Source organism: Primulina eburnea, chromosome 8 (genome assembly GCF_022965805.1).
Source record: "Primulina eburnea isolate SZY01 chromosome 8, ASM2296580v1, whole genome shotgun sequence".
Taxonomy (NCBI): Eukaryota; Viridiplantae; Streptophyta; class Magnoliopsida; order Lamiales; family Gesneriaceae; genus Primulina; species Primulina eburnea.
The window spans coordinates 7,957,317-8,101,495 of record NC_133108.1 but is presented as its reverse complement, the minus strand read 5'-3'; the positions used below and the strand labels follow the sequence as shown (position 1 = coordinate 8,101,495).

The following is a 144,179-nucleotide window of genomic DNA, read 5'->3' as shown; positions in this document are numbered from 1 at the left end:
GTACAAGGCATGATATATCTTTTGCCGTAAATCTGTTGGCAAGATTTAGCACATATCCAACAAAGAGACACTGGAACGGAATTAAACATATATTCCGTTATCTACGAGGAACGACAGACTTGGGACTTTTGTATTCAAAAGATGCTAATTCAAGTATGATTGGTTATGCTGATGCTGGATACTTATCTGATCCACACAAGGCACGTTCCCAAATTGGATATGTATTTACTCGTGGAGGCACTGCAATTTCTTGGCGTTCACAGAAACAAACGCTCGTAACTACTTCATCAAATCATGCTGAGATTATTGCACTACATGAAGCAAGTCGTGAATGTGTGTGGTTAAAATCAATGACCCAACATATCCAAATCTCATGCGGATTATCATTCGATGAGAAACCTGTGATACTATATGAAGTTAATGCTGCATGTGTTGCTCAAATGAAAGAAGGATACATAAAAAGCGACAGAACTAAACATATTCCTCCTAAGTTCTTCGCATTCACCAAGGAGCTTGAGAAGAATAAATGTATTGATGTTCGTCACATTCAATCAAGTGAAAACTCATCAGATCTCTTCACAAAGGCACTTCCTACGTCAATATTCAGAAAACACATATATAATATTGGGATGCGCAATCTACGAAATTTGTGAAGAATTGTTCATGTCAACATCAGGGGGAGTTTACGTGACTGCACTCTTTTTCCCTTACTATGGTTTTTATCCCAATGGGTTTTTCCAAGTAAGGTTTTTAACGAGGCAGTACAAAACACGTAATGAAGACATCATCGTATCATGATCATCATCACAAGAGGGAGTGTTGAAATATTATTTAAAATGTGAAAAATATTTGTGTTGAAAATGTGAATATTGAATGTTGAAAAATAGGTGTTGAATATTGAAAATTAGTGTGTGATGATGTAGGTAATGATGTATTTTATTTTTGGATTATGTGTAAAGATTTCCTATAAATAGATCTCTCATTTGTGAAGAAAATCACAATTGAGTAGAGAGAAAAATATTATAAAGTGTGTAGTTTGGTAAATTTTGAGTGTTTGATATATATATATATATATATATATATATATATATATATAGGCTACTGGTTTGATTCAGAGGAGCTGACGCAAAAAGACGATTTGATGAGAGATATTCTCAAGTCTCATGCACTGTTTGGTAAAGAGTGCATCGTCCTGTGGTATATCTTTTCTCAAGTTTTATAATATTTGAAATTGCAAAATAGCTATATTATTTCTATTTTCAATTTAATATTTTTTAAATCATTTCATCAAACAGTTTAGGTTACTTCAAAATTAATTCTAAAGTTGTTAAAATGAAGATACAAACATAAAGTACTCTCTTGTGCATATCTATTCTTAGTTTTAATATGGAAAAATTACATTTCGATCTTTTATATATTTATCTGTTTGCGATTTTGATAATATGTGTTATCAAATTTCAATTTTAATTTATCATATTTGTTTTTTTTAGGTATATGTGATGTTGATATGTTGACGAAATAATAGTCGGCACTCCCTTAAAACCGAAATTTGCAAAATAAGACCCCAAAATAAAAAAAAATATGTAAGATTAAAAATATAGTTTTCCCTTTTTAATATTCAACTTAATTCTCGGTGATGTCTAATTTGAAATTTTGATTTTTGACGGGCATGTCAAATTGATTACAATAAAATATTATCACTAAAATTGTTAAAACAACAATGTTTAACAATATTAAAGATAGAAATATGCATATAAAATATATAATAATGAATTCGACCACACACAAAAAAAAAATGTGAGAAAGAGAAAAAAAAAAACGATCGCACTTGCAAAATATTCATTACAAAGAAAACATATTCAAAACATGTCGAGTATATTGTTTTTGTTTACGGGGTGTCGAAATTTTTTTTCCCCAATAAAAAACGAACATGCATGCAAACTGCGAGGCCAATGAATATTTATATTCTTGGAGAAACAATAAATAATATAAGCAAAATGCATAATAACCGCTATTTTTATTTTTTTTTGTTGAAATAAAAAACTCTTCCGAGTGACAAAAGGAATTACTTCTAACTCCGATCACAAAACGAAACAAAAGATTCATAAATAGTTTGGTTTGACAATACAAAATAACAAGGTTCTTGTTTACTTGATCATCTTTAATATGTAGGCAGAGTCAATACCCGAACCAATTACCCTTGCAAGGCAGTGAAAATCCATCTGCATTCATGTATTGAATCCAAGATAAACACCACAAGGCAAGGATATATGCCAGGTTCGTTCTTGACTTCTTCCCTTGCTTCGCGTCCTTTACGTAAACAAACCTGTTCTTCAACATCCCTACTTCGTCTCGTTCATCACTGCAAGATACAGTCATTAAGCTAAACGTTTGAAAAAAATCCCAAAAAGCTAAGGTTTTAGAAGATGGATTTGAATTATAGTTTTATTATGATTCAATCTTACTTATTCACACATTAGTTATACAAAACAGAATATATTTCAGATGTCTTCGTTATTAGGTTAACTAATATTCATGATAATTAACATGTAAAATGTGCTTTTGAAGTTTATTGTATTGCTTCTCTATAACTACAAATTAATACATTTGAAATTTATAGATTTGAAATCCATCGATCAATTAAAATGCAACCTAAGGGTACTAGTAACTTGTGAACTTTGATCCACTCGTAAACCGATCGAACCACATTCCAGATGATCATCTGCTCTATGTAGTGTTCAAATTTAGATGGTGGATGACACCAGAAACATGTTACAGTAATTTATATGCGCCTATGGAATAGCAATTTACACATCATATGGATACAGTACCAGTAGGATATAAGATGGAAGAGGAAAGTTCCATCCTAAAACTGATATGGTATCATGGCAAACAGAAATAAACTGAAATGGGATCAGGACCAACATTATCAGGAAATCAAGACTGACCAAATTTGTATAACAAGTCATGAGTTTGCAGGCAACAAAGTAGCAAGCTCACAAAAAAGTACCTTGACGATGATGTTTTGGTCATGCACCCTCACCCAGTACTGCACTTTTGATCCTTTCAACAGTGCATTTAATAAGACTATTAACCGTCGCAACCGAGCCCAGAGAGAGTTTAGCTGTTGGAACAGAATCTACAAGTATCTGAAAGGCAACTGTGAGCAAAGATCCACCGGATCCAACCTCAGGAATTTCTCCTGCCTGATTGTTTGGTACATTAGGAAGTATAGCAAAACCAGACGGTAGGAGGGCCACATAATCGGGGTCGCCACCGCTTAAGACCACATTCATCGCAACAATGTCAACTGGCGCGTAAATCACATAGGATCCGGTTGAATCAGTGCAGCTCTCTTGTAGTATCAGCATATTGCTTTGGCTTGAGTTTGAACTCTACATTAAGATTCATCTTGAAGTTAGGACAACCGCTTCTAGTAAATATATAGAATTGATTAACATGACTGATGAGTGGAGTGTGTTATTAATTGTAACTTACATTTACGCGCAGTAAAGAAACTGAGTTTCCTGGATCACGACCATTTGCTATGTGCGCCATTTCTTGAACAAGTCCACCATTTGAAAGAATATCCCACTTTAATGATACAAAAGAGAGAATTTATTAAGATAATGTAGCAATCTAGATAAGCTGGATCTAAAGACAAATATGTTATGCACCCCACTAATTAGTATGCGTATGTTATAGCTAATAGAAATTATCTCACTAGTACCTCGCTTCTCGAATTCTCATCCCGCAGGAAATCAAAAACTCGTTTTGGTGGAACTGGCAGCCAAAACGAAGTTGCAGCACTAAGCACAATCCCAGGAGGTCTACCTGGATCATCGACACTTTTTCTGGTCATGACTCGAACATCGTCAGCACCACTTCCGGACAACGTTGTCCATGTATGTGCCGTAGAAGCACCAACGCCAGTGCAAAAACTCATCACCATTCGTTCTGCTAGCTTCAGCATACTCTTTCTACCTTCTGGGGAGGATATCACTGCACCACAGTATACAATTAGATTAAAATCTCGAAAATATTATTGTAATTAATGATGAAAACTGTCGTGCAACGATCTTTATTACGTACCCCCGGCTTCTCCAGCTGTGATGTTATTAGCCATAACACTTGCTAGTCGTTCACATTGTCGGTCAAGGGTTGCAACCCAGCGTCTTGCCCCGAATGCAAGCCCTGAGTTGACTAGTGTTTTGTATATGCTATGAACCGCTCTGTCATCCACTTCTACATGTTCAACCCATGTAACCTAGCATAAGGTTGTCCCGAATTTGATTAAATAAATTTATTTTTGACATAATTTCTTATTAGAATGTGAATTTGGCCATACTTTGGAGTAGCCGTTAGGCAATTCTTGAATCAAACAACCAGATGGCCTCCTTCTACATCTTGATATAGAAGTAGGTCTTAGGTTGTCCAAAGAGACATCAACTACAGCCCAAACTCCATCAGTGTGGTGTTTGCAATATCGTACGAAATAGTTTTCACGGGTCGGGACCAAAGGAGAGGGGACTTGGAACTCAGCAGTCATCTGGAATCAAATCAAATAGAAAATTAATTAAGAAAAGTTTACAACCTTAGGTATACAGAATATTAGAAAGTTGGCTTCAACTTATCACCACACATACCACTTGTAAAGCTCCATTGTAGTTACCAGCCACACCAGTAGATAAGATTTCCAAAGTCATTGCTCTTGAAACAATACTAGAAAACACACTTGACCATTGATTCTGCAAATCATAAATCAAGAATCAAATGATTTCCAAACCGAACAAAAAAAACCTACAAAATACGATACCAAATTTAATAATGAAACCATACCGCATCCATCAGAATTTCCACCAAGTTAATGTGATTCATAATCACGACGGTCGACTCACGAGAAGCTTCAGATTTCAATCCCAAAGGCTTCGGCCCAATCCCACGAGGGAACGTCCTCATATACTCCTCTTCGTTCAAAGTCTCAGCAGAATTACCAGTGCCAGGAATCCATAAGGGCTCTCCAGTATGAGCCATCCTGAACAACTCCTCCATTGCTGCAACAGCAAGCTCAATAATCATTGGCTTTTCAGAATCACTTGGGCCAGATACCGACCTAAGAAGATCAGCTGCTCCGTATATCTCTCCTGCAGACATGCTTGCATGTGACCCGAAATTTCCCACTGCAAGATCGAGTGAACGAGATGCTCCAGGTGACAGATGAGGATAAGTGAGCATTGGTTTTCCAACATACTTCGCAGCAATTCCTGAAATCCTATCGATCTGGAAATACATCATATTCGTAATATTTGTACAGTTTCATCAATGCCTTCAAACAATCAAATGGTTCGAATTTCCACGTAATTTAATAACAACATACCTCTTCTCTTAAGCGAGCATTTTCAATCCTAAGATGCTGTTCATCAAATGACATTTCACCAATGGCTGCCGGGCCTCCACAGTTTGGACAGGTAGCGTTGCTGAGAGCTTCTTTGTAACGTACGTTCTCCGCACGAAGCTTATCATTGTCGGATCTCAGCTGTGTGTTCTCATGGCGTTCATGTTGTGCCTGCAATCGATCCTCAAACTTTAATGACAATCAAAAACAGCAAAAACTGATATAAATGGCATCGACAACATACCAAAAATGTGAAAGAAAAGGTTCACATCACCTTCATTTGAGTGCGTTTGTTTTGGAACCAAAATTTAATTTGCAATGGTTCCAAAACCAGTCGACGGCCAAGCTCTTTCCTTTGTTTATCATCAGGATGAGGGCATTCCTTAAAAAACCTGTTCAGACAGCACGTTACAAAGCCGAAAAAAAAGGAAAATGAAAGATTAATGTATAAATTAATCAAAGGTTTTAGTTGCAAAAGAAAATGGGAGCATACGATTCCATTTCCTGTATTTGGTGCTGAGTGTGGCGATGATATCTCTTCTTCTTGGGACGTTGATTGGGATCTTGATCGTCACAGGAGGGGGCTTCCATTATATCAGTTCCCGATTTGCTCTCATACTCATCGTCCCGAATAAGGTCCAACTCATTTTCTGGGCTTTTATGCCCCAAGTCTAGCAAGTGATGGTGGCTATCGAACATGTTTGGACTGAAACATTTCTACGTTATAATCCGCTACGCACTGGAGGCTCCCACGAAAGTAGACTCTTTTCTATCTGACAAAAAAAAAATTGACTTGAAATCAGATCTGATAATTATAATTACTCTATATATTGGAGAAATGGAGAAAGGTAACAACAAACAAAAATCTGGCTAAATCTTGGAACCATTAATGATTCTATCAGGGCACCAGATCTGCTTCTTTACTCCACAACGGACAATATATGCACATAAAAATAGCCATTAAAACTTCTTTTCGCTAGTATTCTGAGAAGGATCTAGTGAGGAATTATTAATTAATCTTTAGTCCTATCTCTGTTACTGTAATCCGATCTAGAAATTATTATTTTTTTCCAGAGAAAACAAAAGAGGAAAAGGAAATGATTGACTCTTGACAAGCCACAGTGCGCCATTAAATAGGTTGTCCATTTCGCGTGCTGTTTCCTCAGAATTGAACTTCTTAAAGACGAGGGTGCATGATTAACATGGTAGGCGAACATTAAATTCAATCTAGAACGACTCAAATAGTAGAAAAAAAAAAGTGTACTTTATTATAAAATAAACTCCCTACCTGGCTAATCTATTCAAGAATGGAGATCTTCAGACTTGCTGGAGATGTGATTCCACCATGCCTAAGCATCAGTTGTTGAAGCTGCACATGTTTACCAACAAACCCTAGGGAGTTCTGTACTAAAACTTGTACTTCTTTTCTCTCTATCTGAAATTGGGGATTAGCTAGCTTTTTGGCTTCTAAATGTCAGTGCGTTGAGTTTAAGCAGATTCTCTGGCAGTATCTGAGAAAAAGCAAACGAAATGGTTACATGTAACAACAGACTAACGAAGGACTTTTGTTTTGTTTTTTGTTTTCAAGCTTCCAAACAAGACTTAAATTTTTTTATCCTCTCTCCTAAAGAGCCAAACGGCCAAAATGAGGGGAAAAAAAAGGATATAAGGAAACAAAGAGTCGACACGGTGTGAGCCTTTCACACCAAACAACGTTAATTTTTCGAACTGGGGTTATATAAAACGCTTGCCAGATACACGATGGAGTGATCCAACCCAAATATTCTCTCTTCAAACAAATTTTTTTTAAACCGGAATAACAAAAAGAAAAAAGAAGACAGCTAAATTCGGTAACCCGTCACAGAAAATGGAGCTTAATGTTATTTTAAAAGTGAGCAGAAGCTCGAAATCTGAAAAAAGACGCATGTTGAGTGAACTTACAGTTGCTGGAACTTCAAAGGAAACCCTATCTCAAGAATTAGGGTTGAGCAAAAGAGCGAAGGCTGAGATATAGTTCTGAGGCTTAAAAACCTGTTTCCCGGATGGAAAATGGAAGTTTTATTGCCGACGGTGCTTTTCTTGTGAATAGAATTTAAGAGGAATAGTGGTATATGGGGATTGAAAGGGATATAAATGGATGAGCAAAAAGAGGTGATAAAATCAAAAATAGAGAGACTCTCAGTATTAATTAAAAAAAAAAAAGAATTGCAAGAAGGGTGGGTGATGAAGAAAGGAAAAGGGGAAGATGTGGCAGTGAAGGAGTAATTGCGGAGCGTGTAGAGAGGGTGCGAAAGCATTAATGGCGGGGTGTGAGGAGAGAGCCAAGTCTTTACTGCTCAAGAAAGAGAAGCCTTTGGGGTTGGTATCTCAGTTTTAAATTTCCTCTGTAAATTTCATGCATAGTAAATTCATATATATTCTTCAAATCGAGCTTTTTTTTTTTATAAAATTCATTTTTACAAAATTATATAAACATATATATCGTGGGCTGAGTTTATCCCTTTTCTTTCAGACAGGCATGCATGTGAATACTCATTTTAAATCTTAAAATTACATTTTCCATATAATAGTAATGATCGAACATTTGTCATGTATTTTACAACCATATGGATGTATTGTTTGAATATTTGTAATCTTATTCATAATTGAAATCACTATACAATGACTTACATTGGATTACGCTAATATTATTTAGATTCAATTCTTGTTATATTTACACTCGATTTTATGAATAAAATCATATGATTTTGGTTTTTGTTATTTACACTCAATTTTATGAGGTAAATCATTATGATTTTACACATAAAATGGAGTGTATTAGCTAAGTGTAGGGTAGATAATGTCATTCAATTATTTATTTTTACTAGTGAAAAGATGCATATGCGTAACATGCGTTATTATTTTTGTAGGTTGATCAAATAATAATAAATAATTAACACAAAATTGTTTTCAATTTAAAATAATTTTGTTCGATTTAAAAAAGAAGTTTTGTTTAGAAAGTTATTTTCTATATAAAATGTGGAGTGACTTGAGGAGATTTTTAGTGAGATAATGAGTAAAAAAGGTAATTATGAAATTAAATATTTTTGTGTCCTCCAACATGATTAATATGATGTCTTTATTTTTTATATAATAATATATATGTAAGAGTTAATTTAGTTATTTAAGTTGTTTTATCTGGGTTTTTGTCATGTAATTAGTCAAAGTCGATTCTTGGTACAATAACTTTGTTTTTTTTTTTTAACCCTGGGGGTTTTGAGTCCTAGTTCACCAAATTGCTAACGTGATATTAAATATGTTATCAATATTTGATTTTCGATGTCACTTCAGTGAGTTCCAACATTGTGTAGAATTAGTAAAAAAACAAACTTAATAAATCATGAGAAAACATTAACTACCTAATTAAGAGACCATAAAATGGTCGACTTATAATATTAATTAGAATGTTTTTCCTTATGTGTATATGGTATGATTTGAAGCAGAACATAACAGGTGAGTGTATCATATTAGTTTTTTTTTTTGCAAATGATTTTAATGTATTTAATATCTGGATATTTTAGTTATGAAATTTAGTTCACTATACCATTAATATAAAATTAATTATCTGAGAAAATGAGAAAAAGAACTAATATAATAAATCAATTATTATACAGGCCAATTTTCGAAGTTAATTATTGTACAGAATACTTAAAAAAATAGGCATTTACAAGTTAACAACGGATTTAGGACGAATAGATGACATACTACCGTAGAATACACATTTTTTTAAAAAAAAAAAATCTCGCTCGAAAAAAATAAGTGCTAAAAAATATGCATGTTCGCGTATTACTAAATCATGAAATATATATATATATATATATTTATATTAACATAAGTAAATCCTAATAGTAAGAAAATTGTTGCAGTTAAATTTGACAATTCTTTCATTTTAATCTGTTTTTATATTTCGATTTTATCTACTTCCCATGATAGGACTATTGTTACCATTATTATTACCGTAGTTTGATTTCCCAACATAAATAGGAGCATATATTGAGATAAAACCATTATATATATATATATATATATATATATATATATATATATATATATATATATATATATATAAATTGGAATTATTTTGTGTGTTTTGATATTGAAGTGAAAATAAAAAATTACGATAAATAAGGACGAGGCAAGATTAATTACTCGTCCGAGTATATTCTAGGGGATACAAGAGGCATATATGTTTAACATATATATAATTTATAATTTAAAATCAGAATGTTAAAATTTATTTAAGTGCAACGTCTTAAGAAACTTCCAAGTGGTCACTCATCCTACAATTGTCTCAAGTTAAGTGCACGTGACTTTGGAGTTATTATGTGACGAGCTCCCGAAAACAAGATGCACTTTCTTGATATGAGTAATATCTATCAAATCTTTTAACTACTCCTCGACTGCACATTTTCAACCTTAACAAGTTTTGGAATAACTCTCATTTTGATATGAGATCGGTTTAATATTCATGTTCCCTTCACCTACAAATCTGGTAGAAGTCGCTCATTATCCGTACAAACTCATGAAAACTGATGATCACTCCCCGCTCTCATCGACCCTGGGTGTTACATTAAGTACACTCGGAACCTAAGATTAATTTAACATAAGTAAATCCTAATAGTAAGAAAATTGTTGCAGTTAAATTTGACAATTCTTTCATTTTAATCTGTTTTTATATTTCGATTTTATCTACTTCCCATGATAGGACTATTGTTACCATTATTATTACCGTAGTTTGATTTCCCAACATAAATAGGAGCATATATTGAGATAAAACCATTATATATATATATATATATATATATATATATATATATATATATATATATATATATATATATATATATATATATATATATATATATAAATTGGAATTATTTTGTGTGTTTTGATATTGAAGTGAAAATAAAAAATTACGATAAATAAGGACGAGGCAAGATTAATTACTCGTCCGAGTATATTCTAGGGGATACAAGAGGCATATATCTTTAACATATATATAATTTATAATTTAAAATCAGAATGTTAAAATTTATTTAAGTGCAACGTCTTAAGAAACTTCCAAGTGGTCACTCATCCTACAATTGTCTCAAGTTAAGTGCACGTGACTTTGGAGTTATTATGTGACGAGCTCCCGAAAACAAGATGCACTTTCTTGATATGAGTAATATCTATCAAATCTTTTAACTACTCCTCGACTGCACATTTTCAACCTTAACAAGTTTTGGAATAACTCTCATTTTGATATGAGATCGGTTTAATATTCATGTTCCCTTCACCTACAAATCTGGTAGAAGTCGCTCATTATCCGTACAAACTCATGAAAACTGATGATCACTCCCCGCTCTCATCGACCCTGGGTGTTACATTAAGTACACTCGGAACCTAAGATTAATTTAACATAAGTAAATCCTAATAGTAAGAAAATTGTTGCAGTTAAATTTGACAATTCTTTCATTTTAATCTGTTTTTATATTTCGATTTTATCTACTTCCCATGATAGGACTATTGTTACCATTATTATTACCGTAGTTTGATTTCCCAACATAAATAGGAGCATATATTGAGATAAAACCATTATATATATATATATATATATATATATATATATATATATATATATATATATATATATATATATATATATATATAAATTGGAATTATTTTGTGTGTTTTGATATTGAAGTGAAAATAAAAAATTACGATAAATAAGGACGAGGCAAGATTAATTACTCGTCCGAGTATATTCTAGGGGATACAAGAGGCATATATCTTTAACATATATATAATTTATAATTTAAAATCAGAATGTTAAAATTTATTTAAGTGCAACGTCTTAAGAAACTTCCAAGTGGTCACTCATCCTACAATTGTCTCAAGTTAAGTGCACGTGACTTTGGAGTTATTATGTGACGAGCTCCCGAAAACAAGATGCACTTTCTTGATATGAGTAATATCTATCAAATCTTTTAACTACTCCTCGACTGCACATTTTCAACCTTAACAAGTTTTGGAATAACTCTCATTTTGATATGAGATCGGTTTAATATTCATGTTCCCTTCACCTACAAATCTGGTAGAAGTCGCTCATTATCCGTACAAACTCATGAAAACTGATGATCACTCCCCGCTCTCATCGACCCTGGGTGTTACATTAAGTACACTCGGAACCTAAGATTAATTTACTTTTTTAAATCAATATCAATATCAATAATTCATAGCGAGTTTCACAATATTTTCCACTTAATAAACCCACGTATATATGAATACCTCGTTGGTTTTTTTATTTAATGTGCAAAAAGAATTTTAAATTCACATAGTATATAATTTTAAAAAAGTAGTCACGGGATATGTATTTAATATATCATTTAATTCACGTATGTATAGGAGATGAGTGATTAATGTGTTTAAGGACATCTTATGAGATGGTGACATAAGCCTCATTAATGTGTGGTAGTATATGTCTTTAATATACTAATTAAAACTAAATATATGGTATGGTCCTAGCACACACATTTTGGGTTGAGCCATTTATTGTGGTTGGAATTAAATAAAAATATACAAATCTATCACATTTAATTCCAGTGCCACTCTAATTGCAGCACTCTGTTGTAAATGGCACAACCAGGCGTAGCAAGACAAGTAGGTCAATGCATTTAATCCACTGTTCTAAAAGGTACTGAATGGTCGCTCATCGTTTCGATTTTTAGAAAGACGATGTATGTGGGTGCTGTTAAAAAAATCAACCGCTTGTGCTAACTAGCAGAGCATTGGGACTAACTTAATAGTAGGTCTCTTGTGAGATGGTCTCATGAATCTTTATCTGTGAAACGGGTCAACCCTACCGATATTCATAATAAAAAGTAATACTCTTAGCATAAAAAGTAATATTTTTTCATGGATGACCCAAATCTCACAAAATACGACCCATGAGACCGTCTCACACAAATTTTTGTCGTAATCTTTAATAAATAATTGAAGGACAATGATTTTGTTTCAGCATACATATGAAATGATAATGCGGATTTCAAAAATGAAAATACTTAAAAATCCTCTAATTAAACGATGTAATTAGTAATTTTCAGGTTTATTTTATCATGTTTCCACGTTTATATCTCGTTTATCATTATTATATACGGATATTGATTTATTCGACAACATTATTGGTCCAGGGTCACACAGATGCACCATAATTAGATAGATTATGATTATTTTGTAATTAAGCATGAAATGTGGAATTATATTTATAAATTTTTTTCAAAGTTTCAAATTCCATAATAAATAATTTTACCTAACTCTCCGTCGAAACGATGGTCCCTCTGTGGAACTTTTGGTGTTACCCACTCGTTCATTAGATGCATGGAGCCCTAGCTAGCTAATGGACCAACAAGTTTTGTCTCATCTACGTTTTATTTTGATTTCGATTTCGATTTCAGATTTCTTAATAATGATATAACGAATTCTCAGTCATTTATATGATTTAAACTTTAAAATAACATAACATATGTATTATCAACTTAGGAGGGGAAGTTATTTTTCAGCTTTAAATTTTGTACCAGAGTCTTGTTTATTTTCTCCTCAAGTTTTATTTTACATATTCATTCTACTATTTTAATAATATCCAGACCCGATTTAATATCAGTGTTAAGATTGAAATTCTTAAGTTTTGGTGATAACAAACAACATCGAGTTATTTCAGGTTTCAAATGCATTTTAATGTTTTTACAGGTTTCAAACCGGATGTCATGAACTCAAGAGGAATCGTCTATTTTTCAAGTTTCTAGATGGATCACATATTTTTCTAGCTAGCTATTGTAAAGTCAGGTTGGATGATTTGTATAAACCCAAGCTATATCAAGACTCAAGTTGGACTGTTTAAATGAAGATCAAGTTTCATTTTGATCTCTAGCCGATGGGCTTGTGCATCAAGTAACTCTTTGTGCCTACCAGCCACACAAGTCAGAAAATTATTTGATCAATCAATGAAAAATATTCGGTGCCTCCAGTTGTTCAAGAATGTCTTCGCATACTTCTCTATCATAAATCAATTTTTCAGAAGTCATTATTTGTCATATTTAGATACATGTCAAGGAGCATTAATTGCACCACACCATAAAGGGAAATGGGACAAAATACATATTGCTTTTATGTCATGTTTGAACATTTTATATTCGCAATCTTGATTTTGATATTCACAAAACTTGCTATTTTGTTTCTAATAAATTTTACTTAAGTGCGCAGAAACTGGAACTGATCAGGATTCGAACTGATCAGTTATCGAGCCATAAGTGAAGCTATCGAGATGCAAACTGAAAGCGTCAACTGATTGCTCAAACTGAACCAGTATAAACTGATTAACAAAAGACCAGTTCAACTGATTCTCCAGCTGATAGGCAGTTCAGCAGAAGACCTTCAGAAGTCCGGCCAGCTGATGAAGAGCTCATTTGATGAAGAGTCCAGATGACCAGTTCAACTAAAGCAACGAAATAAGTTCAGCTGACGAGCCAACTGATTTCACCAAACCAGTTCAAGATCAGTTCAACTGACCAGTTCAGAACATCAGTTAGGAATCAATCAGTTTACAGAACACGACAATCTTATTCATGGAATCTGGTTGTGCGCACTGAGGAAAAGCTTTTTTCAGTCAAAGGAATATAATAGACGTTGCTGCAGTGCTTAAAGCCAAAACGTTCCAGAATGACTGTCGGAAAGTACAAGAGGAACGGATTCAAACTGCAACGTTCATATTTGATGAATCTTGGTGTACGGTCTCATTGCCTCTATAAATACCAGACCGAGATCATCAATACATAATCGTGGAAAATACACAAGTGTGTGAAGATAGAAGAAAAAAAAGGGTATGCCAACTGCTTAGTATAGAAGCAAAATTCTCGGTGTGTGAGAACATTTTCGTATTGTATTCATAGTTCAGTTATCAGACACGCACACTCACAATCACTCACATATACAGAGAGTTAATTAAGTGAGTCTTGCACAAAGACGTTAAATTTGTCTATGTATTCTTTGACACATAGACATTAAACAAGTGCTGGCTGGAATGTGTTGACTTCAGTCTAGGCTAGGAGTTCAGTTAGACAGTATGTAAGTCCTAAGCTGAGTGGGTTTGTATATGGCGTTATATAAATCAAAGTCTTCTAGTGAAACCTACCCGAGGTGGTAGAAAGGGTGACGTAGGAGTAGCTGAAGTCTCCGAACATCCATAAACATATTTTGTGTTATTAACTGTTTGACTATTGTTTTAAAACTTATTTAATCAGTTCGAGCCGTTATCAGTTCAGATCTCACCATAACTGAACTGATACATTTAAGAATTGATCCCCCTTATATAAGTTAATAATTTTACACAAGTGAAAAGCTTTAAACTGATTTGATTTCTTAACGAATGATTATTTCAAGTATTTTCTGCTTGGTTTAAAACTAAACTTGATCTAATTCATAGGTTTTTACATTCTTAGAACATGAGCTATTGCAGCTCATTGAAATATTGTGTTTGAAACACCTTCAAAGGTACCTGAACCGATCTATCATGTCAGGTAATAGTACAAGTTGAATATTGAAGTAAAAGTTAAAGTTAGAATAACTCAACTATTTAAAGGCAATATTCAAGACCGAAAACTGAATCACTCACAATCTTCTTTCATCAAGATCCCGAGCACACTTACTCTTTCAATTATCAAACTTCTCAACCTAGCATACACATATTTCAATACTTGATCATCAAGGATCACTCCATGCTATACAACCAACTCAAGTTGTCAAGCTATCTTTTAAAGTATTATGTGACTATCTAAAATCAAGGTCCAATAAACAGCTATTATTTTTATAAGTTGTTGAAATGATACAAGGAGTTTTAGTGTAGGCAGTTGATAAGTCCTAGTCGAAGTAGTTGTTACAGAGAATTGTAAAAACAAAGTCTTCTAACGAATTTTTTCATTGAGTGAAAAAGGGGAGACATAGAAGCATTTTGCTTTCTAACTTTTTTATATCTTGACATGATCGTTTAGGGGGTCATCATTGAGCTACAATAGCTCAGTTTTTGAAATATTGAACACCGATGAATTAAATCGCATTTGATTTTCAAACTAAGCGGAAGACACTAGAAATAATTCTTAGTAGAAATCGATTAAACATTTTGTAAAGCATTTAAAATATATGCAAGTTGAATGAGTAAAAATATTTTGGTTGAAGCATTTTATCAAACACTTGGCATGCAATAATTTTTTATTTGAAAAACACATAAAATGCTTCATTAAAAATAGTGGAAATGAACAGTAATGCAATAAAAAAATAGACACGAATTTGTTTATGGATGTTTGAAGACTTCAAATGCTCCTACGTCACCCCTTCTTCCCTTGGGAAAGATTTACTAGAAGACTTTGATTTATACAACTCTTTGTACAAACCCTCTTCGGAATGGCAACACCAAATTAGAACTCCTAGCACTCAAGATTGTAGGCAGCACCTCAAAATCAGCATATTGTTTAATGTCTCATATGCAAAGACTACAAATACAATGTTTTACGTCTTTGTGTAAAGACTCACCCAACTAATATTTGAATTTCAACTCTCTTGTATATGTATGAGTGATTGTGTGTGAGGAATTTATCATTTACATTGTGCGTCTCAAATGTATCTTCACACAAGGGCTTGTACTCTCAACTAGCTGCCCATACTTTGAATCATCCTCAAAAGCTCTTGTTTGATCTTCTAGATATTGTATTTATAGGCCCCAACAATGATATATACGTTAGATACAAGAATATGACTGTTTGGAAAGTTTCTGTACTCTTTCTGAAATTGCAACGGTCAAATTCGCCTTGCTAGACATTTTCCCGACTGGTCAACGCTGGTCACCTCAATCGGTCGTTCAGTTCAACTCGTCAGCAGCTGGTTCAGTTCAGTTCAGTTGGTCAGCTAGCTGGTTCAGTTCAGTCCAGCTAGTGTGATGAAATCAGCCTAACTGATTTTAGTTTGTACAGAATCAGTAGCTTCATCATCATTTATCAGTATCTTAAACTTCGATTCAGACTTTAACTTCTGAGGATGATTTGTAGATCATCATCTTATCTTTCCAACGCATACTGAATTGCTTTATTCCAATAAACAATCTGAGATATATGACCAAAATACTGCAATTGCTCATATCCAACTGATTGCTGTTTTCGTGTAATCAGTTCGGTAATTCAGCGATCAGTTAGACCTTGTTCACATCCGAATTTTCCCAACTGACGTGAAATACGAATTTGTTCCAAATTGAGTTTTCTGATCAATAAAGTTGTCGGGTTGTCATTTGGATCATCCGGTTAAAATATATCATCAAAATACCGAATCTTGCCAGAAATTCAGTTTGTGCAGAATTCAGTTTCAGCTTGCTTCTTGTTTTAATAACTTCACACTTGAGTAAATATATTAGAAACACAACAAGAAGTTTTGTTAACATCAAAATCAAGATTGCGAACATGAAGTGTTCCAACATATCTTATGTTATTTACTTTAAGCTTTACATTATGTTTGCTTCATTAATCTATATGTTTTACTTATTAAAAGATCATCCAAGTGAATATATATTAGATCACTAGTCCAGCCGCCCCTTTCACACTTTGAAAAGCCATTTTCTTGTGGTCAATAATATCTAGCTGATTGAGAAACAAATATTAACAATTAATTATTGTTAAGGCAAGCTTGAGTTTAGTAGAAAATTTTAAAATAGTTTATTCACTACCTCTAAACTATGTTAGATCGAAAATATCTTAGTTTTGTTGATAACAAACAACATCAAGATGTTTCAGGGTCCAGCTGCTATTTTCATGAATTTATAGATTTCTAGTTGGACACCATGAAGTCAAGTTGGACAGCTTAATCTTCAAGATCTTATGGACTAAATAAATTGGATAGTGTTAGAGTAGGTGCCCGTCGAGCCAAGTGTTGGCCGAGTGTTCACAATGAAACTCTATGTATAAGCAGTCTTTATTTTAATAATATTTGAAATTATTACTTTGGCACATCTTCATCTGTATACCCATGCTAGCTGCATAGATAAAGCCCTTGAATATACAAATAGTAGAAAGAATATGAGATGCTCATATGATGAGTATCATGAAACTCATATTTGTAATACTGTATATTCTAAACGGTTCCTAGTCGATTCAGCCGCCACTAAGAAGGATATAGGCCGCTCGAGTTAGAGACTAGTATCTGCGATGTGAGTACCATGTTTCATTGGTAGGGGACATTGTGATGTCCGAACGTGCAGATAGGTGCTCCTTGTAGAGTGCACTGAACAACCCTCCATAAAAGGACTTTCCAAGTGGTTCTCACTTATCGAGTGGAAAAGTCCTAGTTTATGGTTGTACAGAATTAGTCCTTATGACCCGGGACAACATTGAGACTCTATGTGCTAGAATTACACTTTGACTTGTTTACCGACTCTCATGGGGTCATCAGGTGGCAAGGTTGGGTGTTCTGTCGAAACACATAGGAGTCGATGCATTGTAGTCGGGGATTCACCGCTTACCTTCGGGTATGGATATCCTATGTGTTATCATGTGTATGTAGGTTGAAATCTCTGGCCAGAGTATGGTTGTAATTATGAAAGGTGTTTCATAGATTACACCATCGATGCAACTACGACATGACACATAGTATCGATTCATTGACAACTCTCGATAAACCAATGGTTGTCGAATCGATCGGGATATATGAGTTGAAGGGACCGTACTGTACGCTAACCATAATTGAATGGTTCTTGCAGGCACTATCATGTGATACCTAGGGAATCACGTAAGCGATGCTGCTAGGCGTTTAACGTGATTGGTTGGGTACTATCAGACTTGAGTTCTGACGTTCTTACTATCAAGAAGTTGATAAGTAAGAATGGAGCAATTGGGGTATGCTCGAATAAGGACATGTTTAGTCCGAATCACATGGAGATGTGAACCCACGGCTAGTTGTATCAATGAACCATTGAGGGCCACACAAGTACTAGCTTTGTAAATCCCGATGAGAAGTAAAATAGTTCAATGTGTTGAACGGCTTATAAAGGAGTTTATAAGCGTAAGGAAAATTAGAAGTATGACTTCTATGAGAGAAATGTAAATTTTGATTTATGGAAGTGTTCCTAAATTAAAATTTGGCCAAGAGAATAATGTATTTGAAAATTGTGATTTTCATAAACATTATAATGGACTAAATTAAATTAATTCAAGTGTTGAATTAATTAAACACTAGTGGGCCTTGTAGAGCCCAAATAATTAATTTAGTTCAAGTGTTGGATTAATTAAATAATATTGAGTCTTGTAGAGCTCAATTAAAATAATTATTTAAACTAGTGGGACTTGAGTAAATTCAAGTAATGTTTAAATAGTCTCAAATGTTTTTGAGATATTTAAATTTAGTCCAAAGTTTTTAATTTGATTAAAAACTATATAGTATGCATGCATGGGAGGTGAAGGGTTGGAGATTACTTTTGAATAAAATAATGGCATGGCATGCTACTTTTCACTTTTGCTTTTTGCAACACCAAGGCATGGAATTGAATTCATTCTTCCTTCCCTCCCAAGTGAGCATGGCCGAAAATTGCTCTCTCATTCTCTCCATATTTTCTTCTTCATTTTGTTCTTCAAGTTGTTGAGGAATAAACACACTTCTCTTTGAAAAATCCTCACATTTTTCTAGTGCAAATTGTGAGGGGATTTCCCTAGTTAGTGGTGGGCTTAATTTGAAGGAAAGTTTCAAGGATTTGGAGGAGGAGCTTGTAGATTCATCTTCCATTCAAGAGCTTTGTTGTTTGACAACAAAGTTGGAGCCAAACATCAATCCTTGTGATTGATAGGTAATCTTTCTTACATCCTATGTATGTTAATGTTTTTGTAAATATTGCACAAGTCCTATGGGGTGGCCGAAATTTTTATGTCAAAAATTCGATTTTTGTGCTTCCGTTGCGTTTCCGGCCACCGTAACCGGTCCGCTTTCAAGTGGTATCCGAGCTAAGGTTACGGATTTTGTGTAATATTTACGTAATATTATGTTGAGATCGATTTCTAACCGTTTGAGATTTTTGGTGCAAGAAGATCACAAGGGCCGAATTTTTGGTAGCAAAACAAACAAAAAAAAAAAAAACGTTTTTCCGGGCAGCCGAGGGGCTGCCCGAAAGGGGCTGCCCGAAAATTTCGGGCAGCCGAGGGGCAGCCCAAGGGGCTGCCCGAAATGTGCAGATTTTAAAATAATAAAAAAAAAAAAAAATTTTTTGTGTTGCCGGAATCCGGCGACGGAGCTCCGGCGACGGCGATGACGGCTAGGGTTTCCAAAAGTGTTTTGGACAATCTTAGTGTCATGGGCCTTGAGATGTTGGGCCATTGGATGGACAACATTATTTGTGAAATTTAAATGGGCCTAAGTATTTTTGGTGAAAAATGGTTTTTGGGCCCTTAAGTTTAAATTTACAAGTGTTGCACATATTTTCTCATAAAATAAATAATTGAAGTGGGACTTTAATTATTTATAGTAAATGGTGATTTACAAGAAATTCGATTATAAATAAATTAATTTGAAAGTAGACAAAGGTGTTTGTATACTTTGTTAATTTAATTTATAATTGTGGCGGTTAGTGATTGGATCAAGATATATAATATTGGATCAATTAATTATAGTGATAATTAATTGATGGTGTATGATATGTGATATTATGCATGAAGGATGATCAAAAGCCCAAGCCCAATTTGCTAGGTGTATGCTAGGATATTTGTGTTGTATGATTGTAATAATTATCAATTTAAAGTGGGCTTGGTTTATGGCCCGTTCCCACCCCATGAGATGTATCCCTATGTGCCATGGATATTTATTTGTAAATATTAGAATAGGGGAAGATCAAGATTGGAAGATGGTGGCCTTGGTGATTATGAAGATCGAAGACATGTAATATTGGATGCTAATGTAATAATTTAGTTGCATTGCATCCCGTGCATTTACCCTAGGATTGGACCTAGGCCCGTGTTTGGCTCACACGGGCCATTAGTTTTGGGGCGATTGATCATCCTTGTATTGTTTTCTATTTATGATATATGCATGATATGTTATAAATAATGAGTATGTGCGTTATTATTATTATAATAACAAAGTTGCATGAATCCGGCAAACATACGATCAAACATGGCGAGCTTTTAAAATAAAATTAATGATGAGACCTTTCAAAATTAAAAACCCTCATTTTGAATAAGATTCAAAATTAATATCAAGCCCGAAAAGGGGAATTATAAATTTGTTTATAATTTCCTTGTCTTCCATCGACAATGGGTGCATGATGAACGCTACCCGTACTCGGGGCTCGGCTCATATTATTGGGGGGGCCCTGGGTGCCGGAAAGCTGTGACATCCATTGACATAGTGATGTGAACTACGTGGAACTCCCATGATTTCGGCTCATATTATTGAGGGAACTCATGGCGACCGTCCATTAAGGTTCAACATCGATGGGTAAGGCTTGACACGTAAAGATGAACGACGTCATATTATTGGGTCCTAATCAAACGTGAGACAAAAGTATACGTAGAGGGTTGCATGGCGATGCAATTGGAAACTACCTTTTAGGAGTTGTGATGGCCGATATTATTCGGGATCACAATTCGCTAATTGGACCTTACGTACCTACTGAGGAAAGTGTTTCCCGTTTTCACTAGAGGGTAGTGAAAGATGTCAAAACAGTGGGAGTAAATATTTATAAAGTTAAAGTCCATACTTTATATCTTACCAAATATTTTAAAATAGTCATCAACATTTATCTGTTTTTACTTTTCAGTACAAATCAACAATGTCTTCGATGCGCAATTCGATATCTATAATACTCGACAAACACATATTAACTGGACCTAATTACCTCACTTGGCTAAGAAATTTGAAAATAGTCTTAAATTCGGAAAGGGTAACATATACACTGACTCAGTCGCCCCCTGTTGAGGCTCCGACTGACTGCACTCCTGAGGAATTGCAGGCTTACGAGGAATGGTGTGACCATGACTTGATAGCTAGGTGTTATATGCTGACTTCTATGAACGATGAGCTACAGAGGCGTTTTGAGGGTGCAAAGAATGCTGCTGACATTCATTTGCACCTCAAGGAGCTCTTTGGAGAGCAAACGCGTCCTCTTAGGCATGCAACCGTCAAGGAGCTGATCACTTTGCGCATGCGAGATGGGGCCTCGGTCCATGAGCATGGCCTAAAGGTGATCGGGCTCGTGGACAAGCTCGTTGGCATGGATTTGATCTTGCCTTCGGAGTTGACCACCGACGTGTTGCTGTTATCGCTGCCTAGCTCATTTGATCCTTTTGTGGTGAATTTCAACATGAACAAGATGGAACCGACCCTTGAGGAGTTGGTGAACATGCTTGTTACGTTTGAATCCACCATCAAGAAAGAGAAGTTGGTTCTTTATGTGGGTTCTTCATCTGGTACGAAGATTGATCCACATGGGAAGGGAAAGAAGAGTTCTTTCCAACGTCCCGAGAAGAACGTGCCCCTGTTGAGGCAATCTCCGAACCCTGTTGAGGCAGCCAGACCAGTTAAGGCTGACAAGACTAATGATGTATGTCATCACTGCAAGAAGCCTGGACATTGGAGGCGAAATTGCAAAGAATATCTTGCCCAGAAGTGTTCTGGAAACGGTATGTTCTAGATTTAAGTAAACATTTTAATTAACTCTACTTCTTGGGTATTAGATACCGGTTGTGACTCACATCTCTGTAATGGGTTACAGGTGATGGGAAGAAGTAGGAAGCTTAAGGAAGGTGTGACCTTCTTGAGGATGGGCAATGGAGCAAGAGTTGCTGCCAAGGCTATTAAGGATGTTTACTTATTATTGAACAATGACTTTAAGTTAATTTTAAGAGATGTTTTGTTTGTACCTGTTTGGTGTAAAACATTGTTTCCATTTCTATTGTGATAAAAATGGATATTCTTGTTTATTTAGCAAAGGTGTTTGCAACATTTACAAGAATGAATGTTTAATTGGTACTTGAGAACTTGAAAACGATCTCTATAACTTAAAAGTAAAAGATATTCTACTAAATGTCCATTCAAAGGCAGATACCATATGAGATATGGATGGGTAAGCCTCCCAAATATTCTTATCTTAGAATATGGGGAGCCCTGCTTATGTGAAGCAGGTAAGTGGGAGATAAATTGGATTGTTGATCAATTTTATGTTACTTCGTGGGATATCCAAGGAATTAAGTTGGATATCATTTCTATCATCCCCAAGAAACAAAAGTGTTTGTTTCTAGGAATGCAACCTTTTTGGAAAGGGATTTTCTATTGGATAGAAAAAGGCAGATGATAGAACTCGAAGAGGTTCGAGAGAAACCCACAATTATAGAACCCACACCCGATGAGCCAAGAGAGGAGATACAAGCTCCTAGCATATACGAGAAAGTCTCGAGACCACCTATGAGGTATGGTCTGCTTCTTGAAGAGGGCCATGATGAGCCTAACCATGGATGTGATCCAAGGACCTTCAAGAAAGCGTTATCTGATGCCGATTCATCCAAGTGGCTTGAAGCAATGGAATCTGAGATGAATTCCATGCATTCGAACCAAGTGTAGGATCTTGTGGATCCACCTGTGGGAACTGTTCCCACAGGGACTTGGGGAGGATGGGAAGGTGTTGACCTTCAAGGCGCGATTGGTGGCAAAAGGGTGTACTCAAAGACAAGGAGTTGACTTTGAGGAAACCTTTTCCCAATCGCAATGCTCAAGTCCATAAGGATTTTATTAGCCATAGCTGCATAGTATGACTATGAGATATGGCAGATGGATGTCAAGACAAACTTTCTTAAATGGGGATTTTAAGAAAATTATTTACATGTCTAAACCTGAAGGGTTTACATCTATCGGAAGTGAGCATATGGTATGCAAACTTCAAAGATCTATTTATGATCTAAAGCAGGCATCTAGGAGTTGGAACCTCAGATTCGACAGTACAATCAAATAGTTTGATTTACTAAGAATCATGAGAGACCCTGTGTGTATAAGAAGGTCAGTGGGAGTGTTGTGACATTCCCGGTATTTTATGTTGATGACATTCTACTCATTGGGAATGATGTAGGAATGTTGCAATCAACTAAGATATGATTAGCGAGTGAGTTCTCGATGTAGGACTTGGGTGAAGCATCTTTTGTATTGGGATACAGATCTATTGAGATAGATCGAAAAGATGGCTTGGTCTCACCCAGTTCACATACATGATACCATCGTGAAGCGGTTCTCGATGGATGCGTCCTTGAGAGGACATCTACCAATGTGTCATGGCGTGTCCCTATCCAAGTCTGTCTCCTGAGACTGATGCAGAGATAGTGACGATGACACGCATTCCGTATGCTTCGGAAATTGGTAATATCATGTATGGGATGATATCTACACGTCCTGACGTGGCGTTTGCACTATGTGTAGTGAAAGGATATCAATCGAACCCTGGTCTTCCACACCTGAAAGCTGTGAAAGACATCCTCAAGTTGTTGAGAAGGACCAATAAGTTGTTCTTGGTCTATGGGGGTAGAGAACTGAAATTGGAAGGCTATACCGACACTAGCTTCCAAAGCGATATCGATAACTCGAAGTCAACCTCTAGGTTTGTATTCGTGCCCAATGGTGCTGCTGTCTCTTGGAAGAGTTCCAAGCAAGACAATATTACGGATTCCAGCACAGAGGCCGAATACATTGCTGCATAAGATGCAGCAAGGGAGGCTGTTTGGATAAGGAATTTCGTCTAAGAGTTGGATGTCATTCCTAATGGAGTTGCTCCTGTCCCGGTGTTGTGAGACAACACGGGAGCTTTTGCTCAAGCAAAGGAGCCAAGGTCTCATCAGAAGTCCAAACACGTATTGAGAAAGTACCACATCCTCGGAGAGATTGTGGAAAGAAGAGAAGTGTCTATTGACAAAGTCGGCTCCGCAGATTATGTTGTTGATCCACTAGCTAAGCCTTTACCTAGACCATTATTCGACAAGCATCGCGAATCAATGGGTTTTATGCATATGGGTAGTTGGCTCTAGTGCAAGTGGGAGATTGTTAGAGTAGGTGCCCGTCGAGCCAAGTGTTGGCCGAGTGTTCACAATGAAACTCTATGTATAAGCAGTCTTTATTTTAATAATATTTGAAATTATTACTTTGGCACATCTTTATCTGTATACCCATGCTAGCTGCATAGATAAAGCCCTTGAATATACAAATAGTAGAAAGAATATGAGATGCTCATATGATGAGTATCATGAAACTCATATTTGTAATACTGTATATTCTAAACGGTTCCTAGTCGATTCAGCCGCCACTAAGAAGGATATAGGCCGCTCGAGTTAGAGACTAGTATCTGCGATGTGAGTACCATGTTTCATTGGTAGGGGACATTGTGATGTCCGAACGTGCAGATAGGTGCTCCTTGTAGAGTGCACTGAACAACCCTCCATAAAAGGACTTTCCAAGTGGTTCTCACTTATCGAGTGGAAAAGTCCTAGTTTATGGTTGTACAGAATTAGTCCTTATGACCCGGGACAACATTGAGACTCTATGTGCTAGAATTACACTTTGACTTGTTTACCGACTCTCATGGGGTCATCAGGTGGCAAGGTTGGGTGTTCTGTCGAAACACATAGGAGTCGATGCATTGTAGTCGGGGATTCACCGCTTACCTTCGGGTATGGATATCCTATGTGTTATCATGTGTATGTAGGTTGAAATCTCTGGCCAGAGTATGGTTGTAATTATGAAAGGTGTTTCATAGATTACACCATCGATGCAACTACGACATGACACATAGTATCGATTCATTGACAACTCTCGATAAACCAATGGTTGTCGAATCGATCGGGATATATGAGTTGAAGGGACCGTACTGTACGCTAACCATAATTGAATGGTTCTTGCAGGCACTATCATGTGATACCTAGGGAATCACGTAAGCGATGCTGCTAGGCGTTTAACGTGATTGGTTGGGTACTATCAGACTTGAGTTCTGACGTTCTTACTATCAAGAAGTTGATAAGTAAGAATGGAGCAATTGGGGTATGCTCGAATAAGGACATGTTTAGTCCGAATCACATGGAGATGTGAACCCACGGCTAGTTGTATCAATGAACCATTGAGGGCCACACAAGTACTAGCTTTGTAAATCCCGATGAGAAGTAAAATAGTTCAATGTGTTGAACGGCTTATAAAGGAGTTTATAAGCGTAAGGAAAATTAGAAGTATGACTTCTATGAGAGAAATGTAAATTTTGATTTATGGAAGTGTTCCTAAATTAAAATTTGGCCAAGAGAATAATGTATTTGAAAATTGTGATTTTCATAAACATTATAATGGACTAAATTAAATTAATTCAAGTGTTGAATTAATTAAACACTAGTGGGCCTTGTAGAGCCCAAATAATTAATTTAGTTCAAGTGTTGGATTAATTAAATAATATTGAGTCTTGTAGAGCTCAATTAAAATAATTATTTAAACTAGTGGGACTTGAGTAAATTCAAGTAATGTTTAAATAGTCTCAAATGTGTTTGAGATATTTAAATTTAGTCCAAAGTTTTTAATTTGATTAAAAACTATATAGTATGCATGCATGGGAGGTGAAGGGTTGGAGATTACTTTTGAATAAAATAATGGCATGGCATGCTACTTTTCACTTTTGCTTTTTGCAACACCAAGGCATGGAATTGAATTCATTCTTCCTTCCCTCCCAAGTGAGCATGGCCGAAAATTGCTCTCTCATTCTCTCCATATTTTCTTCTTCATTTTGTTCTTCAAGTTGTTGAGGAATAAACACACTTCTCTTTGAAAAATCCTCACATTTTTCTAGTGCAAATTGTGAGGGGATTTCCCTAGTTAGTGGTGGGCTTAATTTGAAGGAAAGTTTCAAGGATTTGGAGGAGGAGCTTGTAGATTCATCTTCCATTCAAGAGCTTTGTTGTTTGACAACAAAGTTGGAGCCAAACATCAATCCTTGTGATTGATAGGTAATCTTTCTTACATCCTATGTATGTTAATGTTTTTGTAAATATTGCACAAGTCCTATGGGGTGGCCGAAATTTTTATGTCAAAAATTCGATTTTTGTGCTTCCGTTGCGTTTCCGGCCACCGTAACCGGTCCGCTTTCAGATAGTCGTACTGATAATCTAGCTGCATTTCTGTCAACCTGCTTCCAATACTCTAACCGAACTACATTAGAAAGCTCAAGTTGCGGTTTAATCTCTAGCTGGAGTGCAATTTAGTCTATGTTCATACCAGCCTGACATTTGAGAATATCATTTGACCACTCCATGCACATTGTCCGATATCTCTAGCTGTTAATTTCCATATTTGGATGCATGCCAAGGTGAATTGACTGTTGTGTACTATGAAATGAAAGAAGACAGAAAAAAACTTGTCATTGTGTCTGTAATCAGTACAATTATCTTTTTTTGTTGAAGATACGACTGTTGAAGTAGTTTGCACATTTAAAATCATGACTCAAGACTAACACTGACAAAGTTTTTATTACTTGTCTCATCAAATATTTCGAGCACTCTTTACTGATCTATCTTCAAGATGCTCTATAGCATACACATATTGTTCATATCTGATCATTTGGGATCAATTTGTGTTGCTTGATCAACTCTAGTTGTTCAAGCTATCTATTGAAGAGTTATATTTGTATTCATCTAAACTTGAAGTTCATATTTAACAAGATTCTACTGTTTTCAAGATAATATTATGATGATTGAAACATTCGTATTCAGATACATCTGTCTGCCCAAGATGTTGATATGTTGTATGTCATCACTGATGGTCCTATAAAATTCTTGAAAGCCAATACTACTATAATAGTTTATGGGGATTTACCTCAATGATTGAAAAGAACCACTTAGATTGGACCATTGAGGATAAGAAGAAAGTCAACCACGAAAATGTGGTTAATGATTTTATTTATAAAATTTTGATAAGAATGTGTTGAGTAAGATTTAAATGTGTACAACTGATAAAGAGATGTGAAATAAATTAACTCAAATATGTGAAGGAAATTACCAGACTGAGGAGAATAATTTTACCGTTGTAATTCAAAATTTTATAATGCTAAGATGAAACTAGTGAAACATTAAATGAATTTGATGAACATTTCATTAGCATTGTTATTGAACTTGATTTTCTTATCAAATAATATTTTAACCTTGAACTAAGGTTGAAGGTTAAACATATTCATTACCCAGAGAATGAGATGTGAACACAGTGACTATGAGTGAGTCCAAATACCTCAACAAGCTCGGGTTACATGATTTGTTTCAGATCTAAATGCCTATTAGTTTGAGCTTGAGATCCGAACAAAATAAAAACCTTCCACCCCTCAACCAACTAAAGCTCTGGCTGTTATTTCTTACACATTAACTACTGATGAAGAATCATCTTGCAGAAAATATGCTGCACAGATATGCAATGAGGTTATGTCTTTGTTTTTTAAGAAATTTAGAAAATTTATAAGAAAGAATCAACCTAAATTTAATTTTTATTGTAAAAAAATATCAAGCTGATGATAGTCAATCTTGTTTTAACTATGAAAATAATGGTCATTTTATTGCAGAATATAAGAGGCCCAAGAAAGATGAAAAGAAACTCTTTGAGAAGAAAAGGTCAAGAGATGATAAGAGATCGGTTAGGAAGAAAAAAGGATCGGAAGGAATTTGATGCTGATGAAAGAAAAAACAAGTGGGCAGATTTAGACTCGGATCCATACAACTTAGAAACATCATCTAGCGAGAGTGATGAAGAATAAGTCCAATATCTTATGGCTAATTTTGAATTAAGAACCACGGAAGATGAGTTGGATACTGTTGATGACATGGTATTTGACTTTATCTCTAACGAATTCAATCTTATCACTACACTATATTGTGTGATAGATGGGCTAAAAAGACTTTCGCAATCATTTCAGAAAGAAAAGACTAATAAAAATAATTCTAATGACCTTGGTTTCATGCAGCGAAATGAATTTGAAAGTCTGAAGGTAAAACTCAATATACTAGCAACAGAGAATAATGATTTGTGGAGAGTGTTCCAAGTAACTATCAATGAGAATAATTGATTGACACAACTAGTCAATTTTGGGAACAAGTGTTCTATTTCTATTGGAAAAATGCATGAGATGCAGAAACCAGCTATTGAAAAAACTGGCTTAGGGTTTAGCGACAAAAAATACAGTTTCTCTAAAGTCGGTACTCAATCGTGCATTGAAAAATTCAAGTCTAAAATGATACACTTTGTTCGATCCAGCATGATATATGAACATAATCAGCGTGAAGTCCAAAGCATAACAAGGCTAAGCATAGATGACTTGACTTTGTTTAACATGAGAGTTCTAAGTCCATCCGGACATAGTTGAAGTGCAGACAAGGCTCAGCTGATCATGGTTACCACACCAGCTCGAGATAGTCTCACAAGAAGCCTAGTCCAGTCAAACACAATTCTATGAAGGGTAGACATAACTTGTATTTTCTTCTGATGATAGTCAAATACTCGAAAGCCACATTGTAAAAACCAATAAAACCTCATATGATTTAAGTATGCAAAGACACGATTGCGTAATTTTCAACATACAATAGCCAAATCAGATTGTCTGATCGCTTAGATCTTACAATATGATCCACAATTTTTCGGAATAAACTATTGATGAGATATGTGTAGCTTATAAACATATGACAATGAGATTTTCTGGACCTCAATTTTCTGACAATCTGAAATAAATTTGTCATTTTGAAATAAATTGTCAAAATAGTAATTTAATATAAAATATTCTAATAAGAAATAAATTTTAATGTATTTACAAAATAAGTAATTTAATGTATGTACAAAATAAAAAATTCAATATTTACTTTCAAATGCACGAACTCCTGTTTTTCTGTTTGAGTAATTCACTCCTCAGTTACAACTTAATTTCTAAAGAGATGTGAATATTTAATAGGGTGCTGAGCTTTGTTTCATAGAAAATCAAGAGGATGCTTGAAGTCGGGTTGGTCAAAAATCATTCAATTCGCCTATTGAAATAGTATTAGTCATGGTATAAAAAAACCTGGAACCGACACAGACCAGATGTTGTAGGCTTTGAGCATACAAAGCTACAGTGTCCTGCCACGTAAAAGCTACAGCATCTGCTAATTGCAGGGTCTGCCACTGTTTTTGGTGTCATAAGCTAATTTAGTTTTGAATTTTAAAAAATTAATACTAAAAAAACCCTTTGCTACAATGTTGTTGGAATTTATAAGTTTCAAAATTTGACAAACTGATCAATAATCGAATAGAAAAGTTGAACTGAACCAATAACTGAACTGAAACGTAACTGAACTAAATGAGACATATCAAAATTAATGGACCAAGTAGAGGTGAAGTAAACAAATTAAAGTTCACAAAAGAATTAATAAAGTCTCAAAATGATGATTCTTAGATAGACGAACTGACCGATACTAGATCTGAAGAACTGAATGTGTTATTCGCAGGACTGATATAACATAACCGAAAACTGAACTGAAGTGTTCAAACTGAAAGGATATCAGTTAGAACTTATGTAGCCCAGTTGGGCTGATCAGTCGACCAGTTTGACTCCTGATTATTTAGCCACATTATAAGTTTCCATTTGAATATCAGCAGATGAACTGACTGTTTGTACCAAAGCAGAACAGTCTGATACATCATACCTCTGTCAGAAAAGTTCATCTACATGGACTAAAAAACAATTCAACGGATAATAATCATTAAATGCATTCAATGTGACCGTTTGAATCGAAGGCTATATATAGTTGATGAGTTCAGTTGAGAAAAGGTTAACCACCATGAACGATCACGAACAACAATAACAACGAGAACAGTCAGCTAGTTGCGATCCGATTTCGTTTCTATTCAGTTTGCAAATCACATATTATAGCTCATACTTCATGGATGTATTTGTAGCATTCAGGCTACTCTTTCGAACTATTCAGTTATCAACTGATAAATGAAAAGAAAGGCTAAGAGTTTTAGTTTGACATTGTTTAAGTCCAACTGAAGTGGGTTATAACATTCCATTGTAATTAATCAAAGATGTTAGTGAATTCTATTATTTAGATAGAATGGGTGATATGTGAGCATTTGAAATCTCTGAACATCCATAAAAATTTTTGTGTCCATCACTTTATTCATTCAGTTATCACAATACTTTAGCCAAAATATTCAATATATCTTGCAGTTTATTTATACACTATTATTCTTAGTTAACTTATCGATATAGACATACAAAATTTCCAAATCAGTTCTTCACCTTCTAAACACTTCACCCTTATAAACTGATCTAACAAATATACCATATTTTATTTTAACTCAGTATTTTTTTAAAAAATAAATCTGATTAACTAAAACCCAATTCAATTTAGACCCGAACATCCGGTAAAAGTTGAGACTTAAATTAATTATAGGTTTGTTATCTAGGCGAACTCAAATCCACGCCACCTGGTTAATACCACTTGGATCTTCTCCGAGTAGATTTCTCCACTTCTACGATGGTTCCTTTATACAAATTAATTTTGTGAAACGATTCTTCTATCTAATCTTATTTATGAAAAAAATATTATTTTTATGCTAAAATATTATTTTTATTTAGATCTATGATACAATCTTACATAAAACCTAATTTAAATTAAATAGATTAACTTTCAACTCAATAAAAAAAAGTTATTTAAAATTAATTAAGTCATTCACATTGATAAATATCACTATGTTAAGCTTGCTCACATGATACTAATGCTGAAGAAAAAATAATTATATATATGTTATCTTGGGGGGAAGTTATTTAAAAATCCCCAATCATAATATTTCTTTGCATTCACTCCCTACCCACAAAATTGTGGTACTATTTCATACAAAATGTGGTACACTTCATGTGGAAATGTGGTACACTTCATGTGGAAATGTGGTACTAAAAAAGTACCTAGGGACTGAAAACAAAGAAAAAAGGCGGCTGGGGACTGAAGCCAAATTTCCCGTATCTTGGGATCAAGAACTGTCAGAGTTATCTAGGTAATCTGATGAAGGTCGATGTTTAGTACATTATCCTGACCTTAATGATTATATATATATATATATATATATATATATATATATATATATATATATATATATATATATATATATGTGTGTGTGTGTGTATTAGAGTAGATGCCCTGCAAGCCAACGGTTGGCTAGAAAATTTATTGACTCAAGTGAAATAAACAATCTTTATTTTAATATAATTTAATTTTTAATGGTTTCGTTATGCTTTATCTGTATACCCATGCAATCAGCATAGATAAAGTCCTTGATTATTTTTTAATACAAATGAATCGTAATTCGATGTTGAAACTCATTTGTAAACACTGCATATTCTAAATTCGTTCTTAGTCGATTCAGCCGCCTAAAACATGGATAATAGTCGCTTGAGCTCGAGACTAGCATCTGTGATATTGTGTACTGCGTTTCTTGGTAAGGGCATAGAGATGTCCAAACATGCAGATGGGTAGTCATATGATGATTATACCGAACAATCCTCCCTCAGACTTTTCAAGTGGTTATCATTCATCGAGAGGATAAGTCTGTGGTTATGATTGTACACCATTAGTCCTTATGACCCGAGACAACACTGAGGCTCTATATGTTAGGGCTGTGCTTTGACTCGTTTACCGACTTCAGGAGAGTCATTAGGTGGCGAGGTTGGGTACAGTTGCGACACATATAAGAGCCAGTGCATTGTAGTCGGGGATTCACCGCTCACCTACGGGTGTGGATATCCTGTGTGATCTGATGAAATAATAGTGCATGGAATCTCTGGCCAGAGTATGAGATGTACGTTAGAGAAGGAGTTCTCAAATGATGCTACTATTATAGTTATCACATAATTATCGAATTAATATGCAACCCTCGATGAACCAATGGTTGTAGATTCGATCGGGATATATGAGATGAAGGGACCGTACTGTACGTTAATCATAATCAACTGGTTCTTGTAGGCGCTATAAGTGATACCTAGGGGATCATGGGGCGATGCTACTAGACGTTCTTACCATGATCCGATGGGTGCAATCAGAAATGAGTTCTGACATTCTTGATCAAGGTGTTGATGAAAAGAATGAGACTAACTAGGGTAAGCCCGAATAAAGGAATATGTCCCGAATCACAAAGAGTTGTGAACCCACGGCTAGCTGTATCCCTGAACCATAGAGGGTCACACAAGCACTGGATCGTTTGTTCCCGTTGAGAGAATAAATTCAAGGAGTTGAATTTATATTATGATGTAGTAAATTCAAGGAGTTGAATTTATGATAATTAAATTTTGAAAAAATAAATTCAAGGAGTTGAATTTATGAGTTAGTAAATTCAAGGAGTTGAATTTATGAAATTTGGAGAGAATAAATTCAAAGAGTTGAATTTATAAAATTTGATAATTTAATTTATTAAACTCAAATTTTGGGTTTATTGAATATTAAATTTTGGAAGTGATAAATTCAAAGAGTTGAATTTATAATTTAAATATTAAATTCAAATGTTGAATTTATAAGGGATTTAAATTAAATGTAATGGGTGTTATGTATAATGGACTTGTAGTAGTACAAGACCAACATACATATTATTAAGGTTCTTAATTGAACTTTAAAATATTAATTAATTAACTAGTTGGGCTAGAATAATTAATTGATTAAGCTCATTAAGTTTTTAATTTATTAATGTGTCCTAAGCATATATATATATATATATATATATATATATATATATATATATATATATATATATATATATATATATGTGTGTGTGTGTGTGTGTGTGTGTGTGTGTATTAAGCTTAAGGTTAATTATTAGTCATTTACAATTTTTGAAAAACCCTAGCCTCCATCCCCATGGTGATTTTCGAAAATCACTCCCTTCTCTCCCTCAATATTTCGGCCACTTCCTTTTGAAGGAAAACTTTGAGTCGTCTCTCGTTCTCAATCTCCAACGTAAAAACTTCTTCCATATTTTCTAGTGCAAATTGGAAGAGGAGTAGATCATCTAGTCGTGGACCTAATTAGAAGGAAAGAAAGGAGTCTCTTGAAGAAAGTTCGTAGGGATTCATCAAGAGCTAATCCGTTTATACCGGATTAGTTGGAGCCAAGTGATTTAATTCATTAAAGGTATATTACTAAACATCCTATGTATGTTTATTAATTAAAATCATACGAGCGCCCAAAGAAAAACATATTTTGATTGTCAAAATAAATAAAAAATTTAAAACTTCCGCTGCGTTTGGACGTGTAGAAAACCGGGATCCAACAATATATATATATACACAAAATAATAATAATCTCAGGAAATCATAGGATTGCAGTTTGTTTTTATTCTAAAAAATTACCAAAACTGTATATTTATCCTAAATATTATTAAGCTCTAATGTACCCATAAATATCTTAATTTATATGATGTAAACTATTTTATTTATTTTAATAATGTTAAAGCCTATCTTTATTTATTTCTAGTAGAAAAGAAATTTGGCGTATTTAGCGGTATATATAACTATTTGCTTATTAAATTTGGTTGGTGAGATGACTTAAGGGTAAATTAACTTTCAATCCCCAAACCAAACAAGTTTTGCTTTGAACTCTCTGGAGAGAGAAAAGTTTTTCAAAAATGCCAAAATTACCCTTATTCCTCATTTTATTTTAATTGATCCTCGCGCTTTCAAAATGGTATCAGAGCGAAAAGTTGATTTATTTCAAACACAAATTTTATTATTACTAGTAACTAATTGTATGAAAAGGATAATTTCGAAAAAAATTATGAATCCGAACTTAGGTTCGAGAAAAATGATTTACAAAGAATATTCCAATATTTTGGAATATAAACAAGTGCATCTAACTATTGTTAGATATCAGAAACAGAAAGGGAAGCTACTGCACCCTCAGGTAAAATTTCAGGTAAACTTATGATTCAAAATAATAAGTTTCTGGAGATAGTTCCAGATTCATCTAAGCTCTCTTTAGATCTTAGAGAAATTCATAAGACAGTACAAAATTATGTAAATATGGTATATTTTGTACCGCAACGAGTTGAGAAAATCCTTGAAACCTAGGAAGAAATTCTTGGAATGCTAAAGGATATTCAAACAAGAATTCAGAAACTGGAACAACAACCCAGTTCTAGTAGACGTACTTCAGGAGGTTGGTTACCACCATCCTTTGGTACTGAACCTTTGTTACATCAACAAGGGAAGGCCAGAGTGGTGTCAAAACCTTTGACTGAAGAGGAAAAGATGATCAATCTAATCAAGTTTGTCTCAGAAAAAAAAATTGATCTGATGACAACTTTAGAAAGGATTGGTTTAGAGGATCTACAAGAGCTTGCAGAATCTTTCGCAAATCTCAAAATGGTAGATCTAAAGATGAACACAGCAGTAGGTGAAACACCACCTACTATAACCTGGTCATCTTCTCAAGAATCATCAAGGGAAAGTGTAGAATCTCAGAATGTAAACATGAGAGAATCTCAATCTGATTTCCATACTGGTGGAGGATCACACCCAGTGGGGACAAAGGCAAGGAGAAATCAAATTCCTTTGCACCAAACACACTATGGGAAAACTATTTTGGATCCTATACATCCTTACGGGGTTATGCTTAACCTTGATGTATTAGACTTCAAAAACAGAGAAGATCTCATAGATGATTGGACATCTGCTATGAGAATTGCAGCAGGAACACTCGATCTCAACAAAGAAGGATTCATTAAACTTTTGGAAGTGAGTCTTATGGCATCAGTGAAAATTGCTTGGGACATGACTTCATTAGACATGAAGGAGTCAGTCTTAGCTGGTGAATCTCTTAGTGAGATCGCTGGAAAAATAGATACCCTACTTAAAGCACATTTTATAGGGGTAGACTATTTCAACAGTCAAGATACAGAGAAGAAGAAGAAATACACTCAAGCTCTGTATAGTCTTGAATTACATGACATATGTTTAGTAGATGAATACATTATGTTATTCACTAAATATAGATGGAATTCAGGAGTCGAAGAAGATATAGCTATGCAGCTTTTCTTCGCAAAAATGCCGAGTCCCTGGAGAGAAATTCTCATCAGGGAATACGTACCTGGAAATCCAGATACGTTGGCACGAAGAGGCTCTTTCCTTAAAGGAAAGTTGGCGGAATGGTGTCACATGGCAGCATTACAATTACAAACGCTTAAGGGGTATAAACAAAAGAACTCCTTTGTGTTGTAAGGAAAATGATCTTCCAACAATTATTGGAAGTAAACCACAGAAGCATAAGAGGAAAAGTTTTAGGACTCATCCTTATGCACGAAGTGGAAGAATTTCTTGGAAACCAAGAACTGTATGGTCTAGACAGAAAGCGAGATCTTATAAATCTGGACAGAGAAGCGGACCATCGAGGAGTAGGATATCATCCCAAGCATCGAGTACATCTCGAAGCACACGAAGAACACCTACGAAGAAAACTTTCTGAAGAGCTCATACTCGAGCCAATGAAAGTTTCAAGGATTGAAATTGCTGGACATGTGGAGCAAGATGTCATATCTCGACCAACTGTTCAGGAAATGAAAAAAGAGGTATTAAACGCTTTGATCCTACCTCGGATATGGAAGAAGCAGTTTACTACCAAGATCTTATTCAAGTATACCGGTTTGAGGATATTGCCTCAGATGAAAGTATATATGAAGAAGAAGAAGTCTTAAGTCAGGAAGAATCTGATGGAACAGAATCGGAATCTGACTGAAGACGAGGTGTTTCGATACGAAACACGTGATGATCTGTCTGGATTTTTCAGCCAGACTACAATATCTCATAACATAGTTCAAAGAATCATGAGAGAAAATCCGAGTCTACAGAGATATCAAGGTTTCTCTGCAGGATAGGTAGAAAAATTCTTATGAAGTCTTGGCCTAAGAAACAGAAAGCATCATCTAATCTATAAAGTTTCTAGAAGGGAAATGGCAATCCCGATGGAAGTTACAGGAAATAGAATGGAGATGCAGTTAATTCCTTCCGAAGAGATTAAGGAGGAATTACAAAAACTCAAGATAGAAGTAGCAAGGACCATGTCCTGGATTCATATCGGAGCAATCCAGATTATGATAAAGGCTACTTTCAAAGAAGGAATAGATTCACCTATTGATATTGCTATATGCGATAAAAGAATGGGGAATCTACAAGATTCAGTACTGGGAACAATCTCAGAAAACCTCTGTGCAGGAAAGATTGTAGGAGTAATCTATTCAAGGATAGCCTACAACCTGGCAGATCGAGATTTCAGCCGAGCCTTGACATTGCATCAGAACTTCAAGGAAAAAAGGTTGATGAAAGAAGGTAATAGACCATATTCTATTACCTATCAAATTTCATATGCTCTATCTAAACACATCATTCTGAATTGTTTATTAGAAACGAGTTTATTGAAATACCAGAGATATTCGGAAAAGTTGCTCAGACAATTTATCCAGAACGAGTTGAGTTTCCTTTAATACAGGAAACAAATATCCAAATACAAGACAAACCGATTCTACAAAGGAATCAAAGTCTTAGATTGGAATCAAGAAGACTAACTTTTCAAGGAGATAGAATTACGAGTTATAGGTGGGGGAAAACGCCTGTCATAGAAACCCAACAGGAGCCGAAAAGTTTTTCTACAATGGGAAAACTTATATGCCCAGAAGGGTAGAAAGAATTCGAAATAGTATTTGATATTACTAAGCAAAGGAATCAATTTCCTTGTAATTCAATATACTATTTGGAACAACCTATCATAGGAACTTACCAAGGACTGATTAATATCGGAGAATTGGAAGTTCACATTCAAGGAATTCCAGGGAAAGAATCAGATCGAATGATTCAAATACCCCTTGCACAAGTGTTAAGTTGGGGTCACCACCAGATGAGTCGGCTAAAACAAAAATTGAGACTCCTGATCCTTATCTTGAGTCTTCAAGTCAACCCTTCACCTCGGGGATTGAAGAAGGAGAGATCAACCTTAGGCCTCGTATTGACAAAGGCAAATCTAAGGTTGATACTAACGAAGCAAAAATTTCTCCATTTCAAGTTTATCAGCAAAATTGGAGAAATGAAAACAAGAATTGGAATCAACCCAGCTACTAACAGGGTTGATGTTTCAGGAAAATATCTAAGGGTATGGATGAAACCAAATTCATATCCAAAGGAGGTTAAAGCATGGTATGAATTCGGGCTCTTGCCTCAATTTATACTACATCACCCAGCTTTCCGGAAATCTCAGGTCTACCGAAGTGGATCCAAGAAGCTGTTCACGAGAATTGGGTGAATAATGATTATTTGTCCAGAGGAGATGTTTTGGAGCTATACTTATTTAGTGCAGCACCAGAACCAGCAGGAAGAGGCTCCCATGAAGCCTTTCATTTCAATAAGTTAAGGAGGCCAGATACAACTGTTCAAAAATTTATCAAGGACCCTCCGACAGAAGAAACACCCCTGGTTGCTTCAATTTCTGAAGATGATATATCTACACGTAAAGCATGGGGTTTATGGGTCTGTCTCACTGAGATGGACAAAGTTAAGTTCTCATTCAAATTCGATAATCATTCAGTGAACGGATCGTTCCTGTTAAATACCATGATCGGAAAAACCACAAGTTTTGCAGAAGATTTATTCGAGAAAAAAAGAAATATTTTGTGGAACAGCAAGCTGCCGGCTAGTGAAGAGACTCGCTGAAAATTCTGTAACATGGCACATATAGGAAGATGGTCAGAAAACATCTGTCTTGAATGCCAAAACAAGAAGGAACCTGAATTCGGTGAAGGATTCAAACCGAGATCTGATAGGAAACACTTTACCGACACAAGCACAAGTGGGGATGGACCACATTCACGTTTTCCTCGAGGACACCAAAAGCCAAAGATTCCTCGACAAAGTTAAAAGGAACATGTGAGCATCCCAACGAAATACAAAAGAAGGATCACCATGTGAAAAATCATGTTAGTGGAATTCAAGGACCACCAATAATAGGTGGAAAATGACAAAGGACATTAGATCCCTAATCTTTAAAGATAATGGGAATCTAATAAACAGACAAAAAACTGGACCCAAATAAATCTATAAATAAAGATCAAATGGGAACCAGTAACTCACACCAAACTTAAACCAAAAATTGGAAACAAAATGTATTTTTCATACCTCAGAGTTTCCAGGAAAAGGATTAAGTCAACAAGAAAAGAGCAGAAAAATTTCAAAGAATTTCAAAAGAAGCTCGAAGAAACAGGAAAAGAAATACAAGCTGATCTGATCCAGGTGCATATAAACTATTTATGCCGACAGATAAAACTTCAAGAAATGACTGTTTCTAGATTAATGATCTAGAAGAAGACAAATCAAGAAAGATGGAGGGACCATCTTAAGAGGACCACTCAACCACTACATGATCCATATGCAAGCTGTAAAGGCTTATTAAGATTTGGAGTCCGAGTTTCAAATCCGAAGAAGCCTTCTATAAATAAAGAAGTAATCTCTTCATTTTTTTTCAAAACATTTGTAATAATTTTCTTTCAAGTATATGTGTGTAGTGAGTTCAGCTACTATTAGTAGCTAACAAGTTTCTCTTCTTCTACAGGAGGTTACTATGTATTAATAAATGTTTTGTGTTTGAATAAAAGAGATATTTGCTCTTAGCCCCTCTCATGTATTATTTTCAAAATTTTATCTTTTACTGTACACTCTAAGGTAGGAAACGAATTAGAGTTGTGCCAAGTGCTGCTGAAGGAATCTACGTCGGTAACCATCGGTTGCGATCGTGTGGTTGGACTATGAGGAGCAGTTCGTAAAATACGGTGGATATAACCCAGGTGGTACTCCGGTCAAAAAAGTATAAGATTTAATTTATTTTACGGAAGCATGATGAGCATTAATTTAAAAAAATAAAAATCAATTATTTAAAAAAAGATTGAGGGGTATTTTGGGAAAGAAGGAGTGAAAGTAAAGTTGAAAGATTTTAGGGAGTGATTGGTAAGTTGCCCACGACTTAACAAGATTTAACGTTAGTTTTTATTAATTGTCAACTTTTAATTAAATCTAATATGTTTACACACAAATAAAAGGTGAAATGATCTCACGAATCAATTTTATAAGATTTTATTTAGATCGTTCTTAAAAAAACATATTAGTGAGTTCTTCGTGCAAGTTTTGAATACTATGTTTACAGATGTGATAATCCAAACCATGGGTTGAAACGGTCTAAGTGAGAGCGAAAAAAATTTTGATTTACGGACAAGGGACGATTCTCAAACCCAAGGGTATATAATTCTCAAGGGTATTTTATACATAATTTTTTTTTATGAAACTATCTAACGTAGGATATGGATCATTATATCAATCATATATGTACATAAAAAAATATTATTTTTTATACTAAAATATTATTTTTATTTGTAAATATGAATTAGATCAACTTATTTTACAAATATAAATATATGAGGCTGTTTCACATGAAACTTACTCTATTTTATGTATATTAGTACGGACCGACCCAGTTTATACAATTATATTTTTAACAAAATTGTCCTTCAATTAAAAAGGAAAGAAAAGAAATGATGAAATGAAAAAGGGCCAGACAATGCATCCAACCAATTTGGTCATCTACTACGACCTGCCTTACCAGTATTAGTACACTGTCACATGTGTTGCTTGTTTGACAATCCATTTTTCAAAAAAATATTCTTTCAATTAAAATTTCCAATAAGGTAAAATATAGAAATTGAGTTTCAAAAAAAATAAAAAATAAATAAAAAAGAAATGGAAAAAGAGTCATACCAACCGAATGGCGCCCTGGAATTTCCGAGATCGTGAGAGAAGCGCAAAAGCACTGATCTCTGTGCCCTGAAATTTTTTCAGGGATGAGGAGGAGGAGTCTAGAGGTAATGATTAACAAAAAAAAATTTGTGAGTTTTCTTGATGCTCTTAACCGAATGGTATCCTTTAAGGTTTAATTCATCTGATTGTGGGTTGAAGGTACACCCCTTTAATGAACAACATGTCCTTATTGATTGATATCCATAAATATATGATCATAGACAAATAAAAACATTTTGCATCAGATTTTTCTGAATATCATTGCACAATACACTCTATTTTTCTAATCATTGTTATTGAAAGTTATTGTGTTGTATTTGCAAGAGTAGTAGTTGTCGTATTTTGGGGAAAAATCGTCATAAACCGAAGCACATAGGTGGAGCATAATTCTACACGAACCAACTTCTAACCGTCCTAAAATATTTATGTGTGTCAAAGAAAACGGATGAGATGACTCCGCTTGGATATGAAGTCAATTCGATGCTCAAGTGAGTATAATATTTGAGACACGACTGTGAATAGCGTATGAAGAACAAATAAAATACGTATGAAAGATGTATCTTGATAATGGTTACGAGTTCTTTATCTATAGGTGGAGAATCTTGATTAATCAATCTAGAATTTTGTGATATATGATAATTAAATATATGCTTATCTATATTATAGTATATAATATATCTAAACTATAATTAGAGATTTGATAGGTTTTTTATAAATCATCAAAATATATTTTTGTTGCTCACAAATGTCACAGCATTAATTGCTCAAAATTTAGATAAAATATTTAAAAAATAAATATCAAGGCATGGAAATAGAGATGACAGCGTGCCTAACCGTGCTAGCTTCAGGATGTTCTACGACAATTAAATACATGGAACCTGTATGTTTTCAACAACGGCGGCGAATCTCCTTTGTGTTTCGCTTGTCCAGAAGAAACTAAAAGAACCCAATAGCACAGTTTGATTATTTGAGTAGGAGACAAGCACCCATGAGGTGATCACCAAGAGATGGACAAGAACGCATGAGATTTAGATATGTTGGGTCATTGATTTTAGTCACACACATTCACGACTTGCTTCATATAGTGCAATAATATCGGCGTGATTTGATGAAGTTGTTACGAGTGTTTGTTTTTGTGAAGACCAAGAAATTACAGTCCCTAAACGAGTAAATACATATCCGGTTTGGGAACATGTCTTGTATGGATCAGATAAGTACCCAAGATCAGCATAACCAGTTATATTTTATTGGTATATTTTGAATACAAAAGTCGCAAGTCTGTCGTTCCTCATAAATAACGGAATATATGTTTAATTCCGTTCCAGCGTTTCTTTGTTGATATGAGCTAAATCTTGCCAATAAATTTACAGCAAAAGATATATCAGGTCTTGCACAATTTGCAAGATACATAAGTCACCAATAGCACTTAGATATGGTACTTCTGGACCAAGAATAACTCATCATCTTCACATGGACAGAATGAATCTTTTTCTATGTTTAATGATAATGATTTGATTTATCCAATTAATTAAACTGTTAAGGACTTTTTTTGTATAATTTGACAAGTGAACAAATATTCAACATTTTTTTGTTCAATTTACAAACCCAGGCAATACTTTATTTTTCCAATGTCCTTCATTTCAATTCTTCCTTCAAGTACAACACAACTTCTTGAATTTCCTTATTCGTTCCAATGATGTTTAGATCATCAACATATACAACAATAATTACAACAATAATTACGCATCAGCAATAATTACAACATCCATAAGACGCATTTCTAAATTTTCAGATACTGTCAAACAATTAAATACCGAAACATAATAACATCCATAATGAGAGAATACGTTTTTTTCATAATCAATTTTCTGGTCTTTGAAAAAAAACCTTGTGCAACAAGTTGAGTTTTATATCTTACTCTTTCATTTCACTTTCGAATAAAAACCCTTTTGTGCCCAACAGGTTTTACACCTCCAGGTTTAAGGACTATAAGTCCAAAAACGTTACGTTTATTTAGCGAATCCAATTCAACTTGGATGACGTCTTTTCATTTTATCCAGTCATGTCGATTTTTATATTCACCAAAAGATTTTGGTTCATGATCTTTATTGTCATTTATGATGTCAAATGCCACATTGTAAGAAAATATCTCATCATTTTCTTTTATATCTTTTCGGTTTCATATTTTTTCAGTATTAATATAATTGATAGATATTTCACGATTGTCATCAGTTTATGGTTCTAACAGAATATTTTCATCATCATGTATTTTTGCCGGAATATCATTCTCTATTTTGTGATCATCTTGTTTCTCTGTTTTTCTTTTTCGAAGATTTTTATCTTTGGAACTTATTGGCCTTCTATGCTTTAATCGTTTTATGACATCACGAGTGTCTTCAATTTGTTTCTTTAGAATATCAATTTGAGCAAGGGCATTTACATCATGTGCATATTTATTAGTTACCTCTTTTATGTCTGCAAATGCATCTGTTACTTGATTTGTTATTCTTTGCAAGTGCACAGTTTGTTGTACATCTTTTTCACATTGTTTAGTTCTTGGATCCAGATGTAACAATGATGATGTATATCATGTAATTTTCGTTTTGATATGTTTATTTTCACCCCTTAAGATTGGGAAGATTTCCTCATTAAAATGACAATCAGCAAAACGTGCTATAAACATGTCGCATGTCTGAGGCTCAAGATATCGAATGATTAATGGCTATCATAACCACTATAAATTCCGATCTTTCTTTGAGGTTCTATTTTTGTTCGTTTAGGCGATGCAATAGGCACATATACCATATATCCAAAAATTCTCAGATGAAAAATATCGGGTTCTTTACCAAAGGCAATATGCAATGAGGAGTATTTATGATATGCACTTTGTGTGATGCGAATTAATATAACACCATGTAAAATTGCATATCCTCATATAGAAAGAGGGAGTTTTGTTTTCATAATCATTGGTCTAGCAATCAGTTTAGACGTTTAATCAATTATTCAGCTAATCCATTTTTTGTATGTACATGAGCAACATGGTGCTCAACAGTGATTCTCATTGAAATACAATAATCATTTAAAGCCTGAGAAGTAATTCACCAGCATTATCAAGTCCAATTTTCTTGATTGTATGATCGGAAAATTGATTCCACAATTTTATTATTTGAGCAAGTAATCTTGCAAATACCACATTCCAAGTTGATAATAAACATACATCTGACCATTTGCTAGATCCATCGATCAATACAATAAAATATCTAAATGGTCCATATGGTGGATGAATTGGCTCACAAATATCACCCTGAATACGTTCAAGAAACATGGATGATTCAGTTTGGATTTTAGCTAGTAATGGTCTTATAATAAGTTTTCCAAGAGAACATGTTTTGTATTGAAACTTATTATTTTGAAAGATCTTCTAGTCTTTCAGCGGATGACCATGTGTATTTTATATAATTCTTCGCATCATTGTTGAAATAGGATGTCATGATCGATCATGTCAATTGATTAATATTGAATAATTATCAACTAACATATTTGATTCAATTGGACTTATATGTGTATAATGCAATCCAGTAGGGAGCATTGTTAGTTTTTCAACTGCATATTTCTTTCCTCATTTATTTGTAGTAAGACGCATATATTTCTCATTTCCTTAATTTACCGAGTATCATGGAAATATATTTAATTAAAACTCAACAAATTTATGTGCGATTGTGGTGAATAAAAATCATCATTTATCAGAAATTTTGTACTATTAAGTAACAGGAAATGTGATTTACCACAACCTTTCATCAAATCTACAGGACCTGATATTGTATTCATCATTTTTTTTTCTGGTTTTAGTTCCAAGAAATATCTTTTATCTCGGAGAATATTGTGTGTTATACCACTATCAGGTATACAAATTTCCATGGGATTAGTTTCTTGTTTAGCTTTGTTCATATCAATTTTTATTTTGAACTTCAAAAATATATGCAATGAAAAATTACTGACAATACATATGTAATTTATTGAAAAATATAACCTTATCATAATTATACAATAAAACATTAGCATATGAGCACATAAAAATTAAATATTTTACATTTCTATTCCACCAATATATTGATCATTTTCAGAAAAATCATTCAGAAAATCTGCAGCATCAAAATTAGTTGAATCATTCAAACGGTCACTGTGTTCAATAAAGTTGGTCTCTTTTTTTCCCTTTATTGATTCTTTATAAAATTTACAAAGGTGCTCGTGGGCTTGACAAATACGAAAACAATGTCTTAAAGTGCCGCATCTAAAACAAGAACTTTCATATCGTTTTGAGTGATTTTCATTAACTCTCATGTTCACATGATGCCTTTTTAGTGGGTGATTTGTGACGTCCTTTTGAGATGAGTTATTGAAGTAACTATCTCGGTTGTTTTCAAAACCACGGCCGCAACCACGACCACTTCCATTACCACGACCTCGACCAAAACCTTATCTTTAACTTTGATTTTGGTTTCCAGGTTTAAATTCATTTTCACTTACAACATTTACTTCTGGAAATGTTGTTGATCCAGTAGGTCGGGAGTGATGATTTCTTATTAGCAGCTTGTTGTTCTTTCCACCACAAAAATATACGCGATAAGTTCAGAATATCTCGTAAATTCACGCACTCTATATTATTGTTGTAGAGTTATATTTGATGCGTGAAAAGTGGAAAATATTTTTCAAGCATTCCGATTCTGTAACCTTATGTCCACAGAATTTTGATTGTGAGATTATTTGATACATAGCCGAGTTGTAATCATTGACTTTCTTAAAATCTTGGAATCTTAATGTATTTCAATCATCACGGGCGGTCAGAAGTATAACTTCCGTTATATGTTCAAATCTTTCATTTGATCTTTTCCATAAAGTTATTAGATCTTTTTCAATGAAATATTCACATTTTAATCTTTCATCAAGATGTCGACGTAAAAATATCATAGCTTTTGTTTTTTCTTGTGATAATGACATACCATTTTCTTTAATGGTATCATTTAGACCCAATTACTCAAGAAGAATTTCTACATCGAGAGTTCATGACATATAATTTTTTTCCGTAATGTCGAGCGCAACAAATTCGAGATTTGCCAAATCTAACATGATAGTACTATAAAAATAATAATGTATTTTATCAGTTAAGTTCTAAATCTATTAATCTAACTATACAAAGTAACAGATAAATTATAAGTACAATCATTCTTAAAAATAAAGAAAAAAATTATGCGTATATTTTCCGATAAATACAAGACTAGTGAGTATAATAACCAAAATGATTAAACAAAATAACCTTGAAAGAACAATTTATGACATCGTTACAAAATCTTAAAAAAATAAATGCATGTATATGTAAATGTTATGGTAATTATATGATGCATTAATCATATTTAAATAGTTATATATATTGCATCACATTATTATAATGAGGTGTCAGTGACTCATTTTATATAATATTGTGACATTATACATATATATATATATATATATGTATATATTATATAACACAATAAAAATATATAAAAAGTGAAATAATCAAATCACGTTATTATAATAAGGTGTCATAGATTCCTTTTATATAATAACATGATATTATTCAAACATATATCTATATATATATATATATATATAGACACACACACACACAATAAATAAACAGTGACACAATAAAAATATACAAGCAGTGTAATAATATAATCACATCACGTTATTGTAATGAGGTGTTATAGACTCTTTTTATATAATAACATGATATTAAATATATATACAATAAATATAAATAAACAATAAATAAATATTTGTACTTTTGAATATTGTTATATTTTTCTTATGTTTTGGAGCTTGAAAAAATATGGTGAATCTTCAAATATCGTGCTGATAACGTGTTAAAAGTAAAAATTTACATAAAAAGTAAAAATCTCAATCTCATAAAATATATTAAACTACACACTTTACACTACAACAAAAACGCCAAACGACAACAGATAAAATCCGTTGTCGTAGGCCATTTAAAACTGTTGTAACTGAGGGTGTTGTTGAAAGTGTCTTCAACGACAACGGTTTTAAACCGTTGTCTTTTCTATCAACGACAACGGTTTTACAAGGGTTTTAAACCGTTGTCTTTTATACCAACAACAACGGTTTTGCAATGGGTTTAAACAGTCGTATTTTCTACCAACGACAACAGTTTCGCAACAGTTTTAAACCGTTGTTATTTAGCACTATTGACAATAGTTTTGCAACGGTTTTAACTGTTGTCATAATATATGTACGACAACAGTTTCGCCACTTTTGAGACCGTTGTTTTTTATAACAACGACAACAGTTTTGCAACGCGTAAAAACGTAGTGTTTTGTTGAATTTACAACAATTTAAGACCGTTGTCTTTATATTTTCTTCAATAGAATTCAAAACTGTTGTCTTTAATAATTTTTTTCATTAGGTAAAATTTTTGTATTAAATTTATTTTAATTTACAATATATATAATAATAATTAAACCAAAAATAACAATCGAAAACAAAATATTTACCACGTTAAATCCGTGACTATGTTATGTTCAAAATCCATAATCCAAAATATGCCAATGATAAACAAAAATTTTACAAATTTGAATTTAGTATTGCAATTGGCCTTGATACATGTTCGTTATCAACGTGGCAATATAGCAGTAGATCCCCACACATAGAAAGCCCATTAAAAACCCATGTAAGAGATGAGATTGCAAGCAAAACATGCACTGGAAACGCAGCTAACACAAATGGTGCATAGAGACGAAATAAAGTCATAACTAATATATACTGAGGAAAATAGAAATTTCGGCATGACCTCCCCATAAATAGGACATCCCAAAAATTTTCATCCAACACAAACAACATTTATATACTCGAAAGAAAGTCATAACATCAATTCACAAACGAATAACATTTATGTTCTAAGGAATCTATATATTGAAGTAAATCATATTTTTCAGGAACTTGATTGAAAGAAATAAAATTCATAAAACTCTGAGGCATTTGCTCAGTCTTCAGTTCCATTCTTATGATGAGAAAGTAGGCTGGCAAAATTCAAAACACAAATAATATATTATGTTTAATTTTGATGGAAATTAAACTGATGCACTAGTTATTTATATAGCCTAATTAAAGATGATAAAATTATATAACATTACAAATTTTTTTAAAAAAAAATTCTACGACAACGGTTTTTGTAAACCCATTGTCGTTAACCGTATAAAACCACTAAGAAAAGACAACGTTTTAAAAAACTGTTGTTGTAGCTTTGATAAAACAAGCTGAAAGAAGCCCAAAAAAAAAGTTTTTAAGAAACTGTTGTCTATGAGCGGATTTTTTGAGCCTACGACAACGGTTTTTCTTGAAACCGTTGTTAAAAGACAAAGCACAACGGTTTTTATAAAAAAACTGTTGTCTTTGATGTGTTGTTGAATTAAGATTTTCTCGTAGTGTTATAAAATTTACTCTACTCAATTGTGTTGTTTCACAGATTGAGAGACATATTTATAGAATTTCTTTAGAAATAATCCAAATATTTATATCATTACATACTTCATCTCACATTAATTTTCAATGTTTACAACTCTTATTTTCATCATTCAATAATTTCAATTCTTATTTTCAACAATATATATATATATATATATATATATATATATATATATATATATATATATATATACACACACACACACTAAGCTCGCGAATAGCTCGATCTTGATGCTCGAGCTCGGTTCTTTTGAAAATCACTAAGCTCGCGAATAACTCGATCTTGATTCGTTAATATCTCGTTTATAATGTTTAACGAGCATGGCTCGAGCTAGTATAGTTAAGCGAGCTCATTTTCGAGTTTGTTAAAAAAAAACCTCATTTCTGAGTTCGTTTTAGAGCCAGTCGAGTATTTTTAGCCAAAAATTCAACTAAGATATGAAAATTTGAAAGATATGATTCTCATTTTATAACATTTAAATCTCTTGAATTTAAGTAAAATAGCAATGTGGATAAAAAATACATGGCCCAAAAAACTAACTGAGCTCGAGCTCGCGAACAAGCTGGGAGAGCTTACGAGCCGAATATTCTTAAACTCAAACTGAACGAACGATCTCGAACAAGATTTTTATAACCTAACTCCAAACAACTAGCGAGTGATATGGTTCATTTACATCCTTAATTTTTATTCATGCAATATCCTCTGATTCCTCTCATACATGGTATAATCTGGATTAATACTTACTTAATACATTAATTAAGTCTATTAGATAATAACTGGTCACGATACGGACGAAATGATAATTGATAATTTTGATAAATTTAGAAAATAATATATTTCTTCCTGAAAACTTTATACAATATATCAATTATTAATATCATAAATTAATAATTTAATGAAGTTATTGAGTTAAAAATCATGTTTTCATTAAATATCAGCTCATAATTACCTTTAAAAAAAATTAAATAATTAAGTGATTTCTCTATTTTTTGCATGTAGAAGTTCTAGAATTTATTAATCCAATTGAAATAAAAAAAAAATCGAAATGTTGTCATGTGTCAATGCTTCGAGTGCTTTACTCCACGTCATAACACAAAGTTTTTATTTTTGGGAAGTCTCACGGGAGATCATCTCGTTAATTTATATATGTGAAATAAGTCCATGGTTATATTAAAAAAATTTCAATGTTTTTGGAATAAAATGTAATATTTTTCATTAATCGGATCGTGTGAGAATTTTATCTCATAACATTGATTCACAAGACGATCTAATAGGAATTTTTATGTTGTTTAACATGTTCACGAAAAAATGAACCAAAGCCAAACCAAACCAATGATTATGATTAATTTGTAGTGGATCGTAGTTTGGATTGGTTTAAAAATTAACCAAATCGAAAATTTTGTTTTGGTTCAAATTTCTAATTAATTTGAATTTTAGTTATATATATCATATCATTAGTATTATAAAATAAAATTGGTAAAAGATGTTATTTTTATATAAATTTTAGGATTTCCATTTTTTTTTTAAACTGAACTACTTCATTTCGAGAATATCTTTTGCGATGAAATTTTTAGTGTCATTATTATTCATTATCAGGTTAAATTATTTAAATATATATGTATGCATACTTATATTTAATCTATTTATAATAGTCTAGAAAAATTAAATTATATCAAAAAATCGCCAAAAAAAAGTTTTGAGTAAAATTAAATTAATCATCCAGAACCATGTCAAACGGAACCAAAATGAAACCTAGGTTTGGTTTTCAATTACTGATGGTTTGGTTTAATTTTTCAATTTTTCAAAACCAATGGTATTGGTTTAGTTCGAGTTTTTATCATAAATCGAATCGATCTAATTTTGATTACTCTTATGTTCACGTCTTAGGTTTTAAACCATTGCACACAACATTTAAAATCTTATTTGTGCATCTAAATAGATGTCTCACAACTTGGGCAAAAACTTGTATGAGACAGTCTCACGGGTCGTATTTGTGAGACGGATTTTTTTTGGGTCATCCATAAAAAAATTTACTTTTTATGCTAAGAGTATTACTTTTTATTGTGAATATGATTGTGAATATGAGTAGGGTTGAACCGTCTCACAGATTAAGTTTTGTGAGACGGTCTCACATGAGACCCACTCCACAACTTAATATTCAAACTAAACTTGTAAACATATTATATCAAAGGTAATATTGAGGGAGACTTTCTTTCAAATTCTCACCAGTATAGTTGTATTTGTTTTCAGTCCTGCTAGATAAAAAAAATTGCACATTTTTATTCACACAAAAAATATTTCTGCAGTCCCTAAGCCTACATGTGTTTTTTTCGATAAAATTCGATACAAAACATTGAAAATATTGAACTAATATATGTTATTTGAGTACCAATTGTTTTAAATGTTGTACAAAAGATAAATATTTGAGTCTAAAATTGAAACAATTATATTATATCATCATTTGTTACATTTGTTTGTATATTCAAATATCATATATTATTATCAGGTCTAAAAGAGTTGATTATGAAATATCATATATTAATGTCACAATTTTAATGTTTTGTACCGATTTTGATAATTTATTATACATATTTGGGTACTAAAAAATCATACATTGTTATGAGATCTGAAATATTTTGTACTCTAATATCATATATTAATACTATATTTTCTATATTCTATATCGATTTTTATCCAAGATAAAAGTGTCATCAATATCAATACTTGTTACACATGTTTGAATACTCAAAAATCATATATTAGTATCTGATTTGAAATATTTTGTGCTCAAATATCATATATTAGTACAAAATTTTCAATATTTTGTACCGAATTTTCTCCGAGAAAATAATTGAGAGATTCTAAAAGTTGTATCAAAACAATATTTTCTCCATTATGACTTGAGTGTAACATATCACAAAAACTCTTATAAGACCATCTCACAAGTCAATTTTGTGATATGAATCTTTTATCGACCCGACCCATAAAATGTATTATTTTTTATGTTAAAATATTATTTTTGATCCAAATATAAATCATTGATATCATCTCACGAAAAACCTACTCATTACATATAGTATTGACGATAACAAATTCAATTAGATTTATTTGGGCACTTGACAATCAATTTAGAATTTTATTAATTATTTTTTTAATCATGGTGGTAGATATAGAAGGCAAGCTAAAGGAATGAGTTGGAAAATAATTTCTATACATATTCTAATGATTACCAAAATTATAATAATCGTTCATGTAAAAGATCAAACAAGCCATTATTAGAAGCATTCCCGGTCTTGCACGAGGCTTTCCAGAGCTTTGCTTACAAGAAAAGAGAGATTCAAACGAAAACGAAAACTAAGCAAAGGAAACATAATCGATTCGGTTTCTCTAGCGCAACTAGTCTACCTACCACAGCCTCTAAACTCTGTTTTCCAACGCAGAACCAATCCAAGTGTGTGTGTGGCCTTCAACAAATTAATTTGGCATTCGTTTTCGCTGCTCTCGAAGTCGACGAGGAAGAAACCGAGTCATTTGGGGAGGAAGTAGACTTAGATTTCTTCCGTTTCTGCTGCTTCCTTACGCTAGAAAGTCCTGTCATTGCCTGCTCTTTAAAGGTCTCAACTTCTGATTGCTTCCGCGCGATTTCGCCAAAATCTGTTTAGACAATGATCACAAAGTTATAAGGGTAATCCCGTCGTTCCTCAGTTTTCGAAAAAGCTAAATGATCACAAACTTAAACGGAGTATGCTTCAAGCAACTAAGCAACTGATACCACCTAAACATCAAGTACTTATTATATCTGTTCCTACAAGGAGTTGCTTTAGTTTCTTATAATTGTGTCTTAAACCATATGGATCTCTTTTTTTTCATTCTTTTGTCGCATCAATTAGTGAACAACTTGGGACAAATGAGCCAATGTTTTCCTTTCTATTAACTGTTTGGCTCGTGGACAAAAGATAAGATGACAGAATGGTATAGACCGCAACTTGTACATTGTATCGTCTCTTGTTCACAAAATTCATTCTTGAATCTTATCCCGTTGGAAGTGAGGCCTGACGTTAATCTCTCCCAGAAATGAAAACAGGTGTTGGGTCATCCTTATTCAAGTAAAAGATGCAACCCGTGACAAACTTTATCTTTTACGAAACAGACATCGCACATGATATAGAAAACAAATGGCCGAATGTCCCCTCTCAATCTATGCACTAGTAAGCTCCACACGTGTAATTAAAGAGGAGGAAAGAAACCAAGAACCCACCCACAGAAGACCATGGAGAGAGGCCAGAACCAGATTTCCCAATCGAAGTTGCGGTGAAATCAGGCACTGTCCTAAATTCACTCATCTGCATCAATGAGAAAATAAAATTAAAGCAAGAAAGTTCATCGGGATTGTAGGAATAGAAACGAAATGCGATAGATAACATACCCAAGTGGGAGCATTCCCGGAGGAGCCATCCCACCCGATATGGGCCAAATGCTTGACATCCGTTGGATACCCAATCTCCATTTCACGCTCTTTAACAACTACAAGAATAAAGAAATATTCCACACTTGCTCGAAAAAATCAACACAAAACATCTCAATACACACACACACACACAGACACACACACATATATATATATAGAGTTGAAAAGGGGAGATTGGTACCAAAGATTTGAGAGAGTGTGTGTTTGAATCCTTTATAGATCCCCTTGATCCTGGTTCCCATTATGGAAAAGATGTACAGCTCCAATTCAACGACCCTTTTAAGAATTCGAAGCACGGTGTCGGAGAAAGCGCCGAGCAACTGGATAAAAAGCTATCAGTTCCTTTGCCTAAAACAGAATTCAATGGTAGTTATAATATCACTTCATAAAATTACAGTCTCGAGTCTGGAAAAGTTGAAAGAAAAAGAATTTCGGCATCAAAGCAAGCATGTGGCCAAGGGATTAGCTTTTGGATACCGACACTCCCAACTCACGAGCAAAGTATCAAAGCAAAAGGACAATGTGCATGAAACAGTTCATTTTGGATCAAAATATGCAATCAACAACTGTTACAGAAAAGAACATAGGCCGTCGATAATACACCTCGACAAAGTAGATTCAGTGTAGAATTTTCCTCTCATCTCCACCCAAGTAAAAATTCATGACCGGCCCGTATCTTCAAAAATAGAACACGCATGCAAACCGAATCTGAACAAAAATATCAAGAAAGTTTGTGGATTTTTAGAGATTTCAAGAAGCTAAAGGGGAAGAACTAGAAGCGGTGGCATTAACATTTAACAGTCGTGTGATTTGAGAGGTCTGTGGTTTTCAGACAGGGAGATAAGGAAGCAAGAACTGAACTACCAACACCACCTGCCACAGAAGGGTTGGTGGATTTGAAGGAAAGGGAGACAGTTAAGTAAAAATAATATTATTTTAAAAAAAACAAAAAACCATATTTATTTATCTATAGTCAAAAGTACAAAATATTCACAAATACAAGGAAACCTGTGAACAGTTGCTAGAATGTGAAATTCTGGTGCTTCTTGTTCGTCTCAGTCCACGACACCAATCATTGTAACAGTAACATGTATCCTAATTTCATTCTTTACTCTTTAATCATGGCCAACCATTTTCTTGCCCAAAGGCTAGAATCTTTTGTTGATGATATTGTGTCAAAGCAAGTGGATAACTTTATATATATATATATATATATATATATATATATATATATATATATAACAAGGCTTGATCCCATAACATTTCCTTGTAGAACAATTCCGAAACATTTACCTTAAATTTAATATTTTAAAATACCCTTTTCCTTTTTTAAAAAAAATAAATAAGATTCATTCAATCCCTTCCGAGAATAGGAAGGTTGTCACCACGTTTGGTTATGTATGTTTCTTGCACCTCAGCACTCATGAACGAATAAGGCAGCTAGCTGATGATCTCATTAACCGCAATTTTGATGTAGGTTGACCAATTTATTTATTTGATATTAGCTAACGATGGACGAAAGTTCTCGACAACCAAAACAAACATCTAATTTTTGATGTACTTTTTTGAAAAAATTTAAGTTTGGCCTTTTGTTTTTATATTATATGGGTTAATTTTAGATAATGTATTATTAAACAAAAACAATGAACGATTTAAAAAATTCTCTCATTTAATTGCAATTTAGTCATTTTACCTCATCCACTATTTCATCAAAGTTACTTTTAATACTATATTTTTATCAATTTTTGTGCGCCAACGTTAGAAAATGTCCAACATTGTAAAAAAAATATCACGAAAAAATAAAACAGAAATTTGATAACGTACAAAACTAAAATTGCAAATAGAGAATTTACAGAACCGAAATTGTGATTTATTTTTCTCATATAAAATTTCACAAATAACCGCTCTTTTCACCAAACTTCCTGCGGGCATCTGCGATTCACGACATAGCATATTTCCGATTCTTGATAATCAATCGTGATCCATGAACTAACCCAAAACTACTCCGAACTTTACTCTGCTAAATCCTAGTTCTACAAGGCTAAGTGTCGACCCTAGCTCCTCTGCGATGGCTAGAATCAACTAGTTCAACTGGTTCTTCGATTTATCTCTTCAAAGTTATAGAGATGCAGTGCCCAATTTATCATAAAACAATCAGTCACACATGAATGAATAAAAATTTGCCTTCTCGGGGATGTGACAAATCTTGGGTTTCTATGGAGTGATTCAAAAAATAGACCATTATTACTAAACTAGTTTTGGTTTTATTTTAGAAAGTGAATTTATATTTAGTTTTAATAAACTTCCTGAATTTTATGATTAACCTCGTGTATAAAAATCTTTGAATTGTCAATGAGCATATAAATAATAAAGATTGAAGCCTGTGATATTGAGTAATTGACGAAGAAACAGCTTTACATGAAGCAGATCAGAAATCTTGACTAGTATACAGTTTCACTTGCCTGGGCCAAACTTGGCCATACACATCCTTCTCTGTATACCTTCGATCCCACGACCAGGGTACATCTGGATACGAGGTGTTTTCGAAGGAGGTTATGGTTAGATGCAGATAACAGAGCAACATATGACTTTCAATAGAATCGAGAACATAAGGCCAACCTTGAGAGGAATATGGCCTTGGAGGAAGTTCATAAGGCACGGGTAATTGAATTACATCACTAAGTTCTTCCTTAAAGTTTCCTTTCCAAGCCAAGGTGACCAGTTTCGCTTTCTGCACCTCAGAACTTCTTGCTGACGCACCTTTGCCCTGAAAATCATATTGCCAAAGCCGAGAGTAAAACTGTTATATTAACACAATCAGGGACAGAAAGAATTATAGAGAAATATCAGCACATGCCTCTGAGTTACTTTCGTCGTCTGTGCAAGAAAAGACACATTTAGATTTGCCTGACAAAGGCAAAAAGAGTACTCCAAGCTGGGATAATTGAGGAACATGAAGAAGACATCAGTTTCTTTTAAGTTAAAATAATTAAGGGAACAATCGTAATATCAGTGTGGTATCATTATCGTCTTAGCATGACGAGGAACATCAATTTCAACCATTTAATAGTTGGTTAGATTTTTCAAATGATGGTTTATGTGAAATTATTCAAGTGACCTCGTAAGAACGGATCATCAGCTGGGAATTGTTTTTCTGAAGAGCTCCCCAGGCAGCTTTGCTGAGGTTTGCTGAAGTAAGCAGAAACCATCTGTTCATCAAAACGACGGAGTCTTAAACAACAGTGAGTAGCCGAAAAGGTATTGAATTCGAGTAAAGTGGCACTGGCGTGGACTCTTACGCGAGGTTTTGACCATTATAACGTGTGAATGTCTTTATATGAGGCATTGCACGACTGCAACAATGAAAGGGCAAAAACACAAGTCCACTTTTTCATTGTTTCACACAAATGAAATTGAAGGATATTGAAGAAACGGACAAAATAATTGCTTCATAAACCAAATTAAACTATTCAAGAACCATCATAGCAAGATGCATTTCAAACATACCATCGACCTGTGTGGCTTGCCTTCCATTTTGCCCAATACTTTTTCAAGAATTCTTTCTCTACATTCTTCAGAGGGCTTGGAACTGCATTCCCAGCTGCATAGCCCTTGATAATAAAGCAAAAATTTATGTAATCCTTCATTCAGTTACTGAAGGCAACAGAGAAGTTTAAATAAATAATCAGCGTTGCCATGCTAACAAATGTGTAAATCAGTTATTTGAAAAGGAAAAAAAAAAAAACACGTGCTCTTATCGTTAAAATTGCATGCCAAGAAATTCCAGAACATTTAAGGCAGCGGTGACGGCAAGACCACACTGACAACCAGATAAAAAAAGAAATGCATGATTCTGATCAACAAAATCACAGTATTGCTACATATTCTCTCCTGGATAAGAGAGGGGAAAACAACAAAGACATCATTTCACTCATTTTATAGAAAAAATGAGGGACCGTTTTTTAGATACAATTGTGAGGGATATTTGTACGTTTACACGTTACTTTTCTCGATTATCAAAGATGCATTTATTACTTGTCAATTAATCAAATTTCAGACCCAAATAGCATCAAATACTTAAACATGACATCACTGGCATTACTTCTAAAGAACAACGGACGTCTTCCACAGTTGGCCATATTATCAGTGGCTTTCCCAGTCCCAAAGGCTTTTGATCTTCTGTCATTCCTGCCGACATTGAAGATGCAAGCTCAGCCATCCATTTCTCATCCAAAGAACCTAGTGAAGAAAACTGCAGAAAGAAAGCAAAAGAACGACCCAAGAGAAATCAGAAGTAGAACATGATCTCCATGGAGACTTCTCGGACGGTGCATCGAAGTACAAGTCAAATGAAGCTATCTTCTGCATGAAATATTTCCTCTCAAGAATTTGATTTTAAGTATTATGTGGAATGTTCAGACTATATACTTAGAAAGCCAACTAAACCTCATGGATGTCAATTATTTACAGCCTACAGACGTGGGAAATTTTTCATTTTAGCTTAATAACAATTATTAAACTGGAATTATTTAAATATAAGTTTAAAGAAGAAAAAACAGAAACAATTTTTGATTGTACAAAGATCTAAAAAGTTAAAAGCAAAAGCTCTAAAAACCACAACCTAGGCATATTAATCTCAGCTATTTTAAAGACATAATTTTAGAGTAAAAAACAACCAAATTTCACTTTTTAAAACAGCGCCTGTCCAAACCCCAAATACATCCTTAATTCTCAAGCTTTCAACCATTAGTTAGTTAAGAGTATATAATTTAGAATATAGGAGGGGGTAAACGACATAGAGGTAGTGAAGAGATGATAACACACCATCGAAAGCGTACATTTCGCATATTTGTCACATGTACAAAGTCTAAGTGGCATCAGCAGTACTAAATACCTATACTCATCTAAGTTTATACCAAAATACGATATTTCATGACATGCATAAAAAGCTAAGAAAAATAACCTGATAAACAAGAGGAGATTTCTCAAACTCCTTCTCGAAGGTGCACTCCTGGAGGATGGTTCGCAACTTCATATGTCCCCATTTCCTTATACTGGAACCAGAATGATATCCAGGTACAGATGAAATGAGTCTGACCTGGGAGGGACAGGGATAATTAAGTCAGGATAATTATAATAGAGATCTTGACCAACAAGGTTGCATATCATATTAAAAATTTTATACAAGGATACACTTACAACTCAAATCAAAGGTGGTATCATTTTACATCTTTTTCAGGACAAAATACAACATTCAGAAATTACCCGACTCTCAATTATCAAGATTACATGACTATCATTCATTCATCCATCATATTTAATATTGACCATGGAAGTATAATACAACAAAAAGACAAGAATAAAAAGGATGAGAAGAATAAGATAAATACCACTGCACTGCTGTAATCAAATTTTTTGAAGAATGATGCATTGATACTAAAGCTGCCAATAGCCGGTAAATTAGCATTGAATTCAGGCCACTGCAGGGGAAAGAAAAAAATGTTGCTAAGATAAACTAATTCCAATACGAGCCTATGAAAATGATGGGAAATATACAAATGAAAAGCCTCTTGGTCATGCTCAGTTTTTTTTTTTTTTTTTGAGAAGAAACTAGATATTATTAATACTTAAAGTTTTTACAAAACAAGCGGATGAGTAATCCGCACGATTCCTATCAAAATGGTCATGCTCAGTTTAACACCAAGCTAATCGTTGGTTTCTCATGACATCAGGACGAATAATGCTGTTCATGAAAGCAGACCAGTTAAATTTTGAAACTGACATCATATAAGCAGTTCAACTAGGAAGAACCAAGAAAAAAGGGGAAGAATCTTGAACAGTTCATGTATGTCGTTAACCACTACTTCACATTGATTTTATATGCCATATAGATGGTAGTACCTTCAATGCACTTAAGTAATCAATCAAGTCACTTTCAAATCCGCAACCACTACTTGCACTGCTTGGATCTTTCCATGGAAAATCTTGCATCCACAATGCTTGGCTTTTGTTGTTCCAGTCAACATATATCAAGTTAGCTGTATGAACAATGACTCGGACCCCTCGAGGATAGACAAGAAACATAGCTTTGGAATGATGTGTTCCATATGAAATTGGTAAAGGAGGCTTGTGGAGAATCCAATTAGAAGGCTTGTTTCTCTAAACATAATAGGCAAAAGGAAATGAATCAGTCATATTAGTGACATGAAAATTTAATAAGAAGGTATCGGCCAACCTTCATATACTCAAGCGTACCATCACCTTCACCATGAATAACTAAAACGTGAGGAACTCTTTTAATTGTCGGACATGCTACGTCAAAAAGGAAAGAATCCAGTCAATTTAGGAAGAATTGATGCTACACCATACACTAAAACCAATCAATGAACAAGGCTGTTCGTGATGTTCCTTCATACTAATAAGCGCCTAACACATACTGATCCTAGCACTAAGAGTCACATAACTCTTTGCAAAATCAACATAGTTGGTTTTATCAGAATCTCCTAGGCAACTATGTATAGCAAAAAAAGCACTGAATCCATCACCTTCGAAAACTATCATTTAGACCATGACATCATCGTTAAATAAACAGACCAACACAATAGGTTGAAAAGACCAACCACTGTAGTAATATATAACACTTGAATTTCTATGCTTCATTAAAAATTGAAATAAATTGTAATATTTCTTTCCCCATGCTTTAGAATGTCTAGAAAAAATAAGATGTATTAAGGCATGGTGATTTTAATTCAACTAAAGAAGGAGCTTCAAGTTCAAAACTTCAAACAAACAAATTAACACTCCATGTAATATCACCAAGCAGAGAACAAGACCTTGCTGAAGAAAACCCACCAGAAAGTAGCCAATCAATGTCTACCATGTAATTCGATAAGATAGCTATTAATACATCCCCCTGCAAGACAAAACCTTTAGTAAAAGTCAAGTCACTAGTAGGTAAACATATTAATCCCCTTCAGCCATAGAGCTCTAAGCTTCCTTTATTTAGTTAAGCTCCAAGAATAAAAGTTGAAATTGGCCACACCTGCTTAAACCTACGACATACTCTAACCACAAACAACTGCAATTATACTGTGCAGTGGGTATAGGATTCTTACTCGAACCACATCACTGATAGAAACAGTGTTTGCATTTGCCCACTCTTGTAATTCCTTTACTCGCAATAGTTTAAATGCTAAAGGCAACTTATACTTCGAATTTTGAAAGCAAAGTGTATCCTCCGATGAATCCTGAAGCCCCAGAACATTATGGTCCCTAGCAGCCTACATAGCAGGGATATAAAGTAGTTAAAAATACCATTCCCAGAACAAATAAGCTAAAGACACCTGTAGCACATTAGTATCATGCGGAACCTTTTGCATTTTCTTGCTACTAAAAGCATGTTCTTTGGAGTCACTGCTTCCATCATTCAAAGGCCTTTTCTCTCTGTTAGTTTTTGGGGATGTTTCCACTTCCTTGTTAATGGAAGACACATATCTGAAAACGTAATTACCTGGTATCAACTCTATGACATCACCAGGAAAAATCTTCCACTTTTCTCCAGACAAAAGCTTCTTTCTTTCATTCTTGGACCTCCAAACAACTGGGTTAGTTCCTTCCTACATTTAAGATGTCTAATGAAATATTGTGTAGAAGAAAGATAGCAAAATATTGATATAACATCTTAGGCACATATGCAAGAACATACTACTGTTTCCTCCAGCAAAAACAAGAATCTGGTATTTTCAGCTAAAACAATTGTGCACATTTGCTAGGAAAAAACCAAAATAACGCTGGAAGGTACATCAGCAAGACTGGGGGAGAGAGAGAGGAATATACAACAAATACATCGGCGGATCCATCATCCAAGGAATTGATGGTGAGATGTCTCCGGCTAAGGCGCTTATCGACGGTGGGAATGCACTGGCGGCCGACATAATTAACGCCGGCCGAAACTGGTATTTTGGGCATTGAAGAACCATTTTCTTCCTCAAGATCATTGTTCAAAGGTACCAAGAATCCAACCTTGGAACAAGAAACAAAGGGGACGTAAACCATAAAATCCTAATATAAAAACTAAATAAGATGAAGTTTTCACTTACCAGTGGAACGGTGGCCATTGCCACTTGGAATCGAAAGCGTGCGAGAGAAACAAAGGTTCAAAAAATGAAATAAATTTAGAAGAACAGAAGCCACGCTAATGGAGCCATGGAAGGTCGAGAACTTGGGGTTTTGGCATTTCGAAATTTTCTTTTTCCCCGATGAATCGAGACTCTTGCCTGTTGGTACGATTCCTTAACTTTTCCAAAAAAAAAGTAACTTCACTCAATAAACTTAGGTTAGGTTTGATTGGAAGATAAAAAAAATAATGATTAATATATAAATGATAAAAAATAATGATTGTCGAAGAAATATAATATATGATATAAAATAGTATTTGTTTAATAAGATTTTTAAGTGTAGGATAATTTTGAATTTTTTTTTAAAAAACAAAATTGTCTTTTCTTCTTTATTTTTCTTCTTCCACTCCGGTGACGGCGGTCCGGCATTCCGACGATGGTCCGGCGTCGGCGGCGGCAGTGCGACGATGTCCGGCGATGGTCCAGCAGCTGAGGTGGTTCAACCGTGGTGAAGGAGGAAGGGTAAAATTGGAAAAAACGTAGGGATAGAGGAATGATTAATAATCCTACATAGGAAGAAGGTATTATTTAATCACACGTAATACAACTAATCAGTTATAAAAGTGATTGAGTTGGTTAAATAAAAATCATATCAAACGTTGAATAAAATAAGATAAAATAATTTATCCTACTTAATCTTATTAACCAAACACAGCCTTACATTTTATATTTTTATATACATTTACGAGATCAAATGAAAATATTTTCTTATGTTTCATTAAAAAAAAATTACTTTAAAGAATATTTTGATATTTCAGAATAACTAAGATTTTATTATATACTATCGAGCGTATATATCTTGCGTGTATAACATAATACATGAATATATGCATATTTTAATATATCTTGCTCCCAAATTTGATGTCTTCGCGACCCTGCATCATACACGGAGCCATGGTTCGTCGGAACGGCCGTTATTCGGTCGGAACGGCCGGAACGGAACGGGAACGGTGACCGCCGTTCCAAAGTTCCAGGGCAAATCGGTGATTGTCTTGTAGCGCTGTTTTTCGACGTTTTTTCGGCGATTTATCGGCGAAGCGGAACGGAACGGCCGAGCGGAACGGTTTGGTGTTTAAAAAATATGGTTATGAGATATTCATGGTTCATTACGGTAAGGTATGATGATGGTTATTGTAGATGGTTATGTTTATTGGAATGGTAATAGAATGGTTATGTTATTAGTATTATATTTCATAGTTGATAATTATGGAAATGAACGTATAGAATAGAAAGTTGCTTTTAAGCCAAATAGGAAATGGAAGTGCAGAAACGGTATGAAAATTGTGGCAGTAGTTGTGGTTTTTAGTATAATGTCTTGTAAATTGATCCAATTGTTGTGAGACCACTTCCATTAGAAGGATAAGATATAAGGCTATAACATTTATGTTTTGATAGATCATTTGATTTTTCAACATCTGGTACACATGGAATTAGACATCGTGGATTTGATTATGAGTCGTCTCAATATATGGTGATAGATACAATGAATTTTCATCATCTATATGGCGGGGTGTTGGACGTCATGGTCCTGAGTATAGATCTTCAAGTACAGCTGATAGTTCTACTGTGTATCGTGGATTCAGATACTATAATCGTATTGACGAAACACTATTACAAAATCAGTCATCCCATTCTAATGATCTTTCGTCATCTCAATCTAATCAATATCTCTATGGACAATCACGTCAATATTCAAATGTTCGAAATCAATTTAATCTACGAGATAGTGATGAAAAATATAAAAATGATTTCGCTCCTCCGCGTCACTCTTCATGGTGTTAGCTTTGGTATGTTATAATTTTTAGTGTGTATTTCTTATGGTGCTATTATTGTAAAATAGTTTTGTATGGATATATTAATTTGTAATAACTTCATATATTTTATTTTTTAGTATGATGTAATTTATATTTAAATTTTTTTACCAATTTTTTGAATTTATTGATTTTTTTATACAACCGTTCCGCAATATAACATTGGAACTTGAACGGTAGTTGCCGTTCCAAGCACCGCAACCGTTCCGGCGAACCATGCACGGAGCAGTGCAAGTTACACAACTTAATATAGAAACCGAAAGAAGTAAAAAGATTATCACACTTAGAAAGAAATCATTTTCATAAATTACATGAAATTAATAACTTTATGGGTGCAGAGTGCCGATCAAAATGCTGAAAATTAATAAATATTGTTTATAAGGAAATGAACTACTTAGATTCAAGTTTTCGTGATCTGTACCTCTTCTTTTGTGCCCTGTTCACGAATGGTTATCATTGCAATTTACATCCATGAAACCTGCTTACATTTCTGAGTTGATGAGTGGTGATGTTCCAGAAAGGAATTTGTCATCCTTGGAATCGGGCCGAAAGTAATGATAAAAAACAAGACTAAATTCTAATTTGCTCTCGAGAATCTGAGTAGAGCCCATACATCGATCATCATTTAGCTAGAGTTCAGGTCATCCGTCTAGGATTCATCTAGCCAAACCAGGGTCCTCTCCCTTGACTAGGGTTCACGTCATCCGACCAGGGTTCATCTAGCCCGACCAGAATTCATCTAGCCTAGCCAAGGTCCTCTCACCCGACCAGGGTTCATCTAGCCTAGCCGGAGTTCATCTCGCCCGGCCAGGGTCCTCTCTCTCGAACAATATGGGTCATCATGCATCATTAGTAATGACAATCAGTGCCCATGACAAGACCAGAATAGTATGGGTCGTCATGCCTACTGAGAGAGGACAGGGCACGGCAATTATTAGAAGACAGAGCATAGGCATATGTCTAATCAGGAATAATGTCCATGCACTATAATAGAGGTCATCTTCTCCCCTATAAATACTCAAGTTTGTTCATTTGGGAAAGATATATTGCATTCTACTCCATTCAATAAATTATCTCTCTATTTAGTGAACCTTGTACTGACTTAAGCGTAAGAGTAGCCATGTCGGAAATCATTTCGGCACCCCGCTGACATTTTCTTGTTGAGTGTGTGCAGATCGTCTGATCCGAGCTCATCTTACCCTATCAAAGGTCCTCACGGACTAGCCACTCGGGCTCATCCTGTAAGGCCAGGGAAGGTCACTACACCCGGGGTCATCCATCGGGTCAGGCTACCCGAGCTCATCCCTCCAAACTAGACCACCTGGGCTCATCCCATCAGGTCAGGCTATACTGATCCCATCAAGTCAAAAATCTTCACATTGAAAGAAGACCATCTTTGCTCGGTAGATTTTCCACCCAACTCACCCATTCTATATGAACATCATCAATAATGAGTATCCAATTCAAAAAACTATCATACTCAAAAAAATATATGGTTTTGACAGATGATGAATGAAAAGAAATTATAGATAAAAACTTAAACCGTGAATTCTGCGACACCAAGTGAAGCCCTCCTTAGTTAGTGATGGGGTTTAAAAAAGCAAGAAAGAAAAATCGAAATCAAAATCGAAATCCACAAAATATGTGAAAGTTAAAAGACGGTTTTGTGGGAGAGGAGAAACTGGTTAGAGGGAGTAATTTCCCACTAATCACATTTCATGATCACTTTACGAGAAAAAATGGAAATAGAGTTAAACTTTTAATTTTATTGTGGTTATAGTAACGGACCAAACAGTTACTATGACTCTCTCAACATTAATAAAATATTAGTAAAAGATGCACATGCATTGCATGTGCTATTATTATTTTTAATTTGATCAAATAATATTAAATAATTAACACGAAATATTTTCGATTTAGAAAAGTTGTTCGATTTAAAAGAGAAGTTTTATTTTGATTTTTTTCTATTTAAAATATGGAGTGACTTGAAAATGTTTTAAGTATGGTAAGAAGGGTAATTATGGAATTAAATAGTTTGGTGTCCTCAAAGAGGTAGTTATTCTAAGGCCCTCACACTTAATATAATAGTATATAATAGTATAGATATATAAAAGGAGAATTACAGTCTACAGACCTAGACTAGATTTAATTTTGATATTAAAAAAAATTCTTTTAGTTCACTGTAATAATAAATTAACTTAGGTCATCTCCATCCCATATCCTCTATTTTTTATCATCTATCCTCTAAAATAGAGATTCATGATCTCTATTTTTAAAAATCTTCTCCAACCCATATCCTCTAAATATTACCAAATACTCTATTTTTTTAATTTATTTCATTTTCAACCTATTTCCTTTAAATATTAAGAAATACTCTATTTCTTTAATTTATTTCATTTTCAACCCATATATTTTAAATATTACCAAATATTTCATTTCTCTAATTTATTTCATTTTCAAATACATATATATATATATATATATATATATATATATATATATATATATATATATATATAAATTAATTAATTCTCATAATGTATTATTTAACTAAAATTAATTAATTCGCTAAACATAACATAACTACATGTGTATTCGACTCGTTTATTTAAAACAATACATTTATTTTTTCATCAAATTGCAAACAAAAGACAACATTCATCAAACACAAATAAAATATAAATGAAGACAAACATAAACGATACATGATTTAAAGAACAACATACAAATTGACCATTAAAAATACTAATATTCTGAATTATTGTCCTCCTCCCACAAATGGTCAATAAGAGCATCTCGGAGTGCATAGTGAGCCGATTTATCTTTTATTTTACGATGACGTGCAAGAAACTCTTGAAATCGGACATGCTCATCACGTGCCATTTCAACATCTGGGATGGGTGCCTCGCGATAATCTGTGACTGGCACATTCAATTCCCATTCGTCTTCAATAATCATATTATGCATTATAATGCATGTTGTCATGATATCATGCAGCACTTGTTTGCTCCAAACTCGTGCAGGTCCAGTGATTATCGCTCACTTTGATTGCAATACTCCAAATGCTCGTTCAACATCTTTTCTACAACTTTCTTGTCGTGCTGCAATATTTCTTCTTTGGACCTTGTGGATTGTGGATTGTTTGCACTAGAGTAGCTCACTTTGGATATATTCCATCTGCTAGGTAGTATCCCATGGTATATTCTTTTCCTTGTATGACATAATTAGAAGGGGGAGCTACACCATTGTCCAAATTAACAAAGAGATGAGATTTTGATAACACATTAATGTCATTGGTTCAACATAAACAAGATTGTCCAAAACTTTAGTTCATGTGTTAGCCAGGTAAAACTTAGCCGTCCAAGTGGTGCTTCTGAGAAAGACATTGTGAGTAATTAATTTTTTTTATCATATTTCTGTGAAACTATATTTTTTTACTTTATGTGACTAAGATACAATTCATACCTTATTATAGTTGGATCAAGCAAAAGCCTTATTTAAGCAATCAGTTGGGTCGATTTGGCGGTTGGATCAAGTATGATCTTTGCTTAAGGACCAAGAGAAGTTTAGGTCATCAAATGCTATTTTACCTAATTTCATACCAAACCACGAGAGTATCGACTCATCCCAGTCTGACTATTAATCTCCCAACACCGAATCACCGACATCCGATTATCCAGGGCTATCTGGGTTTGCTATAAACCTGGATGAAGATAATCCGTCAGGAGGGAGTTCTCAACGTCCAATTGGCATAAAAAAGGCCAAAGCCAAAAGAAAAGCTACTGAAGAACACTTGAAAGAAATCTCCACCATGGCCAAATGTACTGAGAAAATGGTGGTTGTGATGGAGAATGCTGAGGTACATCGACAACAGCTCATTGATATTGAGAAACAAAAGAATGCGATAATGGCTTTTAAAGAAGAAAATAAAATACTAAGGATGAACCCTATGTGCGTTGATGAATCAGTCTGTGCATACTTGATAAAAGAACAACAAAAAATTTGGCAGAAAAGAATAGAGACGGCGGATGGCTCTGACGAGACTTCTACACTGTTTGGGGAGTTCCTCGGAGGAACTTCACCATCCGAGTCCGACCTTCCACCGTACTAATTTACTCTCATGATTGCAATGAACTAAAAATATGCTTATCTTTATTGTTGTTGTGTGTGTGTGTTTTTTTATCGTTGGTGATACGTCACTTTTAGTATTGTCTACGTTTTTATGTCTAAAAATATCACATGTTTATCAATTTAAATTAAGTCGATAATAAGTGTTTGTAATAAATTGTGTTATGTATTTCTTTGTCATTAAATTGTTCACTAGTTCCATTTGATAACTATTATAAATAATAAATTATAATTAATTCATTAAAAAATTAAAACAACGTTTGATCAAAAAAACCGACCCACTTCCAAGCTTTATCTTGGTCGACCAAAGCATACCATGAATGATATGCTTTGGTCAACCAAAGCACAACACAAAGCACATGCTTTGGTCGAGTTGTGCTCCAAAGCACATGTGTGTGTGCTTTGGTCATGTGCTTTGGTCGACCAAAGCAACCAAAGTCCATGCTTTGGTTGGTGCTTTGGTCGACCTAAGTGTGGGTGTGTGAATCGACAAAGTTTGTGTGTTGGTCGATCTTTTCTTCTTCAAGTCACTAGTCGATCGAGAACAGTGATACTTTCTTAAAAGAAATTTTCAAAAGGCCTATATTGCAATTGTTATGATGACATTCAGTAATTTGGTGGAATCTCTATAGTGATCTTCAAATGAATAGTGATCCTCCAAAAATAGAGAATCACTGTTGCAGTCTCTAAAATAGAGATTGCATTTGGAGTTGGGTTGGAACACCAACTCATACTCTATTTTGGAGATTTCCTCCGAAATAGAGATGAGTTGGAGATGCTCTTAACTTTGGTGAGTTCATAATTACTTAAAACCTACACAATCCCCCTTGTTTTGTTTCAGAAAAGTTTTGATATATGTTTGATATTTATTTAGAAAACTCCATCTTTATTTATTATTTTTGTATTTTAGCAAACAAATTATCCATATTTCACAGTTCATAGTAAACACAAAAAATAATAAATGGGTCAATACTATTTATTGCGTGCATGAGACCACGGTGACAACCATTTCTCGCATTCCTATATTCGAAAAACAATATTCACCCTGACAATAGTTTTTGTAGATTTCTTTTTTCTTTTTTAAAATTTTGCCACAAAAGCAATATCCATGTGTGTATTAATTGATAATTGACTATATAAATATAAATACAATATATGATTAATTAAGATAATAAATATTCATCCGCAGCCGTCGAGCTCTCTGACACTGGATAAGGTCAAATAGATTAGCAACATGGATCCTAGGCTTGACCTGTGACATATTACGCAAGTTCATTAAAATTAAAGCTAATAGAAGAAGCATGTGATCGTATAGTTGTTTAATTAATTTGACTCACATAGTTGCAAAGAATAGAAACATCCTTCTGGGATCAATTGATATTTGACGGCGGAAACTGAATTTCTTGGCCAGAAGTTTGCTCTTTACAGCCGCCGTGTTGCTGATGGAGCCATTGGAGATCATAATCAGATGGTGGAGCGGAGGGGCGATGGAGTCGTCTGCCGCCACTAACGCTGCCTTCTCAGGCGTGCTGCCTCCGTACAAAGACGTTGCTGCATGATTTTGTTGATGGGAAAAATTTCTCAAGAGTGTTTTTGTTTGAAGAAACTAAGAGAGCAAAAACATTGTTTTTTTTTTTTTAAAAAAAAGAAGTTTTTTTCTTAAAAATAAATAAATAATAATATAATTTGGTTACAAAAGCTCTTTTAAGTTCTTTTTTAGAAGCCAAAATTTCTGGGTTTTGGGAATAACAAAAGCAACTCATAACATTTATCTAAACGCCAAAACCATTTCTGTGTTTTTTTTTTAAAAACAATTTTAAGTTACATCATCTGCATCCTTCAATTTTTTGTTAAAGTCAGTCTCTTATGAGACGGTCTCACGAATCTTTATCTGTGAAAAGGGTCAATCCTACCGATATTCACAATAAAAAGTGATACTCTTAGCATAAAAAGTAGTACTTTTTTATTGATGACACAAATAAGAGACTTGTCTCATAAAATACGACACGTGTGACCATCTCAACCTCCTAATTAAAATTTATGAATACGAAATATACAGTATTAAAAACAAATTATGAGACAAGAACTGATATGATTTATATGATATGATTTGATACTCATAACAAATTTTTTAACTAAAGATATGCATTTGATTCTGTAATGATGTATATTTGAAATACTCATTTCGGAAAATTAAATCTTCAAAAATGCCAAAAAAAATATAACCAACCAAACAAAGCAATTATTGGAAAATAGAATTTTTATCTTCTATTTAAATAAAGGAAGCCAGAACATGACAAAGCAACAGCGACAGCCCATACGATACGAATGGTCTGGAATTGGATTGGGTTCGAGTTGATTTGAATTAAGAATCAGTTCACGTGTTAACCGAACTCACTCGAGCCACAATATTTTTAGGTGTGTTTTGTTGAGTGGATTAAATAAGGATAGATTAATAGTCCATATTTATCGTTAAAATTTTAAGTTGTTTTAATAATCATTTGACCCGGTTTAAGATCCAATTTTATGGATAACTATTTGATTAATAAAATTAGATCTTAAATCGGGTCAAAATGATTATTAAAACATATTAAAATTTTAACGATAAATATTTGACTATTAATCTATCCTTATTTAATACACTAAACCAAACAATATTTTGTCTATTATATTTAATTTTATTTGTAAGATGTACTGTGAAAATTGCAAACCGCCCATACTATTTAGAGAATTATTTTTGTTAAAAATAATAATAATAAAAAGCATTAATGTTGTATAGCCAAAAAAAAAAAAAATTTGAGTTAATTAGGTTCGTTCGGGTTAAAATTGATAATTTGTTTGTAATATCATTGCTCAATTCTACTCAAACTCACCCGACCTACATGAATTGATACCCATAATTAAATATATGTTTTTTTTTACTCGAGACACGCCGTGAGATTAGATTAAGACCATGAAATATCATGTTAAACTTAAATTGGGAAAAAAAAATGCAACTTAAATATATATGGGTAAATGATCAGTAAATCTTCATCTCAGTTGTTAAATGTGTGTTCAGTCTTTGTCAGATTGATTCTTTTTTTGGAGTCCTTGACTAACAGGAAAAAAAAATTTACTCCTTGATCCCACATGTTTTTTTGGATGAAATTCAGTACAAAACATTGAAAATCTGGAACAAATATATGATAATTCATAACTAAATATTTTAAATTCGACACTAATATATGATTTTTTGAGTATTTTAACATGTATAACAAATTTTGATATTAATGACAAGTCTTTCAGATGAACATTCAGTAAAAAAAATCTTGAAAAACTGATATTCATATATGATATTTGAATAGTAAATTTTTCAGATATGACGCTAATATATGATTTCTGAGTCCTCAAACATATATAACAAATTTTTGTATTAATAACGTCTTTTTTCGGATGAAAATTCGGTACAAAACATGGAAATTTTGTTATTGATATGTTGTATTCGAATATTAAATGTTTCAGATCTGACACTAATATATGATTTTTGAATACACAAAAATGTATAACAAATTTTGATAATAATGATACATGTTTATTCAGGATGAAAATTGATACAAAACATTAAAGGCAAAAACGTGTGTGAGACGGTCTCACGGGTCAAATTTTGTGAGACGGATCTTTACATGGATAATCTATGAAATAGTATTGCTTTTTATGCTAAGAGTACTACTTTTTATGGTGAATATGAGTAGGGTTGATCCGTCTCACAGATTGAGATCCGTGAGACGGTCTCACATGAGACCTACTCAACATTAAAATATAACACTAATATATAATATTTTAGTATAAACTCTTTCAAATGGGGTAATATGATATTTGAACACACAATAAAGTGTACAAATTATTGATATTAATATAGTTGTTCCAAATTTTATATTCAAAATTCTATCTTTTGTATCATATATAAACTTTGTTATGCAATATCATATATATTTTCTATATTTTCAATGTGTTTTTTTTTTTACTGAATTTCATCTGAAAAATAATTGTAGACTCATAGAGTGACTAAATATATTTTTTATAAATAAAAAACTGAACAAAAAGTATCGGTCTGATAAAGACTGAATACACATTTAACTATGATGATTTAAAAGAAGTCTCCATATAATATAATATAATATAATATATGCATGTATACCACTCGATGAAATTGAAAGCATACCGGTGACTCTTTGGTTCCCGATAGGATTTGAATCGCCAACTCTACTCGATCCTTTTCTTGAAATGTTTCTCTGCAACTTCAATTGTAAATATATCCACCAAAAATCATATAAAAAGATAATTTACCATTTCATCGTGTGATACAATGAATAAAGGGTTGAAATAGGATTGAATAATTAGATCCATTATTTTACGACTTTGATCTTGAAAATATTATCCCGTTTTTTTTTTTAAAAAAAAAAACAAATAAAGCCCTTTTAAAAAGTTCATCCAATATATATATTTCGATAAAAGTTTATATATTGTATATGTAAAAACAGAAAATTGAATCAATTATATTTTTATTTAAATAGACAAAACATTAATGTAAAATATGATATAAGAAATTCAAGAAAATTAGAATCCACAGAGACTCGCAGTTATTTAATCTGAATTGAAAGTACTTACAGTAAACGATGGGTTGACATTCATTTGTTCGTCAGTGATAAGAGAAAATGGCTCCATCTCCACTACAAAGTTATCATCGGATAAAGCTCTCTTTTCCTCCAATTTACGATGATCACTGCCCATTGAATTCACAGCTCCTGCAAACTAATAATAATCAGAAGTAGAGCATTCGACTAATTACACAAACACTTCCGGCACAAGAAGCCTGAACACCGACCGAAAATGGAACAAACACGCGCAGATAAAGAGTAAGTTGTAAGAATTTGGCAAGACTTCAAATTTCAAACCTTAATTAATACTAAAAGCAGAGCTTTTTCCTTCGACTGCAAATTTTAAGTTTCTGACAATCTTTTTTCTGGCATGGAGCATGTAAAATATTCAAGGTTGCAGACGGAGTTTCAGATTTCAAGGTAGGATCTGTTTTATCTGGGCTGGTGACTTGGCACGACTGCGTAGGTTTAATTAGCGATTTAGTACATGATATTTTTTCTCTCGATGATTTATATTAGGAAAAAAGAATTTACCGGCAATTTGTCTTTTCTTTTTATTTTGGTTCAATAATTTTTTAGTTTCTTGTCTCGGGGTACAATGATTTTTGAATTTCGACTATTTTCATATATTTATAATCGAAAAATTCATTTTTCGCAATAACAAAAAAAAACGCTGATTGTAAGTTATAAAGTTTGTTTTGAATTTTTTTTTTAATGTTAAGTTGTTTCTGAATAACTTGATTTTTCTTCAAAATGAAGAGATTCACAAATTTTTGGAAATTTTATTTTTAATCGCCTTGTTTTTAACCAGTATTTTCGGAAAAATAAATGATGATGCTAGTAGTAGATTGATCAAAATAGTCAAAATTCAGAATTTATTGTACAAAAATAAAAAATTGAAAAGTTAGTGAACGTAAACAAAAAATAGAAAGTTCATGTAAAAAAAAGAAGTTATTTTCCTTAATATAATCGATGATTAATATTTAGCCATTTTATTGATTTTTAACATAACATTGAAATTAACTATTTTAAAAAACCATGTTCAAGAAATAAAGAGAAGAGTAGGTCTCTTGTGAGACGGTCCTATGAATCTTTATATGTGAGATTGGTCAACCCTACCGATATTCTCAATAAAAAGTAATACTCTTAGTATAAAAAATAATATTTTTTCATGGATAACCTAAATAAGAGATCTGTCTTACAAAATACGACTCATGAGACCGTCTTACAAAATATGACCCATGAGACCGTCTCACATAAAATTTTGCGAACTTAGCTGCTATCCTACAAATCCACTCAAGAAATTAAAATGTTTTCTTAAATTATTTATTTCCTAAACAATGTATTCAAAATGAACCAAGTTTTTTTATACAAACCAAAAGACACTCGTACGTGCCTCGACCTAGGTGACCCGCCATAGATTTAGATAATTTTATATATGTAATAATTTATATTATAATAATTAAAGATAGACGTTTCGTGAATTTGGAAGTATATTTGTGTCTAGATATTTTTATATATTTTATAATAAATATAATAATTAAAATATGTTATTAATTTAAATATCATCTACGAGAAAGTTTTAATTTAGGAGATGCTATCCGAATTTACTCCGACATTTGAGTCCATTCAAAAACTGGTAGACGGCATGTAAAAATAAATATTTATTGTTAGATGTACATTTCCGATAATTTCTTAAAGATTATGTTGAACTCTATCATTTTTCTATCTAGCGGGTTTCTTATAAAACAGTTTCACATATTTTTATTCGTTAGACTATCAAACATGCTCATGTTCACAATAATCAGTAATTTTTTATATAAAAATAATATTTTTCATTAATGATTTAAATATGAAATTTGTCCCACAATTTTTTTTTTGTGTTTTCTATATAGTTTAGAGTATTAAAATTAATTTGGTGATAGAATTTTTTTGTTAATAATATAATAAGTACGAATAATTATTAAAAAAAGGCGTATGATTAACTTCGGAGTTATCTTTAATTTTCCTTTTGGATATGCATGTTTTGGTGAGTTGGGTCACCAGACCAGCAACAAGTGCCATGGATAGACGATGACCAATTGGCAACTACACGAGATTATGACCTCTAATAATTAATTCAATAATTTATTTATTTTCTCTTTTAGTATTTAAGTTATTCAATATTTTTATTTACACCTATTTATGTAAAAATTAATAAATCAAACTTAAGATGAAGTATTCTTGCAATTAATTACTTGAAGGTAAATATAAAATATATAGAGAGGGTATATATATAGAGTGAGTCTGATGTGAGACCGTCCCACAGATCATAATCTGTGAGACGTGTCAACCCTACCGATATTCACAATAAAAAGTAATACTTTTAGCAAAAAAAATAATATTTTTTCATGGATGACCCAAATAAGAGATTCGTCTCACAAATACGACTCGTGAGACCGTCTCACACAAATTTTTGTCATATATCTATCTACGGTATTGTGAATTTGTTATTCCATTAATAAAAAAAACATAGAGTATTCTCATTTAAGTCGATTTAAACCATAAAATATACCCATTTAATTAATCTATTGTATTATATTTGTTCAACCATTTTTGTTTAACCATTTAATCTATTGTATTATATTGTTCAACCATTTTTGTTTAACCATTTAAACTATTGTATTATATTGTTCAACCATTTTAAATTCAATAAAAATAACTATAATTGTAGCTTTTTGTTTAAAAAAAATGGTGAAAGAATAATATTTCGATGTGGCATCATAAATAAGCAGTGGTCCATATAATTAAAATGATAAAGTGATATAACTAATAATTGAAAACATTAAAATTAACACAAAAAATCACATATGTTCACGTGTTATGAGAGATATATGCAACTCATCTGATTCATAAAAAATAATACTTTTTATTTTAAATATGGATCTGACCACTCCGTCGCGCAAAACTAAATACTAGTTAAATATTTACAGTTTGCTTGTTCTTATCGATCGGGCCCATGAATGAAGTACGGAATCTTTCTTATCGCACCATTTAATTTGGGCTTTCTACCGCAAATGGAAAATATCTTTAATCGAGCTAAATACATTATACCTAAATCATGAGAGTCAAGCTTAGATTAATATTGTATAAGCATAACAAACGTTATACTTTCTTTGGGACTTCCATACTTGTCCTAGAATAATAATCCCCATGTCCCAAAATCATTAGTCGACACGTGAGTCTCTCACATTTTATGGAGAGACGCTCAAAGTGTAACATGGAAAAACCTAATCAATAAACATTGCTTTACACTCATATCGTGGATGAACCTGTCGCTCGGAAATGTTAGTAAGATCGGAAAGGAATAATTTATTCCGTTATTATTTTTTGCTAAATTGATATTATCAATTTAAGATTCTGCATTTCTGGATTAAAAGATCTTGTTTGATTTATCTCTATATATTATGATAGTGGTTTTAATATGGTTTTTGTCTCCAAAATAGTTTATCCTTGTTTAAAATATTTTTATATCTAATGGAAATCTTGTTTATATATTTTCTAGAACTCTTTTATGAAATGATGTTTAGGTCAAAAATGTGATTTAAATAGAGAGGACCTTATAGTCGGTTGATGGCTTTTCGGTGAACTGGAGTTTTTCTGAATATACACGAAGTCCAGGGTTGAAGAATTTGAGTGATTGATCCATTCTATGTCGTGTTGCTGATTGGTGTTGAAGACGCTTGAAAAACAATAATGACACAGACTGTTGATCGAAAAGTGTTCTTTTATTTGTTTTGAGCAAACTTCAGTTTATGCATCTAATTTTTAGTTTGAGATATTTTGATTAATTTTTAATTCCTCAGAGTATCAAAGAATTTGGTTTGGTTGATTTCACTAGTATTGTTTTGTGTAAACTATCTACATATTTTCGAGTGATTTTTTGCCATGAGACATTGTACAAATTTTATACTTGTACATAATTTAAATCTACCCTTTATTTATTAAAATTGTACAAGTATGTTTATAATTAACTTCCGCAGCATGTTGTACACTCGTGTTGACAACACAGTGTCACATCACTAAAAGCCTGATACACACAATATATTTATTTCATGTACGTTAATGATCAATAATACCCTTTTAAGATCATTAACTTTTAGAAACTGATATTAGTTTTTCATTAGCAAATTTAATATTTCAGTTTCTGCTTCTATGTGTTATACCAATGGGGACAAATTATTGCGCTATTTAAATTTTATTTTTTGCTCCATATTTTTTATGAAAGCGATCGTAGTCAATTTTGTTTTACGTAAAACATTGATTGAGTACCCCAATTTGTCGAGTCATTTTCATGTCTAGTCGCTTCTTCCAATCTTTTTCAAATAAGAACGAGATTAAGAAGAAATAAAAGAAGGGTCCAGAATTTCCTATCAAGACATGATGTTGTTATATATTGCTTCCGTTACCACAACCACAAATATTTCTGTTTGATTTCTTCTGATATATATCTTCTTATAACGACAAGTATTTTAAGTTTTTCAATATTTAAAATTCAATTATAATGCTACTACAACCGTGCAATAAAATTTTACTGCTTTCTATGATATTTATGTACTACAAACAATGTTTATTGTTCTTGAAACGTTAATTTTTAAGCCACTGTTCGGCTCGTGAGATGAGATGATGAATGATATATGATATAAGTATGATAAATCAATATATACGGATAACATTGCGATTTATATATAAATCTAATCATTTGTAGAATTTGAGTCTAACATTGGATGAAATATTTTTTTAATAAACTAATATAATGTTCTATAATTGGCACCTAATGGTACCTTAATATCTCATAACTTTGCTGATATTGTACTTTGAGTTTGGGACATGACATCGTGTACAACAACGGGAAAAAAATCATTTCCAAACTTATAAATGCCACGGATTTTAGAGTGATAATTGATTAAATTTGAACTTGAACTTGAAAACCCTATGCCAATTTTGGGAGATAATAAGTTACTGAGTGGGTCTCATGTGAGACCATCTTATGGATCCTAATCTGTGAGACGGGTCAACACTACCCATATTCATAATAAAATATAATACTTTTAGCATACAAAATAATACTTTTTCATTGATGACCCAAATAAGAGATCTGTCTCACAAATACGACCTGTGAGACCGTCTCACACAAGTTTTTGCCTAAGTTACGTTACTTGGAGAATAGGGTTTCGTTTAAATAAGTACTTATAAAATATTTTTATAAAGTTTTTTTTAAAAAAATTATAAAAAAGTTTTATAAGTTATTTTAAGAATAAATATGTGTTTGAACATCAATCCGATAAAGACATTCTTACCGTTCAAAAATTATTAAAAGTTCTAAAAACATAAAAAAAAAAAAACACACACATCTCAAAAATCTTATATATATATATATATATATATATATATATATATATATATATATATATATATATGTGTGTGTGTGTGTGTGTGTGTGTGTGTGTGTGTGTGCTCAAAAATCTTATATATATATATATATATATCTGTGTGTGTGTGTGTGTGTTTTTTTTTTTTTTTTTCACTTATAAAACACTGATTTTTTTAAAAAAAAATCAGAAAAGCGTTGGTTTCTTATAAAAATTTTAAATTTCGATTTTGTTCACATTCAGACGCCTCCGACGTGATTCAAATATAAAATTAAAGTTATAGAAAATAAATATTCTGACCAAGCTCGTTTGTTTTGCAACATTTATTAATTTTAAAATTTGATCACGTAAAGTTACTGTGGATATTTTAAGTTGAAGGGATCAAACCCCGAGCTTTGTACTCATACAGGAAACTTTCTGTGGCCTTTCGCACGTTCTCTTTTTTTGTTTTTTTGTTTTTAAATTACAACTTGCCATTAGTGACAACACATTTAACCATAGTCAAATATCACCGGTGGCTCCATATTTCATATATGATGTATCCGATTCTATCATGGGGATAGTGAAACGATCATGATCCATAGGTTGGTCCAACATGAGCTTCAACTAAAAGTCATGCATCACTATTGGTCATAGACCGTAGGTTGGTCCAGCATAAGTCATAACTAATAAATTGTGATAATATAAAGATCATGCACTACAAGAAAAAAGGCCTACGACAAACGGTGAAAAACCGTTGTCGTAGGTATTTTAAAACTGTTGTTAAAGCCCTATTGTTAAAGGGCGCTTAAAGACAACGGTTTTTGTCCGTAATTGTAGCTACAATTTGCGACGGTTTTTCAAAAATTGTCGCCTACAAACGTAGCGACGATTAATATAAAACAGTTGTTAATTAGCGACGGTTAAATCATACTTTTCGTCGCTAATTGTAGCGACGGTTGGATTAAAATAAATTAACGACGGTTAGATGATAATATCCGTCGCTAATGTTAGCGACGTTTAGATCATGATTTTCGTCGCTAATATTTTCGGGAAAATAAAAAAAATTACTTTTAATAATTTAATAAATCTAAAAAAATTACGATTTGAATAGGCTAACAATATTCATGATATTAACAAACACATAAAAAATTACCAAAAATTAAAGGGAAAAATTTACCTTAAATCGAAATTAAATTATAAGAAGAAAAATTTTAAGTGTGGTAAAGTGTTAAAATTGTGTAAGAGAGAAAAATTTTAAGTGTTGTGAAGTGTGGAAAAAAATGGATCGAAAGTGCTGGTATTTAAAGAAGGTTTGCGACCGTTATTGGTTTAACCGTCGCTAATAGCGACTGTTATTCTTAAAACCATCGCTAATTATGGTGGTTTTTTTTTGCAATTTTGAAATATCGCGACGGTTTGGTTTAATGGCTAAACCCGTCGCTAAATTTAGCGATGGTGGTAGAGAAACCGCCGCTATATTTATGAAAACGACGGTTCTTCCTAAAACCGTCGCTAATTTGAGCGACAGTGGTAATCAATACCGTCGCCATTTTAAAATAGCGACGGTTTCAATTTAGCGACGGTTTCAGCCAAACCGTCGCTAAATATAGCAACAACATCTTCGCCCGTTGTTGTTTGTCGAAAAAACTCGATTGTCCAAAAAAACACGCTTATAGACAACGGTTTATAGAACCATTGTCGTAAACGCTCAAAGACAACGGTTTTATAGAATCCTTGTCATTTACCCTAAAAACCATTGTTTTTGACCCCCAAAAGATAACGATTTTTATAAAACCATTGTTTTTTGCTTAAAAAACACCACACGACAACGGTTTAAGTGAAAACCGTTGTTAATATGTGTCGTTGATTTCTGAATTTCTTGTAGTACTAATGGGCTGTAGATCGGTCCAATATGAGCTTCAACAATTTGTCCAATATGACTTTCAAGTCATACACATGCATCACTATTGGTCATGGGCGGTAGGCTGGTCCAGCATGAGCTGTAGTCTATATCCATGCATCGTTAATCATATAATATCTCACGTTTGGAAGTGGTTTCTTTCGTCTCTCACAACGCTCGAAATCAGGACATCCAGATTTAAGTACTTAGATTTCTTGATTGTTGTACCAATTTCATAATGTATGAAATATTAATTGAGGGTCCTGTTCAACCAACCTACGACTCATGAACGTTAGAGATAATATCCCCGAATGATAATCTAAATGTTGTAAGGAGGCTACATGGTGTTTTATATATGAAAAAACGCATTACGCTTTGTATCAAATAAAAAAATAAACATGCTTACTAACTAACCTGTACCTAACACGAGAAAGTCTTAAGGGTTATCAATATATATACCTGTACGTGTATATATATATATGTATGTATAATGAATGACTTTCCCTTCAAGTATGTATTAATAAAATAAGAATGAACATTATTTAACTTCAATATTTATTGATGATCACCACACGCCAAATTTTTTATAATATTATCCAACAATTTTAAAAGCATGGTACAATTTACTGAGTCCACATTTAAGTATAGTCTTTACTCACTAGCATTTTGAGATTATTTGTGAAACGTTGATGGTGGAATAAATATATCTCTTTGGTTATTGGATTTGACTTCTTCTTCTTCTTCTTCTTTTTTTTTTTTTAAAAAAGAAGTAATTTTGATATCGAACATATTAAATTATTGTTCCACAATCTCCAAATAATTCTGAGATTTTGGCGCTGGTTCTTTCTAACTGGCAGGAGTTCTGTTTTAGTATCCGGAAAAAAGGCATAATAATTTCTCTATTGGATTGCTCCAAGTATTTTATTTGGCTATAGTTTGAAAATAATAATGATTATTTTTAGTTTACTGATCACTTATCCAATTTTGGATTTTGAAATTTGATTTCGGTACGTTAACTTTTTAATTTTCGACCATTTTGATCCAATCGATGACGTGACATTTGACAAATCAATAATTTCCAATGTCACATCAACATTTTTGTAAAATAAAAAACAAAATTTTAAAAACTTAATAAACCAAAACTCAAAATTAAACGAATAAATAGAAGAAAAAAACCTATTCAATCCGCAGTCATTTACCACATTTAAAATTTACTGAGTTTGGAGTGACTATAATAAGCCAATTGTACAACAATTCTGAAGCCCACTTTCACATTTTTCGTTATAAAATATGGGTCTGTGTGTGATGACAGTAGCATACGACCTAACCCCACCGACTTGGATTATTTTTAGGCGACTGTTTGAATGGATCTTAGCTAGCTAGGCCAATTTTCGGCACTATAAAACAAGACTCCCGCTGCAGTATAATTTCATCTGTACAGAAACCGAACTTGCATGGCTTCCTTAAATTTCTTCTTTAAGTTAGCCTTTTTAGGGTGTTTTATTTTCGGTGTTGCAAAGGGACAGGGATTGAAAGTAGGGTATTACAAGGAAAAATGCCCGAACCTTGAATATATTGTCAAAGGGATTATATCCCAAGTCATACGTAGAGATCCCACTCTCGCAGCTCCTTTGTTAAGAATGCAATTTCATGATTGTTTCGTCAGGGTAATATATCTATATATTTTTATAGTCAAACTGCATCTTTATAATCTTCATATATATAATCTTGGTTAACCCTTGCTTCGTTTCTGATTTCTTTAATTTTATTTCGATATTGATAAGTTCTATCTCACTTTTAATTTGAATTTTTTAAAAATAAAGATGTGAAGTTAATTCTCTAGTCTACTCAAAACTTGTTTATATCAAGTGGATCGTTTATAATTATGTTTAACAAAATAATTTTGATATCTTTTAGGCTTAATACTTGCATGCATGTTCATTATTTGTGCAATATAATTACGAGGATAGATTCATTTAATCTTTATTTTTTATTCCAAAGTTCATTTACCTCTAGGCTTATTTCCCTCAATCTCTCACCGCGATCTCATCCAAAAATCGAATACTAACATTTCTTTCCCTTAGAGGACGAAAAACCTTATTGATATCCAGCTTATGCATTCTAGATAGTCTATATATCTTGGTTTTCAACAATGTATTAAAAATTAACAATCCTTTTATCGTCGTATTATCGTCTGTCTAGGGTTGTGATGGTTCGGTTTTGTTGGAGTCTCGCAATAAACAATCTGAGAAGGACGCTTTCCCAAATCTTAGCCTGAGAGGATTTGAAGTAATAGATCAAGTGAAGGCTGCGGTGGAGAAAGCTTGTCCCAACGTGGTTTCATGTGCTGACATACTAACCATAGTAGCCAGGGATGTCACCTTTCAGGTTTTTATTTATAAATAAATTCTGTAATTTATATATATTTCTCTGGAACATCAGCTAGCTTTTTCATGGGCCGGTTTGATCATATTCATGTACTAATTTGAATCTTGGTTGTTTTCTATGCATGTACATGATCAGATTATGGGGCCACACTGGGAAGTCGAATTGGGACGAAAAGATGGAAAGGTTTCGATCTTGAATGAAGCCTTGACTCAATTAATACCACCTTCTGCAAACATTAATGCCTTGATTCAAGGATTTAAAAATAGAGGCTTAAGCGTCAAGGATCTTGTTGTATTATCAGGTACGTACTTCATTGATCTTTCCAACTCTATCAAACGAAATTAGGGTCTATTCAAGAGATGAAGTCGTTGGTCAAATCAATTTTTTTTTTCAATTTTCTATGCAGTTTCTTGGAAAAATGAAATTTCAAATAGTTTATCAACTGAAATTCGTCTTTCAAAATAAAGAAGTTTTTATAAGTTCAATAATTTTGATGCATCAACTAACCAGGTAGTCACACAATCGGAATATCTCATTGTTCGTCATTCGGCAACCGTCTCTATAACTTCACTGGCAGGAACGACGCGGATCCCACATTGGATCCAAACTACGTCGTAGAACTGAAGAGGAAATGTCCGCCTGGAGATCAAAACTCCATAGTAGAGATGGATCCAGGGAGTTCCTTGAAATTCGACGTTTCGTATTTCACATTAGTGTCAAAAAGACGAGGACTTTTCGAATCGGATGCAGCCCTTTTAAATAACAAGGAGACAAGAGACTATCTCACCTATCAGTCTATTAAATATGGGCCTACTTTCTTCAAGGATTTCGGTGATTCCATGGTGAAAATGGGAAGAATTGGTGTGGTCACTGGAAAATACGCAGGTGAAATCAGGAAAGTTTGCACAAGGGTTAACTAAGAATCTAATGCGAAAACCCTGATCAAAACAATACTTCTTCAAAATTAATTTTTTGAAAAAATTTCCCCAAAACATTTACTCTTTCTTTTTAGGCAATTTCTGGACTTTGATGTTCTTCGGTTTCTGTAAGTTCGGAGGAAATAAAGTACCCTTGTGAAAGTACTAAGACTCGACCATGTATGAACCAGCCTAATGAATATTGGTGCGTGTTCGTCTCTAAAAGTCGACAAAATGATTATTGTATTTGTAATTTGTGTGCTTTCATGGTGATTGTGTGAAGTACTTAAATTGAATATTTGTTTGTGAATGTTATTTTTGTATATTTTGTACAAGTAACTTTGATTTGTCCAATTAAAAAGGAGGTATCTTAGTTTGCATAATTTTGTAAGCAATAAATAAACTCCAAATGATATTTGTTTTTTTAAATGAAGCCAAATGATATTTGTGAATGTACTTTCATACTATTAAAAAACTTATTAAATTTACTAATACTGAAGAGGACACACGACCAATAATATATAGCTTCTAAATTAATTGGCTTCATATATATATATATATATGAAGCCAATTAATTTACGTATTTATAACCATTTCTTAAGCGTAACCTCGAGCCCATTTTCTAACTTTTACGATTTGTTTTAAAACTTGGAATGACGTCCCAGTTTTAACCCGAATCAACCTGAAACTTAACCAAATCTTCTCAAATTTAAACCATGACTTATTACACCCTATGAGTCCCTAAAAAACCTAGATCAGACCAATTAAGAGCCTCGTAAGCCGCTGAAACCTTGCTGGAATTTTGCAGCACCCATGACCTTAACCCTAATCGCACCATTGAAGCAAATCTTCGACCCTACGCAAAACCAACTTAGAACAACCTCGAACCAGCCCCTCCTAACCCACCTCTGGACCCTCTTGGACCGACCTAGCCCTGGCCCTCAGCCCCATGCGCTACACCGTGCGGAAATTGCACGAAGCAAGCCAAAACTAACCAATCAACCCTAGATCGCGGCTAGCTTATTCGATCTCCTCTCCACCCGAGACCATCCGTGCAAGAGTTGCTCCAGGCCGTGTCCCAAACCCACCAAGGTCTACTTCACATCTCTGGAACATTCCATGCACCGACGCCCTTCCCTTTTTCCGATCTAGCCAATACGCGCACCCACACGAGCCAAACAGATCGGCCCCTTGTCTAGACATGATCCGATGTGCGCTCTCAGCCTTAGTCACCTTAGATCTCAACGTGTACAGCCCCTTGGAACTTAGATCTAGCAGACACCTGCACGCACAAGATAAAACGTGAGCATCATGACCAAGAGCATGCAAATTTTCGTGCAAAAAGCGTATAAAACCAACACAACTTGATAGTTCTAAGGTTTCTCATGCAAAAACATACAAATCGACATATATTGATGTGAATGATGAGAAAAACGAGGTATAAGGCATGCCTTTGCGTAATTACACTCGAAAGCCTCGATATAATCGCGTAGAAAGGACACCGCATGGACGATGAAGAGTTCTTTTGAAAACTCTTGAGAGAAACCAAGAGGAAAAACTGCTGAACTTTTCGAAACGTTGCTGCCGGAGCTTATGCGAGGGGCGGCCGAATTGTTAGTGGGTGTTTAGGTTTTTTGGGAGGTAGGTTAGATATAATATAATTAGTATAATGAGCCCTTAATTAAAAATAATGAGATTAAGAAGGATTTTAGGCTCATTATGTATTCAAATAGTCTCATTAAGCCCAAAAAACACACCCGTAAAATATTTCGTTCAGGTACATTTTTTAAAAATATTGCCCGAACCCTCGAAAAGTCCTCCAATTTGTTAAAATTTTCGTATCGGTTTAAAATATGACGCGATGAGTAAAAATACTCTACAACAGTCATTTTCGAAAATCTCACATATATACATCATATATTATATAATTAAAAATAATTATTTAATAAAAATATTTTTCCTTAACTGTCCCCCATCTCCGTTCCTCGTTCAAGAGTGAAATGCTACTAAAAGCCCTATAGCATGCCATCTTAATGAAACAAGAAATAAAACACATATTCATGTCATGACTCTGATCATGCGTTTAATGTATTAAAAATAATTAAACACATATTTTAGCAAAACATTAAATTACATGCAGTCAGATTATGTCGTTCGAATTTTCTGGACCTTACATATACATATATGTATACACAAAGATAAATACGATTCATTAATAAATTATATATAACAAACGGGGTGTGTGTGTGTGCTAGCTTTACAATAGTTGTCTTATATGCAATATGACGTGGATGTATATATCTAAATATCATTTTTTTTAAACATGGTATATGTAGAGTTTATAATCTACAATTTGATCTTACCAAAGTGTATAGTTAATCAGCAAATTAACAGTAGTCAAATTTATATATATTTTCAAAAAAATTTAAAATCTTCCTTAACATGTCCGACGTACCGTATTATATACTAATGTAGGATGATGACGATGATTAGAGGACTTGTTTAATAAAATCTGTCCGATTCTTTCGCTGGATAAATGTGATTTTGTCAGTCAATTATAAAACAATTGTTAATTAGGTTTGACCGAGTAAAAGTCTAGTATAAAAATTCTTGTGACGTGGTTTCACATGTCAATTTTGTAAAATGTGTATTTTATTTGGAGCACTTATAAATAAAAAAAAAAACTTTTTATGTCAAAAATATTATTTTTTATTATAAATATGAGCAATATGACTCGTCTTATTAATAAAGATATGTGAGACCGTCTCAAAATATACTTACTCGTCTAGATATGTGGAAGCGATAGTTATGTACGTTAATATCTTGCTTAATAAACTTACATAATCTCTAAAATTAAATAAATAAACATGCAATTTCAGACTTTTTTAATGACTTTGAACCGTTATATTAGCAGAATTATTTTTTGGATTAGACGGAGTCTCAACCACCATGTCTTATGACGTATCACATGTTGAATATGAGACATAATGATTTATAAATAAACAGGGATAATGATCCGTTTAGAATATTCATAATATCTCCGATTAAAAAACAAGGTAGTTAGCACAACACATTCCTCCCCAATAAAAGGTTAATTTCATATATCTGGATTTTGGATGGCCTTCACAATGACAAAAACTTGTGTGAGACGGTCTCACGGATCGTATTTTGTGAGACGAATTTCTTATTTGGCTCATACATGAAAAAGTATTACTTTTTATGCTAAGAGTATTATTTTTTAATGTAAATATCAGTAAGGTTGACCCGTCTCACAGATAAAGATACGTGAGACCGGCTCATAAGAGACCTACTCCTCATTAAATTACAATCTCATCCATCATTTTAGTTTGGAAAAATTGCAATTTTCGTCATGTATGTTTACATTTTTGTAATTTTGATTATTTAGTTGTCTAAATTGTGTCTTATTAATGTACCTTTCCATTTTGGTAATTTTAATTTTTTTATCTAGAGTACTTATTCGGAATGACCGATTATTTCGGATGGGAATTCTAGCAAGTATAATAGGTTAAGTTATAATGTAATTGGATGGAGCTACTCCAAGTCTCTCCAACATATATTATTATCTAATTACTAGGATATACATAATTTAATTTAATTTATGCTAAATCAATGAAGTGATTATTGCGATTAATTAAGCTTACTTCATGAAATGAACTAAATTATTCTAAAGGAACGGTCGCGATTAAATTAATCCGCGGTAGGATTGAACTTTGTGAAAAGTTCAAATTTCAAACAAGTGGTTATGATATACAATGGTACCAAACTGAAAATCATTGTAACATATTGGATTAATCAAATAAGAGTTATTCAAAGTCAAGATGAAATTCCGTATCGTAAGTATTAATTTATTATTGGAATTAAAAATCATATTTTTATTTAACAGTCCAATTATTTCTAATTGAATTTAATTAAACAAAAACACATTCAAAAAGTATAGACTTCTAGCTTTCGCCTAAAATCGTACACAGATATCTAATAATATTTCTATTCGGTTAATACTTGTTAATCGATATTTCATACAAAAAGTCCCTCAAAACAATTAATTTTCATCAAACATTAGTCCTAAAACTGAGCCTAACATGAATTTCCTTCCTTTCATATTTATTTCCTAATTTTCTGGGATTTTTCTGCGTCAGAATCTGACCCCGGGTCACGTGTGTGCTCAGATTTATTTCCTAATTTTGTGGGATTTCCTAATTTTAAATGCTTCAAGGGGTGCACCAACTCTAAAAAATCAGGTGAGAGTGAGTGCATGAGCTAAAATTTGGGTAGTTGTTGCGAGACTTTTAAAATAACACAAATGTGGGTTAATTGTGTGCTTTTGGGCTTTGACACATCATTATCTAAGCCTTTGACATACAATGTGGGCTAACTGATTTCCTGGGACGCTAGGAATAAGATTGATGTATTGAGTAGACTCCAAATGCTCAAACGATCCAAAAATCGCTTAATTCATCTCTAAGTCACTATCATCCATATTTTCGGTTAAGTTCCAAAATCACCTAATTACATAGATGGTGTCTCACAATTTGATGCAGAACTAGTTCATGTCTAAGTTCTTCGGTTACAACTACGGATCCTTTCACTCAAATATAGGTGTAAAACAATCTCACGAGTGATCAAAATCTAACAAATGAATCGGTCAGATTGAATTAAAAGAAATCAGATTTTATACATTAAAGTGCATGGTAAGTGATATGATATGAAACGAACAACCAACTCCTCACGCTTACAAAATCGATGTTACACTACAATAAAAATGGTTTTCCGCAGCGTGCTTATAATGCACGCCGTTAATAGTATCAAGTTACTATCCGTAAAAGCACGCCGTCAATAGTAATATTTGCAGCGTGCTTTCAATGCACGCCGTTAATAATATCAAGTGCAAACACTATTAACAGCGCACATATGGGTGCACGCCGTGAAAAGTAGTATTCGCAGCGTGCTTTTAATGCAAGCTGTTGATGACGTGCTACGGAAAATCATTTTTCTTGTAGTGTTATCTCAGTATCATTCTACGATGAAATAGAAACAAGAAATAAGAAACAACAGAAGTACTTCCGTGATAGAATTATTTGTGAGGCTTTGAAAAATCATGGGAATTGAAGGAAGAAATAAAATGGTCGCCTGCAAATAATAAACGTCACCACAAGACCAACGAACAAGCGTAAAAGGAAGATTCAGGCAACCAGGCAAGGACGGGGGCAACGGGGGGCCGGTGGGTGCGAGTGCCCTCTTCAATTGTTTAATTTTATTGACTACAGATCTAAAATAATTATATTTTTTCATTTTTCTCTTTTATATTTGCTCTGTCCCACCCAAATTTACCTCACCCTCTATTTTCTTGCTCAGTCTCTACACACAAGACACTAAATAATAAGACAATGTAGAACTTAGAACCATATAATTGTTTACTGGATACATTAAATGCTGTATAATGTCAAACCCTTTCTCTCCTTTTAATTTTTTTCAATATTTGATTATATGCAACAATTTGTTGTTTTCTATTGATTCTACATAGGTTGTCCATTTATTCATGTGTTTGCATTGAACGATACAACTAATAAATTGAGTAATTTAAAGGATATATTCGTTGCAGAGATTTGTTGATTTTTTTAAAATAATAGACTTTTGTATATTGCTTCTTTAGGACCCGACCCATACTCTCCTACCTACATGATTTACATAGAAAGAATAAAACATATATTATACACATTAAAATTTATCCAAACAAAAGTAAAGAGAAACAATAAAATGTTTTCTTCTCATTTTAAAATATTGAGTGTCGTTTCGCTTTATTTTTTTCATTTTATTTTGTTTACATTTATTTTGATCTATGAAATATGGGTTTATTCTTACTGCATGAACTACGTATAGTATTGATGACAGATAAATAATATACGAATGAGTTAGAGGCTTTTGGCAAAAAAACAAGGACCAAAACAAAACAAAAAAAATCGAAGTTAGTGGATGAAAACGAAACACTGACAAATTATTAGACCAAAATCTAAAATAGACTCAGTTACGAGACTAAAATAGCAGTTTTCCCATTGATTTAGTATAATAAGATTATACAGAAATAAATTAATTCTCTCTTCCGGTTAATATATTTAACTTCTAGAAGAAAAATATAATTGATTAAACCATCACTTTTCACAAGTGATAATCGATTTATATAAATCAATTGTATTAAACTACAAACGCATAAATACCTGAAAAATCCAATCAAATCTCTAAGGGGAAAAAGAACCAATTATGCGAATCTGCTAAAATCTCTATCAATTTCAGTGGAAGTTGAATCAGGCTGCTTGCCCTGCTTGTTGATGTAGTTTTGTTTCTTCCTGTGCCATAGCGCGCGCATATACATAATATGCTACTGCGAAAAGTGCGTGTAGGAAGCATAAAACCCCTCCAATGGACAGCAGTCGATGATGGTCTATTCCGCAATCTTTTCTTGATTTTGAGTTGGCCAATGTTCCCGAGATTAGCAGCATAAGTGCAATGCCCAGTGTTATCCTGTTTCACACATATTACAGTCGGTCTCGTGCTTAATTATTTTTGGATAAAATAGAACAATTATTGAATTTTACGATGTAAAGCATAAGAAAACTAGTGTGTATATATATATATATATATGCTCGCAGAAGACGTGGACACGTGGTTATATCTACTCATGCATAAAATGTGTTTCCTAACTGGTGTAGGAGAAAAAATAAAGTAACATTAATGAAATTATGGACTGTACCCGGTTAGATAGGTGTTCTACCAAGTTTTAGAAAATTTATTCTCACATTCTATTCGAAGATTAAGTACCATGAGGAGATGTGAGAAGCAAAGGCTAGCTGCTTGTTAGGCGAGGCTCGATCCAGTTCCTCTTTGGACATAATGAGCACACAACCTACTAGTAAATTTGTTATAACGTGCGCGAAAAACAAGAGCCCAACCGCAGCTAATCCAAGATTGAAAGCCTGGTTGCTGGGGTCTCGGCATTCAACAATCCACACCCTCAGAGTTTTAACCTGTCCATCACAATTAAAGTACTGTTTATGTGGCAAGCAAACAGGTCAGGAATTGAAAATATATTTGTGTCCAATTTTGACACAAACCTTGTTCTGAGCAATCTCGGCTTGGATACCGAGGACTCCTGCTACAATGTCCAAAACCATGATGAGAAGACAAACGAGGAAGCCAATGTTCTTTGCCATGATTTAATTTCTAGAGATGCAGAAGACCACTATTTAGTCTGATCAAGCCGGTGGAACATTTGTTCTTTGTCATAACCTGAAAATTCATGTGATTTTTCCTTCAGATATTCCTTCCTCCATGCATGGGAATCGGAATAAAGTGGATGAAGCCCTAATGGACAACTTGACAAATGCCTCATACATGTGAAATATTAGCTGTCTTACCTCCGGGGAAAAGGTTTCTTTTGTCCTAGAATCGCTTTACATTGGTTTTATACATACATTAATCACACATACACACACACACACACACATATATACACACACACCGATGGATTCCTTTCTTTGGCCACAAGAAAAGTAGCTAGTGCATTAAGAAAAATAAATGTTTTCCTGATACCTCGGAAGAGCCCAGGTCATAGATGACCTAAGACAATAAATGAACTACCCAGATCATGGTAAGTTTACAGAAGGAACTCACAAGAAGCCGGGCAGGTGAGTGCCCAGGATGTCATTTACCCGGGCACATCCCGGGCAACCAGAGGCCTGAGCTCTCGGGTGGATTCTCGGGTGATGACTCTCTACCCGAGATGCCTCGGTAATAGTACCGCACTCGAGTGCGGGAGCAGGCGATATCCTATCTTGATAAGAGTGTCTGACAGTATCTTACTGATTTGACATAATGGGAAAGTCAAAACAGCGTGACAGAAAATTTATATAGGTTGCGGCTAAAAGTGGTAAGTAGGCACTGAAAACAAAGAAAAGTCATCATCTTCCTTCCTATAAATAGCATGTTTAATTTGCATTTAATTCATTCACATATATTGAAATATATTCACATATATACACACCAGTACCATTAATTTTTCTGTAAAAGCTATATTGGTTTTCTTCATTTTTCGTCTGCTAACTTAAGCATCGGAGTGGCCACGCCAGACACCCCTTCGGTGCCCATTCACGCGTTTGTTTTCATGTGATCAGGACATCACTACAGCTCAGTTTTCCTTCATCATCTCTATATCAAGATTCGGTGGATTGCCCGACTCAACTCACCCTATTCACTCGAATCACACCATTTCCTTTTCGTTATCTATGGATTCATTTGGTTTAGCAAATATTATTAGTATATAATTTAAAAGTATTTGTAGGACCGCGTGCTTGCCGTTTTACCAAAAGATATAGTGGGTGATAATTGTGCAACTCAAATATTTTAAACCGCACAACAGCTCAAGCACCACGGTTCAATTGCTCTACCAAGCAGAGACAATTATTGCACCCAACATTCTCCCTCCCAATAATTGCACTTCTTGCAATCAAAGAGAATCGAACCCGTGACATTGGCTATGATATCAATTGTATGACCGATTGTTTGCCGTTTTACCAAAATTTATAGATGTGCTAACAGTGCAACTCAAATCTTTTAAACCGCACAGCAGCTCAAGCACCAAGGTTCGACCCCTCTACCAAGCAGAGACAATTATTACACCCAATAATATTTGTTTGATTAAATCAATAAAAAATAATTTATATTTTTATTCAATCGGACAAGTCTAAGTATGTAGGCCCTTTTTCTTTGGAAAAAAATATTATTTTTTATTATTCTTTTGCCTTAATTAGCTAAAATTTATCTCCTAATATATCCCAACTTTTTCTTCCGTGTAACTAATTTTAATATTTCAAATCACTGATATATATAGACTTAATTAGGGAATGAGGAACCGAGTCCAAAGAGGCTTAAAATGATGATATGGTGCTCTGATGACACATTCCTTTCTATTATGACATCAATATTTCCATAAAAAAAATTAAAATTACAAAACAACTCACAAAAATTTCAAAAATAAAATAAAATAAAATATTTGACGACTTAACGCATCAAAATGGTAGAGAATGAAAAAACAATTTTCCAAATCTCCCATCTCGTATACTACTATCAGTTGGCATACTTAACATAAACCTTATACGTACATATAATAGGTTCCATTCAAGTCCTATACGGCTATACCTATCGTACGCAAGTCAAACAAGTATCATATACCGTCGTCGACTCATACAAGATACAACCCGACTGACATCAACAATCTTAAATTCCAAGCAATTGCACATGAAAAAAGATGAAACCAACAGCATAAAACTAAGCCAAAAGCTCGTTTATTCCTTTCTTTCCATTTCAAATTACTCAGAACAAGCATTCTCTAACATGCTCTTTTCATCCCATTAATGGAACAAATTTATAAACAACCCCTTCTGCATTTCACCACAGTAACCTCAACCCATTGCCATTTTCATATTCGGCCGGCAAAATGTGGACCGAGAACAGAATTCCGACCCAATCCACACCGGAAAACAGAACCATGCAACGGCACCACACCGCCCGATACTATGCCCACCGTGTGAAAGAAAGCCTCACCACTCGAGTTTCAAAACTTATCTGCACCGTTTTTTTGACACTCCTCTTCCTTGTGGGTATCATTTCCTTCATCCTGTGGCTCAGTTTGCGCCCCCACCGCCCCAGATTCCACATCGAAGAATTCTCCATCCCCGCACTGGTCCAAGGCAGCGGGTTCCAAAACGCGCAGATAATCTACAACGTCACGGCCCGGAATGCCAACCAGAATATTGGTGTTTACTATGATTCAATGCAGGTTACAGTTTATTACCAAGATCAGATCATAGGAAGTTCGCCGGTGTTGTCTTCATTTTATCAAAAGCCGAAAAATACTACCATTATCGCCGGAACACTAAGAGGCGCCTCCCTAACGGTGAATAGCGAGCGGTGGGAGCAATTCATGGCGTCCCGAGCTCAGGGCCAGGCGGTTTTCCGGCTCGATGTCGTGTCTGTTATACGGTTCAAGATATCGAGTTGGGATAGTAAGCACCATAAGATGCACGCGGATTGTCCGGTCGGGGTTGGACCGGATGGTTTGATATTGCCGATTTATAAGGATAAAAGGTGTTCGGTTTATTTCAGTTAATTTTAATTTCTGAATAACGCAGAAATAATCCTCTTTTACGGTTTTAAATTTGTTTTGATGCGAACATTCTGATAAACTCTTTCTTCATTTTAATTTTTAATGACATTCTAGTATATTTTTTTAGTTGTTGTATTTAAAGTTTTAAACATTATGTAAATTCAACTAATCAATATTTTATGATAAAAACTTGTGTGAGACGGTATCACGGATCGTATTTTAATAGACGAATATCTTATTTGGATCATCCATGAAAAGGTATTACATTTTATGCTAAGAATATTACTTTTTATTGTGAATATCGATAGGATTGACCCGTCTAGATAAAAATTCGTGGGATCGATATTTTTGTTTTGGAACATATGATAAAAATCTAAAAGGGAACGGATTTTAAAGATTATGATAGGGACAAGAATAAAATAATTGAACCTTACCAAAAAAAAAAAAAAACATTACTCACTATAATCTGATTTCTATGATAAATTGATGTGTGGATTCTGATTCGATTGTCCACAAAACTAAAAATTTAAAAGATGAATTTGACGAAAATTGCAGAAGAAATTAACAAAAAAAAAACTAATTAGATTATGTCATTATGAATTTGAATAAAATTTTTATAACTAAAGCTGGAAAAATGAAAAAATTATGCTGAAACTAAAAATATTAAGGTAATGATTGAGCGAATTAAAATGAGCTAGAATTAATGAAGATTTGCAAAAGTTTTTTACTGTAATTTTGAGTCGAATGTTGATGAAGTCGAGAGATTCCTCTGATCATTCTGTCGTCTTTTTGTTCATTCGCCTAAATACTTTTAACTCATCGGCCTTCGTTTTTCTGGGAATTTTGGACTTGGGCCAAGTAGAACTCGCTTAGGCAATTGGCCAACATGTCATTTTGCCTATTTATATGCTCGTTCATCAGATTCAAAGCCTGAAGTCCAAAATTTAAATTTTTGGACCTTCGAATGATGAAGTAAAAAAAAAAGAAGAAAAAGCTCGTCTTCTTCCTCTCAATCTATGATAAAATAAATGATAATAGCTTATTAACCTTATAGTTATATGGATAGCTACTAAAATATTTGCTTTTTTCTAATTTAATGGACCAAATCCAGCATCCACCCAAAATTTATCAATAATCAACTGGGCACGACAGCGTTTCATATTAATTAAAAATAGAATTTTCGATTTGTGAAAACATTTAATTCTAAAATATAACAATCGAAATAGCTGCAATCGATAGATCAAGTTTCGTTGATTTATTTATATTAAATATGTTATCATAGCACAACAACGTAATCTAGTGCTATTCATGTTCCAATCATTCATGACAATTAAGGATCACTGAATTCATGGATAACTGTAGAAAATTGTATATCGAATTAAATTGTTAGATTAATCAACATACAATTTTTATATGAATAAATCATAAACCAATAATACTTAAACAAACAAGAATATTAAATTGAATTGCAAAAACCTCAAAATAATAAATTGAAATAGTAAAAATATCTTTTGAAACAGAAATTAAAACTTAGCTAGAGTTGTAGAGAGAAGATGATAAATTTTTACGTCTTCTTCTTGTTCTTCAAGTTGAAAAGGTAGAGGGAGATGATAGAATTCCATCTTCTTGGTTGTACCTCTTTCTATTCTTCACGTATAGATAGTTAATTGGGCCAAAAGAAAAAGCTCATTAACCAAAAAAAAACACGATATAGAAAATATTTCAAAAAAAGAATATAGAGTTTTTATAGAATAAAGCTATATCTAGTATTGTTTTTCCCAAAACAACTTATCTCTCCAATAATTTTTTTAAGTCAAATTCCATAATTAGGACTCTAATTTTGGCATAATTTTCACAAATTTCGAGATTCACTCTTTGAAATTCAGCCGCGCCAGTTTTACATATATTAGAAGAATAGGATCACGTTTATTCCAAAACTTCTTCTGTTTTTTCTCTTTTTTAACGGCTTTATCTTGACAACTTCAATGTGATAAACATCATTTCTTTAGTTCAAATTTGCTCTAAAACCATTAAATTTCTTCCTACAACAAAATAACACCAAAGTGTCTCAATTAAACATGTCGGAAGTGAAAATAATGAGAAAAATGATAACAAAAATACAAACTGTTATGAGCTTATCATTCTCATTTATATTGTAGGAATGATGGTGGATAAATGGGAGGAGTTGAGGACTTCAAAGGCCAAGGCCCGGTAGAAATACCATAAAGGCTAATAAAAAATGAAAAAGGTCCCCCCGTAAGAGTGTCACTAGCAAGTTTAAAAGACATAATTTGGTACATGAGATAAGGGAGAGATTGATAAATAATCCTCCTTATATCATATTTGGTACATTTTTAAAAAACCCATGATAATATCATGGGCCCTTGATAAATAATTTTTTAGAATGATAAAATATCCCTTCTGTTAGATGTGATAATTTTAGTCTAATGATAAAATACACTACAAATGACTTAATTACCCTCAATTTATAAATGATTTTTTTTATAAATCTATGCTAGTAGGTATAAATTAAAATCAAATAAATATTTTATTTATTTTTATATATTATATAATATGATAATTATATAAATGAATTCGAGATAATTATATAAATAATTTTTATAAATCTCTATAAAATTATTAGTATCACTCGATTAACCTTAAAAATCGATATTTGACTTGACTCACAAAATCAAGAGCTCAATTATCATATTATATAATATATAAAATTAGGTAAAAATAAATAAATCATGCAAGCACGACGCATGAACATATAAAAAATATGAACTCAAGCAACAACTTTGAAATTATAAAATTTATTATGATAAAGTTAATTTTGTCATTACAATCTAATATATAAATTTTAATCACTCTTATTAAAATCATACCAAACATTAAATATAATATCGTACCTCTTATTTATCCTTAACTTATCTTTATATTATATATCACATGTTTATCCTATCATGTGTACCAAACTATGCCAAAGAAAATTACCAAACTTGGATAAAAATATTTGAAAGCAGCAGAGCACATACGCACAAAGTGCCACACGTGGAGAAGAATTAAACACATGTATCAATTTATTTGGTTAGAATATTGTAAGTTTGGATGATTTAACAAGTCTGCTGGTCCAATAGATAATTAAAAAACCATTGATCTCAATGTGATTTAACAATGAAGATCGGAATTAGCAAGTGAAATATAATTGAAAGATAATACAAGTAGGACCGAACAAAGGCAAAAACTTGTGTGAGACGGTCTCACGGATCGTATTTGTGAGACAGATCTCTTATTTGAGTCATCCATGAAAAAGTATTACTTTTTATGCTAAGAGTATTACTTTTTATTGTGAATATGGGTAGAGTTGACCCGTCTCACGGATTATGATCCGTGAGACGGAGTCACATGAGACACACTCCCGAACAAAACTTGGTTGGTCAATTTTGTAAACATGTTTTATTTATTAACAATATCATTTAATTCAATCTCATTAATTCAATTTAATTCAATAAATATTTCATAACCAAATATTGCTGTACAAAATCTACATTTTATATATAATTTTATTCAATCTATAAACAAACCGAACTATTGAAAGGCCTAACCATTTAGGTGTGGACTGAAGGAAGGAAAGAAGGGCAAAATACGAACCTAATAAATGTGCAGCCTGACCAGCGGTGGGTAGCTTCAATTAAATGCCTACAAAAATTAAATTAATACTTTCATGACACTGAATTATTAATTATACCTTTTATTCACAGCAGGATTTCCCAAAAAACCAAAACAAGAAATAATCGTCGATGCTAGACAGAAATTCCCTCAGCGCATAATTTAATTTACTTCCGTTGTACTTTTTATTTATTTGGTTTCAAATTTATACAATTACACATTATAAAAGGAACAATTAATTTAATTTTTTTAAAAATGATTATTTAAATTAATCTGGTGGATAATGGTTAAAATCTTCTTCATTAATTTATTTTGTCCAGGAAAAAAAGAGAGGGTAAAATGAAGCAGCATTCGACATATTTTTAACTTAACTTTGATTGTAATAAAAAAAAGCTATATTATTTGTTAATACTGTATGATGTGTTGAAAATATAATATTAAAATATGTATGTTGAATGTTGAATGTTGAAAATTAGGTAAAATTAGGTGTTGAATATTGAAAATTAGTGTGTGATGATGTATGTAATGAGGTAATTTATTTTGGAATATTTGTATATGAAACTCTATAAATAGAGCACTCATTTGTGAATGAAATAACAATTGAGTTGAGAGAAAAATATTATAAAGTGTGTAGTTTGATAATTTTGAGAGTTTGAGATTTTTACTTTTTACCGTAAATTTTTACTTTTTCACAACACGTTATCAGCACGAAGCTCTAAAAGTCCTACATACTTTTCCAAGCTCCAAACAGAAGAAAAAGGTAACAAAAGTAATTATATTTATTTTACTGTTATTTATTTATTGTGTATTTATTTAATATACAATATAATGTTATTATTAGAAATAATAAAATAAATTTTTCATAAACTTGTTATAAATCCTGGGAGGATGTTAAGACGACATCCCACACTCCCGGCAAGGGATACGACAAGTATAAAAGCCTATAAGGTTTTTAAACAAAATAAATTATGACAGTCGTTATAATATTATGATATGATATATATAATTATTTAAACATGTCTAATATTATATATACCATATTATTACCATAAAATTATACAAATACATACATTTATTCTTTTATTCACCAACGGTCATAAACGGTAACAAAACGGCTAGTTTTTGTCCTATAAATATGATCTCTCAAACTCATTCAATCACCCCAACTTTCTCTTCTTCTCTAAAAATTATTCTTCATCAAATTTTCGGAGAAAAAAGAAGATGGCTTTCGCAAGATTATTTTTAATTATTTTAGTTATCATACTCACGAGTCTTGTATTTATCGGAGAACATCCTCCTCGTGTGTTTTCTTTATTTTTACGAATACTTGTACTTGTTGTTTATCCATTACTTTGTATTGCAATATTCATTAACTAATAAAATGCATCGTGATTTTTAGTACCACCATGGCAAACTTGACAAAGCTCGAATTCATCGCTCTTGACATTACTGGGAAAAATTATATGCCATGGACTCTAGATGTAGAAATGCATCTCGAGTCATTGGGTCTAAGCGAGACCATTAAAGAAAATGGCATATGCACGTCACAAGAAAAGGCAAGAGCCATAATATTTTTACGTCGACATCTCGACGATGGATTGAAATGTGAATATCTGACTGAAAAAAATCCCATGGCTTTGTGGAAGGGATTAAAAGAAAGATTTGAACATATAAGAGAAGTTATACTTCCGACCGCCCGGGATGAATGGAATACATTAAGATTCCAAGACTTTAAAAAAGTCAGTGATTACAATTCGGCGATGTATAGAATAATCTCGCAATTGAAATTTTGTGGCCATGAGATTACTGAATCTGAGATGCTTGAAAAAACATTTTCCACATTTCATGCATCAAATATTACTCTACAGCAACAATATAGAGTACGTGGATTTGCCAGATATTCTGAACTCATCGCCTGTCTTCTTGTGGCGGAAAAGAACAACGAGCTTCTAGTGAGAAATCATCAGTCCCGACCCACTGGATCAACAGCATTTCCCGAAGTAAATGCTGTAAATAAAAATGAATTTAAACCTCGGAACCAAAATCAAATTCAAAGACAAGATTTTGGTCGAGGTCGAGGTCGAGGTCGTGGACGTGGACGTGGACGTGGATTTGGCCGTGGTCGTGGTCGAGGCCGTGGTTTTGAAAATAATAGAGATAGTTATTTTTATAACTCATCTCAAAAGAGCGTCCCAAACCATCCACAGAAAAGGCATCATGAGAATACAAGTGTTAATGAGAATCACTCAAAAAGATATGAAAGTTCTTGTTACAGATGTGGTACTCCAGGACATTGGTCCAAAGTTTGTCGAGCCCCTGAGCACCTTTGTAAACTTTATAAAGAATCATTAAAGGGGAAAGAAAAGGAGACCAACTTCACTGAACGCAGTGACCGTTTGAGTGATTCAACTCATCTTGATGCTGGTGATTTTATGAATGATTTCTCTGGAAATGATCAACATGTTGGTGGGATAGAAATGAACAATTTTGATGCTGCAGATTTTCTCAATGATTTTTCTGAAAATGAACAATATAGTGGTAGAATATAAATGTACAATAATTTGTTTTTCATGTATTCATAAAATAATGTTTTATTGTATAATTATGATATGTGTTATATTTAAATATATATTGCCAGTAATTTATTTCATTGCATATTTTTTTGAAGTTCAAATATGGAAAATGCTATGAGCAAAGCTGAAGTTTGCATACCCGATAGTGGTACAACGCACACTATCCTCCGAGATAAAAGATATTTCTTGGAACTAAAACCAACAAAAACAACGGTGAATACAATATCAGGTCCTGTAGACTTGATTAAAGGATGTGGTAAAGCACAATTTTTGTTACCTAATGGTACAAAATTTTTGATCAATGATGCTTTATATTCACCACAATCGAAAAGAAATTTGTTGAGTTTTAATGATATATATTCCCATGGGTATGATACTCAAACAATGAATGAAGGGAATGAGAAATATATGTGTCTTATCACATATAAATCAGGAAAGAAATATGTGATTGAAAAATTACCAATGCTCCCTACTGGATTGCATTATACACATATAAGTCCCATTGAATCAAACATGGTAGTTGATAATTCTTCGATATTAACCAATTGGCATGATCGATTGGGACATCCTGGTTCAACAATGATGCGAAGAATTATAGAAATTACACATGGTCATCCGTTGAAAGACCAGAAGATCTTTCAGAATAATAAGTTTCAATGTAAAGCTTGTTCTCTCGGAAAACTTATTATAAGACCATCACCAGGCAAAATCCAAACTGAATCACCAATGTTTCTTGAACGTATTCAGGGTGATATTTGTGGACCAATCCATCCACCATGTGGTCCATTCAGATACTTTATGGTATTGATTGATGCCTCCAGCAGATGGTCACATGTATGTTTATTGTCAACTCGAAATGTTGCATTTGCAAGATTACTTGCTCAAATAATAAAATTGAGGAATCAATTTCCCGATTATACAATCAAGAAAATTAGACTTGATAATGCTGGTGAATTTACTTCCCAGACTTTCAATGATTATTGTATGTCTATGGGAATCATTGTTGAGCATCCTGTTGCTCATGTACATACACAGAATGGATTGGCTGAATCATTGATTAAACGTCTGCAAATGATTGCTAGACCAATGATTATGAAAACAAAACTCCCTATTTCTATATGGGGACATGCAATTTTACATGCCGCTGCATTAATTCGCATCAGACCAAGTGCATATCATAAATACTCCCCATTACAGCTTGCATTTGGTCAAGAACCAGACATTTCTCATCTGAGAATTTTTGGATGTATGGTGTATGTGCCTATTGCACCACCGCAACGAAAGAAAATGGGACCTCAAAGAAAGGTTGGAATTTATATCGGTTATGATAGTCCATCAATCATTCGATATCTTGAACCTCAGACAGGAGACGTGTTCACAGCACGTTTTGCTGATTGTCATTTTAATGAGGAAATCTTCCCAATGTTAGGGGGAGAACAGAAACATACCGAAAAGGAAATTTCGTGGTATGTATCATCATTGTTACATATGGATCCAAGAACAAAACAATGTGAAAAAGATGTACAGCAAATTGTGCACTTGCAAAGAATAGCAAATCAAATACCAGATGCATTTGCAGACACAAAAGGGGTAACTAAATCATATATACATGCTGCAAATGCCCCTGCTCGAATTGAAATTCCAAAGAAACAAATGGAAGATACTCATGATGTCATTAAACGCCTGAAGCGTGGAAGGCCAGTCGGTTCCAAGGATAAAAATCCTCGAAAAAGAAAATTCATAGAGAAACACGATGATCACAAAATAAAGAATGATGTTTCTGAAGAAACACATGATGATCACAAAATAGAGAATGGTGTTCCTGAAGAAACACATGATGATGAAAATGTTCTGTCAGAACCACAAACTGACGAGAATCATGAAATCTCTATCAATTACATTAATACTGGAAAAATATGGAACCGAAAAGATATAGATGAAATTGATGATATATTTTCTTATAATGTGGCAATCGACATCATAAATGATAACGAAGATCATGAACCAAAATCTTTTGGTGAATGTAAAAATCGGCAGGATTGGATAAAATGGAAAGATGCCATCCAGGTTGAATTAGATTCGCTAAATAAACGTAATGTTTTTGGACCTATAGTCCTTACACCTGAAGGTGTAAAACCTGTTGGATACAAATGGGTTTTTATTCGAAAGCGAAATGAGAAAAATGAAATAGTAAGATTTAAAGCTCGACTTGTTGCACAAGGTTTTTCTCAAAGGCCTGGAATTGATTATGAAGAAACGTATTCTCCTGTGATGGATGCAATTACGTTTCGGTATTTGATTAGCTTGGCGGTATCTGAAAATTTAGAAATGCGTCTTATGGATGTTGTTACAGCTTACTTATATGGATCACTTGATAGTAATATATATATGAAAATCCCTGAAGGATTTAAGATGCCTGAAGCACAAAGTTCAAAACCCAGAGAATGTTATTCTGTGAAATTACAAAGATCGTTATATGGGTTAAAGCAATCAGGTCGAATGTGGTATAATCGACTAAGTGATCATTTGATGAAAAAGGGATATGTAAACAATTCAATATGACCTTGTGTTTTCATTAAGAAAACAACATCCGGATGCGTAATTATTGCTGTATATGTTGACGATTTAAACATCATTGGAACGAGTAAGGAAATTCAAGAAGTTGTGTCATACTTGAAGGAAGAATTTGAAATGAAGGATCTTGGAAAAACCAAGTATTGTCTGGGTTTGCAAATCGAACAAAAAGAATGTGGAATGTTTGTTCACCAGACAAATTATACAGAAAAGATTCTTAAACGTTTTAATATGGATAAAGCAAATCCTTTAAGTACTCCAATGGTTGTTAGATCATTAAACATAGAAAAAGATCCATTCCGTCCATGTGAAGATGATGAATATATTCTTGGTCCAGAAGTACCATATCTAAGTGCCATCGGTGCCCTTATGTACCTTACAAATTGTACAAGGCCTGATATATCTTTTGCCGTGAATCTGTTGGCAAGATTTAGCACATATCCAACAAAGAGACACTGGAACGGAATTAAACATATATTCCGTTATCTACGAGGAACGACAGACTTGGGACTTTTGTATTCAAAAGATGCTAATCCAAGTATAATTGGTTATGCTGATGCTGGATACTTATCTGATCCACACAAGGCACGTTCCCAAACTGGATATGTATTTACTCGTGGAGGCACTGCAATTTCTTGGCGTTCACAGAAACAAACACTAGTAACAACTTCATCAAATCATGCCGAGATTATTGCACTACATGAAGCAAGCCGTGAATGTGTGTGGTTAAAATCAATGACCCAACATATCCAAATTTCATGCGGATTATCATTCGACGAGAAACCTGTAATACTATATGAAGATAATGCTGCATGTGTTGCTCAAATGAAAGAAGGATACATAAAAAGCGACAGAACTAAACATATTCCTCCTAAGTTCTTCGCATTCACCAAGGAGCTTGAGAAGAATAAATGTATTGATGTTCGTCACATTCGATCAAGTGAAAACTCATCAGATCTCTTCACAAAGGCACTTCCTACGTCAATATTCAGAAAGCACATATATAATATTGGGATGCGCAATCTACGAAATTTGTGAAGAACTGTTCATGTCAACATCAGGGGGAGTTTACGTGACTGCACTCTTTTTCCCTTACTATGGTTTTTATCCCAATGGGTTTTTCCAAGTAAGGTTTTTAACGAGGCAGTATAAAAACACGTAATGAAGACAATCATTATGATCATCATCACAAGGGGGAGTGTTGAAAATATAATATTAAAATATGTATGTTGAATGTTGAATGTTGAAAATTAGGTAAAATTAGGTGTTGAATATTGAAAATTAGTGTGTGATGATGTATGTAATGAGGTAATTTATTTTGGAATATTTGTATATGAAACTCTATAAATAGAGCACTCATTTGTGAATGAAATAACAATTGAGTTGAGAGAAAAATATTATAAAGTGTGTAGTTTGATAATTTTGAGAGTTTGAGATTTTTACTTTTTACCGTAAATTTTTACTTTTTCACAACATGATGTAAATATTTTGAACGTAATGTTCTGTAGAACAAATTAAAGTGAATTATTGTTATGTAAATATGAGTAATTAATTTAATCGTCTTCTCCTGTAAAAGAGAATTAACATGATCATAATTATACGAGGAATTTCTCCCTGATCAGTGATCAATGAGGGGAATTGATTGATTTTGCGTGTTGCAGAATTTAAATTTACGACTTACGAAATTGCCAAACTCCTAGATTAACTGCGTTTAAGGCAATGGCTGGTCCTAAAAAGGCAACAAGAGCAGGCCACATTCCAACGCAAGAAAACAGAAATATGGAGAAAGTTTCGATCTTGATTGTGTATTTTTCCATTCTTATTATCAAGATTTCATCATCTTCTATATATATCTGATAGAAGAAAAGGGTAAAATTAAATTAGCTATGAAGATGAATCTTTTCGGTGTTTGAGAAAGCTAGAAGGGAGAGAAGGTGAGGAAGATGCCAGCGGTTTGGTTTGCGCTGAAAAGATCTCTCCAATGTAAATCAGAGCCAGGATCTGTTCATGATCGCAAAGGGGATGGAAATAAAACTCTGCCCAACATTTCAACGAAGAAAAAAGGAGGCGGGAGATCTGGTTGTTCTAAATCTATTGCCAATCTGAAAGATGTTGTGATTCACGGAAGCAAGAGGCACACGGAGAAGCAGCCGATTTGCAGTCCAAGATCCATCGGAAGCAGTGAACTCATGTATCCGATCACCCATGAGGTTATGCTTGATAATTCAACTTGTGAACTCAAGCTTAGAACTTTTCCAAACAGCGGTGGCCGCTGTGTTGGTGATGGCGATGTATCGGACTATGTGGGCATGCTTAAGCCGGTGACTCCTGGTGCTGGACGGCTGCAAGTCGGGCGAGTGAAGAATTCAGGCATCTTGGGTAGTCCGATTAGAAGGACGGCAAGTAGCGTTTCATTGCGGAGCTCTGGATTCGGAGTAATACCGACAAGGCACAGGTCTTCTTCCGGAGCAGATTTGCATGGGGGTTTATTCTGCCATAAATGTGGAGAACAATTTGGGAAGTGGGAAGCAGTTGAAGAGCATCATCTCTCTGAACACGCTAGTAAAATACACCTTCCGGATCTCTTACATCCTTTAATCTTGCTCGATTTTCCCTTTTAAATTGTCATTTTGCATGTTGCTTTGTTTCTGTTTAGTTACTGAGCTAATCGAAGGAGACTCCTCGAGAAGAATCGTTGAAATAATCTGCCGAGCAAGTTGCAGCAATACTGAATACAACAAGAACAATCGTGTTGCAATTGAGCGGATCCTGAAAGTCCACAACATGCAGAAGCTGGCACAATTCGAGGAATACCGGGAGTTAGTGATAATCAAAGCCAACAAGCTAGCGAAAAAGCACCCCCGTTGCCTGGCAGATGGAAACGAGCTTCTCCGATTCCACGGCACCACTGTTGGTTGCTCCCTCGGCCTGAGAGGCTCCTCGAGCCTCTGCACATCGAATAACTGCCACGTTTGTTGGATTTTGAGAAACGGGTTTTCTACTAAGGAAGAGCTTAGCAATGGTATTGGAGTTTTCACAGCTTCAACTAGCAGCAGGGCATTGGAATCGATTCAAGAATCCGATGAAAATGGATCAACGAGAAAGGCCCTGATTGTGTGCAGAGTTATAGCAGGCAGGGTGCACCGACCCCTGGAAAATTTCCAGGAATTAGTTGGTCAATCGGGATTCGATTCATTGGCGGGTAGAATCGGGCTCCATTCCAACATTGAAGAACTTTATTTGCTGAGCCCCAGGGCTCTTCTTCCCTGCTTTGTAGTTATTTACAAACCTTAGAAATTGAACTGTGGGATTCAAATTTAAGTTCATTTCTTTTGTCCTGTTTTCCATTTCGTGCCTGGAACTGGATTTCTTTTTTTCTTTCTTTTTTTGCGCCACTGAAAATTGATGTTCTTGCTGAAAATATTCTGCATCATTTGATTCAGCTGTTCGATTCTCTTTGGGGAAAAAAATAAAGAATTAGTGAAAAATAATGGACGATTAGAGAGGGAGATGGGAACGTTGCTTTTTGCTTTGAAATTAATGACTCGACATAGACAAAAAGTTAATTCGATGGTGACACGCACAGCATTGGGTCCTCAGGTTTTAACAAGCGCATGAAATAATTTATGGGGGAATTTCAGTATATTCTTTTTTTTTTCCCCTAAAATTTGAGCACAAAAAAATTTAGACTTTATTTTTATCGTCCATATTTGAACTTGAATATAGGATCAAATCGGATTGGCTTAAATGGATTGGCATTTTCAATTGATAAATAGTATTATGGAACATGTGTTATGCGTGTAATATAACAAACAATGTTTTTATTATGTATTGTTTATATATTCTTTGTACGTGTATAATAATATATTAATATTATGTGTTGCTTATGAATAATATATTTTTATTTATCAAATAATTAGCTTGGTTATGATTTTTAATTTAATAATTATGGATACTGTAATGCCCAGAGTTCACACATCCACACAAATATTTGTACAGGTCAAGCAAAGTATCGATAACCCATATAATCAACATAAAGTCTAAAATTTATAAAGAATCATAACTTATTTATTAAAAAGAAACAATAAGTCAATCTCTCGATCATATCAATGAGTAAATGTCACGCCCCGAAACTCGGGTTTGACACCGGCGTCGCTCATCAATCACAAAATCGAAAAACGACCAGCCTCGTAGCACAGTATAAACCGAAACCAGTTTATTTCATAAATTCGCCAAAAATAATCATTGTCTTTACAACTGAATAAATTGAATAAATTGCGGAAGCGTTTACAATGAAAATAAACCTACTAAAATTCTTAAATCCTTGCAGCATAATTCTCGATGTTTAAATAATTTCACTATCCCCAAAATTGATCCGACTCTTCATGCTCAACTTGTTCATCTGATTTCTCTTCGGATTTATCTGGGAATGTGTAAGGGGTGAGTATTTGGGGAAATACTCAGCAAGTGGGGGCCGTTCGAGTACAATAAAAACAACATGCAATTTTCGAAATATACATACCATGCAAACATAATTCATACCATGTACGCATCATTAACCCGACACTGAGATTCATCTACTTTCAATGGTTTACTGATATCAGTCCCTAATTTTTACTCCTCTAAGGGGACGAGGCCGTATAGCGGTTATCTCCCCCACCGCGTAAGGGTACTTATGGTTGGGATTCCCACCCATATCAAGTTGAATTCTCACAGTGTCAAAAAATTTACATCATGCCAAAAACATCGTAACCAGAAGAGTGTAGAAGAAGAATCGTACTCGCCCGAATTTTTCAAAAACGAAAATACATGCATAACAAATTTTAATCTTTAAAACAAGCCCACTTACCTCAAACTTCTTGAAGAAAAACGTGAAAACTCCGGTGGCTGGACTGCGGCAGCGCTTCGCTGTGCTCGAAAAATCCTAAGAACTAGAGGGGGAAATTCTCGAAAATAAGAGAGTAAAAATGGTGTGATTTTCGAGACACTGAGCCCTCCTATTTATAGGGGTTGGCTGCTATCCTGATTGTGTACCAAATCGCGTTTGATTCTGAATCAAATCTTTATCTAAAATCGTGATCAAATCTACATTTATTCTCTATCCTAAATTTCGAAATATATATATATATCCCAAGGTAATTTTCGAAATTATGCCTTGCTCAGTGTGTAAAATTTCGACTTTGTGTCTAATTCCCAATATTCGGTAGATTTTTGACTTCCTAAAATAATAAAAATTATATTTCTTAAATCCCATAAATTTGCTTACTTAAATCCAAAATTATTGGTATTTTTCCACAAATAAGATTTTGATTATTTTTCCTAAAATCCTGGTAATTGAACTTTTTTTCCCAGTCTGTATTTATCGCGTAGACTTTTCCTTTTATCTATGATTTTCGAAAATCCCTAATATTCCCTCCAATATTTCGAAAATCTCCTGGTGGAAATCCTCAAGATTTGATTGGGTTATCTTCTTGCTTAAATCTTTATCCAGGTGTATCAAATCTTAGATCTATATCCGGTAAAATTCCGCATATCTCAAAATCTGAAAAATAATATACACGGTATTATTTAAATTCTTGAGAAAAATTTATTGTACACGGTAGAATTATCCAATCTAAAAATTACAACCACTATCACGATAAAATCGAGATCTCGGATTTTACAGTAAATAAATCAGTCTTTCAAAGGACTAGCCAAAATATTTAAAATTAAATAATTCACGAATCCTAAAAGAACTAAAATGAAAGAATTTAAGTCTCTAAACTCTACGGAACATCCTCTATGTCATCGTCATTTTCAATGATCTCTTCTATATATTTTATGTATTCGTCTTCCTCATTTAGATTATTACCTGAAAACAAAATTATTCAGTACACTCTCGTATTCAGCCACTAATTCGATCTCAAGGATAACAACAAAATCTTTCGCAAAAATAAATAATAAATGCACATGTAAAAAGGATGACAGAATGAGATAATAACAAAATGATAGAACCCAGATAAGAATTTCTATCATACAGCACTTTCACTATAGCGAAACAAGATGTGGCTCACATGCTTCCCCACATGTAGCACTTTGATCCGCAGGAACCAAGATGTGGCTTACATGACATACATATTATGCAAAATATCACCAAAACATAACCAAATACAGAATTCCAACTAATAAGGAATAATAAAGTATCGATAACAACAATATACATCCAAATTCATTATTGTGGAGCTTTTGTGAAATAATGTCGGACTAAAAGTGTACGCACATGATGTCTTTAGCTTAATTGTGAATACTAAATCAGGAATCTTGAGTAATAACAAAATCTATAAACAAAGTTATTTTGATTAGATAATCATGATTTTCCCACAATAATATCACGGTTAATTAATAGAAAACAAAATGACACTTTCAATTTGTTTTCTTATTATCATGATTGATCGTTATTAAACTTGACTATCTATAGTTTGCACCAAATCACACCAGTAACATTCAACCATCTCTTATTTTGACCGAGGGACCAAGACTTTTATTTAGGTATTGAGGCTTGCTAATTACATAAAAACAATTGCAAGTTTCCTACAAAACAGACTTTTATTTCAACTAAATTTACTAACCAATTCAGTCACAACTCATAATTCCAGAATATGCAATTTAAATATATTCTCTTTAACCATACACATATAAAGAAAATCATAAATTTAATGACTTTACTAAACTAATATTAATCCAATTTCGAAGTCACTAATGAGTTGTTAACGAACTGTATTCTACGACAAACCCAAATTCTATTCAATCCACCCATCAATCTCATTTCCAAATCAATATAATATATTAAAGTTTCCTTGATAAAGAAGAAGAACAACTAACAATATTACGCCAAAATACAAACTACCCTTGAATTAGAAGTGCGCACAACCTAGGCATTAGGAGTCAGTCAATTTGTTGGGTGAAGAAGCCCCCCCTTTTTTTTGAACGACGCTGATGAGATTTTTCTTTTTTTGGGTAGGGTTCTCTTTCTCTTTTTTATTATTTTATAAATATATGTGTGTCTATGTTATGCAAGATAATGGGTCAACAACAAATTATTTTTTATTTTGTAAGCCCATTAATTAGTTAGATTCTTATATACATATATTTACGAAATTTAAATGGCTAGGGTTCGGGGTGTTACAGATACATATATGATTCTCCAGATAAATGGCGGGCTTCACTATGCTCGGGATGTTTTTAATGATAAGAGAAATCACCTAATTTCTCATGTATGAATGCAAATATTCCTCATATCTTTCAGCCAAATTTTACAAAAATATTGCCAACTCTTTTTGACTAAATGACATTCACGCATCATTAAATGCATTAATTTTGTCGACATTTCTTTCACTTAGAGATTTGATTGAAAATCAAACACATCTCCACACATCCTTTTAATCTTACCTTTACCTACTTCTTATGTTTCTGTTAGGCCGCTTGAGGATCTACACTACTTAAACTTGTTAATGTTCACTGCTTGATCAGAATATCAGTTATGTTATCTTTTGTATGGATCTTTTGCATATTCACACTTCATTTCTCTACTACTTCTCGAACAAAGTGAAATTAGACTTCAATGTGTTTACTCCTGGAATGAAAGGCTGGATCCGTTGCGATGTGCAAGGCACTTTCACTGTCGCAAAACAAATTAACATTCTCTTGTTTGTGCCCAATCTCCTCCAATAACTTTTTAATCCATATTGCATCCTTACATGCTTGAGTAGATGTCATATCTTCTGCTTTCGTTGTAGATAACGCCACAAATGTTTGAATTTTTGAAACCCAGCTTACTGTTCCCTCTGCAAGTGTAAATACATAACCAATATTATATTTTCTCTTATCAGGATCTGCTGCATAATCTGAATCGACATAGCCCTTGAGTGTAAAATCTAATCCTCTATAACATATTGCAGCATTTGAGATACCCTTAATGTATCTAAGTATCCTCTTAACAATACTCAAATTCTCTCGTCCAATATTTGCTATATACCGACTAACTACTCCCACTACTTGAGCAATGTTCGGTTTATACAGATCATTGCGAACATCAAACCTCTCACTGCTGATGTATATAATACTCGAAACATCTTTATCCTCTCTGTTTCACTACTAGGACACTTTTTGGAGGATAACTTGAAGCTAACAGGAAGATGGGGCAAAATTAGCTTACTATCTTGCATGTAGAAGCGTTGCAAGACTTTCTTCAAATAAATTTTCTGGGAAAGCCAAAATTTTATGTTACTTCTGTCTCGGTGAACTTGCATCCCTATAATCTTGTTTATTGGTCCCAAGTCCGTTATATCAAATTCTCTAGCCAACGAGGCCTTCAATCCTTGGACATGATCTTTGTTGGGACCTGCTACCAATATATCGTCCACATACAATAACAAAATGATATAATAATTACCAGACCTCTTGAAATATGTACAAGGATCTGAACTCAGTCTGTTGTATGTATGCAACGCACTTTGTGCAAGTTGAGAAGAATTGGATCTCACCACTACAGAAACATGAGGAATCTGTATGCAATTCGTGTATCAGCATTTGGAATCTCACGTGTCTCGAGACACATGTAAATGGAATTAACATAATGAATATGCGACATTTCTCATGGAGGATATCATTTTGGCACCTATATAATGAGGTTTGCAGGTCTCAAATTTTGTAATTGGTTCTTACACACAAAACAACTGAAAGAATAAACTGAGGGAACCTGGTGTGCAGAAATATTTTCTATCAGTGAATCCACAGTTAAAAATATAATGTTGGAAGGTTATTTACTAATTCAGCTTTTATCTTTGTATGTTATTAGGAAGGAATTTGGTTTTGTTGTTTACTCTTTTTGAAAATATAGTTGGAACTATGTGTCGGCACAAGTTGGCAAACACATTAAATGAGGTGGAGACAAATTTATAAACACATTTTAAATTTGTCCAAATGGCCGAAATGAATTTTGCAGATGGAAGGAAAGTTCAGACGAAACGCGTTTTATACGCGGTTTCACACCTCGAAATTTACTATAATTAGGTGTTTCATTCCTTCATTTCAAATATCTCTTATTCGAGTTTTTTCTCTTGTGAGGTGTTTTGTTCTCCTGTATTAAGGGAGCGTCTGTTCTCTTTTGAAACACAATGAGTGAGTTATAGTGGAATTCTTTTAATCCTGTCCATAGTTTTACCCTAATAATTTTTAGGGGTTTTCCACGTAAATCTGAGTATCCAGTTTATTCTTTATTAACCTGAGCATGAAAAGTAGCAACTGAATAATTCTTCTGATTTCGCTGCTCCCTTTTGATAAATCGTGTTGAAATTTCATTGATATTATTAATTAATTGGATGCAAAAAAAATTGTTTGCTGCTTTTGCATTGGCCTCGCTTTGCAGAAGTCTCTCTAATTTGTTGATCGTGTTGCTTCTTCCATTCTCCTTGTTGATCGTGTTGCTTCTTCCATTTTCCGTTGTATTGCTAGAATCTGGAATTATAACATCACAATTCTGTGCAGCAATGCTTGTTTCTGGTGGGACTCATCTGGCTTCAGAATCTAAAACATGGAAGATTTTGAGTTATAACGTTTGGTTTCGTGAAGATCTTGAGATGCACGAGAGGATGAAAGCGCTGGGCAACCTTATTGAACTGCACTCACCGGATATTATATGTTTTCAGGTTTTCTTTCCTTAATAATTATTTTGATTTCCTAAAATCCCATTATTTTTCATGTTTGTCACCGGTTGTGCCTAAGTACTTCTACAGGAGGTTACCCCCAGTTTCTATGAAATTTTCCAGCAATCGAGTTGGTGGAAGAAGTACCAGTGCTCAATTTCAAATGGCATGGAGTTTCCAGGACCATATTTCTGCATGCAGGTGATCCAAAGAAGAAATTATTAAATAATGTATAGGCAGGGAACTCTGCTTTGATTTTTGATGATGTTTCATGTTTATATAGTCATTAATTCTCAATTGCCAAATTATTTTGTGTTGCTCGCGCGTTTGATCCATATCACCGGGAACCATTTGGACTAAAAATTTCAGTTTTCCGCTCATCACACTCTCAATTGAGGCACTTACAGTGATAAATCTTTTGCAGTTATGTAAACTGACTGTTAAATCCTATAGCTGCAAACCATTCCGAAACTCCATCATGGGGCGGGAACTTTGTCCTGCGAAGGTTGAAGTGCTGCCAGATGTAGCACTGGTTGTTGCTACAACCCACTTAGAAAGCCCTTGCCCAAGCCCGCCAAAATGGGATCAGATGTTCAGCAAAGAACGTGTCGATCAAGCCAAGGAAGCTGTTAAATTTCTTGATGAAAATCTAAACGTAATCTTTTGTGGGGACATGAACTGGGATGATAAATTGGATGGTGGTTTCCCTTTATCTGATGACTGGATAGATGCCTGGACAGAGCTACGGCCTGGAGAAATTGGATGGACATACGACACAAAATCAAACAAGATGTTGAGTGGTAACAGAACTCTGCAAAAACGGTTGGATCGTTTTGTTTGTAAGTTGAAAGATTTCAAGGTTAAGGAAATTGAAATGATAGGGATGGATGCTATTGAAGGTCTGTCGCATATCAAGGAAAAGAGAGTGAAAGGGCAGGTCACTAAGTTGGTGCTTCCTGTTTTACCCAGTGATCACTATGGACTTCTGTTAACAATATGTCACAACATATCTCAGTGATCCAACTAAGAACTTGGTGCTCCATCAGAATCGATGTCAAGACTTCTTTTGTGCCTTTTTACGTTCTCTCTTATTGCTTCTGTGCTTGCTGCAAAATATTGTGCCTAGAACTGAACCAATGAAGGGCTGTTTGAACTTCTGTGAGCATTTTGTTGACTGTTTTCTGCAGTCCTCCTTCAAGGGAATGAAGTGATTGTTTATAAAATATTATTTTTCTGAAACTGAGGGCCCGTACAGATTCATCAGTACTAGTTTCAGTGTTTTAAATTTGCTGGTGGTGAATTGTTCAACGATCTGAATAGCTAGTAAAAAAATTAAGCCTACAACAGCTTGCTTCTTTTTTAACTTTGACAAATCATCCAAGTGACCAAGTGTTTGAGCGGTTAAGCACTGCCGACTGCGTACAGATAATGGAAAGAGAACAAAAAAATCGATACTTGCACTCGGGGTCTCATATGAAATTAATCCTTTTTTTCTTGTTTGATGTACATTTTCAGTTCTTTCTATTAACTCTGTTGTGTTGGTGGAGCTTCCAGCCTTATATAGTCATAAAGAATTCCACAAATGCATCTCCATCCCTCGCTTGGTTAAGAGATATGCAGCTATCACCTTCAATTAAAAGAGGCACGGAAATATCAACACCATAAAGCTGATAGAGCCCATGAATTCCTTGTCTGCAAACTGCATTATCTGCTCCTAATTCAGCAACTGCAATACAAGCTGTTTGCCATTCATTTGGTTAGCATGCACATGCAAACACCAGTTTTGATCGCCTGAGTTTAAGTGGGGTGTATTCAATTCAGAGTTTTGATAACTTTTAATAACTTTTTTAAATGATAGACTTTTATGGATTTGATAAATTTTTATTGACTTTTATGTTATAAACAGATTTATGTGGATTTATGTAGACTTTTTTGCAAGATTTTTATAGACTTTTGTTGATTTTTTTTTTATAGAATTTTATAAATTTTGTACTTAACTATAACATGTGATAACATGTGATTTTTTTATTAATTTCTTTGAACTAATAATTAATTGACATATATAACATATTCAATTTGAAATTATTTTTAATATTTATATTAATAAATAAATTTACTTATTTAAAAGTTAAATCGTTTAATCCTTACATGTATATATATGTGGGTTTATATGCATGTTTGTAAATTTTTTAAAATACATCAATTGATTAACATGTAATCTTATTTTTAAATTTCAAAAAATTTCCCACATTGAATACACCCGCTTAAGTAAATTTGATTACCGTTATATGCAGTCTTCTTTTAAAAAATAACAATAATAACGGCTGCTAGCTCTAGGGATAGCAAGACCTCTATTTTCAATACGCTAGGAACAATATGTTTTTTTTTAAAAAAATATACCAAGGTCATTTTGCTAACTATTTTCATATTAATATCTCATATTTGATATATACATATACATATATATATATATATATTTATTTATTTATTTATTAACTTATTATATTAAGTTCAAGCTCACATCAACTTTAATTTCTGGATCCGTCCCTGTCTCTTGTACTAACAACTCGGCACCTGTTTGAGACCGCACATAGATTTTTTCAACATACAAACCAAGTTCTCTTTGTCTTTTTTCACAAAACTTTCTGGCTGAAGTATATAGATTTTTTCTTTAAGATCTCCATAAAGAAACGCAACATATAGATTTGTTCTAGATGTAGGTGAAATGCAACATATAATGCAACACTACTCTGACCGTTGTAAGCTAAAGCAAAGGAGAAAATATTTCGTTGAATTCAATGTCTTCTTTCTGAATATATTTTTTTACCACCAATCTAGCATTATATCGCTCCACTTGGTTATCACCATCACGCTTGATCTTGTAGACTCATATATTACTAATGGCTTTTCTCCTTCTTGGTAATATAACAAGATCCCAAATTTTATTCTTGTATAATGCCTCCAATTCTTCATGTATTGCTGTCATTCATAGGGATACATCTGAGCTTTGAGTAGACTCATGGAAACTTGATGGCTCACCATCCTCTGTTATAGACAATATGCAATATTGGTTTCAGTGACATAGTCTGAAAGCCAACCCAGTGGTCTTCTGTCTCGAGTTGAATGCCTTATATTGGAAATCTCAAATTCAACATGTTCTTCTTCCTTGTGCTCGGGTAGTGCTTCACAAGAAATTTGATCTTCGTATATCTTATTTTCCACATGAAATATAGTATTTTCTTAATTCAACATGTCTTTGTCTGTCTTTACTTTATCTTCCTCAAAGATAACATATTTGCTAATGACAAGCTTGTGGACAGTAGGATCCCACAACCGAAACTTCTTTACCCCATCAGCACAACACAAGAAGATATATTTTCTGGATTTTGAGTCCAATCTCGATCTTTCTTGATCATTGTACAAAACGTACACAGAACTCCAAATGTATGCAAATGAGAATAGTCAGTCGGCTTCCCAGTCCACATCTCCATCGGAGTCTTAATCGTCACTGAAGGAGAACGATTGATAATATAACAAAGCGGTTTTAACTGCTTCCGCCCAAAATGACTTTTCAAAACCCGAGGTCCTCAACATGGATCTTGTGATGTCCAACTAGGTCATGTTTATTCGCTCAGTCACTCCATTTTTTTAGGTGTGTAAGCCATCATAAACTATCTTTTGACGCCCTCATGTTGACAAAATCCATCAAATTGTCACTGGTATATTCTTCTCCATTTTCAATCCTCAAACACTTAATTTTTTTTTCAGAATCAAGTTCAACCCACGCTTTGAAATCTCTAAAGATCTAGAAAAAATCTTATTTTCTTCTTGATTGGATGCACCCAACATCTCCTAGAGAAATCATCAATGAACTAGACAAAGTATCTCGTTCTTCCTAGAGATACAATCGGTGCTTGCCAAACATCCGAATGAATCAACTCCAATATGCTTTTGATTTTGGCATTGGAAGTGTCAAACTTGAAATCTGTGTTATTTAATGGCAACACAATGCTCACATAAAGGTAGTGACACTTTTGTAAGTCCGTGCAGCAGCTTTCGTTCTGAGAGAATTTTCAACGCTCGTTCTGACATATGTCCGAGCTTTCTATGTCATTACATTGTTAATTTTTCTCCTAAACCAATTGATGCAACAACTAGTTCCGTCTTTTTGTGTGTTTCTCCCAAAATTACATATAGATTTGCAGCAATTTTTTCTGCCTTCATTACCACAAGCGTACTCTTTACAATTTTCTTGATCTCGTTCTCGATACAGGTTTTGCACCCGATATCATCCAATTACCCCAAGGACAAGAGTTTTTTTTTCTAGTCCATTCACATGTCGCACCTCATGTATGTTGTGAATGGTGTCATCAAATGTTTTTATTTTGATAGCACCGAATCCAATGATTTCCCATGCATGATCATTTTTTATGAATACAGATCCTCCTGATACTAGTTAATAATGATCAAATCATTCTCACTCATACGACATGTGTCATGTTGCTCCTGAATCCAAAATCCACGTGTCACAAAATTTGTGACTGTCTTTTTCAACTGTTGCTGCTTCGCTGAATAATTTTTCAACACCGCCTGAATTACTGGTCACATTTCCATGAGAACGTTTCTCGATACTCGTACACTCTTGTTAGAGTAGGTGCCCGTCGAGCCAAGTGTTGGCCGAGTGTTCACAATGAAACTCTATGTATAAGCAATCTTTATTTTAATAATATTTGAAATTATTGTTTTGGCAAATCTTTATCTATATACCCATGCTAGTTGCATAGATAAAGACCTTGAATATACAAATAGTAGAAAGAATATGAGATGCTCATATGATGAGTATCATGAAACTCATATTTGGAATACTGTATATTCTAAACAGTTCCTAGTCGATTCAGCCGCCGCTAAGAAGGATATAGGCCGCTTGAGTTCGAGACTAGTATCTGCGATGTGAGTACCATGTTTCATTGGTAGGGGACATTGTGATGTCCGAGCATGCAGATAGGTGCTCCTGATAGAGTGCACTGAACAACCCTCCATAAAAGGACTTTCCAAGTGGTTCTCACTTATCGAGTGGAAACGTCCTAGTTTATGGTTGTACACCATTAGTCCTTATGACCCGGGACAACATTGAGACTCTATGTGCTAGAATTACACTTTGACTTGTTTACCGACTCTCATGGGGTCATCAGGTGGCAAGGTTGGGTGTTCTGTCGAAACACATAGGAGTCGATGCATTGTAGTCGGGGATTCACCGCTTACCTACCGGTATGGATATCCTATGTGTTTTCATGTATATGTAGTTTGAAATCTCTGATCAGAGTATGGTGGTAATTATGAAAGGGGTTTCATAGATTACACCATCGATGCAACTACGACATGACACACAGTATCGATTCATTGACAACTCTCGATAAACCAATGGTTGTCGAATCGGTCGGGATATATGAGTTGAAGGGACCGTACTGTACGCTAACCATAATTGAATGGTTCTTGCAGGCACTATCATTTGATACCTAGGGAATCATGTAAGCGATGCTGCTAGGCGTTTAACATGATTGGTTGGGTACTATCAGACTTGAGTTTTGACGTTCTTGTTATCAAGGAGTTGATAAGTAAGAATGGAGCAATTGGGGTATGCTCATATAAGGACATGTTTAGTCCGAATCACATAGAGATGTGAACCCACGGCTAGTTGTATCAGTGAACCATTGAGGGCCACACAAGTACTAGCTTTCTAGATCCCGTTGAGAAGTAAAAATAGTTCAATGTGTTGAACGGCTTATAAAGGAGTTTATAAGCGTAAGGAAAATTGGAAGTATGACTTCTATAAAGGAGAAATTAGTTCAATGTGTTGAACGGCTTATAAATGAGTTTATAAGCATAAAGGAAAAATAGAAGTATGACTTCTATGAGAGAAATGTAAATTTAATTTATGGGATAGGATCGATTATGGGGGGTAATCGATGAGCTACAATAGCTCGGTTCTTGAAATATTGAACACCGATGAATTAAATCGAGTTTGGTATTCAAACCAAGCGGAAAATACTCGAAATAATCCTTCGTAGAAACCGAATAAATAATTTGTAAACCATTTAAAATATATGCACGTTGAATGAGTTAAAATATTCAGTTGAAGCATTTTATCAAACACTTGGTGTACAATATTTTGGTATTTGAAGAACACATAAAATGCTTCAACAATGCATCTTTAAAACTATGAAATGATAAGTAAATGCAATAAAGAAATAGACACAAATTTGTTTATAGATGTTCGGAGATTTCAAACACTCCTACGTCACTCCTTCTTCTCCTTGGGAAGGATCCACTAGAAGACTTTGATTTATACAACACCTTGTACAAACCCATTCAGCTAGGACTTACCCACTGCCTAAACTGAACTCCTAGCACTCACGATTGTAGGCAGCACCTCACAATCAGCATATTGTTTAATGTCTCATATGCAAAGACTACATACACAAGTTTTACGTCTTTGTGCAAGACTCACTCAACTAATCTTGTAAACTTCAACTCTCTTGTATATGTGTGAGTGATTGTGTGTGAGGAATTCATCCTTTACAGTGTACATCTCAAGTGTATCCTCACACAAGGGCTTGTGATCTCAACTAGCTGATTTCTTCATGCTAACTGCCCATACTTTGAATCCTCTTCCAAAGCTCTTGTTTGATCTTCAAGATGTTGTATTTATAAGCCCCAACAATGATATATACGTTAGACACAAGAATATGACCGTTGGAAAGTTTCTGTACTGTTTCGGGAAGTGCAACGGTCAAATTCAGCTTACTGGGCATTTTTCCGACTGGTCAACTCTGGTCAACTCAACTGGTCTTTCAGTTAGTCTGGTTCAGTTGGTCAGTTCAGCTGGTTCAGTTCAGTTTCAGCAGGTCAGTTCAGTTTCAGCAGGTATGCTAAAATCAGCCCAGCTGATTTCAGTTTGTGCAGAACCAGTAGCTTCATCGCCATTTATCGGCATCTTAAGCTTCGATTCAGACTTTGACGTCTGTTAATGATTTGTAGATCTTTGTCTTGTCTTTCCAACGCATACTGAATCGCTTCGTTTCGATAACTGAGCTGAGAGATATGACCAAAATACCGCAGCTGCTCAAACCCAACTGATTGCTGTTTTCGTGTGATCAGTTCGGTAGTTCAGCGATCAGTTAGGCCATGATAGCATCCGATTTTGCCCAACTGACGTGAAATACAACTTGTTCGAAATTGAGTTTTCTAATCAGTCCAATTGGCGGATTGTCGTTTGGATCATCCAGCTGAGAGATATCTTCAAAATACAGAAGCTCGCCAGAAATTCAGTTTGTGCAGAATTCAGTTTCGGTTTGCTTCTTGTGTTTGCAACTTCACACTTGAGTAAATATGTTAGAAACACAATAACAAGTTTTGTTAACATCAAAATCAAGATTACGAACTTGAAAAGTTCCAACAATCTCCCCCTTTTTGATGATCACAAAACTTTAATAAACAATCAACTCAACTAACATATTTCTCCCCCTTTTTGTGTGAATCAAAAAGTCACATTTTCAAAATATTTTGTGCACAAAATTTTCTCCCCCTCAATATTTAAAAATAACATACTCATTAAAACTATAATGAGTTCTCCCCCTATATTTTTGAAATTTTGAAAATTATAAAAGAAGAGGGATAACTAACCAATTTTCTCCATGGCTCATTTTCTGCCGCAGCACATATGCTCTGTCTTCAAAGATTAAACTGCATTTTCTCAAGCATAAATAGGCTGAAAATTTTATACCGCTGTAAACCTCTACAAGTCTAGTTTGCAATGCAAAAAACGGTTTGTCATTTGGACACCCGAGCAAGGAGATATGTCAGTTTTCCCATGGTCGCTACATGCTGCGCGAAAATTCAGTTTTGCATATATATGTGTAAAAAATCTGAAATAATGAATTTTAAACATCAAAATCAGTTTCAATGTTCTTTCAAGAACAACCCGCTCTGATACCAATTGATAGGATCGATTATGGGGGGTAATCGATGAGCTACAATAGCTCGGTTCTTGAAATATTGAACACCGATGAATTAAATCGAGTTTGGTATTCAAACCAAGCGGAAAATACTCGAAATAATCCTTCGTAGAAACCGACTAAATAATTTGTAAACCATTTAAAATATATGCACGTTGAATGAGTTAAAATATTCAGTTGAAGCATTTTATCAAACACTTGGTGTACAATATTTTGGTATTTGAAGAACACATAAAATGCTTCAACAATGCATCTTTAAAACTATGAAATGATAAGTAAATGCAATAAAGAAATAGACACAAATTTGTTTATGGATGTTCGGAGATTTCAAACACTCCTACGTCACCCCTTCTTCCCCTTGGGAAGGATCCACTAGAAGACTTTGATTTATACAACACCTTGTACAAACCCATTCAGCTAGGACTTACCCACTGCCTAAACTGAACTCCTAGCACTCACGATTGTAGACAGCACCTCACAATCAGCATATTGTTTAATGTCTCATATGCAAAGACTACATACACAAGTTTTACGTCTTTGTGCAAGACTCACTCAACTAATCATGTAAACTTCAACTCTCTTGTATATGTGTGAGTGATTGTGTGTGAGGAATTCATCCTTTACAGTGTACATCTCAAGTGTATCCTCACACAAGGGCTTGTGATCTCAACTAGCTGATTTCTTCATGTTAACTGCCCATACTTTGAATCCTCTTCCAAAGCTCTTGTTTGATCTTCAAGATGTTGTATTTATAAGCCCCAACAATGATATATACGTTAGACACAAGAATATGACCGTTGGAAAGTTTCTGTACTGTTTCGGGAAGTAAAACGGTCAAATTCAGCTTACTGGGCATTTTTCCGACTGGTCAACTCTGGTCAACTCTGGTCAACTCAACTGGTCTTTCAGTTAGTCTGGTTCAGTTGGTCAGTTCAGCTGGTTCAGTTCAGTTTCAGCAGGTGTGCTGAAATCAGCCCAGCTGATTTCAGTTTGTGCAGAACCAGTAGCTTCATCGCCATTTATCAGCATCTTAAGCTTCGATTCAGACTTTGACTTCTATTAATGATTTGTAGATCTTTGTCTTGTCTTTCCAACGCATACTGAATCGCTTCGTTTCGATAACTGAGCTGAGAGATATGACCAAAATACCGCAGCTGCTCAAACCCAACTGATTGCTGTTTTCGTGTGATCAGTTCGGTAGTTCAGCGATCAGTGAGGCCATGATAACATCCGATTTTGCCCAACTGACGTGAAATACAACTTGTTCGAAATTGAGTTTTCTAATCCGTCCAATTGGCGGATTGTCGTTTGGATCATCCAGCTGAGAGATATCTTCAAAATACAGAAGCTCGCCAGAAATTCAGTTTGTGCAGAATTCAGTTTCGGTTTGCTTCTTGTGTTTGCAACTTCACACTTGAGTAAATATGTTAGAAACACAATAACAAGTTTTGTTAACATCAAAATCAAGATTGCGAACTTGAAAAGTTCCAACAGAAGTGTTCCTAAATTAAAAGTTGGCCAAACAAATAATGTATTTGAAAATTGTGATTTTCATAAACATTATTATGGACTAAATTAAATTAATTCAAGTATTGAACTAATTAAACACTAGTGGGCTTAGTAGAGTCCAAATAATTAAATTAATTCAAGTGTTGAATTAATTAAACAATATTGGGTCTTGTAGAGCCCAATTAAAAATAATTATTAGACTAGTGGGCTTGAGTAAAATCAAGCAATGGTTAAATGGTCTCAAATGTGTTTGGGACATTTAAATAAAAGTCTATGGGCTTTATAATTGTTACAAACCCAAATAGAAAGGCATGCAAGGGAGGTGAAAGGTTGGGAGACAACTTTTTGTATAACCAAAGCTTGGCATGCAACTTTTTTACTTTAACTTTTCCCACAACCAAAAAAAATGTCTCTCCTTCTCTCCTAGCATGAATAGTGGCCGAAAATACTATTCATCCTCTCCAATTTTTTTGTTCTTCAATTGTTGAAGGAACACTACACTTCTCAAAGAAAAATACTCTAATTTTTCTAGTGCAAAATTAGAGTGGTTCTAGCTAGTTGGTGGTGGGCCTAATTTGAAGGAAAGATTCAAGAACAAGGAGAGCTTGTAGATAGTTTCTACCATTGAAGAGCTAAGGTGTTTACACCTTAGTTGGAGCCATACATCAATCCTTGTGATTGATAGGTACATTTCTTAACACACTATGAATGTCATTTTGTGTTTTATTGTATTTGCTACACACTTTCACTAGGTGGCCGAAATTTCTTGATGAAAATTAAAATTTTTAAACTTCCGTTGTGCTTCCGGTCACCGTAACCGATCCCCTTTCAACTCTTTCTTAAAATGACCTTTACCACCACTTTTAAAGCAGTAAATATTTTTCTTCTTACTTCACAACTTTGATATACCTCGTCTTTGGCTCTCACTGGAGTCACGATCTATAAATCTTCCTCTTATCATCGGTAAAGCCTAAGCCTGCTTCAAAGTTACTAACCTATCTTCCTTATTCTTGCGCCGACTTTATTATTCGAGAACTGCAGTTATTGTTGGTTAAGTTAATGATAAGTTGATCATATAAATCTGGTAGACTTTAAAGTAGAAGCTCTGTACGTTTATTTTCCTCAATTTTATGCCCTATAGACGTGAGTTGAGCAAATAAAGTATTTAATTTTTCGATCATCGTTGAGGATTCTTGATAAGTGTAATTTATTGTACTTTTATTACTTGTTTTTACTTAGAATTTTGTGATTCTTGAGCAGGTTTTATATGATTTGTTGTTTTTGTTGTTGTAGTTTGGAAGCTTAGAATGAGAGTTTGGAGTAGTAAAGTGTTGAATTGGAAAGTGCAAAAGATAAAAATTGCCGAAGCTCCAGCGCGCCCGCGCTAAAACAGACACCGCACCCGCGGTTATGAAGAAGAATTTCAGAAATTTCTGCCGAAGCTGTACCGCACCTGCGGTAACATTTCAAGCGCACTCGCGGTCTTCGTAGTTCGAAGATGAAAATTTACCCGAAACAGCAGCGCACCCGCGGTGCCATCTTTACCGCACCCGCGGTCTTTGAAAGACAAAGTCCGGAAATTCTGAAATTTGGTGTGCTGCGCATGGGAGTTGATGAATTTTGTGTTTTGCGTGCAAAGACTTGTCGAGGACTATAAAAGACTTCTATTATTTACTATCTAGGGTATTGGGGATCCCAGGGAAGATTAGTGGAGGCTAGAAGATTGAAGATCCAAGTACATCATTCTTAGGAAATCTCTTGCACACATTTGGACAGAAATATCTTGCACTCCAAACTCTTGTTCTAAGTTCTTCCTTCTTTATTTTTATTTGATATGTCTTGTTTAAGATTCATGTGTTGTTGTGTTGTTTGTATTATTATGAACTAATTCTTATTTCTAGAGGAAAGATGGAACAAGGCTAGAAACCATGTGTTGGGATTTTTGAATTATGCTATATAAGTTTTCCTTATTGTTCATTTGTATTTTTCCAATCTTAATGCTTTCATTTTACTGGCCATATCTTGAATGATTCTTATGTTTATAATTTATCACTTGGAAAATGAAATTTATAAACAAGAAAGGGAAAAATACATCGATGGTATTTATATAGTTCGGGAGGACATATATTGCTATTGAAGCCATTAAAAGAAATTATTGCTTATTGTGTTATTTAATTATAGATGTGTTGACGGTGTCGAAGCACACCAAATTCTTGAGCTATGTCATTCATCCGCATACGGTGGACATTTTGGAGCGACACGAACTGCAGTTAAGGTATTGCAATCAGGTTTTTTCTGGCCTACTTTGTTTAAGGATAGCTATACCTTAGTGAAATCATGTGATAGGTGCCAAAGGTTAGAAAAACATCTCTAGGCGTCACGAATTACCACTGACAAATATTTGGAAGTGGAACTTTTTGATGTCTGGGGCATAGATTTCATGGGACCCTTTCCCCCTTCTTTTGGTCAATCTTATATATTATTAGCTGTAGATTATGTTTCGAAATGGGTAGAAGCAATCGCCACCAATACTAATGATTCTTGTGTTGTAGTTAAGTTTGTACACAAGAACATCTTCACCAGATTTGGAACACCGAGAGCCATCATAAGTGACGAAGGTACGCATTTTCGCAATAAAATTTTCAACTCACTGTTGGCTAAATACAATGTGAAGCACAAAGTGGCACTATCATATCATCCTCAGTCGAATGGACAAGCTGAAGTATCAAACCGGGAAATTAAGCAAATACTGGAAAAGACTGTCAACACCAACCGGAGAGATTGGGCTATGAAGTTGGATGATGGGTTATGGGCTTATCGGACTGCATTCAAGACGCCTATTGGGATGTCTCCCTATAGGCTAGTGTTTGGGAAAGCATGTCATCTGCCGTTGGAGTTGGAGCATAGAGCATTTTGGGCTGTGAAGAAATTAAATTTTGATATGAAAGCTTCTGGTGACGTTAGAAAACTGCAGTTGAGCGAGATGGATGAATTCCGAAATGACGCATATGAGAATGCCAAGATCTACAAAGAGCAAACTAAGAAGTGGCATGACAAAATCATTGTAAGAAGGGAGCTCAAACCAGGACAACAAGTACTACTGTTTAACTCTCGTCTGAAGTTGTTCCCTGGTAAGCTAAAGTCGCATTGGTCATGGTCGTTTGTTGTGGAAACGGTGTCTCCTTATGGGGCTATCGAGTTAAAGTGCAGTGATGGGAGAACCTTCAAAGTCAATGGACAGCGGGTTAAGCCGTACTATGGGACTGAAGTAAGGAATATCGACACTGTCAAGCTGAGCGAACCAAACTGATCAGAAAAATGATAGTCGGGCTGAAGACGTTAAACCAAACGCTTATTGGGAGGCAACCCAAATTTTTGTTTCTCTATTGCATTTTGGTTTTGATTTTTTTTTTTTTTGTATCATGATTATTTTTGGTTGTGTACTTTTAGTATAGTGTGTGCTTGTATCTTCCCAAATCTAATGAATTCCAATTATTTTCTTTTCAGGACTAAAAATTGGAGAAGAAAAAAATTCCCGAAGGAATGCCGCACCTGCGGTACAATTTGGAACGCTCCTGCAGTGTTTAAGACAGAAAATGTAAATAATTTACCGAAGCTACACCGCACCCGCGGTATAGTCTTGAGCGCACCCGCGCTTATGGTGTATACAAAATTAAAAGAGTTCCCGAAGCTACACCGCACCCGCGGTATATTCTTGAGCGCACCCGCGCTACATTTTCCGAATGAACACCGCACCCGCGGTCCGTTGCACACCGCACCCGCGGTAGCTGAATATTGAATTTCAAAGCAACTGCCGAAAGCAAACCGCACCCGCGGTCCCTTGCACACAGCACCCGCGGTCGACATTTTAAAAATCAGAATGGGGCAGAAATAACGCATAAACGAAGAACCCTTCTCCAATTTCTCTTCTCCACTTTGAAAAAACTCCACTCAAAATACATTCCACACTCAAATTTTGATTTTTCAAGCACAAAAATACAATCCACACCTACATAACTTCACAAATTCCACTCAAATTTCCATCTACATTTCATACAAAATAAACACCAAGCCTAGGTTTTAAAAGGGGGTTCGAAAATTTCACAAAAAGTATTGATGGGTGCTTCGAATTTGTTCTTCAAAGAAACATTTGAACACTCAAGGTGAGCAAATCTATATTACATTCGCTTTGAATTCGAAATTATTGGTGTTATTTGCTATGGAAGGAAATTACATTTAATGAAGTACATTGTTGATATTGTTGATTGGATTTTTGTGTATATTGTTGAGGTGTGGATATTGTGAGTATTAAGTTTGGGGGAGTGCAAGAATCATTAAATTTAGTGAAGTGGATTGAAGGGTGAGAAGTTGATTTGAAGGTGTTTGATAAAATGCCTCCAAGAAAGAAACAATCCAAGGGTGCATCATCATCTGCAAATGGTTTTGGGACGAGAAAGCGGAGGAGAACTATGGAAAAATTTTGAACAAAAGCATTGTAAAAGAAAGGGGATTTGATTTGAGTTTTCCTCGATCCGAAATTGGATTAATGCTTACTGCTCGGCATTGGGAGGAGTTTGGCAGGCAGCCACAAGATGTTGTCATTTCGTTGGTGAGAGAATTTTATGCTAACCTCAAGGTTAGGCATGATCAATTGAAGGTGTTGGTGCGAGGAAAAATGATAGCCTTTGATGCACATACGATCAATACGTTATATGGTATCCCTCCAGTAATGCACGATGAATATGAAGAATACCGGACTGAGCATGTTGATTATAATAATATTCTTCAAACAATTTGCATAGAGGGAGCAGAGTGGAGAATGAAGGATGATGTGCATGTCAGCCTAGCAAAGTCTGATCTGAAAAGTGTTGCCAAAGATTGGTATTCTTTTATTTCTGCTAGGATTAAACCTACCGAGCATACCACCACTGTCATCAAGGAGAGAGCTATCCTTACTTTTTGCATCATGACGGGGAGGACAATTGATTTAGGTCAATTGCTTCAGAGTTCGATACTTGATTATGCAAAAGGTAATTCTCCTAGCGGACTCATCCACCCTTCTCTTATCACTGCATTATGCCAGAATGCGGGAGTGACTTGGGCAATGAATGAAGAATTGTTAAAGCCGAAAAATGTCATTGTGGTAATTCAACCACATCGGGCAGTCAGAGGTGAACACGCTACGGCACGTCGAGCTGAAATGGAATTCAACAGAAGAGCTGCAGAAAAACGTGCCCAGGCTCAAGCTCAAGAACCACAACCGCAACCAATAAATAGGCGGGATAGATTAACTCAGTTGGAAGAGGAGATGCGCCAACAACGCCAAGACATGTATGAGTTTCGGTTTAGGACCGATACATTTATGGGATATATAATGGATTTTACGTCTGTCTTGGCTCAGCAATTTCCATCAGCTTCTTCCTCTGGTAATCCATTTCCACCTCCTCCACATTGGCCACCCATATACCACCCGCCGGAGTTCTAACCACCCCAATATGACGCAGATGATGAGGATGGCGATGACCACTGACGGTCGTTGCCCGAGGTATGTGTATTCTCCTAATTTTCATGCTTATTTACATCGAGGACGATGCACATGTTTTAGTTGGGGGAGATTTGATTTATTTTATTTTATTTTGTGTGTTTATTTATTTTTTAGTTGTTTGCTTGTGTGTTTGTAGTGTTTTAGTCATGAAAATTTTTTATTTGAAATGGCCAATGATGAAAAAAAAATTTGTATTGAAAAGAATGGTCATGCATTTCATTTATGTTAATCGATCAATTTGAAAAATTTAGAGAACAATCATGAGATTTGGTAAGTTTGAGACTTATAATTTCTATACAACTCTGTGATTTTCATTTGACATTGAAATAAATTTTTTCAAACACATATATGATTGAGGCAATCTTTGATTTTATTTAGGCCTATTTATATTGTTCATAAATATTCATTTGAAGCACTCTTGAGCCTATATGAGAAAAGAATTGTGTTCTTGAAATTTCTTGAAAGTCAAGCACTTTTCTTTTGAATATATATATATTTGGTTGATGCATTGAGACACCACTTTTCACGATGTTTAGATTCTATTCTGTGTTGGTGAATTGAGATTTTGTCTAGAACTATCCAAACAACACTCGAGGCGAAATACGGACAACTTATGATTTAGGAATGATTTAGGTGATTTTTGGATCAATTGAGCCTTTCAAGCCACCAAATAAAAATAATTTATCATTTGTCACATATTTGAGCTTATATGAATTTGAATGGCACACGTAAATATGTGTAAAAGACCCCCATTCGAATATTCTTTCAATAATCCCACATTTACCAACCCTTTGAATATCTTATACAATTATTTCATACCTTCTCAAGGGAGTAAGAATTCAAAAGATTAAAGAAAGTGATATTCTCCTACAAAATAAAAGAAAAGAAAAATGATGAATGATGTTTTGATTGAAGAAGTTGGAGAAAAAAAGGAAGAAAAAGAGATGAAATGAATAAAAAATTGGAGATAAAAGAAAAATTGGAGTTTGCAAAAGAGATAAAATTCAACTTACTCCCTTGTTTGAAATCCTAATCTTTATTTGTAGCCATGAGCCAAGGCCTAACATTACAACCATTGAAAATCCTATTAACCTCGTCATAGTTGTCCAATATACTAGTGGAGAGTGATTGGGAGGATCTAGCCTATGGACAATCGATAAACACTTCCAGTGAGTATGAATCTGAATAATTTTACACACACCTCATTGCATTAAATATTTATTAGGTATTCCTTTCTTGAATGAATATGGCTTTGAACCAAATCTTTACCGGAAAAGACCTCTTGATTTGTGTTTGTAAAAATTGAAATCAATTGAGAATGTTTTGAAACATGAGTTGAAGAGATTAGAAGTTAAGAGAATTAACCGATTGCATGATTTTATCCGGATGAAAAATTGGTTGGATTGATTTGACTTGTGAATGCATGAAGAGTTAGTTAATTTATCTTGAGGCCAAGTTCTTTAAAATATTTCATGACTTGTTTGTGTTGTTTTTTTTTGCTCGGGACTAGCAAAATCTTAAATTTGGGGGAGTTTGATAAGTGCAATTTATTGTACTTTTATTACTTGTTTTTAACTTAGAATTTTGTGATTCTTGAACAGGTTTTATGTGATTTTTTGTTGTAGTTTGGAAGCTTAGAATGAGAGTTTGAGTAGTAAAGTTTTGAATTGGAGAGTGCAAAAGATAAAAATTGCCGAAGCTCCAGCGCACCCGCGCTAAAACAGACACCGCACCCGCGGTTATGAAGAAGAATTTCAGAAATTTCTGCCGAAGCTGTACCGCACATGCGGTAACATTTCAAGCGCAACCGCGGTCTTCGTAGTTCGAAGATGAAAATTTCCCCGAAACAGCAGCGCACCCGTGGTGCCATCTTTACCGCACCCGCGGTCTTTGACAGACAAAGTCTGGAAATTCTGAAATTTGGTGTGATGTGCATGGGAGTTGATGACTTTTGTGTTTTGCGTGCAAAAACTTGTCGAGGACTATAAAAGGCTTCTATTATTTACTATCTAGAGTATTGGGGATCCAAGGGAAGAGTAGTGGAGGCTAGAAGATTGAAGATCCAAGTACATCATTCTTAGGAAATCTCTTGCACACTTCTGGACAGAAATATCTTGCACTCCAAACTCTTGTTCTAAGTTCTTCCTTCTTTATTTTTATTTGATATGTCTTGTTTAACATTCATGTGTTGTTGTGTTGTTTGTATTATTATGAACTAATTCTTATTTCTAGAGGAAAGATGGAACAAGACTAGAAACCATGGGTTGGGATTTATGAATTATGCTATATAAGTTTTCCTTATTGTTCATTTGTATTTTTCCAATCTTAATGCTTTCATTTTACTTGCCATATCTTGAATGATTCTTATGTTTATAATTTATCACTTGGAAAATGGAATTTATAAACAAGAAAGGGAAAAACATCGATGGTATTTATATAGTTCGGGAGGACATATATTGCTATTGAAGCCATTAAAAGAAATTATTGCTTATTGTGTTATTTAATTATAGATTGTTGACGGGGACATTACAATCTTTTGTTAGATAATTAGTATCTACTTAGCAATCGGAAGATGGAGTAGATAATTTAGAATTCTTGGCTAATGAATAAGAAGGACATTTATAATATAGCTACACAAAATAGCACATGGTGGATAGTTGCGTGAAATCGGACCTCTAGATCTTTTATTCCATTGTTGTTTACTACTATTTGGTACTATAATTAAATTTATTTTCAATCTAGTTATTGGTGCAAACATATCTGTCAATTGATTATTCTAAATAAAGTCAAGACTATTTCAATTACAAGCACTAATATAAGCTTAGAAATATATTCCTCGTGGGATCGACACTTGTACTCAAAATTACATTTTACTATAACTAGACGTCGTGCACTTGCGAGCAATCAAGAAAACACGCAACAATTCTGCCATCCGAAGAATATAAAGCCTTCTCTTTAGGAAAATCATGTTATGTAGTGACTTGACCTCATACATCTTTGCCAGAGTATCCAAGATAACTTTTGTTGTATTTATCTTAGAGATACATGACAATACTTCTTCAGCTATAGCCAAGTGTACATTAGCAATAACATTATCATTCATCTCATTCCACTTTCTATCGTCCGTCATTTTCACCGGTCTATCTCCAATGGCCGCCAAGAAATCTCATTTCTTAAGAATGACTGTATCTTTATTTTTCATAGCATAAAATTGCTTCAATTGAATTTTGTTATCTTATACATGCCTATCATTATGTCTACAACAATTTAATAAACTTGACAAAATAATCCCGTTTTAATAAAAAAAATCTCAAAAAGATCTGATGTGGAAGATCAGTCTAGACTGCAACCACAGAACATAATCAGAATTTTAAGAAATTTTAAACCAAGGCTCTAATACCACTCGTTTGTCTCACATGCGGCAACTTGAGATAATAATCTGAAAATAAAGTATAAAACTAGACATCGAAATTTACGTGAAAACCCCATAAAAATTATTAGGGTAAAAACCCAGGCAAGATAAAAATAATTACACTATAATATTTTGTAGTGTACAACCACTTACTGGGTTTCCAAAGACAACATACACTTCCTAAATACAGGAGAAAAAACATATCACAAATATTATAGAATTAAACACTCAAATGTTATGAAATAGAGAGAAAGAACTTGAATGAGATGCTTGGTATGTTTTTAACGATAAGAGAAAAACCTTTTATAGGTGATTTCTTATATGTGAATGCTAATATTCATCATATCTTTGTCCAAATTTGACAAAAACTTGCCAACTCTTTTTGACTAAATGACATCCACTCACAATTCAATGCACTAATTTTGTCGATATTTATGAGACACTATGAATAATTATACTCAAAAAATAGTAATCAGGTGCGAAGAGTCGGACTCATGGAGTTTGATGACGCCTTTGGCTGTTACCATGGCCATCTAACAAATCAAACTGGCGGTTGAAGAGGAGCTCGACCGAGCTAGTGGGAGCCGAGGTGGTTATCATTCGAGGTAATGGGAGACATACTCGGAGACTCAAGACGCGAGTCCAAAGAAGCTATAATGATGATAGTCCTAGAATGGCGGAACTAGCTCTAGTAAGGATCCTTATCTTGAGAATGAAGGCTTTACCTGGATATTAATCAGAGGTGTGGGACAGGGGATTTGCATCAACTTATTTGGCAATCACGAGCTTGTGAGGCAGTGCATAGATGGGCTAGACTCGACATAATGAAGCTAACGGTGGGACATGATCTCTCGGTCGTAGTACGAAACATAGTCTTTAATGCAATATTTAATACAATATTTGATGAAACATTTAATGAGGTAATTAATGAGGCATTTAATGTAAGCATGGTCAGATGTCGGAGAGTACATAGCATCCAGGTTTTGATTGAGATCATCAATATTTTTCTCCTATAATATCCAGTTAATCCATCCATTGATTCATCCAGTTCATATTGTAGTCCTTGTATACTTATAGATTGTTAATTTTTTCTCTTTTAATGAGCCCAATAGCGACTTTACCCACGGGAGTGGTTACGTCAGGAACGTTTTCAGCATATCAATTCACGAGTTTGTTGTTTGAGTATGCATAAAATCGCGATCATGATCGATCTCTGAGAGCTCATTCATTTTACTATCGGGCAACATCTGCTAAGAAACGAATGAACGGGCTCGAGAATTCGACACAACTCTACCAATTTTTCTCTAGCATCATCAATATATTAAAATGATATTTATCTTATTTGTTAAAGCTAGTTGAGAACGACCTATAAGCAATTCCAAAGATATAGTGAAATTACTAATATATATGTAATGATATTCATATAAAATATGTTTTGGGGGCAAAAACTGAAATAAAAATATTAATATCACATGTCATATCCTATAGGAAGTTACTCTATAAAGTATGTGTCAATTATTATAAATATTTATTGATAAAAGTTATCCTAGGGTGATTGGTTGGATGGAATGAATTGAACGTTGCAATGTATTAATTATTTCTCTCACATCAGTTAAATTATTAAACAAAAAATTACAATATGTACCCTTCATATCTTTATTTTTTTAATTAATTATTGAAGAGTATGTTTTTTGTGAGCTAATTTTACGTATTTATACACATGAAACGGATCGACTCTATCCATATCTATCATGAAAATTAATATTATTGTCATAAAAAATAACACATTTTAATTAGTTAGGTCAGTTTGGAGATTCATCTAAATTATATTTGAATATAATTATGTTTTCTAGATTTTAAACTTTGAAAAATATATATATTTTATTATTTGTATATATTTAAATCTTTAGAATTTAAAATATATTATTTATTATGTTATATTATTATTTTATATGATATTATGTTAAGTGAATAATCATCCAAAAATGAGTGTTATAAATTGTTATATTTGTAAATGATTATGATGAATGATATTTATGTAAATGACTTTATTAGTGTTCTCTTTCCAAATACATATCACTCAGTTGCACCTAAAAACAGGGATTCTTGGTTGATAAATAAAACACTTCATTCTCATCTTTCACTCTTCTCCTCTCTTATATTTTCTATTAGATTTATAATACATTTTTTTTTGTGATTAATCCTATTATTAGTATCATACACATACTAACCAATCAAACATCAGTAAGTTTAGATTAAATATATTTATGCCTATATGTTTGTGTGTGTGCGTGTGTGTTCGAGTAAGACACAGACCAACTAATCTCCAACGCCAATTGATCCTGGGTTGAAAGTTTGGTGATGTGAATGTGTGATCACACCTAAAAATCCTCGATTTCACTTGGATATATTGCTATGCCATGCAATGCAATGCCTTCGAACAGGTAGAAAATATAATGGAATCTCGACCAAGAACTGCGTGTGTAATTGGTGGCACTGGTTTTGTGGCTTCTTCACTTGTCAAGTTATTGCTTCAGAAAGGCTATTCAGTTAATACTACGGTACGAGACAAAGGTTAGTCTCCCACTAAACTACTCGACTTTACTGATTTTATAATAAAGATATCAAAGTTACTTGTTTCTTCCACGGGATATGATTTCTGCAGAAAACGGGGCGAAGATATCTCACCTGCTGGCATTGCAAAATCTCGGAAACCTGAAAATATTCCAGGCGGATTTAACAGATGAATCCAGTTTCGATGACCCTATAACTGGGAGTGACTTCGTGTTTCACGTTGCGACGCCTGTTAACTTTGCTTCTGAAGATCCTCAAGTATAGGAATTAGTCAAAAAAACATGATCCATCTAATCTTAATTAAGTAGTTTATCATGATTCCAATTTTGCATGCAGAATGACATGATAAAACCAGCGATTGAGGGAGTGATTAATGTGATGAAAGCCTGTGCCAAAGCAGGAACTGTTGAGCGTGTGGTTTTTACATCATCTGCTGCTACAGTGAGTATAAATCAGCTAAACGAGACAGGATTGGTGATGGATGAAAATAACTGGACTGATGTTGAATTCCTCACCTCTGTCAAGCCCCCCACTTGGGTAAACAATTTTTTTCCTGTTAGAATTTGCAATATTTCCATTAAGCATTTTTTCGGAGCATTATCTTCAACAAATGGTTAAATATGAGTATGCATTTGAAACAACTTTTAAAAGGATTTAAGATGGAGAATAAATATGTAGAATACGGCAGGCCATTTATTTGTTTATGCTGAAATACAACCATTACAACATCATTCCAGGGGTATGCTGTCTCCAAAACACTGGCTGAAAAGGCTGCATGGAAATTTGCCAAGGAATATAACATCAACCTCATTACGATCATTCCTTCTCTAATGGCTGGTCCTTCACTTACTCCAGAAATTCCCAGCAGCGTCACTCTTGCAACCTCCTTAATAATAGGTATCTAAATATTTTATAAGTTAAAGCGTGTACCTCACAACAAGGCATAATCAAGTAGAATGCTTATCTTAAAGTTCACTGGCAAAAAAATTGCAGGAAATAAATTCCATATGAACGGTTTAAACGGGATGCAAAAGCTGTCGGGCTCAATCTCTTTGGCTCATGTGAAGGACGTCTGCCGTGCACATATCTTTGTAGCCGAAAAGGATTCAGCTTTTGGCCGATACATTTGCTGTGCCGTGAATACCGGTGTATGTGAGCTTGCAGATTTTCTGAGACAGAGATACCCTATGTATAACATCCCAACAGAGTAAGCACATACTTCTTTCAGCGATCCCATATTTTCAGATAGACTGTATCAACTGTCGTATTTTTTATTACTTGCAGTTTAGGAGATGTCCGGTCAAAAGCTAAGTTGATAATCTCATCAGATAAACTGCTGAATGAGGGGTTCAAGTTTGAGTATGGAATTGAAGAAATATATGATCAATCTGTGGCCTACTTAAAGGATAAGGGGTTACTTTGCGATTGAAGATTAACCAGATTATGTATATCTATCCGACGTGTAAGATGCAACAATGAAAACTGGTGCAAAATTCAACTAAACTTCAATCTGTATGAAAGATGCTGATCACAAATATAAATAAAGTCAAGAAGCTTTTATTTCAGTTCCGCTACAGTGGACGACTGAGCAATTATCAGAAACCAAAAAAAGACCACAAAACTTGTTTCTTGAAATTCTGGAACTGCAAAAGAGAACAAAGATACCAAATCATGCTAGTTTAAGTTTATAAAGACAATAATCATTTGTCTTCCCCATCTGCACAACCTTCTTAGCCTCTGTATCTCTAGAGACCTTCAACAAATTGTCTACCACCTTTTGCAACACCCCTGAGTCAACAAGACACTTTCTCTCAAACAACTCATTGCAAAGCTCGAAACACCAATCATAATCTCCATGGTCGCAAGCAAATGAAAGAACTGCCCCAACCAATGCTCTATCTGGTACAAAATCACATCTCGCCATTTCCGAATACCAATTTTTCACCTCCTTCACGTTTCCCTCATTACAGTACCCTCTAATCAGAGCAGCATAGGTAAAAAAATCTGGTTTTATTCCATTTTGACCCATGTCAGTGATCAATTTGCCTGCTTCTTCAAACTTCTTCTCATTGACTAATCCAACAAGCCTTGCATTGTAACTTCTAACATTCGGAATTAAGTTACATTTAACCATTTGTTTCCACATATTTTCGCCATCGTCAAACCTTTTATCCTCGTACAGCCTATTAAGAAGAGTATTGAACGTTATCAAATCTGGGTTCGCTCCATTTTTTCTCACCATGTCATCAAAAAGAGCCAGCCCTCTATCCAGCTTCCCCATTTCACAAAACCCTTTAATCACAATGTTATATGAAACCACATCCGGCTTCACCTTCCACTTCATCTCCATTTGCTTAAAAATTCCCTCAATTTCATCATAATTTCCAGCACTAACGCATGCGGACAAAAGTGCATTCACGGACTTCACAGTTCTTTCACAATTCCTCTCCGGCATTTCATCGAACACTTTCTTGGCACAATCAAACATACCCGCTTGACCATACAATTTGATGAGCCTGATGTTGAAGTTCTCTTTGGAGACGTCATACTTGAACTCGTTTTGGTGTTCAAGAATTTCTTGGATCCATCGGAAGCGTTTCGCAGAGGCTAGGCGGCGTACGGTTGTCTCATATATTCCTGCCTTGGCGCGGAAACGATCAGAAGAGGAGTAGCGTTTGAATTTTTGGACTAGCCTTTTGAGATCCCGTTCTTTGTAGAGGTCCTCGGAAAGAGATTTGATCGAGGGAGACTGGAATGAGGCTGTGGTGGAGAAACTACGGCGGAGCAGGGAAGAAAGGGAGGACATTTGGCTGCTCGGTTCGACAAAGGAAGATATATGATTTTGAGTTTTTTAAACAAGATCGTTTGGAACATTTTTAACAAAAAAATAAATTAAGATATGAAAATCTAAGGAGGTTGACTTTTAATTTTATAGTTCAAGCACTTTTTTTACGCTACTCAAATTTCGATGTATAATAATGTAAGTTATTAGTGTATACTCAAGACTTGTTCATGTGTGCTCGAGCTCAGGATTGTTCGTGTGTACTCGAGCTCGGTTCGATAAGCTTAACGAACGAGTTTTTTTATCGATCTGAGCTCAGAATATCTCGCGAGTAACTTGGTTTGTTTACGTCACTAACTATGACACGGAGAGATAGAGGATTAGAGTGTCTTAGTGACATTTCTTTATTACTAGGAGTTTATTTTCCCATTGATGCTATATTATTTCAGCCAGTACGATTTGTTTTCATTCAATACTATTTGTTTCCATTCGGTTGTTCTTCTATATTAAAAAAAAAATAATAAAGTTATGTTTATTTATTAATTTCGGTTGTTCCAGCATAACTTATTTATTCAATCTTGTCGTTATGCACAACAAATTCTTAGAAACGTTTAATTGTAAGAAATGGCCGGTAGACCTCCGAGACAAAACCGGAACCCTCGCTATGCTAACAACAACAATGCCAACGAAGGAGATAATGGACCACCACCTGGGTTCAGTCTTAACCAAGCAGACCTGATGGCTATAGCCACGATCGTGGCAACGACACTACAAGGGCTAGTGAACCCGAATGCCAATCATCCACCTCCACCTCCAACACAGCACGGAGTCAAGTTCCACTATGAATCACTTCGCAAGAACAGGTGTCCAACCTTCAGTGGAGCTGACGACCCTGAAGTTATCCAGAGTCGGCTGAAAAATTTGGAGACTCAGCTGCGACTGTTGGTAGTCCCCGAGCCACTGAAAGTGGGCGTGATAGTGCATTTCCTGGAGGATAAAGCAGGCAAGTGGTGGGAAGCAATCTCGCCAGCCATGACAGCTGCAGGACCAATCACTTGGCAGCATTTTAGAGAAGCTTTTCTGAAACAGTATTTTCCACCAAGGGCAGACTGCAGAAACTGAGTGAGTTTGAAAATTTCATCCAAGCTTCAGATATGTGAGTTGTGGAATACACCTCCCAGTTCAATGCCCTTGGATCATATGCTTCAGCAATCATGGCGGATGAAGTTCTGAAATTGCACCGCTTTAAGAAGGGGTTGAACATCAGGATCCAATCAACTCTAGCAGTCTACCAACCTGCCAAATTTTCAGACCTGATGGCGCGGCTATCCGAGCCGAAGCTGATATTCGTCGAAGAGAAGGGGAAAACTGGAACAAGCGACCCCTAGCAGCCAGCTTTCTCAGGGAAAACCAATGTTCAAGAGGCCCAATCAGTCAGGTGGACCTCCCTCAGGGCAATCCCCCGCCACTAACTATCAAGGACTCAAGCCATGCCCAACTTGTGGCTTCAGACACGCCGGGGAATGCCGAAGGGCCAGCGGTGTATGCTTTGGACGTGGAAAATCGGGGCACAAAATTGCAGATTGTCCTACCGCCGCCAACCGATCAGCAGGGCCTAACTGAGGAACTGGGCCAAATGCAGGAGCAGGCCCTAGTAAGCCAAAGTAGGACAAACCTAACGACATGATCGTTGCCATAACTCAGGAAGAGGAAGATGACGCCAATGAAGTTGTGTCAGGTACCATACTTATTCAGCAAGTGCCTGGTTATGCATTATTTGACTGTGGTGCTATCCATTTCTTTATGTCTAAGATATTTGCTAAGAAGTTAGGATGTAAGCCTGAGAAACTAGCTGAGCCTTTTCGAATAGCCACACCTACAAGTAGGGCCATTGAAACCAATGTTTTCAAAACCGGACCGGACCGGCCGGTTGGACCGGTTCAACCGCGAACCGGCCTCCAGACCGGTCCGGACATAAATAAAAACCCGGAAAACAGGTTTAACCGGAAAAAACCGGTTAAAACCCGGTTCAACCGGAAAAACCGGAAACCGGCCGGTCTTCAGGAACCGGCCGGGTCTGTGAAATTATAAAAAAAATTGCCCAGAGATCGACGACGGTTATTTCAAAAACCGTCGCTATATAGCGACAGTTAAGGAATAACCGTCGCTATTTAGCGACGGTGTTTTTCAAACCGTCGCTAAATAGCGACGGTTTTTGCAACTAGAAACTTTTTTTTATAAGAAACTTGATGTTTGCTATTTTTTTATAATTAATCTTGATGTTTACTTGGGCACTTAAACTTGGTCATCACTATTTGGTTACATGTTATGTGTAATTTGGATTTTTGAATTTGAAAAGTGATGTTTATTTTGATTTTTATTGTAATTTTCATCTTAAAAATTAAATAAAAACTATAAAAACATAAATAATCAATATTTTACTATTTTATTTATTATATAAAATAAATAAAATATTAATTTTATTGATCCGGTTCGACCGTCCGGTGGAACCGGTTGAACCGGTTGAACCATTTTTTAAGGCTTGACCGGTTCGATTAACGATCCGGTTATAAAAACACTGATTGAAACTCACGAAATTTAAAGAGATTGTAAAATCAATATCAGTAATCGACTTTTAGCGCCGACTTGATACAGTTGATCATGGTCGATTTCGACATCATCTTATGGATGGATTGGTTAGCAAAATACACAGTAAATTAAGGCGGATATCCACCTAATTGGAAGGAAATATTACAAATAAGGCATCTTTTCTTAACAAAGAAGCATATCAATATGTATGGAAGAAGCATCTCGATAATTATGGAATAATTATCTCCAAATTTTGGAAATAATATCAATCAAATTATGGTAAGATTTTCACCCTATCTTTATAAATATGAGGACCCTCCCATTCAGAATTTATACTGAAATTTTCGAGTTTCCTCTCCAATTTTCGAAATTTCCTCCCAAAAATTCTGCACGAGTCATCGAAATTCTTTCGAAGTTCAGAAATTTGTTTCTCTCGATCAAATGCTCGGAACCCGATCTCCATCGTTCGTAATTTATTTAATGTACTTGTGAACGTACTGTAAAAATTTGAGCCCGATCCAATGGTTCAATAAGGTACAAGAAAATTTACATGGCGACTGAGTTTTCGATAGATGTGCTGTTGCGTTTTCGAAGCATGATTCTTCTATGGTTTCTGAGTTCTTCACGTTTTCTTCCAGTCTAAGGTAAGTGGGCTTGTTTTAAACTTATAATTTTCGGATTTATGCATGTGGTCGGTTTCGAAAATAGTCGAGTACAATTCTGCTTCTACCTCTTTCTTGTATTTGTCATATGTTTTTAAGCACTGTGAGGAGTCGACTGTATATGGGTGGGAATCCCAACCATGATGTACCCTTATGCGGTGGGGGATATAACCGCTATACGGCCTCGTCCCTTTAGAAGAGTAAAAATTAGAGTCTGATATCAGTAAACCATAGAAAGTAGATGAATCTCAGTGCTGATAAATGTTATGCATATGATATGAATGATGTTATGCAAGTCATGTGATTTTCGAAATTATGCATGTTGTTATATTGTGCTCGAACGGCCCTCACTTGGTGAGTATTTCTCAAAATACTCACCCCTTACTCTACGTTCTCCAGATAAATCAGAAGAAGAAATAGAGAAAGAAGAACCGGACACCAGTTTTTGGACTAATAGTGGAAGAATGAAGGATTTTAATTAAGAATATGTTCTTGTGAGTTTTAATACAAGTTATAAATGCTTCCGCAGATTTTCATCGTTTTCAGAGTTACTATTGTAAATACGATTCTATTTTTATAGCATTTATGATATAAACTGGTTTTGGTTTATACTGTACTACGATACTTGTTGTTTAGCAAATATGTGATTGTTGAATAACGCCGATGTCGACTAACTCCGGTCTCGGAGCGTGACATGATATTAAACACGCAACATTACATATTTATTTTGAATTTTTAATATGTTATTATAATTAATTATTATTTGAATTGATCTTAAGTAATTTCCCCTTTTTATTCAGATTTTAGAATTTTAAAATTTATGATTGTGGACTTTTTTTAAAAACAATCTAAATATATTTATTTATATCTGACTAATTTATAGTATATATGAAAGTATTATTTTATGTATTTCCTATCAAGATAAAGCTAACAAGTTCGAAAAAAAAAAACTTTCTTTAGTTAAATTGCCAAAAAAAAAACTTTTTTTTAAAAAAAAATTTGCAAAAAGCTCCTCCGCTATGGTATATTTGATATTCATATAACATTTTTAAATGATTTAACTTTTATGTGCTTGATTAGATTAGCAAAGCGGGTATCGATTTTGCTATTTTAATATTATTATAGTTTGAGAAATAAAAGTCATAGTCATGTGTTAGGAGTCCCGTTACTTCGATTGAGGTAGAAATGAAATAGGAATTTCAATTGAGACCATATTTTCTCGAATATATTAAACAGTTTTTTTAATCCTTTGGAAGACATAAAAGAAAGATCTTGATGTTTTTCAACAATTTTTTTTCTAGTGGATCTTTCGGTAGAATTCTAGCTCAGATGAACTTTTGACCATCTACATATAAATAGATTGTGTAAACCGATGCTTTTATGTGTTGTGGAAGTCATTCAAATGCTACAAGTATGTTCGCAAAGAGGCTTTTTTTAGGTCTTGAACTCAAGAATCAAGGTCTCTTTCAACTTTGGAAACACTCATACCACTAGGCTATCAAAGTCTGACGGCAAAAAAGCATTGATTGTTCAATAAATAAGAATGATTCTATGCAAAATGATTGAAAGATCGAACATTTGACGTTTTACAATAAATTATAGCTTGTGTAACTATACAATTTTAATATTTTAAACTATACAACAAATCAAACATGATGTTTCTATTGTTCTATATAACAGGGTCAATTACTGCACTTCAACCATGATAGTCTTGACCTGATATTATTTTCCTGAAGGGTGGCCACACACACTAGCTCAGCAGGATATTAACTCTAGGAAGGTTTGAAGGATAGGTTTTGACATTCTTGATTGTGCTTCAAACACAATATTCTCCATAAACTGAAATAGCTTGTGTTCTAAGAATGAATACACCGATGAATTAAATCGAATTTGGTTTTCAAACAAAACGGAAGACACTCGAAATAATCATTTGTTAAGAAACTGAATAGCTTAAAGCTTTTAGCTTGTGTAAATTGAATAACTGAAATAAGGGGATCAGTTTGGGCTTGTATCAGTTAAGTTATGAGAAGAACTGATTGATATCAGATGAACTGATCAAATCAGTTTTAAAACAATAGTTAAACAGTTAAAGACACAATATATGTTTATGGATGTTTGAAGATTTCAACTGCTCATACGTCACCTCTTCTACCACCTCGGGTAAGATCTACTAGAAAGCTTTAATTTTTATAACAACTTATACAAACCCACTCCAGAAAGACAGCACCCAACTAGAACTCCTAGCACTCAAGATTGAAGGCCGAACCTGACAATCCGCATAATGTTTAAAGTTTCTAATGTCAAGACTGCAAACACAATGTTTAATGTCCTTGTGTAAAGATTCACTAAGCTAAACAATAAGCTCAACTCTCAGTATATGTGAGTGGTTGCGAGTGAATGTGTGATAACTGATCTAATCAATACAACACGAAAGTATTCTCACACAATTGGGCTAACTAGTTCTAGTAAGCTAATATGAAATTAGCGTGCCCTATGTTTTCCTCACAAACTAGTATTTTGTTGTTGTTCTGTTATTTCTTCAATGATCTTGATCTGGTATTTATAGTCGCTTAGTTGATCGTACATGAAGACTCAATAATAATGTCCGTTGTACTTGCATGTGCTTACTTATGATGCGTCTCTTCATTCTGACAACTGTTCTGGAAGCTTTCCTCTTTTAGCTATGCTGCAACGTCCATTATTATACATTCGTATGTGAAGTAGTTTGTAGCTTATATATTCGTGCTTAGCTGGATTCCATTTGATAGTGTTGTCGTGATATGCTAATTGATCAGTTATAACTTATGCTCTGAACTGGTCTGGTGAAGTCAGTGTTGATTGGTTCAGTTTTGGTAATCAGTTGGCGTCTCAATAATTTCGGTTTTGGCTCGGGAACTGATCAGTTCCAACTTTTCTGCGCACTAGATTAACTTGTTAAAAACAAAATAACAAGTTTTGTTTATATCAAAATCAAGATTACGAGCATTAAAATGCTCCAAAAAGATTTTTATTTTTTTAGTTTCTACCGTTATTTTTTACTGTAAATGTAATAGCCGAGCCTGGTGAACGGTACGGTTTAAGTTTTCGTATGTTATGGATTTATTGATTAAGTTTAAGTTTAGTTGTGATGTTAAGAGTTGTGATTATGGGCCATAGTATTGTTGGTTATTATTGTCTTGAGGTGTGGTTGATATTGTTAGTTGATGGTAGTTGCGTCGTTTCAGTGTTTTGGATCGATTTTGGTTGCCTTAGATTTTGTCTTGGCCGTGACCAGACCGCACCCGCGCTCAGTGTAAGGACCGCACCCGCGGTCGTAATTCTTGGATTTTGGTGTTTTTCCCGTAGCAACACCGCACCCGCGGTAAAGAGGACACCGCACCCGCGGTGATGCACCGCACCCACGGTAATGTTAGCACCGCACCCGCGGTCGTCGATTTCAGAATTTTGGTTGGGAGGCCGTGAGTTCAGCGCACCCGCGGTCGAGGTAGGAGCGCACCCGCGGTCGCGCACAGCTCGAGTTTTTAAGTGTTTTTATTGATGAGTTGGCTTACTTTTTCTCATTCTTTCCTCCCCATCTTCGAAATATCTCTCATTAGACTAGGGTTTTCCTCATTTCCTTCATTTCCTATCTTTGATTCAAGCTTCAAGTTGGATTTTCGAGTTGAGATCGAGGTTCTTGGTTGTTCAAGGAGCTAAGGTAAGTCTTTTTGTTTAGTTATTTCTTGGTTTTGGAGGAGAGATGATATGGGTTTGTTGTTTATGTTGATTTTATGGATTAATTGGCATGGGTTCTTGATTATTGAGTTGTGGATGGTGTTATTTATGGATTATTGTTGTAGGATTTCAACCAAGAGATTAATGAAGGTGTTCTAGTGGTTGTAAGTGGAATTTCATCCCTTGTGCTCACATGATTATATATGTATTGTGTTTCAAAGGTTTTATTGTGTTATTCCCTTCATTTGATTCACTATTATGTATTGATACCTTTGTTGTATATTGTGGAGGCAATTGATGTCTCAACTATGAGAAGGGAATACAAAAGAGAAAGAATATCAAAGTGTTTGATGAAATGTCCCAAAGAAAGAGTTTAAATGTTTTATGGATTGATAGATACATAGTCAGAGATTGCATGCAATTAATTGATCAACGACCATAGGCTTATATCCTCAGAGTTGTCGATTTATATCGATGGGATACGAGCACCACAGACAGAGTTACTATTGATATCAATCCACCATAGTAAAGAGAAATACCATCTCATTGTTATGCTATTGCTATGATATACATGTTTCAGAGTTGATGGTATTTAATGTTTTCAAAGCCATGTTTTACAGAGTATATTATGTATCATTGCTATGTAAGAGTTCCACTTGCTGAGTTTTATACTCATTTCAGTTATTTCATGTGATGCAGATAAGAGCGACGGACCAGGACAGTGATTGTGGGCCGGGGTCATATGCATATAGAGAAGGAAGGAAGAAGATGTTATTTTGTTGGCATTTTTGGCATGATCACTCAAATGATATTTTGTATTTTGGCTTTTATCATTTCATTGATTATGTAATTGCAAATATTTTGTAAATGTTTTTATGTTATGGAATTTTATTCCATCCTCCCTTTAAAGAAAATTTTAAATTCCGCTGCTATTTTATTGTAAACGGGTCGAGGTGTCACATTTAGTGGTATCAGAGCCAGGTTCTTCGAACCAATGCATATGACTTCGTCTACTTTCAACTGTCCGGGTATGTTTCTTTTGCATCTATCCATTGTTATCTATTGATATGTCTTTTGTGAGCACATTGTAGAGTATGCCTCCTAAGCGTAAGGCGTCAGAGAGTGAGGATAGTTCTTCCTCGAGAGTTGTCGACGAGTTCGGCAAGTTGCTTAAAGAGCAGGCCAAAGTCCATAGCGAGCAGATTCAGCAGCTGCTTCGATTGCAAGGAACATGACAAGGTAGAGGCCAAGTGAGAGGCCAAGTAGCTCAGGCAGTTGGCACTGATGCCGTCTTTTTTGCTTTTAAGAGAATGGATCCATCGGAATTCGCAGGTAGCACAGATCCGTTAGTGGCTGTCGAGTGGGTCAAAGCGCTTGAAGCAATCTTCGATCATCTCCAGTATGAAGATAAAGACAGGATCAGCTGTGCAGTATTCATGTTGGTAAAGGCTGCACGTATCTGGTGGAATGCCACTAAGGTTGGTGTCGATGTTTCAGCTTTGAAGTGGCAAGAGTTCACAGACCTGTTCTATGACAAGTACTTTCCCGACACACTTCGAGCTAGGAAGGTGACTGAGTTTCTGAAGCTTCGACAGGGAGGCATGAACGTTGATGAGTACATTCTGAAGTTAGAAGAGGGTTGCCTGTTTGCTCCGTATATTGCTTCAAACGACAAGGACAAAGGTGCTCATTTCATTCGAGGTCTTCGTGCAGAGATCAGGAGAGATATCAACATGTCCAAAGCTGTGACTTTTAAAGAGATCGTGTCTAAGGCGTTGTTGGCCGAACAAGACGAGAAAGATATCGCCAGAGAGAGGCAGGAGAGGCATCAAGCTATTGCTCAGAGAGGCCAGGGCTCGAATCAGAGAGGCAAGGATCGTTTCAAAGGGAAGGGCAAGATGGAATCGAGTCCTAGACCACCGCCAGTTCCAGTTGATCCTGAGAAGTCGCTGTGTCCTAAATGCAGCAGACATCATCGAGGAGAGTGCAGATTTGGCACTCATATTTGTTATCGTTGTGGCACTGCAGGCCACATTGCTAAAGATTGTCCAAGGGGAGCGAGCAAGGATAAGGTGCAGGGTCGCATCTTTACGATGATCAAGGAAGGTATAAACCATGATTCTTCTGTGATCTCTAGCACTATTTTAATTTCAGGCAGAGTAGCTACGACTTTGATTGATACAGGTGCTACTCATTCTTTTATGTCTGAATTGTTTTTGAGATCTTTGGGTATAGTTCCTTCTGTTCTTCCCCTCCAGTTCAATGTTGTTTTGCCTTCGGGGGATGTGTAGTGCCCGACGTCGATTGTGTATGCGTGCTCTGTTCGTATTGATGAGCGAGTGGTCTTTGCTGATTTGATTGTTATCCCTATGGTTGCATTTGATGTTATTCTTGGCATGGATTGGCTTTCGACTTATCGTGCAGCTGATTGATTGCGTTGCTAAGACGGTGTCATTTGCAGATGATAGCAATAGGGAAGGTATGCTCGCCAGTGCAGGTACTTCGCTGGTCCTTCCTTTTATTTCTTGTCTTGAGGCTGAAAAGTTGATGTGTAGAGGTTGTGATGTATTTCTGGCCTCTATTGTGGATGTGGATAGAATGATTAAGTTGAATATAGATGATATCGATGTTGTGAGGGAGTTTGCTGATGTGTTTGAGGATGATGTGCCGGGTTTGCTGCCGGACAGGGATGTTGAGTTTGTGATTGATCTAGCTCCAGGTACGGTTCCTATTTCTAAGGCTCCGTATAGGATGGCTCCTACCGAGATGAAGGAGTTGAAAACGCAGTTGCAGGATCTTTTAGACAAGGGTTTTATTCGACCGAGTTCTTCGCCTCGGGGAGCTCCGGTTCTATTTGTCAAGAAGAAAGATGGGTCTTTGCGGCTGTGTATCGACTATAGGGAGCTCAACAAAGTGACTGTCAAGAACAAGTATCCGTTGCCACGGATTGACGATCTATTTGACCAACTTCAGGGTGCCACTGTATTTTCAAAGATTGATCTTCGGTCTGGCTACTATCAGTTAAATGTTAGGGAGTC

The 144,179-nt window shown here is 34.3% G+C and overlaps 12 protein-coding genes across 20 annotated transcripts; 6 read left to right on the top strand and 6 right to left on the bottom strand.

Moving 5' to 3' along the window:
* Nucleotides 1-2,053: 2,053 nt before the first annotated feature.
* LOC140838810 (homeobox-leucine zipper protein MERISTEM L1-like) lies at nt 2,054-7,575 on the bottom strand. 3 transcript variants are annotated; one of them, XM_073205382.1, is made up of 13 exons: nt 7,337-7,575; nt 6,684-6,906; nt 5,889-6,168; nt 5,670-5,787; nt 5,378-5,566; nt 4,840-5,280; nt 4,647-4,748; nt 4,349-4,549; nt 4,093-4,267; nt 3,731-4,002; nt 3,499-3,594; nt 3,001-3,395; nt 2,054-2,351 (listed from the first exon to the last, which is right to left on the bottom strand). In XM_073205382.1, the coding sequence occupies exons 3-12, from the start codon at nt 6,092-6,094 to the stop codon at nt 3,030-3,032; spliced, it is 2,166 nt and encodes a 721-aa protein (XP_073061483.1). In that variant the 5' UTR covers nt 6,095-6,168; nt 6,684-6,906; nt 7,337-7,575; the 3' UTR covers nt 2,054-2,351; nt 3,001-3,029. The 3 variants fall into 3 exon arrangements, with proteins under 3 accessions (XP_073061483.1, XP_073061482.1, XP_073061484.1); XM_073205381.1 differs by having other exon boundaries at nt 2,054-2,362; nt 3,011-3,395; XM_073205383.1 differs by having other exon boundaries at nt 2,054-2,362; nt 3,011-3,395; nt 5,889-6,164.
* Nucleotides 7,576-51,094: 43,519 nt separating this feature from the next.
* Nucleotides 51,095-53,454, bottom strand: LOC140838809 (CRIB domain-containing protein RIC6-like). Of its 2 annotated transcripts, none has more exons than XM_073205380.1 (5): nt 53,318-53,454; nt 52,491-52,657; nt 52,268-52,365; nt 52,100-52,184; nt 51,095-51,495 (listed from the first exon to the last, which is right to left on the bottom strand). In XM_073205380.1, the coding sequence occupies exons 2-5, from the start codon at nt 52,549-52,551 to the stop codon at nt 51,308-51,310; spliced, it is 432 nt and encodes a 143-aa protein (XP_073061481.1). In that variant the 5' UTR covers nt 52,552-52,657; nt 53,318-53,454; the 3' UTR covers nt 51,095-51,307. The 2 variants fall into 2 exon arrangements, with proteins under 2 accessions (XP_073061481.1, XP_073061480.1); XM_073205379.1 differs by lacking the exon at nt 53,318-53,454 and adding an exon at nt 52,913-53,277.
* A 1,187-nt stretch (nt 53,455-54,641) lies between these two features.
* On the bottom strand, nt 54,642-60,583 carry LOC140838808 (tyrosyl-DNA phosphodiesterase 1). 3 transcript variants are annotated; one of them, XM_073205376.1, is made up of 16 exons: nt 60,409-60,583; nt 60,146-60,331; nt 59,680-59,925; nt 59,425-59,589; nt 59,162-59,222; nt 58,545-58,621; nt 58,211-58,468; nt 57,700-57,789; nt 57,273-57,407; nt 56,412-56,561; nt 55,817-55,920; nt 55,609-55,662; nt 55,428-55,518; nt 55,167-55,244; nt 54,929-55,088; nt 54,642-54,835 (listed from the first exon to the last, which is right to left on the bottom strand). In XM_073205376.1, exons 1-16 carry the CDS (start codon nt 60,424-60,426, stop codon nt 54,738-54,740), a joined length of 1,971 nt encoding a protein of 656 aa, XP_073061477.1. In that variant the 5' UTR covers nt 60,427-60,583; the 3' UTR covers nt 54,642-54,737. The 3 variants fall into 3 exon arrangements, with proteins under 3 accessions (XP_073061477.1, XP_073061478.1, XP_073061479.1); XM_073205377.1 differs by having other exon boundaries at nt 54,929-55,076; XM_073205378.1 differs by lacking the exon at nt 60,409-60,583 and having other exon boundaries at nt 60,015-60,155.
* Nucleotides 60,584-67,521: 6,938 nt separating this feature from the next.
* Nucleotides 67,522-71,558, bottom strand: LOC140838807 (uncharacterized). Of its 3 annotated transcripts, none has more exons than XM_073205374.1 (5): nt 71,360-71,558; nt 71,073-71,216; nt 70,627-70,702; nt 67,763-67,976; nt 67,522-67,677 (listed from the first exon to the last, which is right to left on the bottom strand). In XM_073205374.1, the coding sequence occupies exons 2-5, from the start codon at nt 71,193-71,195 to the stop codon at nt 67,605-67,607; spliced, it is 486 nt and encodes a 161-aa protein (XP_073061475.1). In that variant the 5' UTR covers nt 71,196-71,216; nt 71,360-71,558; the 3' UTR covers nt 67,522-67,604. The 3 variants fall into 3 exon arrangements, with proteins under 3 accessions (XP_073061475.1, XP_073061473.1, XP_073061476.1); XM_073205372.1 differs by having other exon boundaries at nt 71,073-71,209; nt 71,360-71,557; XM_073205375.1 differs by having other exon boundaries at nt 70,627-70,696; nt 71,073-71,209; nt 71,360-71,556.
* An 8,209-nt stretch (nt 71,559-79,767) lies between these two features.
* On the top strand, nt 79,768-81,970 carry LOC140837767 (peroxidase 27-like). Its single transcript, XM_073203879.1, has 4 exons — nt 79,768-80,022; nt 80,558-80,743; nt 80,879-81,044; nt 81,254-81,970. Exons 1-4 carry the CDS (start codon nt 79,810-79,812, stop codon nt 81,661-81,663), a joined length of 975 nt encoding a protein of 324 aa, XP_073059980.1. The 5' UTR covers nt 79,768-79,809; the 3' UTR covers nt 81,664-81,970.
* Nucleotides 81,971-87,784: 5,814 nt separating this feature from the next.
* On the bottom strand, nt 87,785-89,132 carry LOC140837766 (protein DESIGUAL 2-like). Of its 2 annotated transcripts, XM_073203878.1 has the most exons (4): nt 89,091-89,132; nt 88,788-88,962; nt 88,495-88,700; nt 87,785-88,197 (listed from the first exon to the last, which is right to left on the bottom strand). In XM_073203878.1, the coding sequence occupies exons 2-4, from the start codon at nt 88,884-88,886 to the stop codon at nt 87,981-87,983; spliced, it is 522 nt and encodes a 173-aa protein (XP_073059979.1). In that variant the 5' UTR covers nt 88,887-88,962; nt 89,091-89,132; the 3' UTR covers nt 87,785-87,980. The 2 variants fall into 2 exon arrangements, with proteins under 2 accessions (XP_073059979.1, XP_073059978.1); XM_073203877.1 differs by having other exon boundaries at nt 88,788-89,120.
* Nucleotides 89,133-91,016: 1,884 nt separating this feature from the next.
* On the top strand, nt 91,017-91,963 carry LOC140837765 (NDR1/HIN1-like protein 3). Its single transcript, XM_073203876.1, has one exon. It carries the CDS (start codon nt 91,169-91,171, stop codon nt 91,838-91,840), a length of 672 nt encoding a protein of 223 aa, XP_073059977.1. The 5' UTR covers nt 91,017-91,168; the 3' UTR covers nt 91,841-91,963.
* Nucleotides 91,964-102,265: 10,302 nt separating this feature from the next.
* LOC140838806 (uncharacterized) lies at nt 102,266-104,101 on the top strand. The gene is made up of 2 exons (XM_073205371.1): nt 102,266-103,218; nt 103,313-104,101. Exons 1-2 carry the CDS (start codon nt 102,600-102,602, stop codon nt 103,948-103,950), a joined length of 1,257 nt encoding a protein of 418 aa, XP_073061472.1. The 5' UTR covers nt 102,266-102,599; the 3' UTR covers nt 103,951-104,101.
* Nucleotides 104,102-109,728: 5,627 nt separating this feature from the next.
* LOC140838805 (uncharacterized) lies at nt 109,729-111,885 on the top strand. The gene is made up of 4 exons (XM_073205370.1): nt 109,729-109,815; nt 110,182-110,342; nt 110,430-110,540; nt 110,764-111,885. The coding sequence occupies exons 1-4, from the start codon at nt 109,812-109,814 to the stop codon at nt 111,355-111,357; spliced, it is 870 nt and encodes a 289-aa protein (XP_073061471.1). The 5' UTR covers nt 109,729-109,811; the 3' UTR covers nt 111,358-111,885.
* Nucleotides 111,886-122,651: 10,766 nt separating this feature from the next.
* On the top strand, nt 122,652-123,173 carry LOC140838963 (uncharacterized). Its single transcript, XM_073205593.1, has one exon. It carries the CDS (start codon nt 122,652-122,654, stop codon nt 123,171-123,173), a length of 522 nt encoding a protein of 173 aa, XP_073061694.1.
* An 8,062-nt stretch (nt 123,174-131,235) lies between these two features.
* Nucleotides 131,236-132,877, top strand: LOC140838804 (anthocyanidin reductase ((2S)-flavan-3-ol-forming)). Its single transcript, XM_073205369.1, has 6 exons — nt 131,236-131,394; nt 131,486-131,652; nt 131,731-131,931; nt 132,132-132,291; nt 132,388-132,601; nt 132,679-132,877. The coding sequence occupies exons 1-6, from the start codon at nt 131,241-131,243 to the stop codon at nt 132,821-132,823; spliced, it is 1,041 nt and encodes a 346-aa protein (XP_073061470.1). The 5' UTR covers nt 131,236-131,240; the 3' UTR covers nt 132,824-132,877.
* Nucleotides 132,878-132,931: 54 nt separating this feature from the next.
* On the bottom strand, nt 132,932-134,262 carry LOC140838803 (uncharacterized). The gene has a single exon (XM_073205368.1). It carries the CDS (start codon nt 134,198-134,200, stop codon nt 133,064-133,066), a length of 1,137 nt encoding a protein of 378 aa, XP_073061469.1. The 5' UTR covers nt 134,201-134,262; the 3' UTR covers nt 132,932-133,063.
* Between the last annotated feature and the right edge of the window lie 9,917 nt (nt 134,263-144,179).

What these genes read in the sequence shown, in the direction of transcription:
- LOC140838803 (XM_073205368.1), bottom strand. Translation starts at nt 134,200, where the DNA reads ATGTCCTCCCTTTCTTCCCTGCTCCGCCGTAGTTTCTCCACCACAGCC.
- LOC140837766 (XM_073203878.1), bottom strand. Translation starts at nt 88,886, where the DNA reads ATGGCAAAGAACATTGGCTTCCTCGTTTGTCTTCTCATCATGGTTTTG. An exon ending in CCGAGATTGCTCAGAACAAG is followed by an intron (nt 88,701 to 88,787) that starts GTTTGTGTCAAA and finishes TGTGATGGACAG; the next exon opens with GTTAAAACTCTGAGGGTGTG. An exon ending in GCTTCTCACATCTCCTCATG is followed by an intron (nt 88,198 to 88,494) that starts GTACTTAATCTT and finishes TGTGTGAAACAG; the next exon opens with GATAACACTGGGCATTGCAC.
- LOC140838809 (XM_073205380.1), bottom strand. Translation starts at nt 52,551, where the DNA reads ATGGGAACCAGGATCAAGGGGATCTATAAAGGATTCAAACACACACTC. An exon ending in CCGGGAATGCTCCCACTTGG is followed by an intron (nt 52,185 to 52,267) that starts GTATGTTATCTA and finishes TCATTGATGCAG; the next exon opens with ATGAGTGAATTTAGGACAGT. An exon ending in CTCTCCATGGTCTTCTGTGG is followed by an intron (nt 51,496 to 52,099) that starts GTGGGTTCTTGG and finishes TTGTCTAAACAG; the next exon opens with ATTTTGGCGAAATCGCGCGG.
- LOC140837767 (XM_073203879.1), top strand. Translation starts at nt 79,810, where the DNA reads ATGGCTTCCTTAAATTTCTTCTTTAAGTTAGCCTTTTTAGGGTGTTTT. An exon ending in TTCATGATTGTTTCGTCAGG is followed by an intron (nt 80,023 to 80,557) that starts GTAATATATCTA and finishes TCGTCTGTCTAG; the next exon opens with GGTTGTGATGGTTCGGTTTT. An exon ending in GGATCTTGTTGTATTATCAG is followed by an intron (nt 81,045 to 81,253) that starts GTACGTACTTCA and finishes TCAACTAACCAG; the next exon opens with GTAGTCACACAATCGGAATA.
- LOC140838806 (XM_073205371.1), top strand. Translation starts at nt 102,600, where the DNA reads ATGCCAGCGGTTTGGTTTGCGCTGAAAAGATCTCTCCAATGTAAATCA. An exon ending in TCATCTCTCTGAACACGCTA is followed by an intron (nt 103,219 to 103,312) that starts GTAAAATACACC and finishes GTTTCTGTTTAG; the next exon opens with TTACTGAGCTAATCGAAGGA.
- LOC140837765 (XM_073203876.1), top strand. Translation starts at nt 91,169, where the DNA reads ATGTGGACCGAGAACAGAATTCCGACCCAATCCACACCGGAAAACAGA.
- LOC140838805 (XM_073205370.1), top strand. An exon ending in CGGATATTATATGTTTTCAG is followed by an intron (nt 110,343 to 110,429) that starts GTTTTCTTTCCT and finishes GTACTTCTACAG; the next exon opens with GAGGTTACCCCCAGTTTCTA. An exon ending in GACCATATTTCTGCATGCAG is followed by an intron (nt 110,541 to 110,763) that starts GTGATCCAAAGA and finishes AATCTTTTGCAG; the next exon opens with TTATGTAAACTGACTGTTAA.
- LOC140838804 (XM_073205369.1), top strand. Translation starts at nt 131,241, where the DNA reads ATGCAATGCAATGCCTTCGAACAGGTAGAAAATATAATGGAATCTCGA. An exon ending in CTGTCAAGCCCCCCACTTGG is followed by an intron (nt 131,932 to 132,131) that starts GTAAACAATTTT and finishes ACATCATTCCAG; the next exon opens with GGGTATGCTGTCTCCAAAAC. An exon ending in ATGTATAACATCCCAACAGA is followed by an intron (nt 132,602 to 132,678) that starts GTAAGCACATAC and finishes TATTACTTGCAG; the next exon opens with TTTAGGAGATGTCCGGTCAA.
- LOC140838808 (XM_073205376.1), bottom strand. An exon ending in GATCCGCCGATGTATTTGTT is followed by an intron (nt 59,926 to 60,145) that starts GTATATTCCTCT and finishes TCTTAAATGTAG; the next exon opens with GAAGGAACTAACCCAGTTGT. An exon ending in AAGGCCATATTCCTCTCAAG is followed by an intron (nt 54,836 to 54,928) that starts GTTGGCCTTATG and finishes CCTCGTATCCAG; the next exon opens with ATGTACCCTGGTCGTGGGAT.
- LOC140838810 (XM_073205382.1), bottom strand. Translation starts at nt 6,094, where the DNA reads ATGTTCGATAGCCACCATCACTTGCTAGACTTGGGGCATAAAAGCCCA. An exon ending in CACAGCTGGAGAAGCCGGGG is followed by an intron (nt 4,003 to 4,092) that starts GTACGTAATAAA and finishes ACTGTGGTGCAG; the next exon opens with TGATATCCTCCCCAGAAGGT. An exon ending in TTTCTTTACTGCGCGTAAAT is followed by an intron (nt 3,396 to 3,498) that starts GTAAGTTACAAT and finishes ATCTTAATGTAG; the next exon opens with AGTTCAAACTCAAGCCAAAG.
- LOC140838963 (XM_073205593.1), top strand. Translation starts at nt 122,652, where the DNA reads ATGAAGTTGGATGATGGGTTATGGGCTTATCGGACTGCATTCAAGACG.
- LOC140838807 (XM_073205374.1), bottom strand. Translation starts at nt 71,195, where the DNA reads ATGGGCAGTGATCATCGTAAATTGGAGGAAAAGAGAGCTTTATCCGAT. An exon ending in ATGTCAACCCATCGTTTACT is followed by an intron (nt 70,703 to 71,072) that starts GTAAGTACTTTC and finishes TTACAATTGAAG; the next exon opens with TTGCAGAGAAACATTTCAAG. An exon ending in TTTCTATTCTTTGCAACTAT is followed by an intron (nt 67,678 to 67,762) that starts GTGAGTCAAATT and finishes AATATGTCACAG; the next exon opens with GTCAAGCCTAGGATCCATGT.